Below are 127,681 nucleotides of genomic sequence, written 5' to 3'. Positions count from 1 at the left end.
TTGAGCTTTGTGCTCTTAGGGATTACTTATACATACACTGACCTCATTATTTGAATCTTTGGCCATGACTAAATATGAGGTTGCAGCACTATCACTGTATTATATGGCAAGAATAAAGTAAAAAAACAGATGTTACTGTTTGGTGGGAAATAATTCCCACCAAAAAAAAAGAAGTAATATAAAACAGAAGTACTTCAGAGTCATTTTGTGTAGTTGAGTAAATTTACTTAGTTGTATTCTAGCACGGAGTATTCTCTATATACAAATGCTGGATCTTAGTAACAATGTAACTACCATAAAGGGTAACTAGATGGATCTGTTATTGAGCATCTGTTTGCCCATTCAAGTAAGACTGAAATTAATTCATACATACCATCCAATGAGAAAATATATTACACTAATGCAGTTGTTGTGTAGACTGTAGGAGCTTCATGTGCCAGTTTGATAATCACTAAAACTACTTACCGTTAGCTCACAGAGATTAGTTATTACATAGAAAAATGTTGCAATACACTTCAATCCTGCACTTCACATAGCACAGAAATACAGCCCCCCTCAATTACTCCATTCTCCATTAACCCCAGAAACCTCACAATATTGTGATGTTCTGTGTGTTTTGGCTTGAACATATCTGTTCTGTAATTCAGAAACCACACTGTACCAACAAGCAGAAGACCAGAGGCCTGACAGACCCTTTCAGTCTAAAACAGTCCTAACAGCAGGCCAGAAACCACAGTTTACCAACAAACTGAGGCTGCTGGGACAGATTTCTAGATGTCTGTTATAGACTCAACCACAATGCTCAACAACCATGTGAACCAAACCTTTATTTCAAAGTAGACAATGTCCTGCAAGTGAGGATGAATTCTACCTTGATGACTGGTTTGATGATGGTTTTCCATTGTTGGTAAATGATGTCCAACATTTCATAATCTCAACGTCTTTGAACCTTTGTTTTATAATAATGAAATAAAACAAAATAATGGTACATATGTGTTTGGCCTGTTTAATTCACATCTTTCTGTTATATATAAATTAAGAAATCAAACTGATTATATTTCTTTTGATATGTTTTTCATTCACCGGCCTGTTTTTAAATGCTCATTGATGCAAATATCTTATTAGCCAATTACATGGCAGCAGTTGTGTGCATTTATGAATGTAGACATAGTCAAAACAACCCACTTAAGTTTAAACTGAGCATCAGAATTGAGAAGACGGGTTATTTAAGTGACGTCGAACGTCCTGTGGTTGAATGCACAACATGTCGAACCTTGAAGCAGATGTGGCTGCAGCAGCAAAGACAAAGAAACTGAGGCTCCAATAGAAGGAGGAAAAACATTGCCTTGTCTGCTGAGTGCCAATATCTGCTGTGACCTTCAGATGTTAGGGCCAGAATTTCATGTGAACCACATGAAAGCATGGATCCATCCTCCTTTGTATCAACAGTTTAGGCTGGCGGTGGTGTAATGGTGTGGGGAATCTTTTCTTGGCAAACTTTGGTTCCCTTAGTGTCGACTGAGCATCTACAGCTACAGCGCGTCTGTGTATTGTTGATGACCATGTCCGTCCGTTTATGACCACAGTGTACCAACTCCAGCAGCTCAAATCACCTAAAAATGGTTTCTTGTGCTTGACAATAAATTCAGTGTACCCAAATGGCTTCTAGTCACCAGATTACAATCCAAAAACGGTACCTCTGTGATGTGGTGGAACGGGGGAGTCCTATTATGGATGTGCAACCCACAAATCTGCAGCAACTGTGTGATACTGTCACGTCAATTTGGATCAAAATGAATGTTTGCAGTAGTTCCAGGGTAAAACCATATACTATCGGTGTGTGCCTAATAAAGTGGCCGGTGAGTCATTATTCCTCAAAGGGAACATTGGATCTTATTAGTTCTGTTTTCCAGTAAAAACAGCATTACTGTCCTATTAAAGTGCTGGTTTAACTATGTAATTGTAAAAATGCTCATTTAAAATGGACTGCAAGTCAAAACTTTACTTCTCAAAAAAGAAAACAATGTTGAATAGCATCACTATTATTTGAGGAGGCTGAGAAAATGGACTTCAGACTGGATCAGCGTAAAGCGAATACATGACATTTGAAATTAAAGCTCTTTAAAGTGATGCCAGATGACTTTTCTTTTGTTCTTTATCTGACAAACAGTTCAAGCAGCCAACACTGGATGTGGTTTCACAACAACCATAACTCTTGAATATGGTGCTTTGGAAACGCTGAAAGTAACAGACCTCACATTATCTCCATTATTTTCTTCTTTTTTTTTTTTATCTCCCCTCACCTTGATTTGTTGACTTTTGCCCTGCAGAGAGAGATTAGTATCATCTCTAATCACCGACTGTTTGTGTACATTCTTTTTCTGAACACCTCTTCAGCAAACGTCTCACCCTTTTAATCAGCAGCATGTCAGTGCTCTGTTGGTTTTGTTTACTGTGTTTATAGCCCGTGTTTATGCCACTTGCTTCCTGTTATGTTGTGGCTCTATGCCCAACTGCTCCATGATTGGTCCATATGACAAGCGTTGGTAGACGGCTACGAAGAAGACTGAGTCATGATGTACGCGTTTACATCAGAGTCAATGAGCTGGTGTGCTTGAATGTCTCGACTGCTGTTTTTACAGGATTTGCGCTTCAAAACGGGGATAAACATGTCCTTCAATAGGGATTTTTTTCCTCCCAGGTCACTTTTGTATTCGAAATGTTTTCATCAGTGGCTTGGAGTCATATTCCCAGTGTATTCCGGAGAGTTAAGCCATAGGAGAGGGTTACACTTGGGTGACAAGCCTGATCACTGCACTGAGAGGGTCTTTGTGCGTGCCTGCCCCACCCATGTGCTTCTTGGTACATTTCTGCTCCCCCTCCAACCCCGACCCCTCTGTCACTGCCTTGGCCTGTCAGGGCAGGACGATCAAATGTCATGACCCCTTTTTCCCTCTGTGCCCTCTGAGGACCCTCAAACCCATTAACTTTCACTCGGCTTTCACTAAGATCCCTTGGTTATCCCCAACACCTGCATTGAAGACACAAAGAGGCTCGCAGAGGAGTCTTCCCTGAAAGCAGGGACACCATTACGTTATTTTAGGATCAGTGAGAGTCTGTGGTGGTCTGTACAGATAATTCAATATTTTTGGTGTTAGCGTATCTTGAGCTAAGTTTAGGCATACTGGAATCATCCAAAAATCCCACGGTCTAAGCAAGAATCTCAAAACATTTACTACTAAATGTGAGAAAATGGAATTTTTTCATGTTAGATTGAAAGTTATCCTCATTTAATAAAATAGTCATGAAGTCGCACAGCGTTCAGTGCCTTGATGTCATGCAGATGACATGAAGTTGTAGTCATCTATGAAGCAAAATTACATAAATCAGCTAGATTAAGTACAGATAGTTCTTCAAGGCATAAACCTGCAATGCTCTACTAAATTCTGACCCCTCAGGTCACAGTTCCAATCAGAAAGTTGGAGAAGCCCCACCAACACCAACTTCACAATTCAAGATTGCAGCAGTTTGCATGAATAGTAGCAAAACTGTCTAACTTGTTATCTGTACTACTTTTTGGTATATTTGTGACTTGCTAAATAAGTCATCTAAAAAATACTGGCCAGGCTCTATCCATAAATGTGCTCCATCAGGGTTTTTAAGCACAAAAACGAAGGCCAGCATTGTATTGCTAGCCTACTACTACTATGAGAAGGCCAATATGACACATGCACTACACCGCTAAACCTTTCTAGACTTTACCTAGAAGTGCTGCATGGGTAAATACAAAAGTCTAATCCACTCTTGGACTCATTTGAGAAGAGTTCAGGTAAGTGTTCAGTGGATGCACAATGTGCTTGAGGCTGTTATCTTTCGAACCTTCTGCACTCTATTTAACAATCAACCCTTCCCTAAACCAAAAACAGTATTTCAGTGAGAACACATCCTGTTAGAGCCGATCTATAGAGAAATATTTTGTGTGATACCGGAAGTGTTAACGTTATTTGGCTCTTTTGTAAGTGTTCGCTAACTGTCAGTCTTGACGCCCTCCAATTAGGGGGCTGGAAATGTTAGAGCCAATCTACAGAGAAATATTTTTGATACTGTTTCAGTTATTATGTTACATGTATGATTTTGTATAATATGTGGTTAGAGAATATATGCTGCGTGTTTAATTTTGTGTTGGGTAAGAAAACATTGCAGCGCATGTGTGGTAGCAGGTCAGAATGAGCCAGGATGGCAATGGAAATGTGCGCTGTGGCAGCAAATAGTTTATTGACCGTGATATTGTTTGTTTGTACGAGTTAGAAATAAATCTGGACAGCTCACATTAAGAAGTGAATGAATTATTTTTTCAAAGCCTGGGACAGAAATTCGCCACTACACATCCAGTCCAGATCTATTGTTGTATGCTTAATATAAGAAATATTAACAATATCCTGACCTGATTGAAGACAAACACCACCTTTAGTTCATATGGGAAAATTGCTCAGGACTCCACAGACATGCCAGCAGCTCAGTAAGGCATCACAGCAGAGCTTCAAGTTAAACAGTAGCACGCACACAAGAAATCTCTCTGCTGAAGTAGGCTGCAGATGTGTAGAAACTGTGGGTTACCGAGATCAGCTGATCTGCTGGTATTATGGCTGAGCTTCACTCAGTTATCGCTGGGGTTTTTTTTGTTTTTCTAACAAAAAAAGATTTTTGTGAAAAGGCATAGTTTAATCCAAACAATGGTCAGGTCCTAATCTTAACCAGTTCATTTCAACTAAAAGCTGAAACAAAAGATGAAAAATAAATAAATAATCCAACTAAATTACAAAAAAGTCAAACAAAAAGTGTCTTTCAAGTGAAATAGATCAATTCATCCACCACAGCCTGTTCCTCAGGATGACTTTGTTCCGTCATTCTGCCAGACCTAACTTAACACCAAACTTCCTCTTCTACATTTCCTCTACCTGTTTCTTTAAAGTTGCAAAGTTGTGCCATTACAGCAGGACAGGTCAGTTATGAAAATGCTGGAGGAAAATCACCAACACACGATAAATGATGGACCAACCCGTTTAACCAACATGCCTTGCAAAATTAAAGCTATGAGAACACAATGCAAAACGGGGGGGACTATACTGCCAAAAAAGAGGGTTAGGGTCGCCATAGGACCTTCACTTTGAACGTGAACGTACCCAGCCCTGGAACTGAGCCACTCATTGCTGTGCTGCTGGTTGAGACTCTGAAGGCCAAAAACTACAGAAACCACATTTAGGGCACAGTGAAGGAAAGCACTGCATTGAAATAAATACTCTCAGCATTCCTTTTTTTCTAAGTAAATATTTTCACTGGGGAAAAAGCCTCAGTTTGGCAAACATACAAATGGTTCCACACAAGATTTTCCAAATGGATGGGTGCATTTTTCTGAAATCTCTCAAACCTGATACTGTAGATTTAGGGGCCAGACCACCTTTTGTTTCATGTTTCACAAACCCCCGCAGTTCCTTACCACAGCTCCCTATTTCAAGGCTGTCGTTGAATAGCCAGCAAACCATTTCCTGAAGCTCCGAGGTCACTGGATAAATGATGTTTTCATTTGACAACCCCAGGTCGCCGCTAAAGGAGGGTCTTCGGAGGGAGCCTTTTGAAATTACAGTACTGATGAAGCGTGAGAAATTACAGGCACTTAGAAGTGATTTCATGAGCACAAGAGAGCTTAGGGACCACCCCCATGCAGGCAAGAGGGACCGATGGCAGTGAGTACACAAACACACATGGCTTTGCATGTGCACAGTGTTAATATATAAACGCATCCCCGCACACATTTATCTCCCTCAAGTGCAGATGAATCAGCACCATAACAGTTTCCTCATCCTCAAATGTGTATCATGTGTTGAGGATTGTTTTTCTGTGTATGATAATAAAATTGACCTTACAGTTAAGTACATGGTGGAGTTAAATGAAAGTCATATTCAGGAGCCAGTCATTGTTTTTTTTCACTGCTTGAGTTATCCTAATGGAGATCGGCTGAGACGCGTAATGCCCGAGGGCCACTGGTCCCTCTCCACCCTTCCTGGGAATGGGCTCTCGGTCAGGATGGGTTTGGAAGGAAGCCTCCGATTTTTTTGCCTGGCCCTCTGCTAAATCAGAGCTATGTAGAGCTGGTTTGGACCTGAGCCTCGGTAATGATCTATCCCTGGAACTGCTGAAGTGGAATCATTTTCATCATGGTCTATGCCTCTTTAGTCCCTAGAAGGGTTTCCCTCTGTGTGCATGTGTCAAGTTTTCAAGCATTATAATTTCATTTCACACTGTTTACTTTGGTGATTTGCAGCACATTGCACCAGTGTGAAACTGAATCATTTAATTAAACCACCCACAAGTATAGTACCAACCCAATAGATGGCAGAAGCCCTTCATTCCCTTTGCTATTGAGTTTACACAAAACAGTGTTTCCCTACTTTTCTCTACAACAGAAGCTGGAGTCAAAGCCCTCCCAGCGTGCCCGTCTGGTTGCTGTCTGTCTCTGTTTGGATTCTGTTCGAGCCTCGACTCTCTTTTCACGATCTCTGTCCAAAAGTGTCACTCAGCTCTAAGTTGAGCAGCAAGTGCATTCATGCACACTTACACAAAACGCTCGCACAAATGCCAACTCCTGAAACCTCCCTGAAGAGAGGGTGATGGAAATTCTGCAACAAATTAACAGCTATAGGACTACAAAGCACATCTGTGACATTACATTGGCTTGCTCAGTTTAACAGTACAAACTTTTATTTTCTTAGGCTTCTGCATCTGCTGAAATGTTACACTACACTACTTCAACAGCAGTTGAAATTCTTTTAAAATAATCTTTTTGCGTTTCTTGTTGAGAATGAGGTTAAATTATTCATTAGAGTGGCAATAAATAATCGCTGACTCAGTTGTTAAATTAATCTTCAAAAAATGCACTATAATGAAAGTAGCAGCGTCTAGCTGTGTGTCAGAGGTAAAATAGTATTATTATACTAACTGTGCATTCCCTGCTGGTCAGGTTTTGACCTCCGAGTGCACTTTGTTGCCAAATGCAGTGGTCTGATTGGTCAGATTTGTTTATTTTTATGCAAAAAATCTGAAGAATAAATGCTGCAAATTCATCCAACAAAATTACACAGTCGGTGTGAATGGCTGCGTTAAGATTAGGTGAGTTCAAAAGATATTTCTAACATGCAAAATTTTCACATGAATTTTATGCGTCTGGTGTGTAAAGTCCTTAACAGTGGTCACTGGTGAGCTTTAAAACTCTAGGAGGCAGTTTTATTTATCATGCTGCTAGAAACTGCTGGCTAGTTAGACTGGCAGTTAAATAATAATTTTGGGTAAAGGTATTTTTACAATTTTTAGTTTTGATTAAGAAACAATTTTAGCTTAAAAATCATTTTGATGGTACACTGCCCTGTAAAAGTGAGAAGGGCTTCTTAGATCTAAGTTGGGTGAACACATAAAGCCCTTTTCCACTAGTACCTGGTTGATTTGACGTGACTCGACTTGGTTTATGTTGTTTTCCATTACAATCAAGTTCCACCTAATGTGCATGGCAATTGGCCGATATTTCTGTGACATCATTTGTATGCAACATGAACACCACAACAATGGAGGAAGTCAAGTCGATGGTGTACCTGCTGCTCTGCAAATGGCTTTTGACAGACTCAGAGACCAGTGTTGCCATTTCTCTCAATGCCAGGTTTCAAAAATGGCGTTTTTGATTACTGCGAAAGAGACGTTCATTGGACTCACTGAGTGATACCACTGCCACAAACTATGGGTCTTTAGCTAGCTATAAGAAGAACCTAGCTCTGTATTCTCTGTAACTACGATAAAACAGACGAAAGAAGACCTAAACTCCAGTCACAGATGCATAAAGACTGGTTGGCGACCCCACCTGGCAATGTACAAAACCCTCCGTGTGATTGCTTTGGTTGCTAGCATATTGCCAAGCTCGCTCACAGTATTTAGAGAAGATATTGGCATGCCTGCACACACTCGCTAACCACCAAGCATGAGTTAAACTTGAAAAAACTGAGAATGTTTGCTTTCAAAGTAAAAGTTGGACCTAAAGCTGAAAACAAGTCATTTTAAAAAGCCCAACTTTCAAACTGTGCAACCTCAGATCAAGTTGGGATATTTAAGGTGTGGTACCATACACCTCTTTGCAACAAGCAGGATGACTGCAGGAGGTTTGCTTGCGACTAGCAAACAACCTCCTACAGTTACCCACTTATCATCTGAGGAACACAAATTTTTGCATTTCCCAGTGAAAAGTGGTTCCCTTTGTGACTGTTGCTTTAATTTCCAGAGGCTCGGCCACTAGCTAGATGTCTTAATGAAAAGTAAGGGACAACTGTTGGGGTGAAGGAACCAAAAATTGCAGTTTCTTTAACTGTCACTTTAGGCTGGCTCCAAAAACAAGTTCTTCTCCATAGACTCCATAGACTCTTCTATATGGATAGCTTGGCCTGTCTGCTAGGCCTCACCTCCACAAATCAGTTCTTCAGCTGGACCTCTCCACTGAATTCATGCTGTTGGTGCAGATTATTGGCTGATGCCTTTGAATTCCACCCTCTCGTCCAAATATGGTGGCTAAAACGATATGGTGATGGATGGTGGACGATGGCTCTGGCGACATCCATCTTTTTTACGTCATCGCTGTTTTCAAAGGATAATATTTATGAAATATTTCAAATTAAAATAGGTCAGCTTTGACTTGAACACAGTAGGAGGGTTCATTTTTCCTCCATACAGGATTTCTTTTTTGTGCCACATAAAGCGCCTAAGCCACCAGAAAATTACCAGCAATATAATATTCCGGTGCTATGATGATGGACTGGTGGCCTGTCCAGGGTGTACCCCGCCTTTTATCCCATGACAGCTGGGATAGGCTTCAGCCCCCCCGTGATCCTGAATTGGGTAAGTGGAAGAAAATGGATGGAAAATGGACGGCTGGATTATTTTTTAAATTAAGCTCTTTGTTTAAAATGTTTGATAAGAGACATCAAAAGCCTTTGAGCTCGAACATCTGGCTCTATGGGCGCAACTAACATTTTATGACATTTCCAGCCACAGTTTAATTGTACAGATTATTTGTTTTATTCCATACACCGATCACTTCACATAAGCCCCAGAATCAGAGCCAGCTCTTCCGTGCACTGCTGTCATTACTACACCACTTATCCAGGCCCTGCATGTCTGTCTCCACTCCTCGTCCTACTCATGTACACACATATATACAAAACTCATACATCAAAGCGCTGCACTCGATTCCACGCAAAAGATAAACACGGGAAGCCCTGCAGATGGTTAGCTCTAGGATAGAGGTTTCTCTGTATGTTCATGTTTGCATGAGTGTTTGTGAGGAGATCTCCTGAAAGATGTTAGAAAAATAGAAGTGTCTGTATATTTCTTTCCATCTTAAACCTCTTGGGTGTACCAAAGACGAGGACTTTTTTTTTTTTTTTAGCACACAGCAGATATTATTCACACATGTAGGATAACATTTGAGCAGAGCTGGCCAGCTTTATTAGTGGCAGTTTACAGGGATATCTATGACAGTCCCATAGCTCTCTGGAAGCTCCTTTACATTATTTCAGGGTAATGGCAGGTTAATGGAAGCCAGGTGGAGCCTCACTCCACCAGGAGCACTTGATTGACAGTGAACTGTGTCGATGAATTGGAGTGCAGCTACCCACAATCAGGGTCGGGATGGAAACATGGCAATTCTCAAACAACAGCTGCTTTTCTTGGCCACAACAGAGGCGCCATTTCCACTCATCTAGGACTACTCAGTACATGTAGATATGTTCGCGCATGTGCGTCTGGCTTTTCTCTTTGCTTGTTTGTGATTAAATGTGTCTATTGACTAAATACTATTGCACCAAGTCCCTCGAATTTGAAGCCTGGATTTTGAGCGTAAGCACATAAGTGGAAATGAACAGCGACATTGCTTCATAGAGGGTGGCCTGTTCAGCCTCACTACGTTTATAGTGTAGTTAAAACCATTTGGAAAGTGCGAAGTCCAGAGTAGGATTCTGATTATTGTAATTATGTTTATTTTGCTTTAGAGCAAGGCATTTTTTCCCCACTTGAATATGATCAAGATTACGTTCACAGAGTTACTCGGTTTGACTATTAGCAGCTATTAGCAGTGTTGGGGAGTAACGGAATACATGTACCGCCGTTACGTATTTAAAATACAAAATATGAGTAACTGTATTCCGTTACAGTTACCGTTTAAAAAGGTGGTATTTAGAATACAGTTACTTTGTTGAAATAAATGGATTACACAGCAGTACTTTCCTGTTTCATATTGTCGCGGGTCAGGACTGTTTGGGTTTTGTTTGACAGCTACGTTCTGTTGTTCCAGGTGGCAGCGTTACGGTTGCCATAATTACAGGGTGACGCTCTCTCTCTGCGTGTTTCCTGGGTGAGAGAGGCCTTTTTGTTGTTGTTGTGCTAAGTTAATAGGCAGAATGCTACAGGTATAGCTCTAAAGAAATGTAGCATCATAGGCAGTGTAGTCCGTGCTGCAGGGAGAATGGACTGCCATACACGTTATGTGTCTGTGAGCGAGGGAGGGAGAAAAAGGAAAAGTAGGAGCTGTCATCGAGCAAAAACGGGAGCTGGAAGCATGTAAATATAATAATAACCACTGCATCCAAGAAGAGAGCCTGACGAGCCCAGTTGTAAGTAAGCTATTAAGACTCGACTGTACACTGTGTTCGTGTTTTCCTCCAAAAACAATAAGTTCCGTTGGAGCAGCCTTTCAACGCCTCTCTCTGTCTCTCGGTAGCAAAGTTGAGCCAGACAACAAAGTAAAGCTAGTTTTCGGCTACGAGCCCGACACAGAACCCACCGTATTAGCCAGAGGTCCCTTTACTACGGTTCGGAACCGCGGACCTTCAGTAACAGTAATAAATCACAGCAATAGTACATTCATGTAGTTGTAAACAGCATGATAATATATTAAGTAATCCAAAGTATTCAGAATATGTTACTCTCATTGAGTAACGTAACGGAATACATTACAGAATACATTTTGGGGCATGTATTCTGTATTCTGTAATGGAATACATTTTAAAAGTAACCTTCCCAACACTGGCTATTAGCGATTGTAATTAGTTTGTTAGTTTGTTGACGTCACCACTTTTGGGTTTATATTCTTTGATATTCTTAATCTTGACAGAATCAGTGCTGCAGTAGCAGAGCTACAGTCAATCTGAATCATTCATTTCAGTTCCATAAACTTGTTGTAGTAAGAAACTGTCCGATTAAACTGACACAAAAAGGCTATCCTGTTTGTTTCTTTCTGGCATATTTGGTTTAAATCAGGTTTATTTTCAGATTGATTTGACTATAAATGCAAAACAGAGTGACAGGAAGTCAGGTGGCAAAATCCGACTCAGAATTAGCAGAGGCTGTTTTTTATTTATGATTCACCGAAAAAATGTGTTCATGTTGATGTCTTAGGAAAAATGTTTAGCGCAAAAACGGGTGTCATTGGACATTAGAAGGTTAAATTTGTCATGATATGCATAAACCTTGCATTGACATTATTTGAAGTAGATCTTTGGGAGATTACTTGATGCTAAAGGGGAAACCTTTTGCTGTGAGGCCAAGTATCTCTATGGAAGGGTGGAATTTGGCCATTAGGGCAGCTTTCGGTTACACCATAGATATTCTGTTCTCATTAAAAAAGAACATAAGATGAAACATGTGAGCAGAACTGCTTCAGTACACATTTGGATTTTTAAATCACCGATCCGATGCTCAACCTATTATCACTTTTTTTTTGTTTTTTACATCATTTTATACATAAATTTATCACTTCCCTTTCATGGTTGGTTCATCTTCCATGACCGATGGCAAAGAAAGCTGCATGCTCTCCATATTTTTTAAATTTACAGTGGCACTAGTGTACAGAACAACAACACTGTGTGACGATTTTTAATTTATACTCTTTTTATAAAATTACAGATTACACGGGGACCACGTGATACAGATGGTTCATACTCCCACCGGTAAAAAAAAAAAATCAGATCAGGCTTCTTTCAGATCATCAAGACAATAAATTGTTCTCCAGAAAAAATCAAGAAATACACTTGAAACTAAATCTATTAGGATATACGCTCATTTCCTCATTTAGCCACTTGTGATGATATCAAGAGTTGTTTTTTTTTTATTCTTTTTAAGCTTATTTACAGCATATATCTTATCTGTTGTTGTTCTTTTGCTGTCGCAAATCTTTTAGAGGGTCGTGTTTTGATGTTAAAATCCCTCTTAGTATTAGGTTGTGCTTATGCAGCCCTGATTTAGATGTCTGAGTCTATAATCACAATATGCTGTTCAGCTCTTTCTCTGAGAGCCATGATTGGGATGTTAACTGCTTGGCAAAAGAACATGACACCCAGGGTGACACAGGGATTACATGTTCTATATTTAGTCTTTATGTACATGAATATTGGCAGGACAGCTCTGTACATGTGACACACACACACACACACACACACACACACACACACACATACACAGCGATACAGTGATAATAACACAGATCTCCAGCACAGAACACATTTACAAGATGGGCTCTAGAGCAAACACTGGCTGAGATACACACGGGAATGTCTGAGCTACGACAACTTCCTCATAAAACTGGAATTTTCTTGTAACAGTTACTATTGTCATCAATAAAACAGACAATTAAAAAGAGAGATGAAAAGTATAAAATAATTTAAATTCCTCCTAAAATGCGTCATGAATATGCGGTGACAGATCTATACAAAGCGGGCAGCTACTGTATCTCCTTGACACACTGAAACCGAAGGATGCAACAAATATGACAGACAAAAGCGAAAGTCATGCAGCAACAAAGGAACAGAGAAGATGAAAAAAGGGGATCTTCTTTGAAGTTCTGCCCTCCCAGTGGCAGCATGATGTCAAGATGACAAGCCTGGTAACAAAGCACCTCACGCTATGGGCCACCCAGACGTGCCACAATGAAATGTAAACATAAATATACAGGTTGAAATCTCTCTCTACAAACAGTTCAGTCCCTGCCACAGGCCCATCAGCTGTGTGAGTAGTCAGTCTGTATACACTCCTTAGTAGAATATCACTTAGAGTTAAATAAACTTATTTAATATATATATTTATAATAGATTTATTCTTTGCAGAGTCTTTTAGCAGTATTTCCTTGTTTTCACCAGTTTGTTCTGGTATTTTACTGAGTGGCCACTGTGTCCCACCACGTAAACGTCCAGCAGGTAGGTCTTTCCTGGCTCCAGACCTGTGATGGTTTCTGTGGTCACAGCTTTCTGCAGGTTCGGGCTGTGGAAGTACTTGCACAGGACCTTTTCTGACTTCCTGCGGGTCTCTGGTCCAGCACATTGATTTTGTTCCCGGCGCCGCTGCTCCTCGCCGTAATTGTCAGCCACTTCCTTGCGGTAAATGCAGTATTTGTTGCGGTCCTGCGTGCCCAGCCAGGCCACAGTGACGGAGGAGCAGGTGCGCAGCTTGTCAAAGGCCTTGATGCGTGTATCCTCCGGAAGTGAAGGGAAAGGCTGTTTGCTGCTGGGTCGGGTGCTGGCAAGCACCTTCAAAGTGGAGGCTCCTTTTCTGCTGCCACGGAAACGGATCAGGTATTTGGCTTTTGGCTTTCCCCGTAGCTGGAACTGCCGTATCCCCTCCACGTTCTGGGAGAGCAGCAGCTTGCCATCTCGCCTCACCTGCACCTGCACAGCATCCAGACATGTGTGTACAAAAAGAGTGACCCTCTGGTGGGAAGACACGGGAGCGAAGCGCAGGAACTTGCTGCCCTTCCTTTTGATGAAAACCTCTGATACTTTGCCGTCCTTCAGCTCAACTGTCTTCTGACGAGCCTCCTCTTTAGTGCGGGCAAAGGTTCCCACATATGCTGTGCTGGTGTTGGTAGCAGCATTTACTGCAAACACATCAAAGTAGTACTGTGTGTCTGGTTTTAGGTCTGACACCGTGAATATGTTTTTATTGCCAATGCACACCTTCTGGATGTCTGATACCCTGGGCTTGGCTGCGTATGCCCGTGAGATCTTGTTACTTGTGAGGCCCCGGTCTTTGCCGAAACCATTGTCAAAGCCAAAGTGCACAAAGTCGAACGGGCTAAAGTCTCTGCCGGGCTTCGGCGCCAGCATGAATGCATCGTCGGTGTTGATTTTAGCCTCGGCAGCACACATGCTTTTGAAATTGTGCTCCTTGTTGATCACTACGCAGTACTGCACAGGCTGGCCCATCAGCAAGCCGGTAGGTGTCGGTTTCCAGGCCAGTGTGACGGTGGTACGGCCAAGTGCAGTGACATCCACGCGGGGGTCGTAGGGCAGCTCTGGGTAGGGCTGGTCAGACTCTGGAGTCGTGGTTGCGTATACCTTGAAGTTGCTGTCTTTCTCAGTGGACAGCAGTTCAAGCTGGTAGAGACCAGAAGGCGTGCTTGTGGCCACATAGGACTCCACATCATTGCCCTTGTAGGTGAAGAGCTCCGTGCCTTCATCTACTGTCACCTGCTGTTTCTGTTGGTCCAGAGGTTCAGGCTCTCCTGGAAGATAAAAACCAAACACACACAACATGAGCTGTTTGCTTTAGTCACCAAATTAGACAACCCTTGCAATATTTTTCTTTTCTTCTTTGGCTTTGATGAAAGAAAATTTCCACCCAAACTGAAAACTGTTTAACGCTGCAAGATCATGACTAAGCCTCATGGATCATTATCCCACACCCATGGAAGCCATGTTTTCACTCCAAACATCCCCAAAGATCTCAGGCCAGCATTCACTCAGCCTTTCTAGGGAAGTTTTGCTACAAAGAGGCGCCTTGTAGCTTCTATGTGAGAGGGACAGTCTAAGCTCTTACTCCAGCTTGAGCAAGAAACCATAATATTATGTTTGTCAACCAGAGAGTGTGCTCAGCGGTGTACTAAAAATTAAGCTCAAAGATCAACTCCCAATAGAGATTTCTAGCAGGAAAAGGCTGCAAAGACAGGAAAGATTTCACTAGCTGCTCTGTTTCTGCACCAGTTTTCGTGAAGTCACTGCCACTGCATGTGTCGAGTCAAAATTTGTCATTATTCTTCCAGCTCAGGATGAATTCTCTTCTCAGGTGCTCATGTCTGGACATTCAAATATATGCTCACATCACACATCAGTGCTCTAAACCACTGCTTTAGTCATCTGGCAAGATCTCCTCTGCTGAAAGGACACCTTCCAGATGGGAAAAGGTTTTAATGTGAAGCAGAAAAACAGAAAAAATGAAGGGGAAAAAGGAAGACAAACAGACTGAGTGTAGCAGGATTTATCTTAAGAAGACCGAGGCGACCTAAGTAAAGGGATGTAATGTCTTTGATTCTTTAGGGTGACTAGAAAACCACTGAAATTATAGACATCAAACTGGGCCGAGTCAGACCTCATAAGTGGTCAGACTAGACACTACATCTGTGACTTAATTAAAACCCACGAAAACACAAAGCCTAACATCACTGCGTAGGTTAATTGTGTGTGGGGATAGTCATATTTCCAGATAACGTGTAATTAACCTCTTCCACTGCTGCCTTATGTCAGTTATACCTGATCCTCCTCCGCTGGCGTCTTCTGGCAGCTCCTGCAGAGTGAGTTTCCACTCCAGAGGAGCATCACAAGGTGTCACGGTCACAGACAGGGGTGTGTTGTCTTCTTCCACCACAAAGTAGTACCTGTGAAAATAATAGGCCAGATATAAGCACCAGTGTTCATCATAGTTTGACATTATCCTAAATAATGTGTGGAGTAAATGCATGAGCAGACTATAATAGGTGAAGCACGTGGTGGCATATAGTGTTTTGCCTTGAGTGGAGAAAGACTTTCTCATCTATTATTTAGTTTTTGCATCAACATAATAGATCCTATTACAGGGTAACATCTGATGTTTCCTATCTATTTACAGTAAGTAGACATCACCAGGTTTAATGTTTCCTTCAATGATTGAAGCAGTCACCAGCACGAGGTTTAACTGGCTCATTTTTTTAACCACCGCCCTGATATTGTTTGTCTCACAGAGCTCTTACCTTTTGGGTGTGTCTCTGAAAAGATAGCCACTGATCTCAGCTCCGTCCGGTATGACAGAGGAGTCGTGGAATAGCGACTTGTCTCTGATCTGCATCTGAAAAAGACCTTCATCTCTCGTAGGCAGTTTCTGGGCCACAGATCCCAGCCCCAACAGCACTAGCAGCACCACCACGCTCCAACCTTTACACTGCCTCATCCTGAAAGACACAGAAAATTGACTTCAGTTTCATTAAGTGTTTTGTGATTTTTCGCAGATGCTCCTGATCGTCTGAGCAAAGAATTCACTCTTCTTCTTCTATGGTTTTTAACTGAGGATGTGAAAACCACATGACACAAAGATGTCTTTAAGTAGCACTTTATTAGCCTTTTCTTGAGTATAATAAGTTAATCATTGCTTTGCCTGACACCTCACAAATAAAAAATCTTTTAAACTCAAGGTGAGTCTGTGAATGACCTTATACCACAAGACAAATTCAATGTTAGCAAAAAGCTGATATGCTACAGGTGAATTTGCCCATTAGTTTAAATTTCCTTCATCTTCACATAACGTTTACTTTCATCATCCATGTTTCAGTCTATATGCCCATATATAGACACACCTATACATATATAACCACAACACGGACAACCTTTTCAGTTGCATTGACTTACAGGTGTCCCGAAACAGACAGCTGGAGCCAATCATTGTCTGTTAGCCCTGTCTCTGCCATTTGATCTCTTCACTGTGTATGCGGTGGTGGCGCCTTTTGGAGCATTTTAATATCTAATATTATGGCTTGATGTGTGAGTCAGATGATTAAAAGTTCATGCTTCAGCTTTGGTGAGTAAAAAAAGGCGAGTAAAATTAGGGTGGCTGTAGCTCAGGTGGCAGAGCAAGTCAGCCACAAATCAGAAGGTCGGTGGTTGGATCCCAGGCTACCTCCTGGCTGCATGCCAAATTTCCTTGGGCAACCCTGTGTTAGTACCCTACTGGTGGTGGTCAGAGGGCCCGGTGGCGCCAGTGTCCGGCAGCCTCGCCTCTGTCAGTGCGCCCCAGGGCAGCTGTGGCTACAATGTAGCTTGCCATTGCCAATGGGTGAATGACTGAATGTAGTGTAAAGCACTTTGGGGTCCTTAGGGACTGAGTAAAGCGCTATGCAAATGCAGGCCATTTACCATTTATTTTTTAAAATTGCTTGCTCGGTAACCAAGCTTGCTAATGTTAGCATTCCACCCTTTTCTCCATATAAGGAAACTTCTGGCACAAAAAAACACACCAATACAGTGGCAGATCAAAATGCTACAGCTGACACTTCAAAATGAGTCCATAACCAATGTGTGATGTCATAGTGGCTATGAGCCTCGATCATTGAGTTAATATTAGCATACAGACTTGGATTGGCACAAGAAATTCCATATGTGTCACAGTAAAGACAAAAAACCTGCAAAAACGATTTTTTTAGCCGGCAAGGGTTCTTTTTATTCTTTTCTTTCTTTTTCTTTAGTCTTACTAAGCTAAACTAATCAACCATTCTTCCTAAAATTTCTAATTATTAGTTTACAGAAAAATTAAAAAACCTTTGATAAAAGAAAAAGTTTAAGCATTTTTATTTCACATTTATTTGATCTGAAAGTACCCTGGGCCACCACTAACACTGGCAGCATTAAAGTACCATGCACAAGCTACAGAGGAGAACATACAAACTCAAAACCACCTGCTGTGAGGCAACAGTGCTAACTACTGAGCCACTGTGTTCCTTATTGAGCTGAGCTGGCTGCTTTCATTGTTTCCAGTCTCATTATGCTAAGCTATGCTACTTGACTACAAAAAAGGCTGAAACTTGATGTTTAGCTTACGCGCATAAAATCTCTCTTCTTAGCAAGAAACTGTATGCCACAGTGAGTACCTTGTGCGTTAATGCATACTGTCAGTAAATATTAAAGGCTCATATTAGCTAAAGTATGTCTAAGATTTCTGTTTTTCTAATGGAATTTCTGAATAACTTTGTTTTATCTCTCCTTTTATTTTGACATTGGTTCAAAACTGCTGATGTTAATGAGTGTGAGCTGTGACATGCATACAGTGTTTTAGTGAGCTTCTGCTTTTGTCCGCAATGTAATATATTTTATGCTAAAATGTGCTTCTTGTCCATGTTTTCCTTCTAGTTTCAGCCTTAATTAACATTTAACTTAAAATCCTGATCACCATCTGGGAATGAATCAGAGACGAAGAGCCCCTGAATGAGTACCCAAGGCCACAGAGAGGAAGGGGGATTAGATTTAAACAGGAATGTGTGAAGGAAAAGATATTGCTTGGCACTCCAGGGACCCACGGCGTTTCATAAAACGCTTAATATAAAAATCCCCAAATCCATGTAGTTTAAGTTTTATTGACGTTAATATAGAAATGTTTGGAGATGCAATCCACAGTTGGAGCTGCAGCCGATGTGGCTGAGAGGCTCTCACGTATCCCCTGTCTATTGATTTTTGCCCATTGATTGCAGCTGATGGGAATGCCAAATCCCCGGTGATTTAATCAGTGTAATGATGGCAGATTAGCCAGATACTTTACTGCCATTTACTGCAAGTGAGATGGTGTCCTTTTAATGACCCCTCTCCCTTTCTCTGCTCACCCTCCTTTGTCTGTCTCCTTCCCTTGATCACAGTTTTTTTTTTTTCATCAAATAATCTCTTTCACACTTGTACACACACATCCCCTCCTCTCGGTTCGTCTTTATGCTTTCTCCTCCTTCACCGCCTCCCTCAGCAGAGGCAGATAAGTAAAACCAGAGGACTCGGGCATGGACGAATATCCACACTACACACAGGGCTTCATTTCTACATTATAGTCCTTTAAAAACACAAGCAGGGGAAAAAGCCCATGACAGCTCCTGTCAGTGTCTCTGCTGTCGTCTGAGCTCAGCCTCCCGTCACACCGCCAGACTTCAGAGAGCAAAAGGAAAGCCGCCTAAGTGGTACTTTGAGGTTTGACTCACACAGAGACTTGAGATCCTTATCGCCTCGGCTTGTCTCATTCCACTTCAGAAACATGTCAGTCGGAACAAAGACATGTCTAATAATACTTAAGACAGCGCTGAGGTAGTACGCGCAGTCTTTCAGTAGCATGCACAGCATTTCTCAGAGCTGCCTTTCTTTCAAACATCCCAAAACACTCCACAGACACAACGAGGGCCTCGTCCCCTCACCCGGCTTTGTCCGCCGCAGTCACACACTGAGGTTTTTAATCACCGCTGCCATAAACATTTGATGTGTGCCTTCCCCGTGCTCTTCACATGTGACACCACATACTATATATTGCAGGGAGATGACATCTAAATATCAGAGCAGTTGTGTTGGGTCACTGTGGTTGCACGGACCAGCGCAGAGTCAACATGGTCACACAGCCGGCGCTGGATGTGCTTTTACATGCAGGCCTGCACCATTCTCATGCCACAGAGTTCCCTTACGAAAATAACACATTAAAAAAAAAAAGCTGCATCTGGAACAAATAAAGTCTAATGTTTAATTAGAATGGGGAAGAATGTATGATCCCAATTTAGGGAATGGATAATTTTAAGGCAAAGTAACCCACAGTCGTGTCAACTTTGTTTTGCTTTTGCCTTTCATCTCTTTATTTATATATTTATAGGTTTTTGTTTCACTTTCATTGGTATTTGCCAAGTATTTTCTGTGGAAAACATTGTGTATTTTCTAATTGGCAAGCTGTGGACTTTAGAGAACTGTGTAACTGGATTAAAGGACAAATGCAGGAGTTTACAATGGGTGAAAATAGTCCCAATTTTCTTTCCCATGGCTGTCTTTGACACATCTAGAGTATCAGTCTTAAACAAATAAAACAAGAATACGACCCCCACCTCCTTTCCCTTCCTGTGTAATCTGTAGAATTGCGTCCTATGAATTGAGTTTCTACTTTAACAACTTTGACCCAGCTCTAATTTGGGGTCATTACAAGCAAATCATGTGCATAGCCAAAACAAAAATGTTCACACTTTGTATTTAAATCTCCCAGATGGATGCAATCTTTTCAGCGACATCAATCCATAGCAGAATTAAAATCGTTTACGATCCACTGAAGATTAAAGTAAGAAAAATATCAATTACATGCAACCATTTGGCCACAACTTTCATCCACCTGATCGACTCTGTGTGCACGTGTGAGAGGAGCTTATTTTCAGCAAGAACATGGTGATTATAAGCACGTGATTTTCACGTATTGATTTTTTTCTGATCACAAGGCAGGCTATATCCATGCAACCCCCAGCCTTGTCCTGCGTGCGTGCACGTATATGCTCACGTGTGTGCGCGCAAAACACCCCCCCACCGCCACCTACACTCTCTCACTTCACTTTGTTTCTCTCCTTCCCTCCAGCTCCTTGTCAAGATGGATAAGCCTCCTGCCTGCTGCCACATGGAGCTCATTAACAGAACGGGAGGGAATAAAAGACAGTTTAATTTCAACACAAATAAAGAGACATTTCGGATTCCACCCAACAAGACGCCTGGCATGAGCTCGCAGGACCTGAAGCCTCTGTGTGTTTTCTTAAAAGAAGTCTAGATTTATGGCGGGTCCTCGGTAGCGAGCTCCATCATGGCTGTCACTTCAGGGCCAATGTGGGGATTAGAGTAAGTAAAGTATATGCAGGAGCCAAAGAGGGAACCACACAGGACCTGGACCTGTTCTATAGGCAGGCCAAACCAAATCAGGTCTGGTGCTCTTGGACAGCTAAACAGCTTATTAATAAATTGGTAGAGACTGTGGTAAACGCTCTGATCCAACAGTGGAGATTTTAATCTGGTGTGTGTGTGTGTGTGTGTGTGTGTGTGTGTGTGTGTGTGTGTGTGTGTGTGTGTGTGTGTGTGTGTGTCCATACGTGCACACATATGCGGGTCCAAACCATTGCATTCCTCTGCTCCACTCTGTGTGTAAGTCTAAATCATCACTCAGGACCTGACTCCTCGCCATCCACAACATCGCTCGCAGTTTGAGTTTCTGAGCTATCCACATCATCAGAACCACTAAGGCTGGCACAATAGCATCATGGAAACCAGAGCCCAGTTTCCTTTCCTTCTTACCCTCCCCTTTCCTCTTCGCTCCTTTATATTTCATCTCTGATCCCTGCCTTTAGCTCTGCATCCTGGAAATTCTCTATGAGGGGGTCGCGGGGGCGCTTTCTGTGTAAAAACAACTCAAATAGAATTGAGGGTGGGGGAGTGGCGGTGTCTCTGACTGATGTGCTGGCATTGTGGCTGCAAGGGTGATTAAAGATTACAAGAGAAAATGCCCCCCCATGGGAAAGTCATCCACCCACTGCCCATCATCCGGTGCACGCATGCACGGGCCTGGCCCCGTCGTGGGAAATGAGTCAATCATGATCCGGTATGTTGTGCTTGGTTGAGGAGGCAGAGAAGGGGAGCACAGAAAGCCTGTTCAGCAGCTAGTGCGAGCAGGCTCTGCCTCTTCTTGTGTCCATCTGAGGGAGCATAATGAGGAGCTTTGCAATGAGCGTGCCCGGGCGGGGGGAGACGAGGAGAAGCGCATGGTGTGTGGATATGATGAATAATTTAACAAGGAAATAAAAACTTTGCGCCCTTAATCTTCCACCACTGACTCTGGATATGTGACAAAAGGCAGCGGAGAGGCGACTGTATATACACCACTGAAGCCTGTCACTTCTCTGGACGCAAAACGGCTATAGCAACACTGGCGGAATTCTTTCAGCCAGAGAGTTTTCATATGCAAATCATGGTTTAGTTACGGTATGCGACGCAGACCTTCCCATTTTAAGACTTTTTTGTTCATGATTCATTCTCCTGAGAAAGTAGAAGGGAGGCAGTGTGGCTTCACCCTGCTGCTAAATACAGTTATTCAAATCCCCACTCCGGGTATGTCTCTCATTAAACACCGACTGAGAGCCTCTCACATGGACCGGATGAGGAAAACAACTCCCAACACGAGCTAAATTATCATTAATCTGTCTGGAATAATTCTAATTGAAACAATGCAGGCGGTGCCAAGTCAAATAAATCCAATTTTTCACTTATATTAAAAAGCAGCTCTTCAATACGCGCTTCACTAAAGCCTGTCTGGGCTCTTACAGGTGCGTAAAAGGAACCCAGTAGTGCCACGGTGAAACTAACATTTATCAAAACTGTAGTCCTTATATAAAACTTTTTACATTTTACAACTAAAAGCGAACAGAGTGAAAACACCACAAATGGTGCACAGGTAGCTAGAAATACAGCATGTGTAGAAAAATCGCCTGTGTTGGGTGCTGTGTCACCCCTGGGAGCATGGGAACTGTCGCGAGGGACAAAACAAGAGGATTTTCGTAAAGTTCATCAGCTCATCTGCCCCGTGTGATATGAAGCCCAAAACAAAATAAGCTAGAATTAAAAAAGCATGCGAGTTGCGGCTTGAATGAAATGCGTTTGAAACTTTTAACTTCCTGGAGTTGTAAACCGCAAACCGTTTCAAAGGCACCAGCTACTTTACTCAGAGAGTCCGACTCTGGATTCATACGGAGCTTGCATGCATATTACAAAATAAATAAATAAATAAATAAAGCTACAGAAAAGTTTAAGAAAATAAAGAAGTTTTTTCTGATATAATTGCTCGAAGAATCGGACAAACCGCTACACTGCAGAGAAATCAAGCGAAAAATAAATATATAATCTTTACAAGAGACAGTCTTACCTCTCGCAATAGGAATCGACGACGTTATCTGCAGAATGGTGTCTGTTTTTCTTTAAAAGAAAAAAAAACTCTTACAAAAGTGCTTTAAAACTAAATCGATTGATGTAAAAATAAAAAAAAAAATAAAAACACGCGCTGTCCTCTGCAGTGTCCAGTATCCCCTCCTTTAGTTTTCACTTCTATTGTTGGTGTCTATCAATCGGATTAGACGACTCTGGTGCGTGCTTGCAGTTTTCTTGTGGATTGAACTGGTCTCTTGTGGGCAGGAGTGTGTGTGAGAGTGTGCGCGAGTGTGTATGAGTGGGTATCCCGAGTGCTGGCAGTGCGTCCCTCCCCTGCCGCGCCGCTGCTATTGAAACCTCCACTGGATTGGAGGCAAAACTAGTGCGAACTTCTTCTTCTTCCCTGCGCTCCAAGACAGAGAACCAGCCCACTCTTTCAGCAGCAAGCCACAAAAAATATCCCAGCAAGGACCAGACTGAGTATTACTCCCAGGTGTGACCGGCCCTCATACTGAAAGCATATAAGGAGAGGGAAACAAATCCAAAATCCAAAAATCTTAGATGAACAGAAGCAGTGTGTTGCTGAAAACAGCAAGATGCCACCTGAGCGTATCTCTAACTGCTCGTGGTTTTTAGAGACCGGGGTTCCCCCCACATACTTTTATTTGCAAGCTGTTTACTGTGATGCTCTCTTTAAATTATTAGTTTAGGCAGTAGCGCCCTGTTGAAGTCACGCAGCCCTCGGGGCTACAGTGTGCAGGCAAGTTTCATCATGGGCCCTGATACCTGGGAGGGCGTGAAAAACATGATCAGAGCACACAGCTTTAACGGCGTCACAAAAAACAAAACAAAATAAAGACATAACAGTTTCTATGTGGAATGTGACAGAGAACCTGCACCAACACAGGGTTTAACTGTGGAAATTCCCAGTGAGCTATTACTGGAGTTGTTGTCTCTTCCTGGGTTGAAGCCCTGGGAAGCAAATATTTATCCAAGATAAGAGCTCTTGACTGTCTCGGAAATGAATTGTCCGAAATTTATGACTTGATGGGTGTCCGTGTCTGATGACAAGACAATAGATCTAAAGGAAGCTGTCGTTTCCTGAGCTTCCTCCACAGGACCGTCTTTAAAGTGGTGTATCTGCACATCTTCACACATGAGCGGCTGCAGGTTTCGCGCTGCTTCCTGCTGGTTCAACAGTAGCACCTTCATCTACAGGTTTGACCAGACCTCCCATCAATGCTTCCTACTAGTTGTCGAAAACAAAGGTTTATGTTTTCATGGAAAACAAGTTTTGTGAAGATTTAACCAGTGCATGTAGCTGCACTAAGAGTCATAATCTTTACAGAGAGCAAGTAAATTGTGAATGAAAAAAGAGACACCGACAAACATAAAGATATCATTTTCATAATGTTTTTGACAAAATTAGAAAAACAATCCTGGATTTAACGAGCATCCATACTGGTACAAATTTGCTGTGTCGCAAACTCCTGGCAGTAAAAAGAAGGACAGTTTTGGTACAACAGCGTCATCTAGCGTTTACCAGAATAAGGTCACACAGGACACAAACGTTTGTAAGGACATGAACACAAGTGACTGCACAGCACAGAAAAGTTTCAGTTTAGTTGTCATGACGATTATTTTACATAGCAGATTTAAAAACACAGATGCTGACAACAGTGGCACATAATAAGCGACTGAAACAAAAAAAAGCATTTAAACTATTACATTTAAACAATACACACAAGTAGAAATCATTTCTTTAAAAAACACTATATACAGAGTGAGAGAAGATAAGATCGTAAAAGGGAATTTTTCTGCGATGCAGAAACTGACACCACAGATGTAACCCACACAGGTGTGTGATGCCTGGGTTTATGACCAGTGTTGCTGTGACTTCCACATCCTTGAGATGAAAATAGATGCCAAATTCAAACTGTTATTAACCCCACCACAAAGCAGTGAAAACGAATCCACTCTGGGGACATGTATATTCACAATAACCCAGAATCACACACACACACACACACATGCAGTGACCCAGCTACATGCCAGAATCTTGAAAACATATCCACACCAGGGACAGTTTAGTACAGATGGAGGGAGGGGGTGGAAAACGCTCCTGTAATCTTAATCCCTCTGCACTATTCAACTACAGAGACTGAATCAGTCAAATTTTATTAGATTTACTAAACATTTGCACACAAGACACATTTTTGACCTTTCACCCTTTTCAGGAAGTCAGCGGAGCCACTCGTGCTCTTTTGTAGCGATGCCCTGTTTCACACGTGCACGTCTCATACAGTAGATGCACATATGCTCCCTGGGCGGGTTCACTCAAACATTGGTGGAGTTAACCACCTTCCTCAGAAGACATCTCAACAGACAACCTATTTTTGTGAACTAGGATTATTTAGTAAAATTGAAACTGTTAACGTGCAAAATCTCAACTCAGTGCATTTTAACTTGATCTGATTTCTTCTAAGATGAGATTGTACAGCCAAGCAGGCTAACATGGTGAAGTTAAGGAAGTAGAGCATTTGCTATGTTCACCAACTTTTACTTATGGCAATATTACATGTCATCATCTTTGTTTCTTTCATTGATTTATGTATTTTTCTCTTTATTACCTCCCTGCGGGTATCTATGGTACTTAGTGTTTACTGTTTGCTTTCTTTTTATCTCTGTGTATCACCCCACTTGTCCCAGCCCGGTGAGGCAGACTATTGTTTTCAGTGAGTCTATAAAAGCATCTTTTACAGCAATAAATTCAAGTCGTTTTTTTCTGTATGACTATGTGCTTTATTCTGTAAAGATCTTCGATTATTAGAGAGAAAACTCCAACAATTTGGCGACAGTGGGAAGAAAGAACTCCCCTTAAACAGGAACAGACCTCCAACAGAACCAGATTATTAGGTGCAGACGTTTGTACATTCTACATTTTGTTGAGACACAAATCAACAGATGTGGATGTATCCTTCCACCAGAACTTTTTAAAAAGTGTAACAGAAAAATAGGATTGACATTCATGCAGTCAGCAGCTGTCTCCGTGCATGCACTTGAAATCTGCTTAAATAACACATCACAGTTGGTGCACTTATAATGTAATGTAAAAAAATTAGTGAGATGGTGATCTTTGCGTATATCCTTTGATGAGGAATTTTACATTTCAGACTCTAGCAAACGCAAATTCATGCGTAGAGAAGCAGTATCACTAGTGGGTCAGCAAAGACTTACCCTCTGGGAGTTCATGAATGCCTGTGCAAAATTTCAAAGTAATAAATCCTGAAGTTGTTGAGAATTTTCAAAACCATAGTGGTGAAAGTGTGAGCCAAAGAAAAACATTTAAAGCTTATTGTTGGAATTGTCCATAGAACCTGGAATAACATTTATGTTAGACACATTCTTGGTTTAAATGTATTTTTTAATGGTGGTAAGTGAGAATAATGGCCTTTATAATTTGTGTGAACCAGGCTTTTATCTATGTAAGCTTAACCGGGTGAACTTCAGCAAGGATTAGTGGTTTATTATCCGCGTGAAACTTTGTGGGGCTGACATGTTTGCTTTTGGATATCAAGTCACACACTGAAGCAAACTTGTTTTCCATCCTGATTGTTTTCTCGTAGCATCAAAATGTCAGCAACTGGTGTTCTTTTACATTTCCAGCCACTGCCTTAGACTGAGGTTTTCTAATGGAAACTGATGTCTTGGGTTTATGATGTAAGAGAAAATGTGAAGTATTTTGTGACTTAGGTCAGTCTAAACAACAGATGCGTTTTGAGGGTCTTTATATACTGGAACCATCCTCAGTGTTTGCTTTGGGGATTACTCTGTCACTGATTGCTGCCTCATCTGACTGATCTCCTTACACTTCCCCAATGACTTAGGTAATCCATTAATGCAGGGAGGTTAGAAAGTAAAATCTTACTGGACTGAAATGCATTTATATGATGCTGAGCAGAGTCTTGATGGTGCAATCTGCACCACTCACCTCAAATCCATTTAAAGTTGTCTGGGAGGCTTTCTGTCACAGCTACAAAAAGGTGACAAGGTCTGCCTTTTAGCAGTCTGCTTACTTAAAACGGAGTTCATCATTAACTCAGCGGAGCTGAGAGCCTTCTCCAGATAAACCACTCTGTAAACATCTCCCCCCCATCATTTTTTCCCTCTTGTGTCTTGTTAAGGGGTGCAGGGAGGACAAACAATGTGGGAACACTGACCTAGCTAAAGATGGTACACATCTTCTCATTTTTTTCTAATAGATACAGTGGTCAAAGTATGCAGTTTTGCACACTGAGTGATACCGAAGGCATCATCAGAGCAAGATAGAGTGGGAGGAGAGGCAGAAGGTTACAGTTCAAGGGAAAGAATGAGGGAGGGAAGGATGCAATGGGAAGTTGGGCCGTGCAAGTTTTACCACATCGTGTATCCACCTGGCCTTTAACAGATACCTTTATCATCTTGTACCAAATGAACCTATGAGTGGAGATAAGACAGACCTAAACAGGGATTTTATTACATTTTTATGTTAAAGAGCTCCATTAAATTTGCAAAGACCAATACAGATAAACCTACAAACATTTAGGTTTTATGAGCAGTTCCAAAATCAGTCTATAGGCCATCTTTTAACTCCTTCATTCACTCATCTTCTCTTTTTCAAAAGCTCTTTTGGCTTTTGTGGGAACAAAAAAAAAAAGAAGACTAAAAACCACAATTGGAAGCAGATGAAAGGCAACAAGAGTAAAGAGCGAATGTCGTGTCAGCATCTAACGTCTTCTCATTATCCAATAAGAGAGAAGCAGTTGTCAGTGTCCAACTTCATCCTGTTATCCAGAGAGAAAGATGAATGGTAGTGGTGCCTGAAATACTCAAGGGACCTGGAGAAATAAACAAAGTGCAAACTTTTAGTCTCACGATCACTCACGCACCGAGGGAGATTCTAACAGGAGTCTGTCCTGGGCCTTTTTAGTGAAACTCTAGAGCATAGCTGCTCCAGGCATGGTATTCCCATTGTAAACACAGTCATGAGGAGGCAGAGACAAGTGGAGGAGGATCTGCTCTCCCCAATCTGTTTTCTGTCTACAAGCGAAAGGAGGACAAACTAGAAACATTACATCATGTGTAACACATTACACAACCGGTGTTCACACTTTTGTCCTCTAAACAGAAACTTCAAGTGATTATCTTTAAGATTTCAGAGACCATTTAAGGTTATTCTATCCTCTGCCATAGTCTTTACATGTATTTACATTAGCCTCCTATGTAAAGTAGTTGTTATTGTTAATCGTTGTCGCCATTACAGCCCCGCATTCAAATTGCCTACATATACAGTAGCTTATTTAGGCTGCACTGTAAACTGATACACAAAGTAGCTGCTCAAACAACACTGGCTGCAGCATTGGACCAGAACTTGTGGTTATCCTTAGAGTGCATATGAAAGATATCTGCAGCTTTCATTTGTAAGAAGTGACATCATTGCATGTGCCATGAATCTGACTTATAACAAAAATAGTTTTAAAAAGAAGATTGAATTGAAGTGTACAGGAAAAGGGCCCTTGGCTTTCCTGCTCTATGACACCAGTGGGCAACATTTTTTGGGGGGGAGGTCCATACTGACTTTGGTAAAGAAGTGATGGTCCGCATTCAAAACATGGTCACAGTTTACATTGACACAACTCAAATAACATTTAAATTAGCCTACATCTCACCAGTTGATATTTACAACTGCACAATTCATGAGATTATTACAGTACCATTCATTATTCTTTACACAGTCAAACTTTAATGCTCAGGATGGATTTCATGCTAAAGAAGCCCTGTGATTTTGTACTGTTAGTGTCTTAGAAATGTGTCCAAGGAGGAGTAAACGCAGAGCGGTTCAGAATATAACAGCTGCACCCATAAGCATGCACATTTCATACTATGCATGACAGTGTAACATATGACCCTGACACATGTTTATCCATGTCAGACATTCAGGAATATGTTTACACTTTGGCAGATGTTGCATAGGAATGTCATGGTTTAAAAAAAAGAGTAAAATAGGACAGTCTGAATTTGTTGAATCGTCACAATAACAAGACCATTTGGTAAGTAATAAAGTCAAATATTAAAATTATTCACAGACATCTGGCATATTTAATTCCTTGCATCCTTCTTCAAGAATGATTTGAGTGGGTTTTTCAAATGAAATCATCAAAAGTATCATAAAAATGCTACTAGTTATGAATATTTTCATTTTTGATCATTTGCTTTAGTAGTAAAAAGGGTTTAAGAAAATCTTTTTACATTTTAAATTTGCAGATTTAAAATTTAAATATTAGCAACAATACAATGAAAATTGTCCATGGGTTTCTTGAAAGGTGCTCCAATGTCAGCGAAGCCTCAGTGATAGCGTTATAGCTGCTTGTTTTGTTTAGTTGTTGGTTCAGTTAGCAAGCTACAGCCAAAGGCTCTATGTGTGCTGAGCACATATCTACTCGTTAGTGCTAATTAACAGACTAATGAAATGATAGAGTTTCACTTACTGAAACTGAAGCATAGGCAGGAAGCCAGAATATTTCCCAGATAATTCCAGAAATTGTCCAAAATGGTTCAAAAGGCACCAACAGTAGAGGTGAGGCCCCCACTACATTGCAGCTCCCTGTATCAACAGGGATATCAGCCAAAGCCTAATTTGAAACATTGCTGGTATTAAAAAAAATCAATCACTTTAAAGTTATTATAAAGCAAAAATTATCAATAGAGACCAAAACTATTTAATGTACAGGCCAGAAACACACTTATTTAAACTGTAAAATTGGGTATTTTAACATGCAAGTCTTACTTTTTGAGCCAGCCTCAAGTGGCCACTAGAGGAACTGCAGTTTTTGGCAGTTCACGTTGGCATTATTGTCAGCCTTGGCTGCTTGGCACAGAAAAGACCCACATATTTGCATCCAGATTTGCATCCAAACAAATTTCTGAACAGGCTTTTTTAAGGCAAATTAAGAAGTAGCAGTTTCTTGCTATTCTTTTCTAAACTGTAACCTCCATTTTCATAGAGTACAAAATAACATTGTCTAATATGCATCATATTCATTCAGCTGGTGTTTCTGTTTTTCTTAGATCTTTTTATAGTAACATCTCATATCATACCACTAATTTCTAAATCTAAATTATGTCACATTTACATGCATCCATTCACTAACTAATCAAGCTATCAATCATAAAAGTCATAATATGTAATATAATGTCTAGTAAATTGTATTTGAATAATAATGCGTTTATCACATAATGTGACACAAAAGGTTATACACTGAAGTAAAAGTACTTTTACTTTTGCTTATATGTAGAGTAACCAGAACTAGTGTCATAAAATACTTACCAGTAATAGCTCAATGATCTCTTTAAACCTATGCACATATTAATCAGGTAATGCACTGGATTTACATACAAACGCATCTGCAAAAATGAGAAACTGAGAAATTCCTCGCAAGTTTTGCATTTCAACTTAATCTGGTAAACAAACAGATTATCCTTTTATGGCATTGCTGTGCTAATCCGGTGTTTCTCTTTGTGCCAGAGTTTCAAAGGCACTGGATTTACATATCATCATTTATGGTGCAGCTAAAACTAGAAACCTGCATCGCATTTTCAAGTGGATAAATTAGCAGAAAAACAAAGGTATTATAATTCAGTGCTGAGTCATTAACTTGCACTTTACAAGGCATCATAATGCTAAAAAAAAATGATGATAACGATGATTCAAAAGTCGATTAAGCACGAGTGCCACACAGATTTAAAGTTTCTATCATGCGGGGAATGAATGTTGCAATCACCACAGAGACCTGACAAAGCCCAGCGAGGTGCTCAGGCTTTATTAGATTTGTTCTGTGGTTGTCAAGGGGGACTTTCTACAAAAATACTGAACATTCTGACTATTGAGGAAGATTTTCAGTCGGTCCCTTAGGAGAAGTTGCAGGAAAAGAGCATAAAATCCTCTCAGAGAACATTCCTCCAACAATATCACAGTCTGCTGGAGCAAGCCAACTTTATAGCTCTGATATGAATTACTAGAGATGAACGGCTTTACCCAGCAGACACACACACACACGCTTACAGCCGTGGAGAAAAATTCAGATCACTGGTCTGAAAAACATATAGACGAAATGCATTACAAAAAGATGTCTCATTGACTTTAATGTGGGCACATTAAGAGCTGAAGTGGGATTTGAGGAATTTAGTCCCTGCTCTGTACTGTCACGTCTGTTAAGGCAATTTGTTGAACAAGCGCTGAGATATCTGAAGGGAAACACTGCGCCCTGCTGGCCAGAGACACACACTGTATCTATTTTTGAAGTGTCACAATCATAATAAGCAGTCATTAGTGTTTCCCGTAGTTTCTCAACAAATTGCTTTGTCACAAAGTAATTCAGAGACTTTATTCCACAAACAACGACAGCAAAATCTACACCAATTAAGGGCCCATTGGATACAAGTTTGAGCAGAACTGACATAATGTCTCAAAAGATATCCAGTACATATGTGTAATATATCATATAGTCTCTTAATGTCCACATAATGTCATCTAAAACATATATGACCTTTATATATACAGTTAAATATGAGGGTAGATAATATTTTTCTTCTTCTATTTGATCCTTTAGAAATACAATGCCAAACAATACTCAGTTCTACATAAATTTACCTGGAACTATGTTGTAAAGCAACGTATAAAGTAAATCGACTTCATCAAACTTCACCTCATTCTATATATATGCATCCACACTGCTGTAGCTTCCAATTTCAGTATGGAATCCAATTTCAGTATTTATGTTCAATTATTAAATATTCTTCTTTTCTCATAGTTTAAACAGTCCTTTGAAAAAAACAGTACACCCCCTACTACTTTCACAGGAATGAAGAGTGTAAGTAGCAGGCAGGTGCTGCTAATCAGACGCACTTTATTAATTAATCATCAGCAAGTTTGAGTGTCTGCATGAAGGTACAACTGTTTGCAGTTTTCAGGTCTAGTGGATTCAGGTTTATATTAACACAGTGCCACAATTTTCCCAGTACTGGACATCCCAGAAAAGTCAGGCCTCAGCTGGCATAATAAACATTAAAGTTAATGACAGGAGAATTAGACTGAGACTCAATAGGAGCTGCCAAGAGAAATCCTCTTCAGTCTAAACAGAATCTATCAGCATGGCTTAGTGTGCGATATACTTTTATATTCTCTTTTTCACATGATGCTAATAGTAGAATATCAAGTTAATCTGTTACAGATTAAAAGTCAGTTTTCAAACTGATCTAGACTCTCAGTTAGAGAGACTTTTTATACACTTGGCTGTGTGCATAGTTGCTGAGGGGGGATATTCCTTATATGGTCATCTCAGTCACACAGCTCCTGCTGTGAACACAGAAGCCCCGCCCACATGCTGTTCCATCCTTTTTTTGTTTGCTAGAGGCAGCCAATTAAAGAGTCTTTGTTGTGTGTAAAAAGAAATTGTAAAAGTTCCCCCAAAGCTCAGACAAATCTACGGGTTTCATCTAAAAACAGACTTTTTATGGCAAACTTGCCTGTCTTGTTTCCCTTGTTGCCCTGTGATGGAAACACTAAGAGAGATAAAAAAAAACAAACAAAACAACACTTATATAGGAATTACTTCCTTAGGCTTTTTTATGGACAGGATTAATGAATACAGTCATCAAATATTCTATCAAGGTACTGGTGCTGGTGTTCACCTTGTCTTTAAACACACTCAGTCTTTATCACAATTAATGACCCCAGCAATAGGTGTGACATTCTTTAAATCAAATCTTAACCTTTGTTTCATTATGTGCATTTTCATACATCCACATTATAAGTTTAAAAAAAGAATGATTTTTTGTGGCAGGTGACAGGTGATGAATAATATTAGCTCTGTTTGTGTCTCTGACAGTGACAGGCACACCTAAAAGAAACCCTTACCTGACAAGCATTTAATGACTGTGACTCTAATCTAGTTTTGACTGACTTTATCAAGGCATCTTATACAAACCCCTCCATAAACCTGCTCGGGAAGCCATCTGGCCCAGCTGCTTTTCCGCATTCACCTTCTCCAACCTTCTCTGCGCCTTCAATGGAGAAACTGTCAAGCTGAGAAGCTGACAAGTCAACAAAGCCAAAGAGAGAGGTGGGCCATTCAGGGAAAGGGGGTATTTACTATGTCAGATAAAGCCTGTTTCTTTTGTCTGACCTTTCATGGCTGTCACCTGCACTGTGCATATTCAAGAGAGAGGTTGCTTTGGAGTTCTTCAAAATATTAAATTTGAGGGTATTTGTGAAGAGAATTTTGTGTTTGAACATGTCCTGTCTCAAGAATATAAAACAAACCATAAGTGCTTGTATAGATTGTATCGATGAGCTTTGGCTCAAATATTCTGTGAAAATTTAAAAAACTTAAACCTTTTTCCTTTCCTTTTTTTTTAAAAGGAGGCTTATCAAACTCAGTTCTAGTATAACAGTTTTTTTCTTAGACTCTGTAGTAACTTCATGTTATAAAATAATACTTATTTATCGCATGATGGTGCAGTCCCTCAATTCATCCTCTGTCTGAATAATAATAATAATAATAATACATTTATTTGTATAGCATGTTTTTAACCACACGGTTACAAAGTGCTACATTTGAATTGAATAAAACAACACATTAAAAATAAACACACATTTTCCAGCACACGTACACAATCCAACAAACAGTCTTACATTAATTACAACATCCATTTATTAGATGCTAACAATGGCCAAAAATAATGGGAGTGAGAATACAAGACAGCTGGCCAATAAAAAAGAGTTTATACCCCAGTGGTTCACAAGCCAAAAAAGTTCAGACTCAACCGTTTTTATTAATCATTAAAAATAAAAATCCAGGAGTTGCGCTAAATAAAAGCTAAAAATATTTGCATTGTGTTTCGTTGTAGCCAGTTTTGATGTGCCTGTTATGTGATATGAGGTTAGTGATGATATGTGGTATGGTAAATGATCATTTGTGCACAGGCAAAGACTATTTAAGGAAGGCAAGAACAAGTGTTTGTTTTTTTTTACCACAAGAAGTTATACCAGTTTTCCTCTGAAGATAGACGGTAGTCACGATCAGTTTCTAGCGCAACACCTGGAGCTAAGGGGGCAAAACAATCGCACGAGTGCTGCTGTTTGACTGAGGAAGAATAAAGTAGTCATGGTAAGCCAATCACACGACCACTTAAAGACAAAGCAACAAGGTGATATATACCAGTTTTAAACTGTGCTGATAGGCCACGTAAAACTAGAGTCATGATAAACAATATATACCCTGCGTTTTTTCCTCAATAGATTCGTCACGTTTGCTGTCCAAGGACAGCGCTAGCAAGCACTCTCTGCTTATGAGCAAAAAATAAAAACAAAAAACAGAGGAAGTTTTAGGAGTGACTGAGAGAGAGAGAGAGAGCAGAAAGAGAGAGAGAGAGCTAGTTTTGAGATGTGAGAGATTTGTGACGTTTAGCAATGTGTTGTCCTGTGTAGTTAGTGTGTAGTGTTGTGGATAGTTTTGTGTTGTGTGTCAGAACAATGAGGCGACTGCTGCCTCCAGGTAGAACCAGGAGTGATACACCTGCTGTCAGATCTGCAGGTATCAGGCTGTGATGTTCTCCTTTATAGTGGAAATAAGAAATAATTTTTTTGGAGTGGCACAAATAATTTGTGTGGTATCTTATTGAATGCAGAACACCTGATTGTTCTGTAAATAGTTTGAAATGGTTATTTAACAAATCAAGGTAAAAGGTAAATGGATGCAAATAACTTTGTTGTTTGCAAAACTTGTGCATATGATTTTAAAATTGACAATTTATATTTGCATTTAATGTTATGAAATATGATTCATTAAACATGTTTGTGGTTAAAATAGTAAAAAAAATATAACTTTTTTTACTCAGATTTTATGTTTTTTGTCTGATTTTAGATCAATTGTGTTAATACAGTATGTCAAAATGAAAACATAACTGTAAATTCAGACACGTGAGGTTGTGCTGAAAAGGATGATACTCAGTTACTTTTTAGAAGAGGTAACTAGTAACTATAATTAATTACTTTTTCAAAGTAACTTGACCAACACTGATAGATAGAGAGATAGAGAGAGAGAGCAGATGCTACTTATACCACTAAGTGGCAGTAATGTGCAAAGTTTCTCCTTCCTCACAACTACTGAGCAAAGTTATTCAATGACTTATCAGTGATAAGAATTATCCAGATTTCTGTGATAATGAATTTAACATCTCATTTCACTGTTTAGCCCAAACAAAACTATTTAAATATATTTATATGTTTAACCATTTTGATATATTTTTTACACTTAATAAAATCTGTGAAAATGTTAAATGTGTTGTTAATGAAAATAGTTTGTTGATGAAGCACAGCAGTTCCCCTATGATGGAATAACACCAACCCACATGAGAATTCTTCTGTGTGCACTTTAATTAATATTTATATAAATATATTAAGGTGGGTATAAGGTATGAGTGGGTTTATTGTGAGTTCGACAAATAAAATGTAGTCATGGAAATTTCTGATAAATCTGAAATTTATCATAATGATATAACAAAAACAACATTATTGCAGGGTTAGTCTATATACAATACAGGGTAAGCTTCCAGTAGAAAAGGTTCTGTACAGTAGTAAAACAAATCTGAAGAAGTGACGATTATTGTCATTTTAGCTGTGCAGTAAAGAGAACGTGGCGGGCCACAGTCATTGTGTTCATTTTCCAAGGTCGAATTAAAATTTTCCACATTCATCCAGCAGGAGAACCAGTTTAACGATACATAACTAACTACTAACCTCATATTCCGTTTTTAATCTGGAATTTTTGTCCCAGAATTTTTAATGTGAGAGTGGAATTAATTTTTTCCCATTTTTATTATTTTGCTTACTTATTTATTAATAATTAATTTGTTTCATATTTGTTGTTTTTTATTGTGTTATTTTGCATTTCTAAACAAAATGATTGTTTATTTTACATAAGGTTTGATTTATTTTCTTCTTTTTCCTTGTTTCCTATTACTGTTATTGGTAACAAACCTTTCATTTCCTTCACACTTGTCTCCAAAGTGTGACACACAGATAAATTAATTTAGATTACTTTTCTTAGTAAAAGCTTAGAACAAATTTATTTTTAAATGATAATGAATGTTATTTATCTGGACATGAGAACATCAGATGTTAAAAACAGGAGCACTAAACCTAACATGCGCAGTATTGTCTTTTATTTTCTTTCAGATGAGGTTTCACAAAATAAAAATGATGATCTTGTTATTTCAGTGACAAATACTACACCTGGTTTCTCTCCCCAAGACATCTGTAGCCCTGAGGCACCTGGCACTGATGAACTTTGACCCCCAGCTGTAGCTCTGTTCTGGTGACATCTGAGATGCTGGTTTACAATCTATGAACACACATGCAGATGTACACGCAGACTGACACACACCTAACTGCATTACCTGCAATAATGCATTACAATGACAAACAGGTGCTTTCAGAAAACACACACTGTGCGCGTGTGTGTGTGTGTGTGGTTAGGCGGGTGCCCTCTTTGTTTCTCTTTTAAACATCATTAAAGGCATCCCCATATGTCTGAGACCCCTGTTGAGGCTTGACATTAGCGTCTGTGTCCATCCTATTCATGTATTTGTGTGCAAATAAACGGTGGATGGAAAACAGAAGGCTGAAGGATGTTATCTAGTCATGCTAATGTTTGCTGTTACAACAAAGCTCTGGCTTCTGTGCAACAAGCCAAGGAAATCTACCCTGACATTAAGATAACTGCATCTCTTTCTCTCTCACACACACACACACATATAAGCTGAAGCAAAGAGAACAGACAGATGTGATGTGGACATGATCACTGGAGAGCACTCATGAGAATATTGGGAATAAGATTAGTGACAAGAGCCAGGAGAGTCTTAGACATAGAAAACAGAATGGGGTTGATCAAATATGATAAAAGCTTTCATAATTTGAGGTTTTGAAGTTTGCTATATTGCTGCAAGGTCATATACAGCCTAATCTAGTGATAACACCCTGTCACACTTCTAATACGTTTAAAGCATGACAGATGTCCATGGTCTTTCTTGGAGAAACGAGCCACCTAATCAGTGTGCCAAGCCTTCTGCAGTGGGTCATAAAATGCAAATATATGCCGTTCATAATACTGCCCTCATTCATCTCAGAGAATAGTACCAATCATAGATGGAGGACCGTTTTTGATGGATTCTGAAGAAACAGTGGCTACAAGGAGGTGTGACCAGTCTTGAGAAACCCCTGCTTGGATACAAGATAAGCTTATCAAGGCATCTGTTATCACGCTGTATGTCAGTTTGTTTGTGAGTTTGTGATCTAACGTGGATCTAACATCGTTACCAACACTTCTAACTGGGTGTTTGTGTTTGTCTGTGTCCACGCATGTGTGTGTGACTAAGATAACTGTTTGCAGAAGCTTTATCAGTCAGCAAACACAAAGAGCTATTCGGTGCCCAGAGAGTCACAACAAAGGGACAATTTAGCGCAACAAAGAAACCTCCATCCTGGAGGCCATGCCGGGTGCAAATTGGAACGAAAGCCCTCCCATGTGCTGGTATTATAAATTTAGGATAGGATGCTAAATTGGAAGCATAGGTACAACAAGACAGTGTGCTCAGTTTCTCTGGTAAACAAGACAAATGTCAAAATAAAGCATCAGTTTGCCATAATTTAATTTTTTCCCTGTTTACACACAGTGATATCCAGCTGTACATGTGCTTATAATACTTACTCATATTTAGAGATATCAGCTGACACATTGCTTGCAAAGGTCCTGAAGTGTGTAACACAACAACAGGCGAAAAGGTCCAGTTTGGTGACTAGAACTGGCTGAAGTGGTAGTTCGGATTGACGCAGCATCTGTTGCAAAGTGAATGCTTTACTGCTCTGTTGTGGCAATTTACTGGTCGATCCACGTTCCTGACCTCACCTATGACCATGAGCTGTGAGTTGGGACCTAATGAATGATGTTGCAAATAGAAGCAGCTGAAAGAAGTCTCTTCCAAGGTGTATTAAGACTTTCCCCCAGAGAGAGGGTTTATTTTAGTTGGGAACACAGTGCTATTCCCTAAGAAGTGACGGATGGATGGATATTTATGACAACCGCCTGTGCTAGTACGCCAATCAATACAAGTGATCTTACCCCTTTAAGCCTTAGATTAGCTCCAGAAACCAAAGATGCATTTTGTAACAGGCTGTAAACATATCATTTTCTGAATTAAAGTTGGGAATTTTAAAATGGTAGTCTGTGGAGAAGTGAAGCAGCTATATGAGGAACTGGAATTTGCTTCCAAGTTAGCTTCATTTTTCAGCCATTTATTTTTTTCCAAAAAAGGTTTTAAAGGATGAAAGAAGAGACTGATTCAGTTATATAGGAACATGTTATGGGACTATCATATGGGATTTTCTATAATCTGAGGCAGATTATTTAATGGATATTCTTGGCACAAACTCAGGGGCTCACACACAGTTGAGGGTCCTCCTCCTTTCATAATGAATAATTCTTTATTGTTATTAAAACAGTTTTTATTTTTTATTTATTTTTTATCATAAAGTAATTAAGTAATTGGTCTCTGTTCGTCTCTCCCAAACTCAGCTGGGTATCAAAATAAATGAACAGAATAGAGGCTGGGTTAGCAAATAAAAGAGGAAACAAAAAAGAGGACAGGGTGGGGACTCTGATCTGTCATTTTTATGGAAATTACCAACTGACAGTTGTTTTGTTCAACAAAATCAGAAAGAAAAGATTGCAGTTCAAATTAAAGTTGTTATGGAAATGTTCAACAAGACAACAAGCATGTTAATTCAGAGGCTCACAATTATGGTGGTTTACTCTATTATGAAAAAGCTTGGGAAGTTGATTTACTATTTAATACAACTCTAAGTTCGTGATATGGATATGCATGTAATGCAGTTATTCTCGACATATTACATTAAACTATCATTTTGACCTCTGAAAACACACTTGAAGGAAGGGGAAGGTTGACCAGTGTTTTTTTGAAATGCTTTTTTTGTTTGTGGATTTTTGTTGGTGGTGTTTATGGTGCGTCCTGCGCCTCAGGGCCACTATGCCTTACACTTTAAAACCTCATCCCTTTCTACAGTCAGTGCACATATTGCCCTAAACCAAGCTACTGAGTATAATGCTAAGTTTTAGAAAGTTGTTCCAATGAAAACTGCCCATGGCAAGGTCTTTCATTTAGCAAGATTAAAGAGGGACTGACTCTAGAAAGGGAAACGGTTGTTTACTTTTTTTGCAGTAAGTTAAATGTTGTAAGTAAGAGAAACTATATTATGCTAATCTTTCTATATGTTGGTAATTAAACAAATATTAGATATCTTAAAAACTGCAACTCCCCCCCCCCCCCCCCAAAAAAAAAAAAAAATCATATTTTTTGTCATTCAGACTGATCTGAATTTAATATTAGCATTTATGTATTTACAGATCAGACATAAACACATTTTGAATCTCCAGGTACCCACTGAAAAAACAAAGGGTTGTTGGTGCTTCTGTCTAAGGAAACAGTTGCAGCCCTGAAAGAATAGTTGCGTGGCATGCAAAAAGCATACATCCTGTATGCTGGGATGGGATTATAAAAACCTGAATCACACACACTCGTGACTCTCAGAATACAATGTCATCACCGCTGATGAATGCATCCGTGAGATAGAATGAGCTGATCAGTGGCATCGGCCCAACCCTTCAAAACATACAGACTGAGAGAGGGTGAGAGCCCTGAGTCAAACAGGCTAATCAAGCACACAAAAGGAAATGCAGATTACCTGTTGCTATGACGACTGCAGCTGCAGTGTGACTGTCATCCTCTCTGACAGAGACCTAAATAGATCAAGCTTTATAAACATGGTGAAATTTGAGATTGCTTAGTGGGCCAGGTGCTTTCTCAAAACCTGCTTTGAATGAGCGTAGCTACTTTATTTCAGCCACATGATGCACCCTCATGATCCGATGACATATGCTCGCTTGTATTGATATCATTATACTTATACTTGTTGGCTCGATGTTTCAACATACTCAGACAGTTCGAGCTGAAAGTGAATGCAAATATGGAGAACTGTGTACAGTATTTGGACAGATGTGTCAAATTTTGTGTGTGTTGGGCCAGGTGAGAGTCACAGAAAAGACCCCCACCCCCTTCCCTCCTCTCTCTAACACCAACCCTGCCTCCACCCCATCTACCAGGGTAACCCCCACCGTGTCCCCCCCCCCCCCCAACTCATCATCATCATCATCAGGCGCAAGCAGCTGGCAGCCTGCCCCATTTAACTCCCTGCTGCACTACTGGGCTTGGCTAATCACTGGTGCTCAGCTCCAACTGTGGCCACCACACCTGCCCCCTCACTGGTGGGATTGTCCCATCTGGGACCTTATCATAGGGAATTTTGGGGGGGGGGGCTTCTTCTCTCTGCTGCTTTATGCCCAAAAGACATAGGTGCAGTGAGTAGGGGGAGGAAAAATAAGACATCAGTGATAGGGGTCAAGTGCTTTCAGTGATCACTTTCAGTCTTACTTTAAGTTCAGCTTGACTGTAAAACAGACAGAGATTCACTCTCCAGTATACACACATACCGGTGACTGTAATAGTTAAATGTATATAACGCTTTATCCAAAAATATTTATCAAGTTCTTGATAAAATTATGGAATTGGCAGCACCGTTTTCAAGCAATACGCTATGTGTCATGTGAGCTATCATCATTAGCAGGGACCAGATGGTAGGTCCATCATGCACATTGCTTTGCTACTCTGGTATTTGTCTACCTCGTTAAAAATCGCCTTCAAACAGAGATGCCGCGATGATTTATTCAGTTTCACTCTTTAAGAAAAGTGAAAATTCTTCATCCATATTTGTGCTAACACAGAAAATGCAGTGGAGTAACGCACTGAAAGTGGGCTTTCTGTCAAAATAAGAACGGATTTTTTTTTCATTTGTATATCTCCAATTCCCCATGGATGCTTGTTTTCTTTTTTTAAATGAATTAAGGGCATATACCTCTCAGCTGCTGAGGGAAGAGACCATCTAAAACATTCTGTTGTTTCTGCCTTGTGTCCTAAAACACAGTCAGTTGGTGGCATTCCCGGGATGCGCTCTCTCACTCGCTCCAAAAAAAGAAAAAGATTACCTAGTAGCCACATAGAGCTGCTGCTGGTGGCAGATCATATGTTGGGTTACTTGTCAGCTTTGAGTTCAGTGCAGGCGAAGAAGATTCATCTCCCCTGACACGCGCTGACATAGAAAACTATATTTAGCTTGTCGGCGTACATGCGTAAAGTGACGCTGGCGCAGACGCACGCACGATGGTTGTGGACTGAATACTGATAGGCACGGGCGGATGAAAACTGTACAATGTGTACCCTGGAAATGCTTGAGCTTTTTTCAAAGCACTATTGGGGAGACATGCAGAATAGAAAGGCCAAAGTGGCGTTAACATCCAGTTCAATAAGAGTGCGTAATGTATCCTGGCTGGGCGTTTGAATTAGGCTTCTGAATGTCACTTTAGCTGAATTAAAGTATTTCAAATTAACACCATGTATTGGGAAATATAAATACGAAAGGGTTACTGGCTCTTGAATATTTGACGATGAATATGAATATGCTAACAGACTAGTAGTTTGCAATAGTTGCTATAGGGTCACTTCGCTACATGGCCATACAAATTAGTCACGCGGCAGTATTAGTCATAAAATTATTGGTCATAATTAGGGCCACAGTCAGCCTACAGTGGCCTTTTTGCTGAGGGTTTTAGGCCTACTGCACTTTATGAATAATGAAAAAGTGACGTAAACAATGCGGTCCTCTTTGCAGCTCGGGCTCGAGGCGGGCGCACAGGCGTGATGCGGTCGTGACGTCGATTGAGTCGGGGATCTTTAATCCTCTGCCGCAGCAGCACAGCCGGTAACCAGAGGAGGGGGCAGAACGGTCGGACAGGAATGGACCGTACAGGCTAGGCTAGTGTACAAGGCCTAAAAAGCTCGGTCTTTAGTCAGATGATAATATCGCCGAGTGAAACAGAGATTAGGCATCGAGCGAGCCGACTATTTGCACAGGCCAGACCCCCTCCTCTCAGCGCTGTAGTCTGCAGCCTTCTCACACACACTCTTTGAATAGACCTCATTTAGGAACGCTGGTTAAATATATTCTCGTCGGCATTTCTTGCCTTATTTAAACGTCGAATTTAGTATTTTACATCGGCGGACGGATACTACGCCTCGTCCTACCGGTTTTCCTCCCTCGTTTCGCCTTTCAGCAGCGTCGCCTCGTCCCTGCTGTTTCTGTCAGCTGCTGCGCATCAGTAAAACATGCAGGATGAGCCTGTGGGGGTGACAACCACACAGTTACCCCCGTCAACCACGGAAACGGACCGCAGCAGCAGCCCGGTCAGCAAACCCGGAAAGCAGCCGAACCAAACCGACAGGCACAACGACGGCCAGCTGAGCTCGTTCACGCCGGATTATAACCACGTAGAGCAGAAGATAGCTTTCCCTGATCATTTCTGCCCGACGCAGTCTATCTGTGACCTTCAGCACAGCAGAAAAATACATCAGCAGTTAGGTCAGCACACTGAGTTCAGCCCCACAGAGCCGACCCCACCCCAGGGACGTTTCAGTCACCTGCCGCAGAGGCAGCCCTTCTCCAAGACCAAACTCAGCGCCGCTGACCCCCGCGGCTCTCCAGTGGAAGAGGCTGAAGCTGATGCCGCGTCGCCATTGCCCACTTCCGTAAACCTAAACAAGATCCAAATGGACTCCCCTATCGCCCACCATATAAATAACGGCAATGGCAGCAGCAGCAGCACCGGCAACATGTTGTCCGGAGGTCTCGGCGCCGCGTTCCCGAACCTCCCCACCCAGGAGTTGCAGAGCGCCAGTGCGGGTTCGTCTTCACCTTCCCTCCCTGGGTTCGGCACCCCTTGGTCCGTTCAGACCAGCTCCTCTCCCCCGCCCGCACCCAACTCCATCAACCCCATCCACGCGAACGCCATTAACCATATGCCCAACGCGGACTCTGACAACAGCTTCTACCCAGGTATCCCCTCCTCCATCAACCCGGCCTTCTTCCAGAGTTTTTCTCCGGTGTCAGCTAATCCGTGCGCCGGGATTAACGTGCAGGGCTTCAGCGGTCCTTTCTCACCCCAGATAAACGTCCCTCAGCAGCCGCAAAGTCGCAGATCCCCCGTTAGTCCCCAGATGCATCCCCAGCAGGGCGCCTTCCTGCAGCAGAGGAACAACTACAACCAACATCAGGTGAGCTGCTGGGGAACAAGAATCACAAGAATTTGGCATGGCCGGGTCTCCTATTCCCATTAATGTCACTATCACAAGTAAATGTAGATATTAAGACTCTCCAAATCTGTAGCCAATCCATAAGGTCTATAGTTTTGTGAAAGCTGATTCTGGCACATCCTTAGATTGGGGATATCTTGTCACAATGTAGGTATAAAGCCTTTATAGACTAATGTGTGTATGTGAATTCATGTATAATCTTTACCTTGAAGAATAAACTATTTTTATCTTGATGCATAATGACAAATGCATAATGCATTATGCAAGGGCTCAAGTCTACTCTTTAGGCAAAGAGAGGGAGGGGTGAACAGGGTTACAAGAGAGCATCACTGAATCTAGCTGTTGTTCTCTCCTGGAAGCTGGCTGTGGGATGTGGTCACATGGCACAGGGCCATCCCTGCCTTGTGGTGCACTCAGTGGGAATACAAAGGTTTGCAGGGTTTGGTGTCGTAAATGGGTGCTTATACATGAGTGAAATGAAAAACGTCCAGTATCTTGGTGGTGTGATGGTTGTCGGTTGCAATGCCCTGAGGAAATGCAGCAACAGCAGAAGCTCTCATGAGCAGACCAGTCGTGCAGCAGTTGGGGGTTTGTAGCCTTCAGCTTCAGGTTTCTCCGTAATGCAATTTGCACATTGGGTGTGTGCATGGAAGTATGTATGTGACTGGGTGTGCCTGTAGTGCATGTGTGGTGTTCCTGTTTCACTAACCTTTAGCCCTTTGCTCTGAGTCCTATGTAAATATATTTTCATGAAACCAACACAGACAACCGCATAATGGTGATTACGTGCAAGTTCAATTTTAAAGTGAAAAACATAAGAAAATGCTGCATCTTTTCTATTTTGTTAGTTACTAAATGCATATTTTGTGAATGTTTTTTTTTTTTGTATGTGAGGTTTGGTACATTCATTTCTACTAGGACTCTAAAACAGCCTCTTTTCATGTAAATGTCCTTCTAGAAGCAAGTCTTGGTACTCGGCAGCCATCTTGAAATATCTCTGGGCGCTTATTGGATCTTTTTTTGTTTGCTCGTTTGTTTTTTGGAAGCTTCATCTAAACTAACTTTAATTTCAGTGGCAACCAGGACATGGATTTCCCAACAGTAGCTTTAAAAAGAGCGTTCTTTCAACTTTGCTCATAGATTTTTCCATTTCCCTTTCTTAGAGTGCTGAGTCTCTCTCTTATGATTCTGCTTAAAAGCACTTCTATTATCCTTTTTTTTTTTTTTTTAGATTATTAACTCTGTTCCTCAAATACAGCACTATTAGAACATGGACGTTGGCAATGAGTCCAAAGGTTTTCAGTTTACATTAAGCATTGAGTGCAGAAGAAACAGAAAGTTGTTTCTCCTCTGTGTATGATTCACATGTGAGATTAAGCACAATGCAATCCAATGCATGATGCTTAAGAGGGGACCCAAGGTCCAGGTGGAGAGAGACTGTGTGTAAGTTACAGAGGTGGTGTTGCAGCGCACGGGATACTTAGTATTAGTCTTAAAGCCCTAAATCTTCTTATCCAGCCACCCGTTACAGGAGCAGATCAAGCTGTGGCTGTGAAAGGAAAGAAAGGCAAGATAGGATGAAATGGATGTTGTAAATACAAAAAATATTTGTGTATTACAGACATGATAAAGCTGTAAGTTCTCTTTAACTCCATGTTATCTTAATGTCTGCACAGCCCATGGTGAAACCGTCTCCCTGGGGTAGTCACCAAGGCAATGGCTGGGGCTCCGGGGGGATGTCCTGGGGCCGGGACCACCGCAGAGGGAGCGGCATGGGTGTACCTGGCTCAGTCAGTCACGTCTCACCCCTGAAGAAGCCCTTCTCAAGCAATGTCATCGCTCCTCCCAAGTTCCCACGCTCTGGCGGATCACTGGGGCCTAAGTCCTGGATAGAGGAGAACATGTTTCGCACAGACAGCAACAGCAACACCTTGTTGCCCCTGCAGGTATGTGTTTAGGGTTGGGACTGCATTGGCTGCTGTTGGTGGGTTTTGTAGGATCATTGGTTTGGTGTGTGTGTGGGGGGTAACAGAAGGGGTTTTGTTTGACAGTGTGAGAATCAGTGGGTTTAAAGGTGGGAAAGAGCTGGCGACAGAGGTTAAATCAATCACACAAATTAGATGTTAGACAAATTAAATGATGAAGGTCTCTGAAGGGATAGTTTCGCTTAACTTTACTTGATGAGGTATAAACTAAAAGGGGATAATAATTCTTTCTATCAACAGGAGAAACATAAGCAAGAGTTTTTAGATCTGAGGATCTGAGCTGGGCTGCTTTATTTTCAGGAAGTTAACACCTTTTGCCACTAAAACTGCTCCTTTGCCAAACTTTAAAAGGTCATATTCCAAGTTGTGGTCTACCTAATGAAAGTATCAGAAATACAGTTGTTTACTTGCATAAAATATTCAGGTTTTTGCTATTATTCTGAAAGACAAGTGTCTATACTATGGTCTTTATATGGCTAATGAAAAGTTACAATTTCACTGATACTTGCAATGAAACTAATTAAAGTTAAGTTTTCTAGGTAACAAACTCACTCCTTGTTTTCTTTAAATACCTTCTTAAATAGACTTGTTGCGTAATACAAAAGGCCTCTCAATGAGCAAATGATATTTAAAAGTAGATGTGTTTCTCCCAATGACCAAAAATGTGGGATTTTCTTTTGGTGACTGAAAACATTCAAAGAAAACGTGGCAGAGGATATGAAATATTTCTGCCCCGCTTGGCAGAGCTGACAGTAAACAAGAACGAGGTCGTGTGGAGCAAATGACATCAAAAGAGTAAATGCACATTCCAAATGTTCTCTATACATGTCTACACAACATATTACCACATCCATTCCCATATCTTCATCAGAAAATAGGCAGCATATTGTAGTGTCAATGTGTCTAATTTCTGAATATTGTCACGTTTCTAACATTAATGATATATTTTTTTGTGCACTTAAATGAACTGAGCGACTCTACGATCACTAGTGCATGTACTTTCCCCTTTTAATGCTTCAGGGTCCAGATGGTCATCGTTTAGTCATATTTTAATCACATCGTTCTAATTTTCCTGCCAAAAACAAAATTCCCATTTGTTCACAAAATTGGATTAATCTTCGTCTCTTTCGTGTCGCTGATACAGTGTTTTTCCAGGCTCAGAATGGGCCTCTGTGGGATGACTAAGTACAGTGACTTACCTAATTTGACAACATTTTCCTCTTTCTCACTATTTCTTAAACAAGTAGGTCTGTTGTGTGTGTTAGTAAATGAAATCCCAATTCACAAAACTTGTTTAAGAAGATTATTTTATTACAGTTACCTAATGTGTAGGAAAAATGTTTTTACCAGAACTAAAAACATGAACTGATTTATAACCCCTGAAAACATTTATGTAGTGCCTTGTGCTCGGTTTATTTGTGTATAATTATCTTTAATTAATGCATTGAACCACACACAGAGTCATCCATATAACTTTTACACGTTACACTCAGAATGTATCACTTTTGTTTAACGCATAGCTTATAGCACATGCTTCAGAACCAAGGCTTGCAGCACAACTCAAGTGATGCCCCACATGTCACTTTATATTCTTCTTAAAATTGGACCCAGACACTTGTGATCGTCATAGTAACACACCTCCCGTGCACACACTGAATTAAACCCTGCCTGGAGTTTCAAGTTAGCAATCAAACTTACACAGAATGCAGAAAAAAGCAAAGTAACCTGATGTGGAAGATTGTGAAGCCTAGATCTTTGCCAAGTGTAAAGAGACGTCTGCGTGTGCCGTGAGACTGGTTGCTATTTTCAAAGAACATAATTTGCATTGTGATTTGATGTGTCGATTCTCGTGCCTGCAAAGAAATGGAGTCATAGTCAGGAAACACAGCCTTCAGAAAATCTCCCCCTGGGATGCAGGCACTTTGAACAGTGTTTTACTTGTTTTGAATTGATATTACTGGGTTCTTAGGAACATTTATGAGGCAGTATTGTTCCCTGAAACTCCATGTTTAATATCATTCTTTGTCATAGTTTATCATTTCCAGTGCGACTTGCATTGAAAGAGCTCAGTGTTGCTGTTGAATTCTTCTATAAAATCATTCAGTTATAGGCTTCATGCAAGAGACATTTTAATGTTAAAAACTGCACAGCTTGGACACTCAAAGTGCATCAATTGATTAAAAGTTTAAATGTGCCTTTAAGGACCTCAACACACAATTAATATAAAATCAAATCCACAAAACCTTTCAGATTATGAGTGACTTTGCCTGCTACTCCAGTCTCCTCTCAGGGTTTCTGCATAAATCAATTCTAAGATTAATGCAGGTATGGCCATGACTCATTCAGACCGATCTAATGATATCACCTCATTAATGGTGTCACCAAATGGTACGACTGTTGCTATGAGCTCAAATTATTAGTATTATCAGTGCCAAGAAGTGCAGCGCTTCCTATTCCAGGAAACAGACGCGACTGCATGGATTGTTAATTTCCATAAACAGTGTCACTACTGGAATTTTTCAGATTCCAAGTCTTTTCCTTCCTTCCTCTCTGTTTAATGTTTGGCAGTCAGTGACAGACTATATCTCTGCTGTGTCATGTTTTTAACATAACACAGAGGTAAACTGGGGACAAAAGGAACAGCACCTCTGCCTTCAGTTAGCCTTTAGTGGGGCTAGTCACTTGTTGTTTCTCTAAGAAAGGCCACAAGTTTCCTGCAATTAACTGATGTGATCACCCTAAAATACTATGACGCTAAAGAAAAAAGATCATCCAGCAACGTCAGGTTTCCCATTGCTCATTGTCACCCATTACATCAGTCTTCTTGTTAACACAGAACCCTCCAGAATCCTTGGCCTGTCATGAAAATTACTCAAACTAAATGATCAACAGTAAACAGGTTGCTGTTTAGCACTTCAAAGAAAAAACCCTTGCACTATTCACTGTATTGATGTGATGACAGAAATATCACCAAGATTTCTCCAAGCCTGGAATATTTACATGGAAAAATCTGTGAAGGAAAGGGATATTAAAAAAATTAAGCCAATTTAAATTAACTAGTGGTCCGCTGGCAAGCAAAAGGTCCTGGTTCAATTCCAGCTGGAGACACAAATCCCATTTGGGGTTGCGTCCGCTAAGGCATCCAGCCTGAAATTTGGCCACCCATCCCTTTTGGCAAGGAAGCAGGCAAAAGTTGCTGTCCTTCATCTCTAAAGTTGGCAGGTTTATAACACATAAAGACCAGTGTGGACCTGTTAATCATTCTCATAATGCAGCAGTGAAACAAAGGGTTTGGTCAAAAAGTTCCAAAACGATTAAAAAGCAAAAAACACTCACTTTAGTGACACATATATATATATATATATATATATATATATATTGTACTATTCTTAGTTAGCGTATTGTCTGTCTTGTTAATGTTGGTTTATAATGGAGCACTGTAACAAAAAAATAATTTCCCCCAGGGATCAATAAAGGATTCTGATTCTGATTCTGATTAAAGTTGGCCCCTTCAGGATCGTCTCACTGTGAAGCTCTGCAGCGCTCAAGCACTCCTGCTTCATTTGGACCACTCCCCAGACTTGAAACAGAGCGCTAAAGTGAACCTCGATCTCAAACTAATCTACGTTTTTACATCTACCTGAACGTTTTCACATGACGGTGCACTCTAGTACAATGCAGAGAAACTGTTTCTGGTTACACCAGCACAGTTGTCACTTATCATCAGCCGTCCTTGTGAAATTTGACTTCCTGTGATTTTGTCCCCTTACCTGAAATGAAGTTCAAGTTGAAGCTTGACCAACACAAATGCAAGAAGTTGCATGCAATTGCATTTTAATTTAAAATTTTTTGATAGTATTTTGAGCAGTTACCGTGTGATCATTTTCTGAATTACTGTAATGTTAAATGGCCTGTATTTGTATAGCACTTTTACTAGTCCCGCCTAGGGAACCCAAAGCGCTTTACACACCCAGTCATACACTGGTGGAGACAAGCTACAGTTGTGGACACAGAAGACTGACAAAGTGAAGCGTCTTGCCCAAGGACACAACGACCGAGACTGTCCGAGCCGGGGCTCAAACCGGCAACCTTCCGATTACAAGGCGAACTCCCAACTCTTGAGCCACGGTCGCCTACTGTTGCTTACACAGAAGCGACATGCTGCTATTAACTATCATAGAGTTAGGACATTAGCCTGTCATTGTGCTGTGTGTTATATGGTGGACTTGGCACTCTGGCTAGAATAATAAGATGATCAACTTCACTGTTCTGCTGACAAACTCCCAACCTCCATCTCAGCTCTATTGTGAAATGCCGCTCCTGGTTTTAGTTTCCATTTTCTCTCTGTCTGCATCTTGGAAGCAGTCCAGAGAGCTTGGGGAATCCGTTGTGTAGGCTGCCTTTAAACTTACCTTCAGACTCCTGAAGTGAATAAATACGGAAAAAATGTTAATCCGAGCGTGAGGTGCATGTTAAGCCAAATACCCTGTGCTTCAAAGGTTTTATTATTCATAAGCCAAATCCCGAAGGTGTGTGAGAAACGTGAGGATTTATTCGTGCACCGTGACGTTTGTTTGTTTTGTCAAACTCTGGATGATTAAAAGAAGAAATGTCACCTGTATTTTTTTCAGGATCGCACCAGGATGTACGACAGTCTGAACATGCACTCCCTGGAGAGCTCTCTGATTGACATCATGCGAGCTGAGCAGGATCCGATGAAAGGTAAGCTGGCCGTTCCCTTTCAGTCTCAGTTCGTGGGGTCAGAGGGAGGCGATCGTGTTCGCGGAGGCAACTCAACATCGTGCAGGGAAGTGACAGGCCCATTGCTCCCAGAGCTGTGCTGTTTTTCCACACACCAGCTTATTTTCTCCCTGCTGAGAGCTTAATACTTGTGCCACCAGCTGCACATTTACATGACCTTCCAGCTCTGATCCTGTTCCTACTTAACCTGAACAGCACACTGATCTGACTCAGAGCTGGAGGTCAGGAAAAAGAGAAACCATGGCGTTTTTCTTTACTAATATCAGAAAACATCTGTAACTGTCAAGCATGTGTATTTTACACCTTAAAAATATATTAACGGATCTGTGTAACTGCTGAATTATTCCTCACTTCTTGGCAGGACCAAGCAGCGAATTTACCGTAGAGCGACACTGTCCTGGCCTCCTGTGCTCAGCTGCTGGACATCAGAGGAGCAGTGTCAAATAACAGCTCCTACTGACGGCTGCTCGTAGCTCTTTTACAGCCTGACAAGCCAAAGACACTCTCACTTTAAAATATTACAAAGAAGAAAAAACTCATCGCTGGTTAAAAGACAAACAGTTGAGGTTTGCAAACACGTATAAAATTTCCTGTGTGGATTTTCTCATTTGCAGTTGGCTAAGATTATTACTCAACCTGCGCCCTCCTTTCTTGGGCGAGTTTCTTGTTTTTCCTGCCGGAGCAGATGGAGAGGACACGGGCCAGTGTGCACAGCAAAGCGTGGGGGGCTGGGGGGGGTCTACTCTAATTTTAGATGTGATCACACTTTCACACGCTGCATATGACAGCTAAGAGAGGAGGTGAGATGGAAGGGGGGGGTTGCAGGGGTCCGCTCTGCCATTTATAGCACTGACATGGTTAACACAACACAGCATTCTGGATAACGGCTCCAAATGTAGCTTCTCATAAGGCAACACATTTTTAATATATTTGTATCTTATTAGTGACTTAATTTATCTGACATTTCACAACGAATGCTGTGATCTAGAATTTGGTATTTGTGATTTTGGTGTCATTCATTAGTACGATTGAGAAACCACTGTAAAACTAAATATGATGGGAAATTGCGTTACTATAACAAGTGTTTTTTTCCTCAATCATTTCCAAAGCAGAATGTTAAAAAGGGGGAGATTTGTCTTGTTCAGCTCAGAACTTGCTAGATCTTTGCATTAAAATGTATTTGTTTATTTTTTAAATGGACATTGTTATTGCCTTAAATAAAACAAGTAATTCCACTGTAGTTTGGTCGGAAAGCTGAAACAGTACGTGGTCATTTATGGGAGAAAAAAGCATTTGCTCCTGTTTGTGCTCAACTTAGACATGTGAAAAGACAGTTGTTTTTTCTGTTTATGTGTGTGCGTGCATTTTTGTGTGGTTATTCCCATGTACATGCATTGGCTTTGCCCTGTCTTCTCCATCTGCTCTGTCTCATTCCTATTTGTGTGTGTGTGTGTGTGTGTGTGTTTTCTGCGTGTGTGTGTCTGTTTCTCACATCAGGCCGTGTGGGATGCCCTAACCCCGGGGCTGACGGCCTACTCATGCTCAATGGTAATTATCTCCTAGCACCATCCTCCTGTGTCTGCAGCTCTCATGATGCTCCCACCATTACTCTTTAGCCTCATTAGACACACTCACTGTGGTGCAATAAGGCCACGCAGTGTCACCTCTGCTGCATCTGCTGCAGAATATCTGACGGTACCCGTTAAATGGGTTCAGTTTTTTTTAACCAGCTGTTCAACTGTTTTGTTGGCATTAAAGTGGCTATGTGGTATAACTGAAAATTTACTGTGCTCGTTTTGTGTCGTACTTGAATGACAAAGGTTGTTCCAGGTTGCCTCCAATTAAATTTTCTTGTGTTAATTAGAATAATTGTTGCCCTGAATAGTCCCTGTGTTTTTTGGGTTTTTTAGCTTCACATCCAGTTGTCAAAAAAATAAAACCGTGTTTTGTAACAGTATTAGCGAGACATAAATCGGGGTCAGACAACATTTGGGAGTAATTATGAGTGTTTTTAATAAGTTCTGGTTGTTGCCATTTCCTCCTGAGACTCAATAATCAGAAAATAGTTTTTGTCCTCTTTTCAACGCCATCTATGCTGCTGTGTGTAATTAGATTTCAAACAAAAACCTTTTTGTGCAAAATAACAACATTTGTGTAAATGTCATTTTTAGGCTTCTGGACTTTCTGTGTATTGCTTTCATCAAGTATATGACAGATACAGCCCCTCAGGCTTCCTTGCCACAGCATTTAGGAAGTTTGGAAAAAAAAAAATTTTTGTTTTGGGTTTCAGGAGGATTTAAGTCCTTTTTTTAAAAGTATCTCAGTTTAGCTCATTAGTCGGTGACTTGAATAAAAGCTGGTTGGGTTGGATCAGCAGATTAAAGTCTACAGTTACAAATGCCCTCTGAGAAATGTTTCATAGCTGAAACTTGCACTCTTGTACTTTTCTACATGCAGCCAGGAGCTATGGGAGGCGTCGAGGTAAATTCAGCTTTCTCTAGCGTGTCTCTTTACTTGTGGCTTTTTCCTTGTGGCATGTTACTGCTTAAATAGATACCAAACTGAGGCCTTAAGTCTGGACTGAGACTTCACTGTTTTCTGCTTTTAAATTTGGGAACACAGAATTTTGCTCATCAAATTTCTGATTGACTATTAAAAAAAACATACAAAGAAAAATGTGTTGTTTCAGTATCCAGACATACATTAAGTTGAGGGTTTCATGTTTGGTGGTGTTTATAGCCTCTGCTCTATGGAAGCCCAAAGTATAAATAAAATAGGTTAGCATGTAGCACTTTGTATAGATTTTTGACTGTGTGCTTAAAATAAGGTCTGTGTTTTACACAAACTGTAGACATTTTCACGTTTTGTTCCCCACTTTTGAGTTTTGAAACTGTAGCAAACAAAGGAGGTTAGTGATAGTGAGGCTGAAGTCATGCTGCTTGGGTGCAGCTTATTTATACCTCAAAATATGTGTTTTTACTTCTGCCAAATGTATCCACGCTTAAAAAAACTGTGAAAATGGATTGAATATGTGAAGATTATCTTGAAATCACTCGGCACCTATAACGAGGAGCCGCGCAAACCTTTAAAGAGATCCTTTATTTCCCACAAAGCTTATTTTCTGCAGAAGCTGCTAGTTGAATCAGATTAATTTGATTGCTTTCCTTTGCTGGCTAAAGACTTTGGTCCAATAATTCACATTTTATCTAATATAATGCAAAGAATGTGATAAAGAAATCCCCTCATTTCATTTATATTTGCTATATAATGAATAACTTAATTCATTATTTATTCTTTTAAAATAACTTGTGTCGTCTGGTATATATTTGAACACTTTGGGACTCCATAGTGCTTAGCCATTATGTTAACAGCTTCACTCCACTCGGCCTGCCTTTCCACACACGCTTTATCTGCCACGCTGCTCTGAGTGGAGCACACATGATTGCGTGTCCCAGTCTCGGATCTGTAAAAAAACAAATTGTACGTAATCCTCACTTTAAGCTGGTGCTTGGCCTCACATCCACTCAGCAATAAAGTGCAATAAAAGCAGAAACATTATTTTATAGAAAGCCTCTCCTCTCAGTACGTCCCTGTCATAGCAGAGATGTAACATTGCCTCAAGGAGAGGAAATGTGACTGGGATTGGAAACATGTTCGTGAGGGTTTCTGCTTGTGAATGTTTAATAGCATGCTTGACATTTGCTGTAGCCTTGCCTGCCTTTTTTTGTCCACCAGGCCGCTCCTCTCTCTTCCCTATTGATGACAATCTCCTTGATGATGGCCATGGCAACCAGGGTGTCCCAGGAGTCCTTGGCTCTCCCAACTGTTACCCTCACCAAAACGGGGAACGCATCGAGCGCTTCTCTCGTAAGGTGTTTGTGGGAGGTTTGCCTCCTGACATAGACGAAGGTGAGTAAAGAAATTATTTCATGATTGTGTTGTACTGCCAGTCCTTTTAAAAAAATTCTATGATTTATCTCCCTACTCACGTGTCACATGTCAAATTCCCTTAGATGAAATAACCTCAAGCTTCCGCCGCTTTGGTCACCTTGTGGTGGACTGGCCACACAAAGCAGAGAGTAAATCCTACTTTCCGCCTAAAGGTATTAGCAAAAGCATCAAGCTCACTTATTTATGGCTGGTTACCAGTATTTACATTGAGCCTGCACGGTATTATGATATGATGCAAATAAGTGAATGTCATTTGAATAGTGACAAACCAAGGTGAGCACCTTTGTTATACCCTCTCTTGTTCTTATATGCATGTACAATGAAGCTTTTTATATACGTTCCCTAGGCTATGCATTCCTGCTTTTCCAGGAAGAGAGCTCGGTGCAGGCTCTGATTGAAGCCTGTATGGAGGAGGATGGGAAGCTTTACCTGTGTGTCTCCAGCCCCACCATCAAGGACAAACCTGTGAGTTTTTCAAAAATTGCTTTTAAATCTTTAAACACTTAAATAATAATTTAAAAGATGGGTGTAGCTTTTGTGTCTGAATAGTGATGCCAACATGGAAGTACCTTAGAATGACGTCATTGTGTCTAACAGCCAGAGCGAGGGACTGATTTGATTGCAGGCACATGTGGTTAAAGCAGCAGAAAAAATAGCAATATTCATCTTTTAAATATACTCTGTGGCACAGCAGTACCAGCTCGCTGTGAAAAGAAGCTACATGTCCACAATTTTCTTATAGGGGGGAAAGGTGATCTAATCTTGTTTGACTTTGACACCAGGTGCAAATTCGTCCTTGGAACCTGAGCGACAGCGATTTTGTGATGGATGGATCTCAGCCTCTTGATCCCCGCAAGACCATCTTTGTGGGCGGCGTCCCTCGTCCTCTGAGAGCAAGTAAATATAGCCAACTTGTTTCTCCACGACTAGTATTGCATCTCAATAGAGATGAATTCAAGTTATGCGTGTATCGATAACTTGGACTAAAAATAAGCTTCTGATAGCTTATCTTCTGTTCTCAAATCCAAGTCTTGTATCTGTTTTTTCACATATTCAAATTCATCTTTTTGTCCTCTGTTCATTTCTTTACTAGTCGAGTTGGCCATGATTATGGATCGCCTCTATGGTGGAGTGTGCTACGCAGGAATTGATACAGATCCAGAGCTCAAATACCCAAAGGGGGCAGGACGAGTGGCTTTCTCAAACCAACAGAGTTACATCGCTGCCATCAGCGCGAGATTCGTCCAGCTGCAGCATGCTGACATTGATAAGAGGGTATGACCACCCTCCTTTCATTAATATTTCCCCCATCTTCGACTTTTTAGTGTATATCAGGGTTTCAGAATTTTCTGTAATTAAATGTAACACTTTTCGAAACCTCAAGAAAAGCAGCAAACTATCAAATGAATGTGGTCATTTGATTTATAGAAACCTTTGTGCTCAGTGTAGTGGTCCGTGAAGCACTTTGTTTCACTGTTTAGTGTTGCTGGTATTTTGCATCTGTCAATGGCAAACAGTTTTTTCTGCTACTGACTCTTGTTTCTTCTCATTTATTGGATTGGATGATTGAAAACTAAAGAAATAAAACATGTTGGCAATTTTAAAAATGTGTTAGTTTAACAAACAGAGGCCTCTGTAGCATGTGGAAACACCAACCCATTCTACAATTAGCAATCATTCACTCGAATAAACGAAACCAATCGAACTTCAGTAGATTAAGGTGTTTGGCATTGGCAGAGAAGATTTTCATGGGCACAACCCACATTCTCAGTGCTGCTGCCCCACCCTCAAATGTATGTTACTTAGAAATGTAGCACCGTTTAGGAGAAATAAACAGGTTGTTACAATGTAGACATAATCAACCAAACTTTTTTTAACTAAGTTTGGGAGTTCTTGCTCCCTACAGTCTCCAAGTGCTTGGTCACAGGGGATCGTCTGATTCTTGGACTTCTCTAGCTTTAATGTTGCACATTTGTGGGTTGTGACATTGTATGCAAGAACATAAGATAACATACTAATTCCATAAAGGAACAAAAGATGGTAGGAATCTACAGTATGATACATATTTCACTAAATATTTTATTTATAAGCAGAATCTCAAAATTTTACTAACGATCACAAATAAAATGCTTAGAGATATTTTATTACCGTAAATTAAACTTTTCAGACTTTAGGAATCAGTAGGATTCGTGGTATATGACACAGTTGTCATGGTGATGTGTAATTCATGCCATTCGCGCGTGCAAGTGTGTGTGCATTTGCATCTTTTTGTGTGTTATCAGCATCCCTACAGAGAAGAAGGGGCTTGTTGTTATGATGAGCAAACGCTTGTTAGGGCTGGTTAAATTAGGTTTTCTCTCTGCCTGTGCTTCGTTAAGCTTGTGCCCTTCGTTACAGCTGACATTTATGTCTCGTTAATGTGCAGGTGGAGGTGAAGCCCTACGTCCTGGATGATCAGCTCTGTGATGAGTGCCAGGGTGCTCGTTGTGGAGGGAAATTTGCTCCTTTTTTCTGTGCTAACGTCACCTGTCTTCAATACTACTGCGAGTTCTGCTGGGCTAACATCCACTCCCGTGCCGGACGGGAGTTTCACAAGCCTCTGGTTAAAGAAGGCGCCGACCGCCCTCGCCAGATTCACTTCCGCTGGAATTAGAGATTGCGACCCCCAATTTCATGGTAACACAGTTAGGGGAAAGGGAAATTAAACACTGGCTAACAGGAAAAAGAGCATCGCTCAGCCTCTCCTGCTTCCTAAGCTATCAGTATAATCAAGTACATAACACTATACAGTATATACTATATATCTATATATCTTTTGTAGCAGCCAAACACCACAAGCCTCAGTTTTTCACCAAAACCCCCCGCACATCTCAGGCTCTGACAACTCTACAACTCTTTTGTGGTACTTTCATCTTTTCTAAGAGGAGATTTAAAAAACAAAAAAAGAGATTGATTTTTGTAGCTTTTTTTATTATCATTATTTTTGTATGTGAGATTTAACGTAGATACGGGAATGTTTTTGCATGGGGGCAGCTTGTCTGTCTGTCTGCTGCTAGCCACCCCACGGTGCGTTCAGTGCACACTTGTTTCTGGGAAAACCTCGATTCTATAATGTTGACGCCTGCCCCGGGTCATTAACCAAAGGTAGAAAAAATATAGGAAGCTTAAAATTGACACCTTTTCTGCCACAAAGCAAACCATTGGTTGTTTTTTTTTACTTTGCCATGGGCTCTTTCTTCTTGTTAGAGAGTTTATTGAAATGTAAAAAAAAAAAAAAGAAGACAGTAGGGTTATTTTTGCGCTCATACTGACCCGTAGAGTGATACCTCAAAATACAAAATCTGCTTTTCTGCAACTGTATTCAACATTTATACTGACCGAGCTATTTCAGAAGCTTTGCTGCTATATATACATATATATGAATAGATGTGTAGGTATTATATTTAATGCCATTTATAAACCTGAATCATGTAAAACGAAATGCAGTATGCACTCGAACACTTCTGGCCCCCATTGCCATAGAAAGATTTAAGAGTGCATATAATGACAATAGGCTTAGCTACACAAATAGCATGCTGCATATATGTCAGGAAAAAACAAACCACTGAAATAATAAATGCAGACAAGACGTAACAATTCTATAATGAGTAGCATGATCATCAAGTACAAATGCCTAAGAGGGGAAAAAAAAATCAGACTAAGATAAATGAGTTAAAAAAAACATATTTAAACTTGCATGCTTTGATGTTTCTCTGTTGTTTGATCTGTTTACATACTAACAATACAAAAAGTGATATTGGTTCTACTGTAGACTTAGTGGATGCCATCACGTTGTCACGTGGTGGCTTATATAGCAAAAAAAAAACCAACAAAAAAAATGCCATTGAGAAGCAGAGTGGTGTTCAGTGGTTTGTGTTTGTGTGTCGTCCATGTGCTGTGTGACTGTTGTTAGTGTAGACTGAGGCTCTAGTTTAGCTATCAACAGATTTCGTAGAGAAGAATGACTTCACTCTTCCTATCCATATCTTTGTGTGGTTCCAAAGGCTAATCTGGTGTAGCTTCACCGGCAGACCAGACGCAAATGAAAGACTTTGTCAGTTTGGCGTGCTCCGTGTGACTGCGTCGCATTATTGAGCATTGTTCGAACACACTAAACTGCTTATTTTGTAATGTAACAGTCAGGCTTTCATGCTGTGTGGCTGCAGCTCCATAAATCCAAGGAAACACTGGCGCAGTTACCGGAAGATGAAGCATCTCCACATCTCCTCACCACACTTGTCCACGATGAAGACAGCGACGCGTGGTCTTCACTAAAGATGATCTTTTTCTTTTTATTGTTTGTTTGATTTCCTCCTCGACCCTTGAAAAACTCTTTAGGGACAATCTTTTTTGTGAGGCGGTCACCCAGCCGTCTGTTTGGTACTGTACAAGTGTGTCGCTCTCGTGTTGTCGTGGTTTTAGTGTCTCATGCCCCTGTGTGTGTGCTCCTCGGTATCAGTGTTCAGGCGTCAACTGTGTACTGTTACAAAACCTTAATGGAACTGAGACTAGTTGAGTTGTGTAATTGAAATTGTTTGTGTGAACAATTTACTCATCACTGGCCCTTCAATATGTTTTTATTTTTTCTTAATATATAATATACATTATGCACTACTTTTCTGTATCCCTGCTCGTTTTCCGTCTCCTTCACCCCTTGTGTTTAGAAGCGAATTATGAAAGTTTTCACCTATTTATAGGTAGAATTTATCATATTTTTTCCCCATAATGACTTATTTAAGGTGTAGCGTGGAGCAGTGGTCTTAAGTTAGCTATCTTTTGTGTGAGTAGAGCAAAAAGCAAATGTTTTCTAATATATTCTAAAATGGTCCGGGTGTTACGAGGAGCGGGAGTCGGAAAGGCGTCGCGGCCTGCAACCTGATGGGAGGTGAAAGCTAAAGACCGGGCTCCCGCTCTGGCCCCTCTTCCTCCTCGTGGCTTTGGTTCTCATGGCGTCTGATAATGTTTGAATATCGTCACCTGTAACACTTGACTCGTGCTGTTTTTGTGAGCTTCTATTTTCTATGTTAAACACTGTTACTTGGTTCTGTATGTGTCCTTGCTTTTGTAAAAATCATATTTATTTCACTATTTTTGTAGACGAAAAAATGAGTTGATTTTGATTGTATTTTTCTATTTAAATAGGACTGATATTTCGATTTATTTACCCCTGATTATGTCCAAAAGTTTTGGTTGACAAAGAATCACATCATTAGTAACATCAAAGTTTTTGATATACAGCTGATTCTTATTTTGATACACATGACACGTTTGATTTAATGGAAGGAAACATGAAGGTTTTATTATATTCTGGGAAGACACTTGAGATTCTCCCCTGTTGCATCGAGGCCCCAGCTGCCTGTCCTCGTAGATGCTCTGAAACTTGAATATAACACATTTTGAAAGGCTGACTAACCTCGAATCTGTGTTGTGATGTGCAATACTGTTTCTAATGTTTGTATAAAAGTAAGAACTACAGTGTAAACCTTTTTAATGCAGATTTATTTTTTTCATTGCATATTTTGCAAATTTCTGATCCACAGTGTCATTTTTTACTGTCAGAAAAAGATACCCCGTTTTTTCATTGCAAGTATTTTTAAATCCAGATATCTTTGTACTGATGTAAATGATTGTAGTTATTTTGGATAGTGTTTTGCTAACAAAAGGAGAGACTTTTTCATGCATATTTCTATTTCTTTTCATCTTGTTTTTTCCCACATTTTATTTTATTTGATAGTAGCAGGTTCTTGGAATAATTTTTCATATTTAAATGTCATTGGTATTATTTTGTATTTTTATGTGAAAAACACTATATATAATTTAAAGATGCTAATTGCTAAAATATTATTTTGAGTTTAATTATTTTTAAAGCTAAATATTTGTAATTTTATTGTTAAAGTGACTAATTTCTAAATCAGAGTTTGTGTGTATAGCTTCACAAAAGTCGTTTATGAGATGTTTGGATTGTAATTATTACTGAATGGTTCTTTGATATGCAAAATGAATATCATGTTTATTTTTATTTTTGTTTTTGTATTTAAATGGGGTGTTGATTACAATCTCTTTTTCTTTCTTTCACTTCCTGAATAAAGACCCATTCTGTTTGGACATGAGTTTGCTGGATATCTGGCTCTTGCAGACACTTTTTATACTTTAACTGGTTCAAACACATAATGACATGTAGTATCCAGTGTGTTATTGCAAGTGAAAAGACAATAGTTCGAGATTAAAGGTTAAAAAGCAATCATATCCAATAACTATTAGCTATTTTAGCTTGTTGTGCTAGCAGATTAGCATTTACTAATTAGCAAAAACACTGACTATACTGAAGTTGGAATTTATCACCAAAGTGTCACCTCTTTGTTAACTTCAGGTTGAAAGTCGTATTTTTATTTTTAGCGTTTTAGTGTTTTGGGGGGGGGTTTGTGGGGGGGGCGGGGCGTTGGCTGAGAGGGTGGAATGCTAAGTCATTATTGAATGTTTAGCTTTGTCAATAGATATACCATGCTAGCCTGCTAATTTATATTAATAAATAGTTTCACTCACTAAATCTGGAGCAAAGACATCTTAGAAAGGGATGGTAGGTAGGAAAGGTGGATGAAGAAGGTACAACACATAGTATGGAATATCACACCCCTGCATGTTCTGGCTGAAGACCTCTATATTCATGCCTTTAAGGCAGATGACCTGCAATAACATATGTGTGGCCCTGCCTACACATATACCCCCGTCATCAGTCATTCCTCAGTTTGATAGCTGCTCATCACCATGCCAAACTCCTTCAGGGAAGGAGTTATAGGCACAACTGTTGGTCTCCTTTCAGCCGATTAACTTGGTGCAACACATATAGCATGGGACATATATACATGGAATCAGACCAGCACCACATGGTAGAACCAGCAGAAAGGACAGAATAAACCACTGAATGGGCTGTAACATCCCAACAATGAAACCAAACAAGTGTGTGGTGATGATAAGCTAGCTGCAGTACAAATAGCACACTCACAAGGAACCTTTTAAAAAGCTCCCATGAAGTTGCCATTCCACTGGTGGAATGTGTTCCTACTCCCTGAGGCAAAGAGAGACATTTGGTGCCCTACACTAGGGAGATAGCTTCCATTAACAAGTGGGAGAGCCTTTGTTTAGGCAGAGCTCTACTTCTAGCTGGATAGCAAAACAGAAAGCGACTGGTCACATAAGCACACATCCTGAGCGCAGTCAATATAGGTATGTAGCCAGTGTTGGGAAGGTTACTTTTAAAATGTATTCCATTAGAGAATACAGAATACATGCCCCAAAATGTATTCTGTAACGTATTCCGTTACGTTACTCAATGAGAGTAACGTATTCTGAATACTTTGGATTACTTAATATATTATCATGCTGTTTACAACTACGTGAATGTACTATTGCTGTGATTTATTGCTGTTACTGAAGGTCCGCGGCTCCGAACCATAGTAAAGGGACCTCTGGCTAATACGGTGGGTTCTGTGTGGGGCTCGTAGCCGAAAAATAGCTTTACATTTTATTGTCTGGGTCAACTTTGCTTGCAAGAGACAAAGAGAGGCGTTGAACGGCTGCTCCAAATTGTTTTTGGAGGAAAACACGAACACAGTGTACAGTCGAGTCTTAATAGCTTACTTACAACTGGGCTCGTCAGGCACTCTTCTTGGCTGCAGTGGTTGTTATTATATTTACATGCTTCCAGCTCCCGTTTTTGCTCGATGACAGCTCGTACTTTTCCTTTTTCTCCCTCCCTCGCTCACAGACACATAACGTGTATGGCAGTCCATTCTTCCTGCAGCACGGACTACACTGCCTATGATGCTACATTCTTTAGAGCTATACCTGTAGCATTCTGCCTATTAGCTTAGCACAACAACAACAAAAAGGGCTCTCTCACCCAGGAAACACGCAGAGAGAGAGCGGCACCCTGTAACCATGGCAACCGTAACGCTGCCGCCTGAACAACAGAACGTAGCTGTCAAACAAAACCCAAACAGTCCTGACCCGCGACAATATGAAACAGGAAAGTACCGCCGTGTAATCCATTTATTTCAACAAAGTAACTGTATTCTAAATACAACCTTTTTAAACGGTAACTGTAACGGAATACAGTTACTCATATTTTGTATTTGAAATACGTAACGGCGGTACATGTATTCCGTTACTCCCCAACACTGTATGTAGCACAAACACACCAGACCCAGAGAATGCCACCTCAGAAGCTCAAATTACATAAAGGTACAAGCTGCAGAAATAACCTTTGGTAAATATGTGCCATTTGGGTGCAATACAACCCTGAGACCCTCAGAAGAGAACTGTATGCATAAGGGATGTACAAATAAGTCATGAAGTTGATTTGGTACCATATAGATAAAAAATTAATATAAGGTCACCCACTTCCTTTACATAAGCAAAAGCAAGAAGCAATGCAGTCTTGTATGAAATAAACTTCATATCCACAGATCCAGTGGGTTCAAAATGGCCCACAAAGGGCCTCCAGCACCAATATAAGGCAGTAAGTGTTGAAAAGAAAAGAAGATCCCATACCTGGAATCATCCCACAGGGTGCACCCTCCATTCCTTCACCAGGGAACAAGGGTGGCTCTTAGTGACAGAAAATGAGTGAGACAGCTTTAACAAGGGAAGGGAGCATGTGCACATGTCATCACAGGTCATATGCCTCAAAGGTGTAAATACAGGTGCCAGGACACATGGGGACGTGATATCCCATATTATACGTGTTGTACCGAGTGAATCGACTGAAAGGGAACATAGTTAGATAAGTGCTTCTAAATATTTCACAAAACACCATCACAGAACTATTGAAACCCTGCAATCCTACCAGAGCACTGAGGTCTACAAACCAGCTGCTCTCAGACATTCTTAGATCCAGGCTTAAAAGCAGAAGCAACAGAGGCTTTTCAGTAGCAGCTCCTAATATTTGGAACAACTTACCTTTATACATAAGAGCTGCCCAGACTCTCAACCATTTCAAAACACTTTTTAAAACCTACATAATAACAGTAATGAGGGCAAAAGATTTTCTTAGAAACATTTGAAAGATTTCTTATTGAGTCAGTTCTTGATTTTCTGGCTTGATAGTCTTATTTTTGCATTTTATTTTTGATCTTATATTGTTATTTGTATGATGTATGTATTTAGCAGGATTACCATCTGTAAAGCAAATTGCCCTCAACACAGCAACGTGACAAAGAAATAATCCCAGAGGTCCGTCAACACACTCACATGTCGTGCTTGGCGCCATCTAGGGGTAAATGTCAGAAATATAATTAAAACTGAGGTCAACTAGACACAAACGAGTTCTGTCATTTATTAATCTAGAAGATTCAAGTTTCTGACTTTTACACTGGGAGTCTCACTCTAAAAGAGTCTTCATCAATGACATAATGGAGTTTATTCTGTATGCACATACTGGGCTTGCCTGGCTAATGGCTGTTTGCCTTAGGACATTTATGAGGCAGAAAGAAGGGAGTGGATAAAGGGGAAAGAGGGAGGGATGGAGGGAGAGTTGCATTGAAAGGAGTCCTGGCTGCTGCTTGTGCTGCTGTACTGCACAAGCAGCTGATCTCTGCACATAGATGTCTGACAGTAACATGTTCAACAGGGACTCGAATCTTGTGAAAAATGAGAATCTGAGTAGACAGGAGGACGGAGACACTCAAGAGTGAGAAGTTTGACCTGGTTTGGGGATGAACAGCTGCCAAGTGTTGGGTAAGAACATGGATTAAACGTCTCTGTCTACTGGTTTATTATCACAAGATGTTATTTGTTCAGAATATTTATAAAAGTGATGAAAACTTTCTGCTCAAAACTGAGTACTTCTACCCACACATGTATTTTCTAAGCTTGTATAGTCAGATTGCATTGCAATGGAGAAAGAGTTACATGTCTAAAATGTCTTGTGTTTGTTTCACATGCATCTATTTCTGACATCAGAAACACTTTAGTAGCCGTCGGTCAAAGTAGATGAAAACCTATATTTTCAGTAAAGGATTTTTTTTTTTTTTTTTTTTTGGTGCAAAGTCTGCCTCGCTCTACATGTTTACAAGAAGATCAAATGAATGAAAAGAGCTTTTTTAGATCTTCATAGTAAGTAAACATCTCTTAGGGAGCACTATGCAGCAGGAGCTTTTAAATAACGCATATTACTAATGCGGCTTAGAAGGACTGCGGGTTTGGATGTGTTTGCACGCACAACACAGCTGTGTGTGTAAACAGTTGACCACTTCTTTAAAGACAGCATTTTTACTAATGCTGACATCATTGCTGCAGACTGGAGATGGCGGGCGGGGTTTCTCTCTCCCAGGACCTCACATTGGCTCTGTGGCCAGTTCATTACCCTCAAAATCAAAAACATACTACTCTTACAAGAAGGAGGAGAGCAGCCTGCGTGTATGTGTGGTGTCTCCTTCCTGTTTAGCTCATCATGTAGTATGCACCTAATTTGTCTAATGTGCTTGCATGGTGCACTGACAGACAAACCAAATGTGTAAAGGCAAAGAAAAACATGCCGTAATAATTTTTTTTAAAAGGCAGACAAAGGGATTATCATTCTTTGTAGACCTGACACATATGTTCCAACGCCCCCGCTGACCAGAGACAAGCAGCAGATGCAAAACTCACATTCTCACACCCACATGGGCAAATCTGTGTGTGTGTGTGTGTGTGTGTGTGTGTGTAATAATCAAATCTGCGAATCCAAAAGATTTTCACACAGCGGAAGACATTTTCGGTATTTTTCCATATGATTTCTTTGCTGTGGAATGTTTGATGTTGAACATCAGGATGCAGAGAACAGTCGCTCTGGATCACCATTAAGTGTTTTTGCTTTTAATGCCTGCTTTAGGTTCTGTTACAGAAATAGAGGTGTGATCATGTTTCCTACTTTTCTCTCTTACATGAATGTATAACGCCATTGCTTCATGATCGCATTCCCCTGACAGAAATTGTTCTGGGTGTTATGTCATGGCTCGGGAATGTTTTGGCACAAAAAGAGACAAGACTTGGAGCAAACACAAAGATTTCACTTGAGGTCTATCGCATGCAAATCTGTGGCAGGATGAGAACATCGGCGTGTGAAAAGGAATCAGAAGCAATTGCTTCTCATTACAAAAATCACATCTGGCCTCATGCTGCATTTGATCACAAGTTTGATTCACTGACATGCAGTTTCTCTGTCTGACACCCTGACAAGAACTTTTTGAGTGTTTAATGGCACTGAGAAATATAATAGGACCGCTAAGTGTCTGGACTCACGGATTCATTCTTATTGTTCGTTATCTGCCTCTTTTGCCCAAACATCTGCAAACACAAAACTAACTTGAGAGTTGCTCGGAACTTTGTCAGTTAACGTGGAGACACAAACATCTATATTAATGTTCTCTTTTGGCTGTATATACAGGTTTGAAGATGTGGACCTTGATGGGATTTGTCTGTCTGTGGCACTGTGTCTCGGGAGAGTTGTTTGACACCAAGCTTAAAGCCCCACGACTGATCTGCAGTGTTCCTGGGTCACCCGGACTGCCTGGCAAACCAGGTCCCAGCGGGCCCCCGGGAGCAGATGGGAATGTGGGTATCCCAGGAAGAGATGGCAGAGATGGCAGGAAGGGTGAAAAAGGAGAAAAGGGTGACACAGGTATAATATGAAACAGATACAGTATTACTTTATGTCTGCTGATAAAGAAATACTGCCAGTGTGTGCGTGAAGTGAAAAGATGGCACATAGAGAAGATAAAATGATGTGTGTGAAAGTTATTAAATGATCTGTCCTACAGGACTGGAGGCTTAACAATAAAGGGGAAGTCAATGTAAACACACATCAGGTCTCCAACTCCCTCATGAGAATCTGATCATTACAGACAGCACTGTGTGTGAAATGCTAACATATCTAGCTAAGCAACATTTATTGTAATAAAAAACAAGAAAAAAGTGCACCTTTGCCGTCAAGTGTATCAAGTACAGTTAATGCCACAGGTTCTGAGGACCATTTTAGGGAGCCAGCTTATGATTGAGAAAGAAAAATGCACACATGCAATACATTTAATTAGTGCTTGTAATGTGTCTGTCCTTAGGATGGTGGTTTATGTTGCTCAGACTCATTTTCGAATTAGCTTTATAGTTTTTAAACTAGCTTGAGATGGCAAATCCTGGGTGTAAACAGTTTGATTATTTTAAAGCAAATGCTGCATGTGTTGGAAAAATCTTCCATAATGTTATTACAAAATATATGGAAGGGCTGTACCTGTTAGCCTCATCCAACAGAAATATTATCCTAATATCAGCCTGTGAAGTCTCAAATGCCATAAATCTGTCAGGGATAAATAAACGTCATTCACCTGTGTTTTCCATTATGCCTGGAAACAGGAATTCACTTTCAACTGAACATGGAGCCACAAAGTTGACAATGACTATCCATCCTTAAAAGCCAAAGGTAAATCTGTGCTAGATGAAGAGGATAGAAGTAGCTTTGAGTGGATGAGAAAGACAGATTTGTAAAAGGATTTTCTTTAGTGAAAAGTTCTGGTGTTTGTTCTCCTTACTGTGCTGTTTCAGACATCGTTCTTTTAGTTTCGCCTCCATTACAGTGAATTTTAAATCAAACAGTCACTACACAATCAAAGACATGGAACTATTGAAACCCTGCAATCCTGCAATCTTTAGCTGTAATTCAAGAGGTAAAGTGATTATTTTGCGTTGACTATTCATTTTTAAACACACTTCTCATTGTCAGAGGCTCAAAAGTAATTGCACAAACTAACATAATTTTAAAAAATTCAAATGTAAGGATTGTTTTTAATACGTATAAAGTCATACCTTAAGTCTAGAACTCACGTCCTCGCACACATCAGATGCGCTGTAGGCTGTTACTGCACAAGGATCTGAATCAGAATTCATCCTGCTACTTCTATCAGCAGCAACGTCATCAGTGACCTGGGCTTCCTGTTGTTCAGTGTGACAAGTCCTTTGTACCTTGTTGTAAACCCTCTCCTGATTTATGAAAGCATCACCTGATGGTAGCAACTGACAATGACACCTCCTCAAAATTTGTGAAGCTGTCTTTCTTAACCTGGGAAATGATTTTGTCATCATGGACTTTACTTGTCTTCTGTGGTCCTCCAAGCATTCTAGAGACTTGAACAGTGCATTCGTTATTTTTTAACAATGCACCACATTGATTTGCCACCTCTCAAGTTTTTCCTTGACTTTACTCTGTGATAGATTTTAGATGGGTTAGATAGATTTATTTTTGGGCCTCTATTTAAAATAATAATAAAAAAAAGCTGTAGGTACAAATGCAACACTTTGAATCATCTTCAGATATCATCTCTCCTTCATTTATCATGAACAAGTCTTCACTTCAACCACATATTGATTGTTTGACTGTGATGAAATTCAGAGGCATAACTGCTGCACTAACCATATTACCCTGGGCATTCTTTGTTGTTATTCCTGCCAAGAAGGTTATGTGATTGGATCAGGTTTTTTTCGTTTCCTTTTTTTTATTTGGATTACAAAATTATGGATGGATTTGCACAAAACTTTTACCAGTGATGTGGTTTGGCTACACCACTCGTAACTGATTAATACGTAGATCTGCATCCAGGAATTTGGAGCAAAGGACTTGCTGGTACTAGATCTAAATTTATTCACAAACACACAACAATTTGAAGTACGAAAAACTGTGTAACACGGTCTTGGTGTTCTCAACAAAATATCACAAACTAATCCTGATGAATCCTGGTTCATGCACGGTGTTAAGTAAATTCCTTGGTAGCAGTATGCAGCCTTGGTAGTCATGCAATCTCCAGCTGCTTCTGTTAGAAAGCATCCTTGTGGGTTTAGGTGTGTGAATGTGTAGATATATTGCAGTAAACTTTAGGTTTTACATCACAGTAATGCTACCAAATTGGCTTATACTCTATAAGCTGGGTATATCTGAACTTTCCCATGGTTGTCTACAGGCAGATTAGCTTAAATTTCTATTTTTTTTACTTCTTCAGATTGTTCAGAAAGTACAGTTTTAGCATAGGAAAATCTTCCATGATGTTATTACAAAATATTTGTAAGGGCTGTACCTGTTAGCCTCATCCAACAGAAATATTATCCTAATATCAGCCTGTGAAGTCTCAAATGCCATAAATCTGTCGGGGATAAATAAACGTCATTCACCTGTGTTTTCCATTATGCCTGGAAACAGGAATTCACTTTCAACTGAACATGGAGCCACTTATTAAGAAAAGCCCTGCAGAAAAAAAACAAGTGTGTGAATCACAATGTTGCCTGTCTCCAGGGTATTTACTGCGACGGTGGTGCTGACTGAATGCACCGAAGGGTTAATCAAGCCAGTTTGAATGTCAAGTGGCTTTGTTAGAAGGTTGACTTAATCCCTGACAATGACTGGGGAGCTGTGTTTCTGGTTTAACAGTAGTAAAACTGAATCCTTCAATTAGAAACTGATGTTGCAAGCATTGTGTTTTGCTTTCAGGAGTGAAGGGCAGGGTAGGCCCGACAGGTAAACTTGGAGAACGAGGTGACCGCGGCCCTCCAGGCAAACGAGGCCCTACGGGAGAGAACGGAGATGGTGGCTTGCCTGGTCCTCCAGGAGCCGACGGGGAGAAAGGGGAAAAGGGCAAACGAGGCCCGCGGGGCACTGCGGGAACCTGCAAATGTGGCAGCCTCCTGCCTAAATCTGCTTTCTCTGCGGGAATCACCAGCAGCTACCCTGCAGAGAAAACCCCCATTAAGTTCAACAAGATCCTCTTCGATGAAGGCGGACATTACAACCCACAGACGGGCAAGTTCATCTGTGCATACCCAGGCATTTATTATTTCTCCTATGACATTACACTGGCCAACAAACACCTGGCTATCGGTCTGGTGCAGAATGGTCAGTATCGCATCAAAACTTTTGATGCCAATACAGGAAACCATGACGTGGCATCTGGGTCCACCGTCATGTACCTGAATCCAGAAGACGAGGTGTGGATGGAAATCTTCTACCATGACCAGAACGGTTTATTTGCAGATGCTGGCTGGGCTGACAGCCTCTTCTCTGGCTTCCTTATCTATGCGGACAGCAACTACTTTGACACACTAGCAGACGACTACGCATAGAGCCTGAAAAACTCAAGAGAGAAAACCACAAGCTCCTATTCACTGTCACACACACACATATAAAGACTATATTTTTATATTTGTATTGCTAGTTATATTATTAGAATGGAGACTTATCTATTGTTTTAAAAGTATATTATTTGATAAAGTCTTTATATGTTCATGATTTAATTGGAATCAAATAAACATTGTTGAAATGTAATAATGGTTTACATGTTTCCATTTGCAAAAAGAAGTAAAACTGAAACATGTGTGAGACAAAGTTATTGGACAATAGAAAGCTGAAAAGTGAAAACAGGCCAGCCATATGTTTGTTATTGGTGATATTTCCAAAAACAACAGCTGCAGAGGAGAACTTCCTCCTTTCCTTTATAGTGCAAGAAATATTAACACAAAAAGTCTGTGAAGGTTCTCAGTCATCCAGGTCATCGTAGTCAAAGGAAAAGTCCTTTGATTAACACAAAAAACCCCACAAAAAAACAATATGAAACGTAGAGACCATTCTGACGTGGTGGAAATGATGGTACAATCCTGGCTACCTCAGATAGTAACAAAAACCAACTAAAACTATATCCTGGCCCCTAAAGCCAAACAAAAAAAACAGGACAAAAAAAGAAGAAACAATCATGTGAACAAATAAATAAGATACTGAAATAAAAAAAAAAATCAAAGATAAAGTTGTGTACCAGAGCTTGTATTGGTTTTTGTTTTTTTGTTTTACTTAAGCTGGCTGAAAATATGAACAAAGCGTAAGATCAGCGAGATGGTCGTCAACTTCAGAAGAAAAAGGGCAGCAACTGGCCGATGTCTATCCTGGAATGGGATGTTGGAGGAGTGACAAATACCTGGGCGTCCACAACAACAGCAGACCAATCTGAAAGACCAAAGCAGAGGCTGCATACAAGACAGGGATGAGCAGGCTTTATGTCCTCAGCAAGCCAAGATCCTTTAGCGTGTATAGCAAAATCTTAGAGCTTTAAGCCAATCGGTTGTGTCTGTGTGTGAAGTTTAGACAGCATATGTGGAGGAGGAACTGATATGCAAATTTCCTGCTGAATAATACTTTTGCTTGAATTATACTCCCTCTCCCTCTGTTTAAGAAAACTTTGTTCTGAATGGCTGTTCCTTGTAAACTGAGGAAGTCTAAACTTTTGGCTCACAGGAACTGCTTGTACACTGACCTTATTATTTGAAACTTTGACCATGTTTAATGGTCAAAGTTCTCGGAGGAGGCGGACACACTTTTTCTCCTCTCCCTTATCTTCCCTGCTTATGTCCTTGTCTAGTCTCGTGTTGTTGTTTTTTGTATTACTTCCCTGGAACACTCTCTCACAGTCTGTTTCTAAAACCTAAAGAGAATTATGGATTGGATCAACTGGTCCCTAAATGCAATTGACACCCCTTTCTCAACGAGAAGTTTGGGCTTGGGTGAGCCTGAGTGCTGAAGATATCTACCTATTCGGAACCATGGTAACAGGGTTCTGGCTGATTGGAGCTGGCTTGGCCTTGACTTATCGAAGAATTAAGGTAGCGGAGCCGGCTGTTCAAACCCCCACAAGGCTGCCTGCTGGGATTGGAATGATGGGAGAGGCGTGAGTTTCTCAAAATGGGCTCATTGAGTCAGCACAGATAAGATCTTGGAGAGGCTACGGCTGCTGTGAATACTCAGAATAAGATCTCTGACTGCAGACTGGATACATCTCGGAAGGGCTAGCTCGGAATAACATCTCTGGGCGCAAATTGGATGACATCTCGGGGAGGCACACTGCCATGAGTTCTCAGAAGTCGGCTCCTTGAGCACAAGAAATGACAACATCACAGAACGCAAGTATGGCGAAGCTCGCGGCTCTCCAACAGGAGATTGAGAGACCAGTGTTGGACTGTAGAACTGCTTTGAAATTCATATGAGCTGTTCACACTAAAGTAAAAGAAAAATTACCATCATAATCCGGCTACCCCTTCGGCGCCAGCAGTAGGCTCGAGGCTGGAGCTGAACAAAAACTCCCTGATGAATGTGTTTAGACTGTTCCTTCCCATTCCATGCAAGGCCACCTGGGTTGGCTGGAAGACTGTTTACTTAGCCTGGCAGGGCGAAGGACACTGTCTCAGCTGAACTATGGACACTCACACACATACATATACTGATAAGCACTCACTGACGCATCACCCTCCCTACCCCAGGTCCAACGCCACCTCCAACGCTAACTTCCCCTCTGATGTGGACATCGGGTCAGTTGGAGGCGCAGCCGAAAGATTGCAGCAGTCCCAGATCAGATGTACACACTGGAACTCTTTCCCATGTTGCTGTCTGTGTTTATTGTGCTATGGTGTGTTGATATCTGTGCATTCCTGTATTATCCTTCTGTGTTACACATTTCAATGGGTTTTTTTCCTCGCTACCTGGCCTGACCTGTCTCTCCAATGTGATGTTTGTGTATTGTATGTACGGTCGGCAAGGTCTGTCATCTCGGTTGTGGGCAAAAGACCTGCAACTGACAAATAAAGGCTATCTCATCTCTCATCATCTCATCAACATCTGGCTTTGTAACAGTATATATTTTGTCATTTCAGTGGGGTTGATGCCTGGATTTTGACTGGGCCACTGGGCTAGCTTTAGCTGTTGATCAGATGGTATAACATTTGACTCTATAATACAGAAGAATTCATGGTCCACTTGGTGACTACAGTGATCAGACAAGCCAAAGAGGTATGAGGTGTATGTTGTGTTGATTTTTTTGCCAAACATAGTGCTGTGTATTTTGACCAAACATCTCCACTTTGGGCTCATCTGTCCAACTGAAATTGTACCAAAAGTCTTGCCATTTGTTCAGATGTAACATGCAAACGTAAACCATGCTGCCAACCTTTTTTAGAGAGTAGAGGTTTTTCCTGGCTTTCCCCTTCCACATAAAATCCATACTTGTTCTGTCATGGTCCTGAGTCTTCAACACAGTTTTTGTGTTTGTTATGGTCTATGTTTATGTCTTTTGAGATCAGTGTTCCCTAATCTCTCAAACCGGCTGGAGTGGGGTTTTTTTTTCCATTTCTCTGAGAATTTCAAGGTCTGACCTTATGGTGAATTTGCTGGGATGTCCAGTCCCGAGTAGACCTGAGAAGCGTTGTGGTAACACATACCTGAATGCTCCAGACCAGCAAACTGCTAAAACATCTGCTTTAATAGAGGTGCTCAAACTTGCTGATGATCAATTAATCAATAAATCAACAACTGTACTTAGTGTTTCATAGTAGAAATGCATAGACTCCTGTTCAGATGGCTGTAAGCTTTCTTTCTTTATTAGTAAGGGTAAGAAAATAAGCATCACAGGTCCACTTTAGCAGAAATTAAATTTACTGATATACAAATTCCCTAGTATTGTAATGACAATCATTATTGACCAGAAACCAAATAAATGTTAAAAACCCAACAACACAATAAATAATAGTAAGAAAATCCCAACACAAAAATAAAGCAATTGAAAAAATAGACAATAACAAACTTAGTACAGTTTTGTTTTTCACACTACATAAGATAGTGTTATATTTTGATATTATTTGTTCATACTTTTGACATTTTTATGGCAAAATGTTTTTAAAAAACACTTAATTTCACTTTCTTTTTCCTCTTTTTTAATTGGTTTGGCTGTACCCGGCATCCTAAATGTGCACGGTACAAAACAAAAAAACGCATCTGTACCTTCTCGGACTCCGTACTACGCGAGTTCACGCGTCACTAAGCTGTTTGATTGACAGTCAACTAGACGAATGAAATCCAAAACTGCTTATAATCTTAGGTTGCATCGGTCGTCTTCCAAGGTAGGTCGAGACGTAGTTTATACCGTTACTAGGCAGCGATAACGGAATTTGTTTGCTTAATGTTAAATGTTAAATATCTAATAATTGCGGGAAAGGTGCTTATGGATATCTAACTGCAGTAGAGTAGTGGTTTTTTATTTCAAACTGCTTACTATATTACTAAAAAGCATCGTAAATCTGGCGTCCAAAAGGTAACTCTTCTCTCTTTGCTCTGAACCATAAATAATACGCCTGTGAGATGCTAAGCTAAGCTAATTTGTTTCTGTTTTAAAACAATTTCATTTCTGTTTCTGTTGCAGTGATATACGAGAAAAACTGCATAAGAAACGACGAGCTTTCCAAGAAACTCTGGTTAAGAAGAAAAATGAGGACGACGTCCAGGTAAAGTCATAGGCTTGGAAAACTTGGTTATACTTTTATTTATTTATTTTTACTGTGAAGTGACAGCTACCTTGTCAAGTTCCGCCAGCATTAAATGAGCGAGCGTCATTCTTTCCTGACAAGACACAACATGACCCGGAGGAGCCAGGCTCATTTTGAACACACTCAACATCATAAATGCACACAGGAGCACAGATAAGGGAGCTTGTAACGCTTTAGTAAATCTAACTGTACTCGATAGGCTCTGGTTCCTTCTATCAAACTGAGTGAAGAGGACCCACAAACTACAATGGAGGTTGGTGCCCTTAACTAGGTTTTAGCTGCTCATTCCTGCTGGCTGCTGAACACCAACTTCTTCTTACCTTCTTCAGCCTTTCTTCCGGCTTTAGTGCGCTAAATACCAGCTTGGATGCAAGTTTTCATTTTTCTGCTATCCATATAAAGTGTATCTTTGTGTATGCCAGGCGCCTGAAGACGGTGAAGAAGATGAAAGAGAGGCTTTGAAACGCCATTTAAGAGCTGAGAGACAGAAGAGAAAGAAAAGGGTAAAGCTTTTGTTATCCACCTCATTTCTGTGATTCCACTAATGGCACGGTTAAAAATTCTAACAGTTTTGATTGCTTCTGACTTTTATTAGCTGCTTGAACAGTCTTCCCTCCAGAAGTCCCGTGATGCTGATGGTGTCAAGGATGTCACTTCCATCCAGCAGTACAGTGCAGATGAGGGACCGTCTGAGAAAGCGGACGATTCAGTGGTTTTATCGAAATTTCGCACTGGTTCTCAGAAAGGTCTGTGTTTATCTCTTAATCAAATGTACCTCTACTCCTTCATCATACAAGTAATGAGTGATCTGGTAACAACACAAAACATTTGTATTTCATACAAATATAGAAAACTTGTATTTTTTTTTATTTAATACAAAAATAAAACATACAAGTCATAAAATCATAAAATTAAAGTGTCATATAGAGAACAGAAGAATTTAGGGGAAGTTACAAAAATTCTTAAAGGGATTAGAAGGCAAAATCACTGTAAAACATACTTTGAGTCATTGTAAAAAGCCTAAATTGGTGTGATGTGATACCCTGATTTAGGTTTGGTTAAAAACTTTGCAGCTTAGCTTTGCATAGTCTAGAGGCAATTACAACGTGCTATTAGAGATCAGTTCAGTTCACTTTTATTTATATAGTATTGATTCACAGCAACAACCACTTCAAGGTACTTTATTTTGCAAGGTAAAGACACTACAATGTTTGAGAGAGCCCAAACATTTTTAACTGTGAGTGAGAACTCGGTGACGTTGGTAGAGAAGAACACCTTTTTAATAGGAAGAAACCTTTGGATGAAGCCACCATCTGTCACTTGGGAGGTGCAGCGAAAGAGGAGCGGGAAAAAAAGGGAGAGTAGAGACTTCAAACAACTAACAGTACAAACTCTGAGTGAGAGAAAAGCTGATAATATGCAATCGTATCATACAAATGCTTAGTTATTAATAGAAGGAAGTGAGGGCACGTATAAAGAGAGTGAAAGGTAGTTGGCCCAGGTCACATACCTGTGGAGGTATGGCGATGTCTTGGAGAAAGAGCGGTTGTCTTTTTAGCCAGACTTTTTAACACAATTTTAGGGATAAATGAAGAAGAGGTGTACTGTTACCAGTTTTCAAGAACAAGGGTGATGTACAGAACTGTAGTAGGTACAAAGGGTTTAGTTGATAAGCCTTACCATGGAACTATGGGAAAGAAATGTTGAAGCTAGGTTAAGAAGGAAGGTGATGATCAGTGAGCATCAGTATAGCTTCATACTTGGAAAAAGCACTACAGATTCTATGTTTGCTTTGATAATGTTGATGGATATGTATAGAGAAGCTCAAAAGTTGCTGCTTGTGGATCTAGACAAAGCATATGATAGGATGGTAGTGAATCTTTCTACGGTATACGGGTTGGAGACTGTGCCACATGGCCTAGGATTCTTAAAAAGCAAAACTCTTTTACTTGGGTAAAGAACTGAAAATTATGTATGATTTAAATCTGGAAACTCTTAATCAGACACCAGGTAACCAAATCTAAGCAGCATTTAATATCAAAATTTCACAGAAGGTAGTTGATGTTGTTTAAGCGAGCCTTAAACAAAATGTTTCACAGTGCTTTGTGCTCTAGGTCTCACCTCAAGAACTCAGCACACTCAGCATTTAGATGACTTTGTGAAACGACGCTTGGAAGAGAAACTAAAAGCAGCCAGAGTAAATGGAGTTTCTTTTTCTCACACACAACACATGATCTGAGTGAAATTGTTGCTCTATAATCTGTGGCTTGTATTTCAGTCTAAAGGTGAGAGCCTTCAGGATAAGGAGGCCTCTCTCGAGTTTCCCAGTCGTCTCCATAGCCTCAGAGACAGAGACACCGTAACAAGGTTTGACAGAGAGGTGAGCCTCTATCTCACTTTAACTGGGCTCATGTATTGCTTTCCATTGGTGGAAGTTAATTCCTGGTGTTTCACAGGCTGATGCAGACAGAGCTGGAAGACGGGACTCCCCTCCACCCCTCAGCACCAGGGTCAGGTTCAGAGAAGCAGCAAGACAAGTAAGGCATGGATTGAGATTGAAAGCCTGTATACAAAAAGCAGTTGTATAATGAAATTTAATGTATTTATTTTTATTCTTTGCAAATACAGGTAGGGAAAGGCCTGCCGACAGCTGAAGAAGCATTCAATTTCTTCACGTTAAACTTTGACCCCGATCCACCAGATGTGATTGAGACGAGCAGCAGGAGAAGACAAAAACAGAGGAAAACAACAGATGAAGACGAAGAGCATGAAGATGTTGATGAAGATATTCAAGAAGAAAATGAAACCCAGGTAACAGGCCTACCAATATATATATTTTTTTTGTCAAAATTATTTCTTACCTTTTTTCATTTGCATAAGATGGACTAACTGCCTCATCTTCATCCTTCTCTCAGAGTGAAGAAGCTCCTCTTGTACAAACCCAAGAAGATTTATTTGTCATTGACCAGTCACCCCAGGACTTCTTGGAAATAAAGAAAGCCGAGTATGTCGGGTACCAAAAACTTCTTCAGCGACAAAGCGAACTCCTGTTTACACCCAGCTTTCGAACAGGTATATAATATCATGTCTTAAATATTTTAATTCACATCTGCACCTCACTCATATGGGAAAAAAATCTTATAATGCTTAATTTTCATAGTTCCAACCTCCATCAAACTGCCTGAAAACATGAAACCTCGATACCTGGAGGATGAGGGTCTCTATGTAGGGGAAAGGCCTCCCGTATCCCTGACCAATGAGAATATTCTGGAGAATCGGATTTTGAAAATGGAGGAGGTAACATCAGCTAACAAGCCAAAATTTCCAGAGTAATTTTTATGGTATTTTCAATTTAAATTATTTATTTTTTTTATGTCATTGTGTGAAAGAAGTTTTTGATCCCCACACAAAACATGACTTAATAGAAACCCTGGTTAGCAAGCACAACAGTAAGATGTTTCTTATAGTTGGTCACCAGGTTTTCACACATCTCAGGGAAAATATTGACCCACTGGTCTGACCTAAATGTACTGCTCTTGTATTAAAGTTTGTGTATAGCAGTGTAACAGTCTGTGTTGTTCAGGTTTTTGGAATATAGGTTAAGGAGACACATCGCTTTCTCTTGCATTTTGATTAGAATGAAGACCTTCTGGGTTTTTGGTTGACATTCTACCTCTCTCCATTAAAATAAAACTACCATAAGAGACTTTTCATTACTTTGTTTTATTATATTATTATCTGTGTATTTATATCCCTACTGTGTTGTTTTTATTTGCTAAGGGGAAGAAGTGGTTTGGAGATGATGGCAGGATCATCGCTCTGCCTAACCCCATCAAGGAATCATCCACAAGACCCCCCCTTTTCCACATGGAGGAGGCCCTAGACCCTGCGCTACAGACTGTGTATAGGAAGGTCTGACACACACACCCCAATCATTTTGTTCATTTTCATCATCTAAAGCACTGTTTGCATTCCTACACTGAGGGCGTTGCGATGCCCTCTCTTCTTTTCTAACCTCTTTGCCTTTTAGAAAAAAGCAAAAGAGCAGGTTGGCATTCGGTACAAAGAAACAGAGAGGAGGTATGCATTTGTTATTGGAGGACATATCAGTGATGGAGGCCAACACATCTGTGATATGCTATCTTCTCAAAATTTACGGCAACATCAAAACTCCAAACTCCATTTGTAGACATTAAAAGTATTGCAAGCTGTGAAATTACATCTGAAGAAGAGCCAGCATTAAAATTAAACCCTAGCTTTTCAAGGCTTTACTTTTACCCCTTACTTATGATTTTTAAACAAGAAAGAAGAGCATGGCTGTACCTTAACTGTTATTTTATTATTTATTAATCTATCAAATACTTTGATAATTTTTTGAATAATAAAACAACAGTTTTGAAGATCCCTTTAAATTCTCAAGTTAGCTGCTTTGTTTGACAAGCAGTGAAAACAGTTAAATAAGTAATAGTTTCAATAAAAACACTAAAAAACCTTTATTGGACTATTTTTCAGGGTTGTCCTTGTTCCAAGCAAGAAACGGTCATCTTCAGACATGTTTGTCTTTTGTACTGCATTTCCTATCTAGTGATAGGGAATGGATAGGGTAGTGACAGTTGCCAGGGAATGCCAAACATGATTCAATGCACACATACTTCCTACTAGATAGCTGACCGGTTAAAGAGGTGCATCTGAAATTTGTGTTGTCACATACACTTCTGTCAAGTGAAGTCTAGTTAATGGCTGCATGTGTTACACAGAGAAGAGGAGACACTGGTGATAGCTTAACTTGAGTTGAAGCAGCCTCATTACAATAATATCATTTTAACTTATTAATTATTATTGCTTTTATTAAATAATATTAAAAATTAACATTAAAAATAAGTTACAGATACAAAGGGCTTTGAGTTTAAGCACAGTCTTTATCTCTAGGGAAAACAAGTAGTTATCTTCTCATGTTCATATTTATTTATTAAATTCTGGAGACGGGCACAGCTGTCATACGTGTTCATCCAGAAAACACAGTGTTCAGGGTAGTTAAGTTGGGTGTTTATAGCACATTATTTTCATGCATGACTTTGCATTACAGTACTCCCCTGATGGTGCTTTCAATCTTGCCAGCTATTTCATGCTTCCTTTAAACTGGCACATACTTGGAAACACACAGGCAAGGCACAAGTGCCAAGTATAATTCATAGTGGTTTTCATTTCCCAGGATAGTGCATGATGGATTGTGTTATTCTGTCTCCCAGGCGGTGAAGTCCAAGTATGCAAATCTTTACATTGCTGGTGCAGCAGATCCTGAGGGAGACTACCAGCTTGATGTTGATGTCTCTGGGCTGATCTTCTCCCATCACCCACTTTTCAGCCGCGAACACGTCCTGGGCGCCCGCCTAGCTCAGCTGTACGATCAGTACCTAACCAGGCAACGCAATAATCTCACAGGTCACCTCACTGACAAGGTAAAGTGAGCTATGAAAGGGACTCCAGAGTTTATATGCAGCATTCAATGTGTTTAGTGTCTTATTTTCTGCTTTAGTTGAATGGACTAAGGAATGCACTGCGGAATATGCTGGAGAGCCATAGTGGGCTTAACCCCACTCAGGCCTTGCAGCAGAGGATTTCTGAGTATAATCTGGAGGTTAGGTGAGTTCATCCCTTAGCCTCCTACCAAGTCCTTTGTAGCCTAAAAACATGCACTGTAACATTGACTCTTTGAGCAGTAGTGTTTTTCCAAATATTACAGGAATACTCGACATCTCCGAGACAGTGAGCAGGAGAAAGACAGGACTCTCCTGAAAAATATAGTTAAAGTGTGGAAGGAGATTAAAGCCCTGAGAGAGTTCCAGAAGTTTACCAATACACCCTACAAGCTCTACCTCAGAAGGTAACAGCTAAAAGTGACAGAAATTTCAGTGAGGCGGTAACAGTAAAATAATGTGTATATTCTTTATGGGGATGTTTTATGAAACTCCATAAAAATACTAAATGGGGTCTGTTTTGTTTGTCCTATTTTTTTAAAAATTATATTTGTTTATTTATTGTTCCTATGGTCAATTGCTAATGTTAATAATGGCCAGAGTTTTCAAAGTCCCAATCCCTGTGAGCCAAAATCTGAGACTTCCAACACCCTAAATTCTCCCTGATTTAAAATCTGGTATTGTTTTATCACTCATCCCTAATCGATATCAGCTGGATAGAGTAAGATTTGCTCTGTAGAGAGTTCTCCAGATTCTTGTCCCAGTGTCATTAATCTGTTGTGCTGTCTATTGCCTCTTCAGGGAGAATGTGGATCGGGTGTCAGATGAGCAGGACTATGAAGATGAAATCTTGGCAGAGGTTGTAGAATTAGAGGCAGAGACTGAGGAAGAATACCAGAATAAATTAGCTGAGTACAAGAAACGGCTGGAAGAATGGAAACTCTGCAGAAAGAAACAGGTGCCTACATTTTTACCTGTATTCTTCATCTACGTTTCTTTCCCCTGCATACTACACATTTCAATAATTTTTTTTTAATAAGGATCATGCATGCATTAAAAAAAAAAAGAAAATGTGGTTTAAAGGCAGTCCACCTGACTTTGTATGTCGAATCATATTGTAAAGATATACCCACACACACACCTCCTCATGTTCACTGTTTTCAGAAAGCCAAAAAGAAAAAGCAAAAAAAGAAGAAGAAGAAAGGTCAGGCGCAGGATGACACTGAAGGAGAAGATGAAGAACAGGATGTGAGTGAATCAGAAGGACCTACTGACGAACCCCCCCCAAAGCCGGAGCCCCCAGAGAGACCAGACCTTGGCTCCATAGAACAGTGGGTGAGGGAGAAAGCCCTCAGGATGCGTAGAAAGCCAGGAGAGGCCATCCTGATTCCTGAGCTGTCTGCATCTGCAAACATCACTGCCAGTGAACTGTGCCCCAGGTAGACACAGCAGAAACACAAAGAGGGTCTAGGTTTCTTCAAAACAAGTATGAACCAATCAGCAAAGAGTAAATATTTGGGTGAGGGTTGTTTGTTTTTTTTATTAAAATGAAAAAGCTTAATACCAGAATATTTGTCACAGGTGGGAATATCACACCTATTTGCAGGTGTTTCACTGCAAATTGCAGTTATGATGATGAATTGCACTTTCACTGTGGTTTTGTGAATGTTTTCATCACGTTTGTTTTCTTCGTGTTTAGGGCCGAAACAGCTCGAAGAGAAGATGTTGCCAGGCGGTCTCTTTTCACCAAGATCCTTTATAATGACAAAGAAGTTTCACGAACAGACAGTCGCTCCCTGAACACTGACTTCAGGGTGCACTTTGGACAGATATTCAATCTCAAGATAGTCAACTGTCCCCAAAGCATTAGTTTGCAGGTACAGTAAAGAGTGCTGAACATGCTGCCATTTTATGTATCCACGCATTTACTTGATAAATGACTGCTGTGATCTATTCTAACAATTAATTTTTGTGTTTACTGTGTGTGGGCAGGTGTTTGAGGAGATTGGATCATCATGCTCTCTCCTGGCTCAGGTGTTTCTTCCAGTGCCAGAACCCTCTGTCATGACGGGCAGCGTCCCTCTTGAGGAATTTGAGTTTAGTAGCAACCAGAGAGTGATGTTTGACCACGAGGGAGTTGGAAGTGGTACATTTTTTTTTTTTTCAGATATGAAATATTTGAATATTTCAAGAATACTTTTAATTATACTAACTTATCAACTTCTCTCACTTACACTCTATACACCTTCTCAGATGTGCCCCTCTCCTTTGAAGCTGATGGCAGCAACAAGCAAAGTCTTTTGACTTCTGGGAAGGTCTCGTGCTGTGTTTCTTGGGGTATCGGGGACGATGATGTACCCCTTGCACCTCCTATTTCTCAACAACCTGGTGGCGTTCACAGGTAGTATCTTTCTTGATTTTCCTAATAGAATTACGCACACCCCACTTTTCAGTTATTTATTTGTAAAAAATGTTTGGAATCATGTATGATTTTTGTTCCACTTCTCACGTGTACACCACTTTGTATTGGTCTTTCACGTGGAATTCCAATAAAATTGATTCATGTTTGTGGCTGTAATGTGACAAAATGTAGAAAAGTTCAAAGGGGCTGAATACTTTTGCAAGCCACTGTGTGTATATATATTACATACATATATAGTGCTGTCAGCGTTAATCTCGTTAAAATAACGTTAACGCTCTAACTGCATTAACGTGGCAAATCTCCGTTGGCAAGTTAGCGCGGATCGCCCCGTGTGTGGGTTGCATGGCTTCAACGCGTTAGCACAGTTAGCTCGTTAACGTGTTAATGAGCTAACATTTGTCAAACATTCTACAGTGTACAGCAGGAGAAGTTTTTAAAGGACTATTTTGTGTTTTCTTACTGAAAAAGCAAATTTACACCCCCCACCGAGACAGCATAACTTTTCAGCATGTTATAACTGAAGTGATCTGAGAGGGCACCTATTCTTTGCTTTCAGGCTTTTAAAATAAAGGCTATTACAGGAGGCTGAGGAGATTATTGTCCCTTCAGATGGTAAAAACTGTGATTTTAAAGGAGGGAAAGCCAGATGCAACAACCACGTACACTGAAAAGCAAATCAGAAAACTGAAGTATATGACAGACTGTGCAATGGCCATCTCTATAAGACTATGGCGTGTCCTTGGGTTAGGATGAAGTGCTATTGTGATACTGATTTTCTGCCTGTTGGTTGGAATTGGTTTATTACTGCAGCAAAATATGCAGACATATGAAAAAGAGAGTTTTCACATGACTGGAGGTTGAGATTTGTGTCTAGGCATCAAGCTCATCACTCCTTGTAAATATGTTGCATATAACATTGAGCCACAATGTGGAAATATGCCCTTGCAGGTAGATGCTGGCATGAAGGAGTTGAAATGGCAGGCAGCAATGCCAGATCGGGAGGATGTGTTTGGTATATGAAGTTGTCAGTGTCAGTCCAACAATGTGTTGGTTTTTAAATTGATCTCTAAATGTTTTACTTTATCTTCTGTGCAATATGAAATATTACAAAATTGCTCAAAGACATGTTGTTGTTTTTATGTTATTGTCAATACTGATCTGTCTGTGTTTCTTAGTGGCATGGGCCGTCTTGATGCTGTTAGCTACATTGGGGCATCTGGACTATATGACATGAAAAAAATTGGTGAGTGGGCCAGGCAGTCGCGTCTGGATCCAAACGATCCGAAAAATGCCTCCATCATGCAGCTGCTAAAAGTGAGTATCAGAAGACGGCTATTTTTAAGGACATGAACACATCAAATGAAACATTTTCCCCTGTAAATCTATGTGTTTTTTACAGGTGGCCAGTAGTGGAGAAGTAACGGCTCCAGAGTACTTCCGCCTCGAACATCTCCAGGAGGAGTTTAATTTTGTGACTGATGAAGAGTTAGAAAAGTCTGGAAGGTTTCGTCTGCTCAAGCTAAGGAACCAGGAAGTTGCAGAGTTTCGGAATTACAAATTCATTCCTGCTTTAGAGAGGGAGGTCACTGATACGGTTTTCCAGGTCAGCTTTTCAAAAGTGTATTGCAGAATATTATCAATGTGGTATAAAGAAGATGCACAAGCTCTATAAAAGGATAATAGTCTTTCTTTTTAACTTTGGTTAAAATTATTTCAGGAATATGAAAAAAGATTGAAAGAAGGAGAGGTAATTGATACCAAAGAGCATTTGGATTCACACAGAGCTTTAGTGGCCAAATACCTTCAGAAGGTGAGCTTTTTAAAAAAAGAAAAAAAATTCATACGCAAGTATTTAGCACACAAGAGACTTAAGTGTTGTGTAATCCTGGCATTTGTCCACAGATCCGAGAATCAGTCATCAACAGATTTCTTCTTGCCAAGCATCACTACCTCCTGTCTGATTTGGTGATAGAAGAAGAAATACCAACCATTGGGTAAATATGCACTGCTAGCAAAAGCTGAATAGCCTGACTCAAAATATACGAGTTTTTTGTTTGTGCTGTGTATGTTATGTTTTCAAGTATGGCTATTTTTTTTCTTTATTCACCTGTGGTGCAGTGTACATTCACTCAGGTACTCTCCTTAAGTACAGATTTAAGTTATTTGTACTGTACTTGCATCTTGTCATTCAACTGTACTTTTAGTCTACTGCTAATAATCTAATGATGTTGTGCGCAACTGACACAGAAGTCACTTTCCTGTATTAAGTACTTTTATGTTTAGTATTTAACACTTTCAGTGCAATACTTTCTTGTACCAGAGTCATAAACAGTACAGTATTAGTACTTTCAAAAAAGGAACTGATAAAAAATACTTCCCTCACCACTAAAACTAAGGCTAGGAAATTTCACGTTTGCTCAACAGTCACCAGAAAGAGTTGCAGGGTCAGCATAAAATTACACGCTGATGTAACTGTGCATTTTGGCAGCTGCTGGGTTGGCGTATTATTTTAATCAATTTCAGTCCTTGACTATTTTTAAGCAGATTTATATATTTAATAATGTACATCAGTGTCAGTCATGCTGTTGATGTACACTTTTTTTCATTTCTTGTTTTGTTTTTTTTCTATTTTTCTGCTTTTCTTCTTTTCTTTTCTTTTCTTTTTTTTCTTTTTTTTTGTTTGTTTGTTTTACAGTGGTGCAGGTCCAGGGTATGTTCTTAGAGTTTTGCTTTGTTTTTTTGTCTTTTGTGTGTCTCTGTTTCTCCTCTTAGTTTAAACCCTGAATACCAGTGCATGAATGAATATAACAGACTGTTTCCAGTGTTCAATCCTCCCAGGGTTTTGTAAATGATGAAAAAGAATTTAGTCAGAATATGAAGCTAAAGATTTTAAAAGCTGTAAAATTTCATAGAGATTAACACCAATAAAATGGTAAAATATTAGAAGTTGCTAATATAAGAAGTCTTTTAGCATTCTCTTGCAGCAGTACATTATACTGATAGACATCTTTATATGCTCTACTCTATTGTTTTTCTTCCCCATCAGGCTGCAGTAAATGGCTGCCCCTCCCTTAGCATGGTTCGGCCAGAGTTCTGTTCTTAGTAAAAGGGAGGTTTTCCTTCCTACCGTTGCCCATGCTTGCTACTACGGGATCATCTGATTGTTGGAATTTTAAGTCAGTCCAGTTAATTTTTTCAGATTTATTTAAAGTCATTTCAAGGCATCTTACATTAGGGTAAAGACCCTACAATATAAAAATAAACCCCAACAATCAGATGACCTCCTATGAGCAAGCACTTAGTAACAGTGGGAAGGAAAAACTTCCTTTTACTAGAAACAGACCTCTGGGAGAACCATTGTAAGAGAGGGGCAACCTGTTGGGGGTGTGGGAAAAGAAAAGACAGCAGAGGGCGACTTGAGGTACTATAATTTACGACAATAGTAGTGTATAACCACACAAAGAATGAAAAAAGGTGCATTAAAAATAAATGCTTAGTGCGTCATGGGAAGTCCCTAGGAACTTAAGCCTATTGCAGCATAACTAAGAGAGGGTTCAGGCCTACCCAATCTAGCCATAACTATAAGCTTTATCAAAATAGAAAGAATCTTAAAAGTAGAGTGAGTGTCTGTTTCCCAAATCCAAACTGGGAGGCAGATCCAGAGAGGGGCCTGATAGCTGATGGCTGTGCCTCCCATTCCACATTTAAATACCCTAGGAACCACTAGCAAGCCTGCAGTCTGAGAGTGAAATGCAGTAAAGTTATATAAATGTAAATCTACAACAGGGCATTACCCAACTGATTTGGTAAATGAAATGGTACTTTTAGAGCACTTTTCTACCTTTACAGAGCACTCAAAAGCTTCTGTGCTACACGCCTAAAAAATGCAAGCGCTTTTGTTATCTAAATTTATGATGCACATGCTCACACTCAAATGGATGCAAAAATAAAGGATACAAACAAATAAATGCAATGGAATTCAGTATAAAGGACATGTATACGGTCGCTGGTTTAGCTTAGTGCGTTGAGCAGCCGGTGGCTGCATTCCTTCCCCTCTCGCTCTCTCTCCCTCCACTTTCCTGACATTTCTTCACTGTATCTATCAATAAAGCTGAAAAAGGCCCCCCAAAAAGGGAAAAGGATATGTTGACAAACAAAGTGGAGGAGTCAGAGATTAAATCACAGTCCTTCCAACTGGTACTCTTCCTGTGCTACATCCTGAATCATAGCCATTCTGTAAGATACCAGATTATATTCCGCCACATTTATACCAGGGCTGTCACAATATCCAAATCCAAATTTGACTTCACATTTATCAAAGAATAAATTGTGATATTAATACAATATCCGTATAATTTTGGGTGGAAAAAAAGTATTTAAAAAAAATTATTAAAAAATTATTATTATTATTGTTGATGTTGTTGTATCTTGTCTTTTGGTCAGATCAGTTAAACAACTGTTAAACTCTATAATTATACAAAAGCTTGCAAAGGGAAGAATTTCTGATATTAACAATATTATTCTGTGCGTTATAATTACAACAACTGTTTAATTTTAAATATCACAATTATTGTTCAATACACACTTATTGTGATATGCCTATTTTAGATACAGGATAAGCAGCACAGTATGTTTCCAGTGGTTCTTGTTAATGCCATTAAAGGTTACTTTAAATTCAATTCATTTATATAGCACCAAATCAGACCAACAGCTGCATCAAGGTGCTTTATATTGCAAGGTAAAGGCCCTGCAATAATACAGAGAAAAGCCTAGCAATCATATATACCCCTATGAGACAATGCTTTGGTGACAGTGGGAAAGAAAAACTTCATTTTAACAGGAAGAATCCTTAATGATATTGACATATAAAACTACAAATACCTGGAGGGACTGAGTACTGTTGGTGGTGACCCCCGACCCACAATTAGAGCAAAAAGCTTTCTCATATTGCCACAAATTCTTATCTACATTACAGTAAGATTTAATTTTAAATGAATAGCCCTGCAGGCTGTTGACTAAGTGATTACATGTTTGTTGCATTTATCAGGATTTTAGGAATAAACCTTTTCAAACTGGCTGAACCAAAACGACCACTGAAACCTCAGAGGAAAGAAAGAAAGAAGGTGACGGCCCAGAATCTGTCTGACGGAGACATCAAATTGCTTGTTAACATCATCCGGGCTTATGATATCCCAGTCCGCAGGCTTCAGAGCAAGTGAGTTCAGCCATTCAAATTTAGAAACAAGCATATATGTTTAGAAATCTTACTGGACACTGAACTGTGTTTCAATGGGTTTCTATTGTAGTAAACCAGGACAGTCATCTCATAGTGCCCTTCAGGGCAGCATTGGGCTTCTCGACCAGGTACAGCACAAAGTCTAATCTTATTTTGCTTTATACAAGCAGCCGAGCATAATCTGATAACAATACAGAGTCACTATAATCAGTGTCAAGTATGTGGAGCATTTGTGTGTCCAATTTAGATACAGGTGAGGCCATTTGTGGAGGTTTCCTTCCAACGCACAGTACTTCAAACAGCCACAGCCGATGGACCAAACCCATGCTGGAATGAGGAGCTGCAGCTGCCTTTTAGGTAAGTTGGTTGGTTTGTTTGTTTGTTTGTTTGTTTGTTTGTTTGTTTGTTTGTTTTGGGGGGGAGGCTTTGTGTTGAATGATCTCTCTGGTTGGACTGTCAGATTTGTAGATTTCCACTATTTAGTGTCCCAATATAAAGAGGAATTCAGAATATAAATACCTTAGCATTTTTGATGCATATTAAACTGTAAATATGAATTTCAAAATGTTCGACAATCTTGTTGATAAACTATAACAAAGTAATAATCTTCTTGTACAGGAATAGGAAAATAAATAACGTTCTTACGTGTTTTGAAAGAAAAACTTTATATAAGACACTTTTCTCTCCATCCTACATCTTTATATCCTCAGGTTTATTACTACCAGCTTTGTGGTCTCACAGAAGTGCTGTGTAGCTGTTTACTTCTGTGGCTCTCACTGGGAAACTGCCATTTTACTTCACTTCTCTGCTAGTGCTCTGGGACTCAAACTGAGTCCATTAAGTCCCAGTTGTTGCAAATCTCTCAAGTCTATACTGAGTTTGGAAGACATTTAGTTTCTATGCTCTGGCCAACTATAACTCTTTACAATGCACCCTAAAGTGTCAGTTTACATTTATAGTTACAAGGCGTTTAGCCTCAGCACCTGTTTTACTTGATGCTGTATGTCGTATAATTGATCGTAAGTGTATGTTGTTATGTTTTATTGGATTCCTTTATACTCTGCTTCTTTTATTATTAATTATCTTTTTTATTGTTTTTTATTTTATTTTATTTTATTTGAAATGCCCATTATAATTGTAAATGGGAGGCTAGCCGTGTGTGACTTTTAATTAAGTTTAAAGATTTTCTTTTTGTTTTCTGTTATTCATCCACAAAAACTCAGGCATGCACAAAAATAGTTGTTGTTTAGGATCTCCTCATGCCTTTGTTCCCGTCCTTCTCAGGCTCCGTTAATCAGGATGAAACTGAGCTGGCTAATGCAGTGTATCACAAAGTGAAAGCTTGGTGTTTTTGACCAGATACCATTACAGGAGAGACCTTTTGAGCACTTTTCATCAGATTTGACTGGTGATTCTAAACATGCATTTTCCCATCATTGTTTTTCAAAATAATTGCCCAAAATAACTGCCCAGCACAATGGCTGCTGAGTGGTGTTACTTACCTAATGTTCCTCCCTACAGCGCTCCAAATGGTGACTACAGCACTGCTAGCCTGCAGTCAGTCAAAGATGAGGTTTTCATCAACATATTTGATGAAGTGGTACATGAGACTGTGATGGTGAGTAAACACTGTTCACTTTGTCTCACTTCTCACATCACTCCATTGTCTTCCTGTCAGGTTTAGATTTCAGTTTAAGATCTTGATTCAATATCCGTGAATCAAATGGTAAAAATCGAGTTTATTTATACAGCACATTTCAAACTATGCTTTACAAACTAAAATGCAACTAAAATAAATAAAATGCACAACAGTGATGCATTAAAATATAAAAGAGAAGGGATAAGGCTAAAACAACAAAAAATCTAGGGGTCATAAAAATGTGTCTTCAGTAAAGATTTAAAATGTCCCAGCGTTTGTGCAGATCTAATATTTAGAGGCAGACTATTCTAGAGTCTGTGTCCTGCCACAGAAAAGGCTCTCTCGCCATGAGATTTCAATTTAGACTGTAAGTTTGAACCCTACGGTTCTTTCTGGAGCATTAAAAAAAGAAGCACAGATAGACAAGAGGGGACTCAGCCATTTAGAGATTTAAAAACAAGGAGTAAAAATGTAAATTGGATTCTGTAAGGAACAGGAAGCCAATGTAAAGAGACCAACACTGGGGTTCTATGCTCCTTCCGTTTCGTACCAGTCAGCAGACGAGCAGATCCATTTTGGACCAATTGGAGACTATAAATAGAAGACAGGTACAGACAAGTACAGAGAAATGCAGTACTCCATGTAATGAACAGATGAATAACACGTTCAAAGAGATTAGCTGGAACATATGGCTTTACTTTGGCTAGCTGTCTCAGATGGAAAAAGCTAGATTGGACTACTGCACTCACCTGCCTACACGGTTTAAAAGAACCATCAAGTTACACATCAAGGTCTGTCTTACAATAAGATAAGGGGCCCCGAGCACTGTCAATGACAAAAATGACAATCTCTGTTTCGTTTTCATTTAATAAAAAAAAAGAAACTAAGGACATCCACTGTTTAACGTCTTGAAGACAACGTAATAACAGCTAACAGTGAGCCAGTCCCTGATTTTAAAGTCAGATAAGTGAAATAAAAGGTTATACTGTGAAAAATGGCTTATGTTTAATTTCTGTTAAATGTGAATTTCTATCTATGTAGACAGCAACACATATGTCATTTTAGTGATATAATACAATTAATTTCTGTATTATCAGATATTAATGTAATTGCCAACTTGACTTTGGCCTTTATTGATATCTTCTTTGTGACTATTTTTGTGGGTTTTTATGCTCTTCAAGAGTGAATATAAAAAGAAATTTGACAAAATTCTGCATCCTCACCCTCATTGTGTCATACCAGTACTTGCTGCTTGAATTATTTGTATTTTTGCTCCTCAGAATGACAAAAACAGAGGGAAATCAATTCAAACCCACATAGAGAAGCGCTGGTTGGGCTCAGTCAAGATTCCTTTCAGCACAATTTACTCTCAGTCCAAGGTGCGTCTACGATTTAAGCAGACATGATGTACACACACTAAATGGCTGTGACTGACTGGACTTCTCACTGACATTTCTCTTAGATTGATGGGACATTTAAAGTGAACACGCCAGCTGTGCTGCTGGGTTACAGCAAGGAGAAGAGCCACTTCACTAATAGTGGTTTTGATATCTTGAGAAGTCTGAGTGAGGGAACATTTATCACGCTGTTCATCACTGTCGATCCACAGCTGGTACCTGGAGAGTCTGTTAGGGAGAAGGTAAGTTTAAACGGCAACCTCAAGAAACCTCTTGTCATTCAGCATCATGTTTTGGTAATCTGACTTTGCAATGAGTCTTTAGAGAAGCTTTTCTCTATATATAAAGGAGACCTATTATGCTCATTTCTAGCTCCATGTTTTGATTTGATTACTGAAGTAGCTTTGCATGATTCTCTGGTCACAATAATTTTTACTTTACTTGGTCTTAGTTAGGGATGGGTACCGGTATCCGGTGCCATGATGGCACCGGTTCTGACATAAACGGTAGTAACCAGACCGAAAAGCAGCGCACATTTCGGTGCTTTATTTCGGTGCTTTTTTTTCCTGAGATGTGATACACTTTGAATTCTAGCCAATCATTTTACGTTTCCGGGGATAGTAGGCGGGTCCAGGTACGTACGTTCTTTTAGAGCAGAGCTACAGATTAAAAATGCCCAAGGCGAAGCGGTCAAAAGTCTTGCTGTACTTCACAGCAAAAGATGCAAACTCAGCAGCCTGCAACAAGTGCTTTAAGGTGATACTGTGGAAAGGAGGTAACACCTGAAATCCGATGAAACACCTGGCGACGCATAGCGTTTTTTTTAAAAGCCGAAAAATGCGCCGTATTTGATAGCTTGCTGCGAGACCTCACACCGAGCGCATCTACTGCAGGTGTGGTGCCTGTTATCGGACGAAGAGTTAGCAACATCCCCCAAAAAGCTGAAGAGTAGAGTCCTGGCCCCTAGCCCTGCCAGTGTAGCAGAAATGATGAGGATGATGATGGCAGCAGCAGCCGTTCTTCTCTGCGTGAGTAGCTTAATGTTGTTCGTGTATAATTTACGTTGAGTAGGCTAACCACGTTATTACATTAATGTATGTAAGGTGAACTAGCAAACACCATCATAGCTACATGCGGCTGTCTTCTTGTTTGATGGCAGATACTCCCTTCACCGTGGCCAAAAAGGCAAAAATGACCAAATAAAAAGTGGGAAACAGTTAAACATGAGAGGTTTTTGGATAAAGTTTTTGTTTTTTCCATTGTTAAAGCACTGCTTCCAGCCAAGAGTGATACCATATATGCCCTATAGCTGCAGAAAAGGCTAACATTGTTATCTTTTTACTAAAAAAACAGCTGAACATGAGAGGTTTTTGGACCAATTTTGTGTTCTCCATTCTTTAAGCACCGGTTCGAGCACCGTTTAAGCACCGGCACCGTTTCAAAAGTACCGGTTTGGCACCGGTATCAGATAAAACCTGAACGATACCCATCCCTAGTCTTAGTGCAGTTCATCTACAGTCTGGAACAAGTAATTTTACCTACTCACTTTTTCAGCCATTTGCCATCTGATTGGTGGGGCTTCTGTGCTCAAATACTGAGCTATGTCCATGAGATAACCATGTTCATAATATCTCTTCCCTTTGACATACAGAGCTCAAAGAAGGAAAAAGAAAAAACTAAAACCAAAGGAAGAGTTTTGGGTTTAAGGAATGCCTTTAATAAAGGCTGACCTCTTAAGATGTATTCTTTGCTCAGAATAGGTCATAGCGTTGTCAGGTGATACATAAGTGATACATAAAGTAATAATGAATGATTTATAGCCATTTGACAAACAAAAACTTTTAAGTAAGGAAGCCCCATTTTTAAAAAATTACTTAGTCTCACAATCCCGGTGATGTTCAGGGCGCTGGCAAGATGGACTTTTGGCCATTTACAATAGAAATGTGCTTAGAAAGGCTCATTCTATTATTAATTGTGTGAACCATCCACTTCACAGTGAGTTTGAGTTGTTGCCTTCCGGCCGCCGTTTTAGAGTACCTCCGAGGAGGACTAAAAGACTCCAGGTCTCTTTTATCCCTACTGCGTCTTGTCTCCTTAATGGCAAATAATTGTCTTTGAACTTTCTATCATTATTATTGTTATTATTATTTTATAGTATTGTTCTGTTTATTTTTATCCTCCTGCTGCTAAACTAATTTCCCCTTGTGGGATAATAAAGAAATTGAATTGAATTGAATTCATTGGCGCCAAGTGAAATTTTCTCTGTGTAGGAAAAGCCCTGCTCATTGTTTGAAACTTTTTTTAATGTAATGTAAGAAAATGAGCAAAGCAAAGTATGTCTGCTTAAGTGTTTAAATAGATCCTATACATGTTAGACACTTGCATGCATGTTTCTTATTTTTGAAACAATTTGTTATGAATTAATTTCCTCTTATTTCTGTCATCCTCTTGTATCACTTATTTGCTTTTGCTGCATGTACTAGATAAAGGAAATGAAGGTAACTGCTCCATTAGAGTATTTCTCCTCCTTTAATCACCCATTCATGACACAACATTTGAAGTTACTTCTTTTTAGCTATCGCTCTGTGCCCTTGTTCATTATTCATTTGACCTTCTCTTGCAGTTTGACACCCAAGAAGATGAGCGCTTATTGCAAGCTTCAGAGAGATTTGAGAGGGACGCAGCTCAGAGATACCCAGACCGACCCTGCATTACCACAGTCATAGACCTCAGTGGGAAGACGGTCTTCATCACACGTTACATTCGACCACTCAGTCCCCCAAAGGAGCTACTGGATGAATTCCCCAATAACCCATTGGAAGCCACGGTCAGTGTGATATTACTTAATGTAGAAAACATTTTCGGTAATTAGATATAATTTGCTGATGCACTGATATTTATCCCCGCACAGCCCCTCGTTGCTCGATTTGTGTCACTCATCCCTTCTCTGCCTGACCAAGTTTCATTTTCTGCAACCTGCGATCTTTGGAGCACCTGTGACGTAAGTGAACTTTCTTCAAGATGCCAGCATTGTATACAGAAGGGCAGTGCTCATATTGTAGTACCTTTTGGTAGCTCCTTTTTTGTTGTTGTTTGTTTTTAGCAATTCCTAACCCTTCTGGCGGGTGATGAAGAGGAACACGCTGTACTGTTGTGCAACTACTTCCTGTCTATGGGCAAGAGAGCCTGGCTTATAATTGGCACAGCCATACCGGAGGTGGGTGACATTTATTTCTTAAACCTGAAAACATTTCATGTGTGTCACAGTAACATTTTTAAGTAGAGCACAGCTTTAAAAACTTGTACATAGACTGTAAATAAATGTTGAAGTAATTACCATTAGCAAGCTGTATTCCTAGACTGCTATTCTTTAAAAAACATACCAAACAGGGGTAAGAGGTCCTTGCTTCAGTGTTAGTTTTGGTCAGTTCCATGTTAGTTTTTATTGGCTAAAGACAAGCAGACAGCTAGCGGCTACACCCACTTTGACCCACAATCTCTAAGCAATATAGTTTAAATATGTTTTATTTAAAAAAAATTTATAGAGACCAAAACAGTTTTTGTTGGTTGTGAATATGCTTGTCTTTGCTGTAAAGTTCCATAGTTTAATAATGGAGTCTATGGGGACTGACTTTTGCAACCAGTCTTCAGCCACCACTGCAAGAACAGCTATTTTTGCTGCTTCGTTTTTCAGACTTGTTCTTGCAGCAGCACTAAGAGTTCTAAAATCTTCCCTCCTCAGGGACCCACGGCTTATGTCCTGACCCTTGAGCAGAACCTCTACCTTATCTGGAATCCCAGCAGCGGTCAGTTTTACGGGCAGTACGACACCTTCTGCCCACTTCAGGCAGTTGGCTGCTTGGTCAATGCTGACAATGTGAGTAAAGATTTATACATTTATTTACTTTTCATCATTTTTACAATTTTGCATAGTTTTATATTCATGTCTGCTTTTTGTTGTGTGTTTTTTTTTTTTTTTTTTTTTTTTTTTTTTTTTAAGGTTTGGTTCAACATTCAACAATATACATCACCAATGAGGGTCAGTTTTGACATCACAAAAGCTCATTTGTGGAAACCGTTTTTCTCCCGAACTTTCTCCCACCCTGGACTGTCTAGCGTACAAGTAAGTGTTCAGTATTTCTGTATAAACCTATTTTTACTTCTTTGTTTGTTTCTCTAATATTTGTCATTGTCTATAGCCAGAGGAGCTGGTGTATCGTCGTACAGACAGGGCAGCTGCAGCAGAGCTTCAGGACAGGCAAGTAAAACAGCAGAAACTGCCGTTTCTCAAAACAACCACGGGCTAAACGCAGCACATGCACCATGTCGGTCTGAATAGAATCGAGAGGATCCTGAAGGAGAAGATAATGGAGTGGCGACCTCGTCAGCCAACCCGCTGGAACCGCTACTGCACCACCACCCTGAAACAGTTCCTGCCCAAGCTGGAGCTGATCCGAGGACAAGATGTGGCTGAGGGACACCGCCATGAGCTGCAGAGCCTGTTGGGAGACTACAGAGTAAGTCTGAAAAAGGGCGTGCCTCCGCAAGAAGCTACTCTGAGTCACTGTGTTGTGTCATGGATCTTAAGTCTGTGCTAAAGAAGTTGGCCGAAAGCGCGTGAGGTCACTTTGAAAAATTCATATCACTAACAGTTTTTTTGGTTTTCTCTTTTATTCTCTCTGTTTTCCTTTGAAGATTTCAGGATTCCCCCTCAATCTGGCGTTCTCTGAGATCCGGCCCATTATAGAGGCAGTGTACAGCACTGGCATTCACAGTGTTCAGGCATCAAATGTGGAGTTTGCCCTGGCTGTGTATGTGCACCCCTACCCAAATAACGTCATGTCAGTGTGGATTTACTTGGCCTCACTCGTCCTCACATGATGTAAGACTCATCTGACTGTTTATCAAGCTTCAGCTTTATTAAAGCTGATGTTTAATGCAAATTACTGTAGATCAAGTTATCTTCATGAACTTTGCAATATTTTTTTGTACTTTTTTTTTTTGTATTCAGCTTTCCATATGTACTGGCCCATCTCACGATGTCTCCTTCATACTTTGAGTCAGCGTGAATCGGCTGCCAATACCAGCTCATTCTACCAGCTGTGACAAGAGCACTATGAAAAAAAGCACAACTATAGAAAAATTAGTCAGGAGGGATAAGGAGAGAGGAATGGTCCGTGGAAAGCACTTGCAAAACGGTTCCCTGTTGCCTCTCCGGTGCTTTCGATGTTACTTTTGTTACACCAAAGCAGCAGAAATGGCCTCACAGTGGTTTCTGCTTCCGAACTAGACAGACTGATACCCATCATTTTTAATCACATTTTTAAGTTAGGTTTTATTTATGAAAGCAAAAAAGACATTTGTGTTCATGAAATGGTCAGAAATAAACTGTAAAATGTATAAACATTTTCAAATCAGCTAAATTGTATTTGAATTAAATGCATAAACTTCTGTCACCACAGCTTGTTTGCTTTAAATATATCCAGACACTCTTGAGTCGCGCCTCAAAGGTCTATATGTATATGTATCTATATATGGTAGAGCGAATTTAATGGTGGAGCTCACTTATTCACTTCACAATTTCAAGTCTAAACCTTCCAAACAATAAGTAATAAATGTTAACAATTTCCATCTGGCTAGTGATTAAAACCCTGTAAACCAAAACCAAACAAAAAATGCTTGCTTATTAAGAGATTTATGGTTTACCTTTTTCGTGTGCTGTTTTCAGTCATAAGTTGGCTCCTTAAATTGGCACTAAGACTTTGAGAACCCCCCTTTAGATGGGTGTTACTTTCCACAGCAGGGCCCAGATGTTGCTCTGTGCAGACATCTGCAGATAGGCTCCAAGTGAAACTAAGTAAACATATAGTTGGAACAACTATTCGTTCAAGGAGTCCAATCTCAGTGTTTGAGGGAGAGGTCGCTGCATGTGAGCAAAATTTCTCAGAACTGTTTTTTTTATTGATTTTAATCTATGAAACATTCCTGACCTGAAGGGAAGTGGGACTCTTCCAGAATGATCTCCCATCAATACGATGAGGGGTTACTGAATGGGTTGAGTGTGAGAATGTTGTGAATCAGTCTTCAAAGTACTCAGATCTCAACTCAAGTGAACACATATGAAAGACTGTACCAAAAACTTAGAGAGCACTCTTTAAAACAATCACCAAAACACCAGCTGAAGGAATTGTGTTCATCCATCAGACTTCCAGAGACTTGAAGAATCAATGCAGAGATACAGGGTGCAACATAACCAATGGTCCTGTGGCTTGGTGAGAAATGTGTGTTAGTCAAGGTGACTGGCCAGCAGCTCACTAATAAGTGAGGGTTTTTTTTTTTTTCCTTACAGTCAGCATTTTTATATTAAATTACCAACAAAAGTCCTTCATCAAACTGCCAGTTTATAGTTTAAATGTGAAGAAAAGTGACAGCATAATTAAATTAAGAAACTTTTAAAAAAAAGATGCTCGTATGCAGACTTTGTTGGGTTTGCCTTGACATTTTTTAAATGTGGCAGATTTCTTATAAACATCCCTTGAAGCTGTCGGCAGCCTTTCTAGCAGCAAGACCTGCTGCATAAAAGAACATTTTTAAGATACTATATTTCTACTATGGAGTCATAATTTCTTGAAAGTTGCCAAGATGCATGGAGGAGTTTCTTGCACTTTACTGACATTGGGTTGGCTGCTGCTCAGGTGGTGGATCAGGTCACCTACTACTTAGAAGGTTGGTGGTTCGATACTTTTTTGTTAACACAATAACAATAACCAACTGCACAGTTTCTAACTCCAAGATGTTTTTATTAATTTGTTGTGAATTTTCAACAGAAATCATGCAAGGCTTTTGAACAGGAAAATAAATTCTGCTGCAGTATCATAAATGATGCAGTACTCTAGCTGGCCAAATACACTGAAGACTTTTCCCAATTGACTATTTTTAATCCCGCTTTTCTATTTCTCTACTAACTCTTCAGTCTTTCTCACAAGAACACTGGTCCATTTCTTTGCCCACTGGAGTGCATAAAGAAAAGTGAAAGCAAGAAACTCTTTCTGGACATTTAGTATCACAAATGTAAAAAAAACAAAAAGGGGGCGGGGGGGGGGGGGGGGGGGGGGGTTAAGGACTACACTGCAACATCAAGAACCAGTTCCTATGTCTGTGCATACTGTCGCTGTGCCAGCATCAACAGTGAACTGAACATCAATGTACGGCAGCACAAGGCAGCGAAAAAGAGTCACATGTAGGGACCTAACCATCAACAATCTGAGTGCCATTTGGAGCAGTCAGCTTCACCCAAAACTCAGACCACTTCTTCGTTTCACCACACATCGTTATCAAATAAACGACGAAGCTAGATTCAATTTAACAACAAAATTAACCCTATGCTGATAATGAGTTACAAAGTAAGTGGAGAAGCAGACTGGTGTAAATCTGTATCATTTTAGTGACAGAACAAACTTGGTTTAAACTACAGAAAAACACTGAGTTCTAGGTGTTCATTTTTTTCTAGGTTTTTACTTTTTTAAAACCAAAAAGAAAGAACCAGGATAGTTGCAGACAGTTCAAATCCATTGTTACCCTTGTATGTTTTCCTTTTAGACAGCATTATTTCCATGAAATATAGACCGAAAGATTTGGAGCAAAATTACAGTTTCATCAAGAAATATTTTTAAGTGACACAAAATACAGCAAATGGTATTCCCAGAATAAAGTGCAATTAAAAGGAGACATTTCAGAATAGCATTGTTTTGCTGAATCACTCTCCAGAGCGGCAGCAAGCTCTGAAACCACACTGCAGGTTCTGGCAGCCGCTGGCCGTGTCTGCATGGGGACCTGCAGAGAAACACCACACTGCGGTTATCTACTGACCTGCAACCCACGTGACAAGTGAGAAACATCTGACACACACCCCCATATCCACAACATTTAAATATTTTCATTATTTTACTAAATAATTCAACTTTGTGTTACATAAAGTTCTGACAGTAAGGGCATCAATGTATTGTAATGCCTACTTACCTCCCCTCTCAGCGGCATCGGTTACTTACACTAGGACACATGCTATGCGAGTGGGGTTATTAATGTTTGTAATAGTTGCCACACACTGTAACAGCACCGTGACATCTTATACAGTATAACATTAACACAGGCCTATGTCAAAACACATTACTAGGTGAAGAGCACGCAGCATTTTAGGTTTAACTTGTGTTACCGTTGATGTTGTCGCAATAATAGAAGTGCTCGTCATTGAGGGAAGGACAGGCCGACACCAGCTCCTGCAGCCCCACCTCAGTGATGAAGAGGCAGCCAGACAGGTTGAGATGCTCCAGCACGGGAAGCCCTCCACGCTGAGACAGAGCCCTGACACACAGTGCAATGCAACCTCATTACAGCTACAACAACATGCAGACCAACAGTGGGAACATCTAGATGAATGCAGATAATCCAGTTTTACCCTAATAAGAGCTGCACTGTATAATCTGAATTAGCTGACAGAAATGTTACTTGATATGCATTTTGAAAAGCACCTATGTCTCTGTCTTAATTCAGTATAGTGATGAGATGGCAGTACACTGAAATCTATGGCAGAATTGAAGAGCAAAAATAGCAGTAGAAGTATAACTTCCAGGGGGAAAAAACCTAAAAACTCAGTCTGGAGCAAAGTCATAAATGTTTTTTATGACTAGTGATTTTATGTCCTCTTGACCACTGATATTAAAGTTAATCTGTCTAATGCTTTAAAATGACTACATTTGAACTACTAGCAAGTAGCAGTTTACTTTTCATATGGCGCTGAATGTTTTTACCTTGTGAGTCTGTGAGAGTGTTTATCCCTGGACAAAGACAAATAAGGAAATGACCACAAGGCATTTCTTTGGGGTACGCTGGCGGGCGTTTATATTTCAACAACCAAGGTTTGAAGGGGCACTGTGGCTGGTCTCCAGTTTAAAATTTCATCAGCGCAATTTGACGAAATGTGGCATTTACAGTTGTTCACAGTAACTCATTCATTCCACTGTGTCATCTTAGTTTGCTACCAATCTTCAAAAAACCTACCTAAAAACAAGTCATTTTTATAGAGGGTCATAACTGCCAAACTAAATCTATATATATTATTAAATTAATAAAAATAAAACAAATTAGGGCATTAATTAATTCCTAAAATGTGACATAAGTCACTTCTGTATTTGACTTTGTATTGAAAATTATTTAAACTAACTTATCTTTCATTAAAGTTGACCTTTTTTAATTTAATGTATCAGCTTTTCTTTGTATACAACAGCCTGTTTATTTACTGGAAACAAACAGGAATTTGTTTTTACGCCTGTATTTAATCTTTACATTCCCTCATTTCTACCTAATTAAGGTGATAAGGGGCCCATTATTTAAAGTCACATGATGAGGTCAGAGTTCTGCCTATTGATTGATCTAATTTGCCTATGTGTGTACAGTCAGGGGATTACTGGATACCTGAGTCCTGGGGTATGAAGTCAGTGGTTGTGTATACATTTTCTAAGTTTTGCCATTTCAATCCTCTGTACAGATACTAACACATAAAATATATATATAATGTGTTTTTAGTTTGTTTGAAAGAGATTGAATAATTAACTTTACCTCAGGCCCAAGTCAGTGACTTGATAACATCCAGAGAGGCTGAGAAACCTCAGTGAGCGTTTCATTTCTGATTGATCAGTCCTGTTTTCAGGCTGGAGACACTGCAGGCTCCCCATTGAGGAGCATTTAGTCCGAAATTCTGCTGTGCCATTTCTGGTCATGCCTGATTCAGACCCAGTAAAAGTCCTGAGGGCCATGTCGCTTGTGCAGCAGGTGGAGTGACCGCAGAGCACTTCTGCAGACAAGGCGTACTGCAAATATGAGGCATCTGAGCCAGTCCTGTGCCCCCGCCTCCTGCTCCTCCTGCAACAGCACGAACTTCCCATAAGTTGTGTCTCAACGAAGCTTTCCGCGTCAGTAAGCGGCATCCCACCACGTCGACTCCACTCTGCTGCGTCCTCAATATCAGCAAGGTCCAAAGGATCCAGGACCCATACTTGCGTGGGTGTGCAGGCGGCACCCCAGCGGCCAGTCCCCTGCTTGAAAATTATGGCCTGCTTTCGTCCCACTGGGTGTAGGTTTCTCTCATCAACGAGCGTGATGGGACCTGGGGAACTCTTAAGAAGCTTGGCTCGCTTGTCTGAGCGTTTGTCAATGCAGGTGGAAGACATGAGGTCACCCAGCCCAAAAGACAGTTTCTTCAAGGTGTGATCAGTGATTTTCTCACACCCCGACAAATCCAGGTGCTCCAGAGAGTGACAAGCTCCGAGAGATGACCAGCTAAAAGGGAAAGGACAGACTCAACATAAGTTTTCTGAGTTTTATGTACATCCGCTTTGTCATAGACAGTTAGCATTTCAGTATTCCTTTTTAATACTAACCTGTCAAATGCAAAGTCTGTAACGTCAGTCTGCGTCAGGTCTAGATGAGTAATATTGGGGCAGAAACTGAGGATTTGACGTACCTGGAAAGCAAAAACATTTATCTTACAACACAGCTCAACCAACGAGCTTTCTGAGCTTTGACATTGTGCTAGTATAACAGCAAAATAAAGGTTTGTGCTCTGCCTACCATTTTACTTGAGACTGTAGAGCTATATGCCAGAACAATGGACTTGACAGAAGGACCGACAGCTGGAAGAAGATTCTGGATAATCCCATTCAGGAGCCTCTTCTCCCGCTTAGCAGTGCTGATTGCAAGGGAGCCCTCAATTTGACCTGACACATCTGATGAACCATTGAACAACATGGGTGACACATTACAGAGCTGAAACTGGAGGTGGTATGACACATCTTTAGGCAACACTAGAGGTGTATCATACCATGATAACACATAAAGCAGAGTCTGGGATCAAAAGCAGCAAAATACTTGAAAAGTGAATAGAGATGACTGGCTTCACCACATGTGAACGAATGTGTGACGCCCTGTTTAAAACTCTTCAACAGACACCTTTACATTTTTAATCTAGTTTTATTACCCAATATCAACAGGGCAACCAGTGAGGAACTATAAAAGTAGAGGTCAAAATTAGACACTAAATGTCTTTAGGTATCATATTTAATGAAGACTTGCCTTTTACACAGGCTGCATATAACCATAAACCTGTTTTACAGCCCTGTTCACACTGAACGTGTCACGTAGAACCAGTGCACCAAAACTGCTCGACCTGAGTGAGTAACTTCTGTAAAACGACACACTGTTGATTTCCTCGCAAACAAACACAGTTTGCAGTAGTGGAAACAATCAAATTTTTAGCACTGGCTGCTGAATAGCAGACCAGCTATAGCTTTGGAGCATTCAGAGTAGATTTGAGCCGTTTTCCTCATTTTCAATTTGTTCTTTTCCATTCACTTTTTTTCCAACATCAGTAGTCAGTTTTGGCTGGCTAATTTTATGCTGTCATTGAAAGCCAGTGAATTGTCAACGCTTTGAAAGAGAATGACAAGACACCCACAAATTGCAGTAGTTTATTTACCAGCCATTTTACTTAAACAGTGTGCTCAATGGGAACAGGGCTTAGCATTACCGAGCATTTACAAAAGTGGGGGTTTTCTTTGTTTGTTTTTCTCATACATATCTTGCTAAATGTGGGCTGAATGGATAGGAATGACTGGGTAGGAAGCTATAATACAACAGTACATCCCAAATGATGCCTTTCTGGCAGCTTGTGTCTGAAACATTACATTAGTAATAGTTGCTTGTGCTTTAAATACCACTTAAATCGCTATGAGACACAAGCCCTTTACGAAGACAAAACCTCACCAGACTCATCGACATCAGCGTCCTCGTCCCATTCCTGATAGGCACGACCCTCGTTCTGCCGACTCTTCACCCACTCCTCATCTGGCTCCTGGTCGAGCTCCCCAGGGGGGCCATTATAATAATCACCTACATAACGGAGACAAAAATATTAATTAGTTGTGCACCGCTACACACTTGAGTGGATTAATTCTTCACCAGTACATAAAACTCGATTGTACCTCTGGCCCAGCGCACAGGATAAAGGTGCCTCCACAAAGAGCCGGTCTTAGCTAGCTCTGACCAGGAGCTGCACACTTGACTGCAGCGACACAGATCTTCAGGGCCTAAATAATGGAACAGCCTCAGCATAATTTCCGTGGGGAGCTGGGAGATGTGGGTGGAGGAATTCCTGTTTTTTTCCAGTTCTGAGGAAGAGTATGGAATAGCTTTGCTCGTAAGTGTTCTCAAATACCAAAATGATGAAGTGTACCTTTTACAAATGTCAACCACTTTCTAAGACAGAGTGTTCTTTCATGAAGCTGGTGACTTTAACAGTTAAAACATTGTCCTGGTAGTACAGAGGTCCGTTATCAAGTATACATTTTTAACATTTTGCAGCAAGATAGACGCAGGTATAAACAAGTTAGTCATGCCTAAACTGATCAAATCATAAGAAATGCCTTAATGGACAGTCAAAATGTCTGCTGGACATGAGTTACCACATTGCATTAGATCTAAAAGACAACTGATTGATATGCTTATCTAAACATGTCGTATATTGAACAGTGGGGTTACTTGACCAGTTATAATGTGCTTAAGTACAAAGCACCATCTTAAATATATACTCACTCACCATAATCTGTCTTCTCATGATCAGCATATTTGAAGGCTTTCTGGAGCTCCTCTGCTTGGCTCCACAAAGTGAAGCCTTTTAGCACCTCCGCGGCACTGTCCAATTGCTGTTGGTTGCAGTGCTGCGCTATCACTTGTTTCTTGATGTCCTTGAGCTCCTCATAGCTGAAGTACTGCATAAGCATAGGCTGAAACACCTGCAACGAATCTCCTCAGTTTACAAACAGTTTGCAACAGTTTAATTTACCTGGACACGAACAGACACGTTTTTATGATAACTTTCAGTGTATCTTTTTACCTTTTGTTGTTCAACATAAATTAGTCTTAATTGATGTCCTACACAATGGGTAATTAAAATATTATAAAAAAAAAATTAAAAAAAAAAAGAAAGGAAAAGAAATTTGAGCATCTTATACCTCCTCTTCCTCCTTCATGTGGGGCAGAAAGTCCTGTGTAAAAGCTTCTAGTCTCTCCTTCAGCTGCTGGGCATAGTTAAGCTGCTCATATTCACTCTAAAAACACACAACAATGATTAATTCATGGTCTGTGTCCAAATCACCCTTACTCAATCACTACTCCCTACATTGAGAAGTACATTTTGATTTTGCATCATCATTAATGGCTGTGTTGTGCAATAATTGTTGTACATTAAAGTATTATTTTCTATTCAAAAATATTTTAATGTCATTACTACAGGAGTTGATTTACTCAGGGTTACTCAGGGTCATTTCTCAGGGTAAATATCATGAACTGTTTTTTAACACAAATGACAGGAATTCAATATAATTTAAATATTTAGGACAGTATTGTTTTTCCCAGGAGACAGTTTTCCTTGGGACAGAAAGCAGGATTACTCCTGAAAGCAAAAATAGAAAATGTTTTCTGATTTGCAAACTGGCAGCGGAAGTTCGGGTTTACACAATTGCATAATTCTTATTTCTTGGGGTGGAGGTTTGCCCATGGCTTGACAGAACAATAACTCTTGTCTCTCGATAAGCAGATCACAAAAATAACCCTCCCTCTGCTCCGAGTAGTTCAACTCACTAACTTCATGCTTAATAACTTCATTCATCCTTTTTCTTCTTTTAAATGTGAAACTGTAACACTTGAGAACTGTGACAAAAGTGGATATAACAAATGAGTATTATTCCACACTTAAAGGAAGCGTAGTATGATTAACGTGCAGATTTCTCATGGCACAATGGGCCTTTAGGGACTGACTGCCAAAGTGTGTAAGTTAGCTAAAACTAATTCTCATTTATTATAACGCTGGTAATTTTGCTTTGCATGTGAGTAAAACCGCTTTGAAGAGGTGCCGGAAATTACATGTGTACATGAAAAATGACAACCCTTGATGTCTTTGTATGTACTATAATCTTTGCGTTGCTGACATGATACTTATTCTAATGACTGAGTGGTACCCAACAATTGAGCACTGTACTACATGTTTTTCCCCTTACCAAAAGCCAGTGTTTTTCTGGTTAGCTATTTTTAAAGTTGCATCAAGTGAAATATAGGGTCATAGCACGTCAATAAAATGTGTATTTTAAAATGCCAGTCGATCGTTACCTTAATACTATGAAGCCCTTTCTCAAAGAGGGACAACATCTCTGAAAGTTTGTTGTCAGAGTGTACATTGTAGACTGTGCAGCAGCGCTGCTGCAGCAGCCCGATAATGTACTCGTTCTCAATTTGCTCATGCATCTTGAACTCCTTAAATGTGGCGCACAGGGACTGGAGAAATGAGCGGAAATCATTGTTGTTGGAGAAGTTGGTGTTGGACAGCTGTGGAAGAAGAATTATCAAATAAGATCTTTGCGTTATTTCTTACAAAATAAATCATCACATAAGATTTATGTGATCTATTTTAGCGTTTCAGTTAGTAGGATTAAACACAGTAACTGATACGTATATGTAAACATAGTGGCTGTATGCCAGAGTGTCAAATCATCAGTGTTGTAACCGAGCTGGGGTTAGTGAAGCACACCCTTCGTGCATTAGCTGTTGCAGCTAAATGAGCTTACCTGGCTTGTCTTGTTAAGACACTTCTTATTAATATATGCACCACCCTTTGTGAGAACATTAGAAACTCCAATGTGGCCCTTAAAGAACGTTATATAAGCTCTCTTGCAAGTTAGTTAGGCTAGTAAACAGAAAAAGCTTTTAGCTGCGGAGAGGAGTGGCTATAAAAACTTTATTAGGTTCAGTCGGATAGCGTTCCACACTGCTGGAAACGTGAATACTATCACGTAACGCTGACCACAGATCAACCAAAGGGTCTCAGTGTAGTCGTCAGACAGTCATTCGACAGTTCATCTCCTTCGACTGACTCAATTCTTGCTGCTATTAAGCTAGCTAGCTAGCTAGCATGCTAGCAGGCGTTCGCTTCACCTTCAGACACCAACCTCCAAAAAATTGTTCATAAATCTGCAAAATTAAGGAACGACAGTTAGTTGTACACACCTTTTCGCAGTACAGGCCCACCAGCTGCTTCATTCGCCAGTGTGGGCCAGTAAAAACATCCACCTCGTCCGGAAAAGGAGCCATCTTCACTGGACCTCACTGCGTCATCTGCTCGCAGCCTTCGATACAATCAAACAAGGAGGCGTGAGCGAGCCGCCCGCGTCACCGCGGCTTGTAAATCCAGTGAATGTGTTTAGGAATTTAGTCTAAATTTTAAAAAAAATTAAATTAAATTAAATAAAACAGAATTTTACACTGAGATATGTATTTTTGTTGCTTAATCGTTTGCGATATTACATTTGAAAGACGAATACCTTTGTGAATTTCATTTTGCTGCGTATAAACAGCCAAATTCCGAAATATATAGTATGCCACTATGCCATACCTATTTAAATATACAGTATACTTTATATATGACTTTCAGGTTTTTGTCAGGTTTTTCTGTCGCAGAGTCCGCATAAAGTACGGAAGACCTAAACCTAAAATAAGACTGAAATAAATGAATCACTAAATAAAGAATGTTACTAAATGCTGTGAAAATAAGATTAAATTGGGGAAATTATTTCATTAAATGTCTGACCCACCATCCAAAGAGAAAGACTACTGCAATTGCTGCAGGAGCACTAAACTAGTGTTTACCAAACAATTAAATTAAGTTCACACTGCAATAACTTATCCACCATGGTGGGTGTTTATGTTTTTCATTACCAAACTGTAATAATTGATTTAAGATATATTTGAAGTCAATACCAATGGAATCAATAAACCTTGAAGCCTATCCATACTGAACACTTCGAAAAGTAAAAAAAATGGAGAATTTTATAAATATTTTATAAATAAATAAATAGACAATTAGATAATAAATACAGAAGCAGCTTTTATATAATAAATATGATTTATAATTTATAATTTGAATCAATGCTGTGGTCTTTCAGTTTGACAGTTACGGTACTCCACACAGGTATTACGAGGATAGTGTGTTACTAAATTTAGCGAATCTCTGTGGTTTAGATACATAATACTAGATGAAGTAACTAGAAAATAAATACATTTTAACTAAATTAATCGCCAAACGTTTCACGTTCTCCATGCTTCTCAGTTGGTTTGCGGTTGCTATGGAAAATGTCCACAGCAACGGTGTCATTGGGGGAGGAGACTGGTAAGCGTCATCCACAATAAGAGATAATGGACAGTCGTGTCCACCAATTAATGTTCGGTCTTGGTACATCTGACCAATGAAAACGTACAAAAATGTAGCCGTAGTTAGATAGAGAGTGCGAGGACAGTATCAAGTACCCGAACCTCTATGAGCAAGGCAGCGAGAAAAGACTAATGGTAAGGCACACAGAAACGTATACGGCTACGCAGTGAGCCGGTGATATTATATCAGCCAGAGTTTTGTATATTCACAAGGTAAATATTTTATGAAACTCCCATCTTCTTCTAGCTTCTAAGTAACGGGAACGCTAGCTGTTTTGCTACCAGCTGTGTTGTGTCTTGCATCTCAGCATCACAGTCCGTCTCATTTTCTGTCTGACAGCGGTCCACAATGGAGCTAACATTACATTTCCAGGACTACGCACAATTGTCATTATTAAGACTACCAAATGTTTGCCTTTTATAAAGCTTCTGTCACAGAACGCCCGATTAAAGCCTAGTTACACCGAGCAATAGCATTAGCATGTTCTTGATGTCTTTGTAGATCCAGCATGTGGAGCCAGTCATTCCAATAACATGGACAAGTACGAAAAGGTGAAGAAAATTGGGGAAGGTTCATTTGGAAAGGCTATCCTGGTCAAATCCAAAGATGATGGACACCAATATGTCATCAAGGAGATTGGCATATCTGGAGTAAGCGTCTGTGCATATTTTTTACACAAGCTTGGCATGTTCTTTTCAGCGTGCGCTTCATCTCGTTACCCTCCTATTCATTACTTTGACAGATGTCCAGCAAAGAGAGGCAGGAATCTCGGAAGGAAGTTGCTGTTCTTGCCAACATGAGTCATCCAAACATCGTCCAGTATAAGGAATCTTTTGAAGGTATTAATGCCATTCAAATAGCTCATCTGTTTATGTGAAGAAAATATTATCAAATTTGCACTGTGTGATAACTACATACTATAAGTTTTTTATTTTATTTGTATTTTTTTCCCCCAGAGGGTGGCTGCCTGTATATTGTGATGGACTACTGCGAGGGTGGAGACCTATTCAAAAAGATCAACTCTCAGAAAGGGGTACTGTTCTCAGAAGCGCAAGTAAGCCAGCAACTACTCGAGGCAGTCACTGTGCAAACAGTATACAGATATTTGGTTAAACTGATCACAATACATATGGTTTACTGTAGTCTCCCTTTTTGAGATCCTAGATTGGCTTGTGCAGATCTGCCTAGCGCTCAAGCATGTACACGATCGAAAAATTCTCCACAGAGACATAAAATCGCAGGTATTCTTTCATAAATCACAAGATTCCCTTTAAGTGATAAGTTGTTTGTTTGCATGTATTGGATTATTTACATGTGTTCTCATAATGCTTGTGTAGAACATCTTTTTGACAAAAGATGGAACAGTTCAGCTTGGAGACTTTGGAATTGCAAGGGTGCTGAACAGGTATGCACACTGTTGTCTAAATAGCCCTGCAGTTTTTCATTAAGCATAGATTCCAGACTAAAAGTTGAAGAACACTTTGCATTTCTGGTAATAAGACATTCTGTTTTACTACATTTAAAAAATATTATAGTTTATTTTGTTGAAGTTTGTTATTTGTACACTTTTTAACTGTTCTTACACAGAAATATCTTTTGGTTAAAGCAAATATGTCTGATCTTATAATGTATTACGTGTTTTATGTACTTATACATTATATTCTGAGGTTCTTAGGTGCATTTATTATTGATGTTGATTTTTCCCTTTTTTACAGCTGTTTTTGCTTTGATTTATGTCATTGTTTGTATTTTTGCACATTAGACAGTGCTTATTTGAAATATTGAAGCTTTAATATTAAAATGTGCTATTTTTCTGTTTTTCAGCACTGTAGAACTGGCAAGAACATGCATAGGAACACCATATTACCTGTCACCAGAGATCTGTGAAAATAAACCATACAATAACAAAAGGTACTTGGACTTCTGGAATATCGTACATTGGTGTCTAGTTGTCAAGCAAATTCAATAGTAATCAATGGGACAAGGTGTCTCCCCACTGAATCTTGAGTCTGCAGGATTAGGCGGTGGCTACAGTGTAATGTAAGGATATCACCTCGCCTTTTTATTGAGTAAACTTGCTCGCTTACATCTACAGCAGGAAGCTGGTATTGATTTTTCTCCTTAACTATTTTAAGTGTACATGCAATTTAACCCACTTTAGTTACAATGAGTGAAGTAAATTTAGCCCAGTCTAAATGATCTGGAGTTTTCTTGTCAATAAAGTCTTGTTTTCATCTCAGCTTATAAAAGGAAAGGAAAGGGCATGCACTTGACTGTTGATACCTTATTGAATGAATAATAAATTTAACCCAGAACTTATCCCTGCCTACCCATTTGTATGTTCTTGCCTCTCATTTTCCTTGCTTTTCCTTTCTGCTGCAGTGATATTTGGGCCCTAGGGTGTGTTCTGTATGAAATGTGCACTCTTAAGCATGCAGTAAGTATTCTGTGTGAGCTGTTTAATTATTATTATCATTTACTATTCTCTCACATACTAATTTTGATCTCTTCCCTGTATATTCTATATGTATAACTGTAGTTAGATAATGTACTGTTAGATAATATACTGAAATTGATTTCCAGTATATTAATTCCTAATTAAATCTGTAATCCAGTACAGTCCCCACATTAAGAATCCCTATATAGTTCAATTGTCTTCAGTAATTTCTATGCAGTGGTTACAGCTGTGTGAGCCTTTGCATTTGTTTATTCTCAGTTTGAGGCTGGCAACATGAAGAACTTGGTTCTTAAGATAATTCGCGGGTCGTACCCTCCTGTGTCTTGTCACTACTCCCAAGAACTGCGATCTCTCCTTGCACAGCTGTTTAAACGTGACCCTCGAGAGCGACCCTCAGTCAACAGCATACTGGACAAACCTTTCCTCTCCTGCAGGATTGAGAAATTTCTCACACCACAGGTAGACTCTGCAGCTGATTGTTAATTCTTTGGGTTTTTTTTTTGTTTGTTTGTTTTTTGCAAAAAGTAGATTGCTCATTAAATTTCTTACTCATTTCAGATCATTGCTCAGGAATTTCGCCATACTTTTCTTCACAAGCAGCCTAAATCGGGTGTGGCACAGGTGCCATCAGGTGAGCAAACTCGTCATGAAGAAGACTACATGGGGTCTGTCTTCTACAGCTTGTTTGTAGATTCTAGAACTAATCAGCCACCAAGTCAGGCACACATTCATGGCATTATAGAGGACCTTGACACCTTAAATCAAAACTGATAAATGAAGAATGCTGGACTTTTGCATCTTTTGTACAATAATCTGCTCATTTCTTTTTGATTTTTATTATGATGTGAAAATACACGTGTGTGTGTGTGTGTGTGTGTGTGTGTGTGTGTGTGTGTGTGGCTGACTAAAATACAAATTTTGTTAGTTTTTGAGTGTTTCTTCTAAATTACTTCTGGATATCTCATAATATCAGCCTCAGCCCAGAAGATTACAAAACCAGCCGCCAAATACGGAGTGCCTTTAACTGTGAGGAAGGTCCCAGATGGAGCCAGAAAGCCTGCAGACAAGAAACCAGCTGGAAAACACAAACCGGTTAGTAGGCTGTTATTGTTGATGACAAGCTGGTATGACCGATCTTTAGTCATGACGTTTGTTTTATTTTTGGGGGGGGACGGGTTTGCCTTCTTATGCCAGAAGCTGTATTTGTTGTCAATGCTTCTTCCATTTGTGTGTGTGTGTGTGTGTGTGAGTAAGTGTGTATTGGTACATCATGTTATGTTGGCTACCTCTGAAGCCCAGTGTCGTATGTTGCTCAGGCCCTTCTCCCAGCAACCCTCCAGAGAAGAGTGAGTCAAGTGGAAGAAGAGAGGAAAAAACACGAGGTACACTGAGAGCGCCATATTATATTCTCTAATAGGCTCCCTTTTTTTTTTTTTTTTTTCTCTCGCCATTCACTTACACGTGAAGGTCCCTTCTTATTAGCATTTTCAATTTTGCTCCCTCTCATTGCACTTGCTCCCCATCTTCACCTGTTGTCCGCTCCCGGCCCATTCGGAGTGCTCTGCCTGATATAGCTTTCTCTTTTAACCAAACTTTTCCTCCTCGCCCACCTGACCTCTGACAGAGCAGTCCTGCTGGCTCTTTCCCTTGAGCCGGGTTTCTTTAAGATGTCTATTTTGGGGTTTGAATGGTTTTGTGTCATTCTGTAGGATGGCATCAGAAAGAAGAGGATGGACATGATCGAGAAAGAAAGGAAACAGAGAGAGCAGGTGAGCATACTGTTTAGTTTCTATATCTCCATGCAAAAAGTTTTTATACTTTTCAAACTAAAGTCTTTCTTTCTTTCAGATGTTCATGTTGAAAGCGGAGCAGATGAAGAGATATGAAAAGGAAAAGGTGGGTGATTAACTGAGCTTGGGTGTGTGGTTTTTATTTAGTTTTTATTTCATTAGTGAAGGAAAGGGGATCCTTTTTAGGACAAAGTTAAAAAAACTATTAAATATAAATTTTAATCAAGTAAAATTCTTAAAAAAAGTCTATTTATTCAGTTCAGTTTCACTCTATATTCGCCCCATGGCCTAGAACACAGTTTGAGAACACTGATTGTATAGAAATTTATGGCTATGGCCACCATGACCCTAACTTTTTGTGTACTATAGTTTTAAGCTTCCTAAATGTTGGCAACATTTTTATATGAAGGTAAATGATAAACTAACACATGAGTTGTCAAAGCACAGTCTGCAGGTCAGTGGCAGCAGTGGAGGGGGGGGGGGTTTAGTCTGGATATTTTCTTTATCTTCTGCTAGATGATTGATCTGAGCTCCACAGTGCATTTGTAGTTCACACACTCTGTACAGCTAAACCTAAATCTAAACCTTTGATCTCTTACAGATCAATCGAATAAACCAAGCAAGAGAACAAGGCTGGAAGCATGTCTTGAGTTCTAGTGGAGGTAGCAGCCCAGAGAGAAAGGTAATGTATATTTTTTTCCGTTTTTGTCATATAAAGAGTTATGTCAGGATGCCCTCAGCGAGGGTTGCGACATTGTTTTGTTCTCCGTACTCAGTGTTTTGTAGGAGGTGGAAAGAGAGGTGCACATGTTGCTGCTGTTCAGGGTTCTACTCTAGCTCCTCTCCCTGGTAAAAGCCCTTATGAACACTACCATGCAATCCTCGACCAAATGGCTAAACCGACGCCTAAAGATGTCAGCAGGGAGAGCTCCTCAGCTGGACCTTGCAGTCCCATTCGGTAAGGTTATTTTATTTATTTATTTTTGGCTGTTTATGTGTGTTAAGTAGTACTTGTAATGACATTGCCTATTTATGTACTGACTAGTGTACCAGCTGCTGCAGGCACAGTGCTTCCTAACAGCCCTGCTCGACGACTAGACCCTGACGTAATCAAGAGAGAACTCCACAGGCTGCAGCATGTTTCCAAACAAGCCCATATTAGCAGGTCAGCTAGTCACATAGCTGTGTTGTTGTTCTCAACAGTGTAAAAGTTGAGTACGAATATTTATTACTGTGTTTTTTTCACAGGCAGCGCGGTCAAATGGCAGTTGGGCGAGCCTTTCAAGTTGAGGAGTTTTTGCAGCGGAGGAGGGAAGCTATGCTCAACAAAGCCCGTGCTGAAGGACAGCTGGTACATATTGTAACTACTAATAAGTATATAGTCCCCATCATGAAAACACTACATGATAACCTGTTACTATACTGGTGAAATTTATATGAACAGAAATAAAAACCGATATTGATATTTAGTAAGAAGCGTTGTCAATCTAACAGCTTAATTAAGCTCTATTTCCGGTCTCAATATTGAATCAATTATAGACCTGTGACTGCAAATCACACTGAGAATCAAACGACTGCCTGCGAATGTTTTTATCCTTTTCTATTATTTTTGTCTTACACATAATCTTGTGGCAGCTAGCTGTTAGGGCCCGTGTCCTAAAGTGTGGTTAAATTAAATGGTAAACAGGGTACTCGGCAAAACCTGGCAGCAATCTATGGAGGCCGGGCTGGTGGTGTTCGGTGCAGGAGGTCTAAAGCCAACAAAGAGGAGGAGGTAGGAGGCCAAGGCCTGAACGCCCAGCCTCACACTTCACCTTACTCACAGCACGTCTGGCTTGGCACGTTTCACACGTCTGCACGAAGCTCCCTTTGACCCGCCCACAGTTCAACCCAGCAGCTCAAACTCATTGCCACTCCTTGTGCAATGTGTGGTGTTCCATTATCCCAGTTATGGCTGCTGTCTCATTTCAAATAACCACCCGAGTTTTGAGTTTGGTCATAAATGTTTTGCTCTGAATGGAATACATCTTCATTGCTGATTGTAAATTTGTGTTGTCTTTTGTTTTGTTTTTTGTTATTTTATCTAAATGGCTGATGTCTTTGTGTATAACCTTTTTTTTTTTTTTATGTACAAGTCCCAACAAAGCATTTTTTGTTTTGTTTTTTGTATGTCTGCTAATATCAGTACTGTACTCTCTGCTTTGTGTGTGTTCATTCAGTATGTAACATTTCTGTATTTGTTCTCAGGAGTACTTGGCAAGGCTCAGACAGATCCGCTTGCAGAACTTCAATGAGCGCCAGCAGATCAAAGCTCGACTCAGAGGAGAGAAGGTACATTATTCCACCTCTTCACAGGGTGCCAATAATGAAGGTGGTTTTCAGTTTTTGCTGACAATTTTGTCTCCTGGGTGTTGATGTTGCTTCCTGTGTATTTCAGTATGATAGCGATGGTTCTGACAGCCAGGAGTCCAGTGAGGAGGCCGAGCTCAGGAGAAAGAAGATAGAGGCTTTAAAAGTGAGTCTAGAAGAAGCAAAAAACAATTGCATTTTCCAATATCCGATGTTTATTTGATAACCTTATTTGCAGAGACGTTAACAATGATTAAAACGACAGCAAGAGGAAGATGATGTAATTCTCTTCCTTTTCTGCTTTGCCTGTAACTTGTTGCTGTAAAGAGGCTTAAAAAGTCATGGCTGTCGTTTTGTCCTGAAACAGCACCGGAAAATATAAAAAAAACACTGTCATCAGAGAAGACATTGGATTTTGTACAGCCCTATTTTTAGTAATCATATTTTGATCATTGCTACAGCCCCTAAAATCCACGGCTCAGAGTAACCAAACACGTGAGATTTCACAAAACTTCCACAGATCAAAACATGCTTTATTAAGCAAAAATAGTGACTAACCCTAAACCTCGAAACAACCACCCAGTGGGTCACCGGTATCAATGTTTTCTCCTGAACTAATGTTTAGAAACAAAACTACTTCAAGCAAAATATGAAAACGGGACCATCGGTAATTCCCAAGTCAACTTATAATAAACAAAACTGCAAAAGACAAAGGTCTGTACTGGTGGAGGAGAGATGACCCTCTCGATTAGTGTGCATGCAGTTTAGCCTTCCCAGCCAATTGTAACTGGAGGAAAAAGGGAGGAGAGAGTTTAATATAATAAAAAATAATAATAGACAGAAATAATGTGTAACATTTATCAAAGCGTGTCATTGTTTTGTTCTGTTTTGCAGGCACAAGCTAATGCCCGTGCAGCTCTTCTGAAAGAGCAGCTAGAGAAGAAGAGGAGAGAAGCATATGAGAGAGAAAAAAGGGCATGGGAGGACCATGTAAGCATTTGTTTTTGGTTCATCCCTGTCTTGTCTTAGTGTGACCTTACTGGTGCATTAGTTAAAGTATAAGCTAACTTTGCATATTGACTGTTATGGAAGCTTGCAGCACGAGGGGTCAAAGGTGGCATGGCGGGAGCAAATATAGTGGCCTCAGAAGCAGTATCGTCTACCTCTGATAGTCCTCTTCCACAGCCAGGCCCCTCTCAGCCAGAACCAGCTGCCAAAACTCCAGCCCTGCCTACACCCAAACCCTCCACCCCAGCTATATCCATGACTGCTGCCCTAAAGAACGTTGGAGCAGTCAGTATATAATTGATGTGTAACACTATCTCTCACAGTACTATGGGATATTTATTTATTAGCTACATGAATTTGGCTTTTTTTTTTTTTTTTTACAGATGACTCCACTAAAGGAGAGCTTGCCTGAACCAGAGTCTGCAACCGTGATCCAGGTGAGGTGATTAGTTGTTTAAAATTTATGAAATCAAATAACAACGCCATTCGTTCTAATGAAGAAAAATACTGTTATGCAATCACTTCTGTGTAACAGAGTGAGAAGAAGCAGATTCTGCGCAGACTTAACCAGAACCTTAAAGCTCAAAGCCCAGTAGAGGAGGTGGAGGAGTCTCCTTCGGCCCCAGCAGAATCAATTCCTGCTCCAACCCAAAACCAGTCGGATACAGACAAGCGCCCCTCTTCCAATGAAGACCGGAAGAAGTGGGAAGCAGCAGAGCTACCTGTACTTCCCATGGCTCAGCAAACTTTAGAGGAAACGTGTGCCACAGCAAGCAGTGAGTTGAGTCTAACTAGAGATGGATTAAGAGGATTCCAGTATGTTTTGCTTTGTTTTGTCTTTTTTTGTGGTGTGCCATGCCCTGACAAACAGAAGTCTCACAACTTGCAGCGAACTTCATAAAACGACTGGGCAGTTTTTTTGAAAGCCCCGATTTGGACATAGGGTAACTGAGCCAAAGCTTAAAAACTGCATGTATAGAATCACCAGTCAAATGTGATTAACAGCCAAAAAAAGGTTTGTTTTCCTCCCAAAAATAAAGTTTATAAAATGCTTTACCCACAAACGTTTATTACACATATACAAACTCTAAAGCGTCATTAAAGGCTCAGTCTTCTAAAAAAAAAAAGCAGTAAATGCACATAGTTGAAAATGTGGTGGACATCTGACCACCATCTGTCGTCTTTGCTATTTAGTGAGTGTGTTTATCATTTCATCTTTTAAATTTTAACCAAATAAAACAAAGGAAATTGGCCTTTTTAGCCTGTATGAATAAACGTTAACACCTATGTCAAGCTAGAAATTGTGGCATAAACAGACTCTGACCTAAATTTTGACAGAAGCATTACGCAAGTTACAGTTGGCCTACAACCACATTTAAAATCAAAATAAAGGATTTCTGTCTAAAGCAGGTTAGATTACTATAACAATGACTTCATAAGTCAAAAATTCAATGAGACAGCTGCAGCTCATGCAACATGCTAACACTAAAAAAAAATTGGATTACTTTAAAATCCTTGTACTGCTTTACAAAGCACCAAATGGACCTACTTAGATTTCACATTTATTCATACTTCATGAAACATCCAGACTTTTAAGGCAATTAGGACCAGGTGTTCTCTCTATTACTGGAATCACAACAAAATAATAACAAATGCAGCTTTCAGTGTTTCAGCTCATCAGTTCTAGAGCAAATGTCTTGAACACTTGATGTCAGCTAAAACTGCTGCTCCATTTAAGTCATTGCTAAACTTTACTGTTTGAGGGGCCTACCAATAAAATCACACCTGTGACCTCCTAACCTTTGATTTGCTTTAATCTCATCTTTTGTTTGTTTGAGATTATGCTCCTTGCTACATTTCCCATTATCATCATGTTGTGTTTTTCATATAGTTTATTTCTGCAAAGAAGTGCCTTGTATCTAAACAGATCAATTGAAATATATTTGTTTTGACATTATAATTCTTCAGTTGATTTCTATTCAGGATCTGTTGGTTTCTCTACTAAAGGGCAGGTTTGCCAAATTTCCCCTTCTGTTATCTCATTAGCCACTTCAGCATCTCCAGATGGTAGGCCGTCCTCTGGTGGTGACAGGAAGAAGTGGGAGGCAGGAGTTCCACTTGTCCTCTCTGCAGCTCAGCAAACTCTAGAGGATACATCCCTCATGACCATTGGTAAGTCCTTTCCCGCTGAGTCAGAACAAGCACACAGCTTTCCATATAACTGCTCTCTGAGTATTACACTCTCTCTCTGTCTCTCTCTATTTCTGTTTTTGGTTTGTTTGTTTGTTTGTTTGTTTGTTTGTTTGTTGTTTTGTTTTTGTTTTTTTGTCTCAGAGCAAACAGCGGGTGAGGTTATACAGATGGCTGTGCTACAGGAAGATGCTCCCAGGAAGATGTGGGGAGCAAGTCCAGACTCTCAGGTGCTGAAGGTACTTAAGGAGGCAGAACTTCAGCCACTCACCCAGCCACTGGAGACTCTCACCATATGTGAGGACGAGTCTTGTAGTCCTGGTTAGTCTTACTTAGTTTCTCACCTCATGATGATTTTTTTTTTTTTTTTTTTTTTTTTTTTTTTTTTTATGTGAGTGTCAACATGAAACAAATTCAGTTAGCTTCTGGGCTCATGTCTTGTCTTTGGGATTTATTTTCTCTCCTGACTCAAAGTTAATGTGATCACAGGAACAGCAACAGGTCATGTTACACTATTAAAAGGCATGGGTTTTTTTGTTTAAAATTTCTGACAATTTGACTAAATTAGGCCAAAAACTTTGCTTGGTACTGCAGGAATAGTTTTGATGTGAAATTTAGAGAATATTTCCCTGTATTTGTCCCAAAGTTGCAGATTTATTTATTTATTTATTTATGAGAAACTACATAAATAGTGAGTTAAGGTAGAAAAGTACTGCAAGAGCATGTCTGAATTTACTTCAACACATGGAGAGATGAAGAATCCTTTAATCTTTACATTTTTCTTATTTGGTGCTGCTTTAAATAATATGCGCTTGTCATGTACTATTATTATTGTCTCTTGGTTTCTTTCAGTTAAATTAAACCAGATGACAGCAGAAGCTGGCATTGTGAAGATACCTAAAGAAGTGTTACCCCCTGTAGTGGCTGAGAGTCCTGCAGCTACAGATGTGGCCTCACATCAAGAAATCTCCATGGCTGCTGCAATAGAGAGCCCAACACTGCCAACCAGCGTTACTGAGACTCAGGGTTAGTACCTGATATTGATCCAATCTTTTGCTGTTTATTTAAATTTTTATTTATTTTTATTTTTTTCCCAGCTAAGTCCAGTGATGCTCAAATTCCTTTAGATCCAGCAGACTTGGAGTCGGTGTTTTTAGAGGAAACCCCTAAACAGGCCTCACGTCCTCCAAACAGTGTGCAGCAGGCTTGGGAGCAGGAAGGCCAACAGCAAATGTGAGTGTTAAATGAAATCAAAAATTTGCATTTTTCATACCAAAATGAAAATTGAGCTTTTTTTTTATTATGATTTAAAACTCCTTTAAATAAATAAATGTACAAAGGCAACATGCATGTCTGTAAAGCTAAGCTGGATTTCTTCTACAGGCCAACAGAGGGCGATATAAGACCAACAGGCAACAAAGAGGCTGAGCAGAGTGCAGACAAAGCTCCTGAGCCATCAGGTGAGATCAATGTGTAGTGAGCCAAGATGACTTTTTTCAGGGTAATTATTATCTTAATTAAACCTGCCCCCATTTTTCCTCTCTACTGGTTTAGCTCAGCACGAGGAGCCCCTATTTATGAAACTGTGTTCCCCGGCCCACCGACGCACTGCCGCCCTCGCTATCCTCTCAGCCCAGTCCTCCATGGATGAATCATCCTCCTCTCTGGCCTCTCGCTCACGCTCTGTCTCACCTCTACGCTCCAAACACCAGAATGCACTCCTCATTGGTCTTTCTACAGGCATGTTTGATGCCAACAACCCCAAGGTGATTACTAGCAGAATATAACACTTTTTTTTGTGTGTGTGCGGACATTGTGTTACATAATAAAGGGAAGTTCTAAAGTTAATTCTCTTAAGTATTAAACCCAGGACATTGTTAGCTGTAAGAGTGATCAGGTGTTTCAGGACATTTATCTCTTCTCCCTGGTGTGATGTAGAGGCTTGTGCAGTATTTTGGGTAGGATTTCAGTCTTCTTTATTAATGAGAAGGCTGAAATGAATCCATTAATCTCCCAGTCTGAACCTGCGCTGAGTCTTATATTACAGGACGAGCATCCATCAACCATTATCTTTCACGACCTTCATCAGGGACAATGGGATCTGCAGAGCTCAACATTTTTAATATGCATATAAAAAATGGCTACATAGGATAGGATCTTGTCACAGAGTCATGTCCTATTCTGGCCCCTTCTTTGCATATTAAGCCCTTGTTTATTGTGTCATATGAATTCCACTTGCAGTTGTGTTAGTCAAACACTCAAAATATTCTGTCACTGTGTTTGGTTTGTGCCCGCAGATGCTGCGGACATGCTCTCTACCAGACCTGAGTCGACTCTTCAGCTCTCAGCAGGACGTTACAGTGACTGGCGAAGCTAGCGTTGCTCCAGACAACAACCTGGAAATTGAGGACCTGGATGAGGCAGGAAAAGATGATGACCAGTCTGAGACAGAGGAGTAAGAAAAGCATGAAATCTAAAAACATCCTAAGACATTTTCTGGCCCAGCTGTTCATGATCATAAGTAGTATTTTTAAGACAAAGGTTCTAATTTTTCGAATAGGCATAATCAGAAATAACAACGACCTGTATCTGTAAACTATATAAAGACAGGTAGTTGTTACAATGACAACTATTGCAAGCAGCTTTATATTTAAGGTAATGACCCTACAATATTAGAGGGAAAACTATTGTTTTCTAAGAAACCTTGTTCTGTTTCTTAGTGCTTATGAAGATGAAGATCTGCGTGACATCAGGGCATCCATGGAGAGACTGCTGCAAGAGGAGGTTGGAGCTGGCGACTTTAATGGAAACCCTTCTGAGAGCGGAGACCAGGAGCTTTTCAACAGGATCGCAGCTGAAATCGATCAGGACAACAATCAGATGGCGGTAGACGATGATGACGATGAAGATGAGGATGAAGAAGAGGAAGATGATGAAGGCGATGAGGAGGAAGAAGAGGAGGAGGAGGAATGCTCAAATGGAAGTCCTGCTGATGAGGAGGCAGGGGAATTGCTTACCAATGGTGTGGGAGAGGAGAACCACAGTAATAACAGGCAGCTCAATGAAGAATGGCATTCGGGTAAGGACAGAACATCACAGAGACTCAGATGTTTTGGTCTATTTTACTCAGGTTGCTTTAAAACATTACCTAACTCTAGTTTTTACATTTAGCTTGTTTTATGTTTGAAACTGCTTAAGACCTTAAATATAATCTTTAATTAATATTCTATATTCCTTCAGCACCTTCATAGTTTTCAAGACCAAAATTTTGAGATTTTTATGTGAAGTGATTGGTTCTGCTCCACAACAGATGGCAGCGGAGAGGAGCAGGGCGGAGAGATGGAGCATCATGACAGCATCTTCAGCCGTCTGGAAGAGCTTCGGTTCAAACTGGAGCAGCAGATGGGTTTTGAGAAGTTCATTGAGGCCTACAATAAGATTAAGGTATGAAATATTCATTATTTCTCTTTGAAATCTGGAGTTTGTTCGTATAACTTCACAGTTAAAATGACAATACAAGCCAAAATCAAATTTACATTTTTTTTTTTCCTCTGGACCGCTGTGCTATATCTGGAGTGTTTTTAGCATGAGGTGCCCAGTTTTGGAGATTTCAGCTGTAGAGATGTCTGCTTTAATACTGCAGCTCAGCTTATAGGGGATGTCATTAAGGTTTGTATATTTTGCATAGTGATGCTGTTGGCATGTGTAGTTCTTTAGAAGGAAAATGGCTTGTGAGTGAAACCGCTTAGAGCAAGATTTGAAGATTATGTTCATGACAAAGTGCATCTTCTCCAGTGTGGACAGCCGACTAAGCAGCTACTTTTGTGGGGAGTTGGGGGAGGTGCGTATATTACATATTCTCTAGCATGTCGTGGTCTGCCCAAGGTCTCCCAGTGTGAAAAACACCTCACCTAAGAGGAGCGAGATGCTCAAACCTTTGCAGCAGACTCATTTTGGCTCTACTTTTCCTGCATCCAAGTGAAAGACCAGACATAGTCTCCCTCCATGAATTGTCATGTTCTCATTTTGCTTGCCTGAGTGATCCAAGGAGCTTTGTTGTTGGGAGAAATTTGCCCCAATAATATAACTATGGAACATAGCTGGTAGTGTCTCCCAAGGAAAAATTGGAAAAATGTATGACCACAATAAGTAATATTCAAAAACGACACGATTCAAGAAACCTCATCTAAATCAGGGGCTTTGAGGCCCCACCCTGGAGCCAGCCAAGGGGAATCTCAGACTCTATGGGATAAGATTCAGCCCAAGTGATCCGCATGGGCCCAGCATCCACTGGAGGAACCATTGGTGTCTTATTGGTGAATTGGACTGCAGTCAAGGGTGGTGGTTTAGTCTCTCTCTGCATTAACTGATTCTCCAAAATAATGCAGTCATATGTAAAACGTATACATCTGTGCTGTCCTTTTTAAGCGTTACATCACAAGACTGATTGAAGAGACTTGTTGTTGTTTTGATGCTCAAGGCCATACATGAAGATGAGGATGAGAATATTGACCTGGGCTCCAGTTTGGTCCTAAGCATTCTGGGAACTGAGCACCAGCATCTGTATCCCAACATCCTTCATCTAGTGATGGCAGATGGCGCTTATCAAGAAGGTGAGTGACAGTTTTTTTCAAATTATCTTTTTCAGTGTCTCTGATTTAAATAAATAACATTTAAAATGATATTATTTAATGTTTTTACATGACACACAATAAAAGAGTTCAAATGAGTTTTTCACTTGGACCTGGTTCATTTTATTTATGTATTTTTTCTTTTATATAATTTTTAATTTTCACACCGTTTTCCTTCTGAGCCACAAACATCCGAGCAGGTTTCTTTTCATTGTTCTAGTCAGCGACAGCATCAGCGTCGTGTCAAAATTCTGTCCTCTTTTCTCACGTTGTTGCTCAGTCTCTTCACCAAGTCGTGAAGAGACTGAGCAGATGTGAAAGACACCCTTAACTCTGTTTTCTTTGTCGTGCTCTGTGCTGAGCGTGTCGTCGGACTTGGGGGGCCACAGCAGAAATAGAAAGCAGTTAATCCCTCAGGATGGGAGCAGGCTTCAGATATATTTTCTAATTGAACATCTTTGTTTGATAGTTCGTTCGTTTTCTATTTTTACTGTCTTCTGAAGTAGAGATGGATGATGCAAATGTCAGATATCTCCCCTGAGGGCTCGTCTCTAGATCTGTTATCTTATGGCTTACATCCACGCAGTGGTGGATATAATTATATATTTTTGAAGCAGCAATCAGAGAGCAAACTGTTGTAAGGCAGCCTAGTCTATTAATTGTGCCAAAATCTCAAGTTCTTCTTTTTTTTCCCTCCCTTTGGCTCTTCTTCTTGTTAAAAAGGGCAAAAATTCTTACTATTGTCATCTCATACTGCATTTCAAACTTTGGAAGGGGCAGCATATAAAAACAATAAAAAAAGAGAAGCTCGATAAGCTTGTTTTAGACAGTAGATAAACTGATGAGCTGCAACAGATCCAAATATGAGACCAGTACAGATTGGCAGATGGCTGCCAGTGACCTGGTGAGGTTAAATGTTTGGTTCTGTTGTTCATTATAACAATGCTGTCATTGTCTCTCGCCTCCTCTGTCGTTTACTTTTAGGAGTAATGGTCCAACTGCTTTGTTGAATTGTCGTGATTTTCTTTGTTGTCTTTCTTTTAGATAACGATGAGTAATGTTTTGTGCAATGGAGCTGCTGGCGGCTTTGACAATCTGCTAGCAATCTGATGTCTTCCTGTGACACACGCGATCGGCAGAAGGATCTATGCATGAAGTGTCCCAGCCTCACATCTAACAGTGTTTCAGGCACACTTGCATGATGTATAACTAATACACTCAAGACTGTACTTCATACTTTGACTATCAGCACCTGACACTCTTTTCTAACCAGTGTTCTTTCAAAAGTGCATTATGGAAAAAGACATGTGTTGTTGTTAACCAAAGTTTACTGCAAAATCAAGTAAATGTTTCGTCCACATCTGTGAGTGAAAGACGCACATGGGTTGTCACGATTAAAAGCATAGACTTTGCTGTGTTTAACATTGTTGTTGGTTCAGTTGGACTCTTTGGTGGGTGAAGATCTGGTCCTCTCAGGTGCTCTCTTTCTGTCCCATCCTCAACCACAGCTTCAGAACTTTAACCAGGTCAGGATTTTATTCAAAACCAGTTCAGCCTCTTTTTCTTGTGATTGTTGTCACCAAATAAGAAGTTAAATAATATCTAAGGCATTTTCCATGTTTCGTACTGCTTCGATTAAATTAAGCAAAGTGAAACATTTTTGTGAGTGAGACTGTTGTATATGTTGCCAAGGAACTGTAGCAAGACTGTGGTTGGTGTGACAGGTGGAGCAGGTCAGAGTTGTACTGATGATATAACTTGTCATATCGACGCTAACAGTAAATCATGTTTGTTTCTAAATTTAAATACTGCAGAACTTTATATGAAATAAAAACCTTTTTTAAAGAAGTTGAAGAGTTATTCTATTTTTTCACACAAAGAAGGGTTTAGACAGCAGACATCAAGGCTTGTGATTTAACTGCCTTACAATTTATTTTTTTTATTTTAAAGGTTGTTTTAAAGCATTAACAAATTAATTTTTGAAATCTGGTAAAAATGACTTCTTCAAAATTTGGTGACGTATTTGACCACAAGGTGGCAGCATTTTAGCAAAAGGTTCCACCCAACCAACAAAGATTAGATTCTTTGTTAGAAATTATCTATTGCTACCCCCAAAAGACAACTTTTAATTCATGCTTTCCACAAACTAAGTTGGCTAATTATGGCTATAAAATGCTACATGACCTCATTTTAACTTCAGATGTTATCTCTGCTACAAAATACACATCTTGGATGTAACATCATAGCTTTTGTTTCTTTATATTTTGTTAGTAGTTTTAATTAATTGAAACTGCTGTAAAAAGCTTTCAAAATATTCCTAAAGGCAGTTTTTGTAATTATGTTGTGCAGGTAGGCCTTTGCCTGTTGCCAGGTTACAGTTGTATATAAGAATGACTGACTCACTGCACCATCTCCTGGTACAGATTGGTATTACATGAAAGTACAACCTGGCCCTGGCTTCATTTAAGTTCGTTTTTCTTCAGTGCAGTACATGGATGTTTTTTGAGACTTAGTACATTTAGGTTTTAAACAAATCAGTGTACAACAAGTAACTCACAGCCCCCAACATTTTACATTATTTTTTAAATTTAATGTGTGTTTATTTATTTCTTCCTAAAACAATCTTTAGATTAGAAATGTGGTTGTGGAAAGAGAATCATTCTACTTTTCACAGGTTATTGGATGACTGTGCCACTGGTGAGGACACGAGGCTATTTTCAGCTACAGCTGGTTTCAACGGACCACTAACCCTTCCTGTCAGCTAGCAAGATTTATTTGAAGTCGTGATCCCTGTGGAATAATATAACACGAGGCAGTGTTCTAAGACCACATCTCATTTACCATGACAGGAGACTTCGGTATGTGTCCTACAGTATGGGTTGGAGTATACTTGAGTAGCTGACCTACAGTGCCATCCTTTCATTAACAAAAAAATGGTCTCATACGATTTCCCCAGTAGTTCTAGGTCCCTCTGATTTTATTTGTCTGTAGTTAACATATCTCAGGTTTGAACTCATCAGGACAAAGCAATGAATTATATTTTGATTAGTGCCACTAGTATTGAAGTAAAAGTCAGCCTGGTGATTAGGCCAGAAACTGAGCTGAGAATCTTTACATCTCTACAAGATGTTGCTTTTATAAATTAAATCTTTCCTAGCTGGTGATGAAGGCCTGAACACTGATTTCTGACACCAGCCCTAACATAAATATGACACTACTTAAACTGCAATATGTCATTGCCCTGCATATGTTTCAAAGCTGAGGCGTGCAAAGAGGGTTACACATTGGATTTCATGTCAAATAATACACAGATATCCAGTGGATTAAATTCTCTTTACATGCATTTATTTCTTTTTTATTTTGCTTTTTTTTTTTTTAGCTGAAATTAATCTGAAGTTTGAGTCTTTGCACATAAATACATGCACTTATATGTGGGTTTAAGCCTCTAAATATATTTAGACCTTTAGTCAAGGGCCCGACAGGAGCAGCTCTTAACGCCCTTAAATGCCTTCATTCACTATTTATACTGCTCGGTGTCATTGTGCTTGTTTGTTGTTCCATATCTGATTTAGTTATTCTGTTTTAACTCCCACCATGTGGCTTGTATTATGCATGGGTGGTTGTTTTATCTCTGTAGTGATTAGCATTTTTACTTGTTAAGAGGGACATATATAGTACATGAAGGCAAGCAACTGTCAGTATAATCAGAGCATGAGGGACTTTGAAGCAGCACTTATGGCTTTCTTTTAGATATAAGCGCATTATAGGCTCAGTGTGGAGTCTTGGTACAGCAAATCTAATTTTAGGTCTTGCAAACATAGAATTGTCAGAAAGTCACTTAAAAGTTTTGCCTTTATCTCTTCAGGTTTGTGGTTATGAGGTCTGTTAAGTATCACAGCTGCAGTAAAATGTATGGTGGCCCAGTGATGCCAAAATGCAACATCCAATTTCTTTATTGCAAAATTGAATTTGGGGTTGCAGGGACGGCGGGTGTGGGAGCCATCCAAGCTGTTATAGTGCAAAAGGCTGGTACACCCTGGACAGGTCATAGCTCGCCATAGGGCGAATCCAAAGACAGACAATCATTCACGCTCAGATTCACACCTGCAGACGATTTAGACCAGTTAACCTAAAATGAACCATCCATCCATTCTCTTCCACTTATCCTTCACAGTGTCGCAGAGGTGCTGGACCTTATCCCAGCCACCGTGGAGCGAAAGGCGGGGTACAAGCTAGACAAGTCACCAAGCTGACGCAGGGCTAACACAGAGAGACAGACAACCTTTCGCACTTATGGACAATTTAGAGTTACCAGTTAACCTAACCCTACTAAGTGCATGTCTTTGGACTGTGGGAGAGAGCCAGAGAACCTAGAGAGAATCCAAGGAAAACTCCACTCAGAATTCCCCAGCCAGCTGGTGGGTTCAAACCCACAACTTTCTTGCTATGAGGCGACAGTACTGACCACACCACTGGGCCACCCACAGAAGAAAAAAAAAACACATTTCAGGAAATACAACATAACAGAAAACACCACAAAACTACCCAAAACACAGAAAACAACTGAAACATAACAGAAAAACGCAATGTTACAAAAACCTCATCAAAACAGAGAACATAAAATTTCAGAAAGCGGAACAAAAGCAAGGAAACATAATAAAATTGTGTTTTCTGAAACATTGCATTTTTATTGTGTTTTCAGAGGGTTTTGTTTGTCTAAATGAGGTTCTGTTTGAGGCGTTTTGTATTTGTAATTTCACAATGATATCAACTCCAAGGCACTCTCTTACAAATATCAATACCTTCAGTGTCACCGTAAGGTCACATTTAGTCATGTTTAACCTGAATTGGTGGGTGGCACAGTGGTAACAGCTAACACTGTCATCACAGCATGAAGCCACCGGCTTGCTGGGGTTTTCTCTGTGGAATTTGCATGTTCTCCCTGTGTCTACATTCTCTTCAGCTTCCTCTCATACTCCAAAATATGTCCATGTTAAGGTAACTGGTGATTCTTAATTGTCTGTAGGTGATGGTCTGTCTTTCTGAGTTAGCCCTGTGATAGACTCGTGACCTATCCAAGGTGTGCCCTGCCTCTCCCGTCTCCCCACCACCCCACACTGGATAAAAACATGAACAGAGTTAAATAAATGAGCTATACAGTTTCAGTCCCTCCCACGCAAAGCCCCTGACATTATAGTGAGGATGTAATGAACTTAATTCTTCTCGGAATTTTCCATAGGGCCTCCTTGATCCAAGCATGAAAAGAGGAAAAATCACCCCACAGAGAAACGTATGCGCTCAAGCATTATCATGCAGCGTTCGTTGACATTGAGTTTACAATGCCTAATCTAATTTGAAAGCAGGTTGCCTCAGGCTGAGTTAGTAAGTTTGAAAGCCTCATCAAAGTAATACAAATGAAGATCACTGGATGTGAGAGTCCTGATCTTAGGAGCACATTAGGCTTAAAGCGTTTGGGCTGCTTTCAATTAAGACAGTGAAATGTCAACTGGTGAGCAACACTACATATAATAGCTCTATAATCTGTGCTTGCCAATAAAAAAATGGCTTTCCTCTCTGGTATTGGCTGTATTTCAATACTTTGTGTCTCGCACATCTATTTACAGTAATGGACTGTACAAGAGAGCAATATTTCTGTCAAGGCCCATCCTTTCATGGAAATTGGGACATATGTCTTGTCATGTCCTCTGCTGCTTTCCTCGTTTCCATTTATAAGCAGTAAGCAGCAAGTATAAGCACAGCTGTCCCCTTCATCGTGTGCAGCTCTGCATGTGTGTGTGCAGTGATGGGGTTTTTTTTCTGCCCTCAGGTGCAGTCATTATGGAGGATTATTGCCTTTCTGCGTGTACAAATCATTCCCGTTGTCTTTCCGAATAACATTATTTAATGTCTCTGAATGCGAGTGTGTGGTAATGCACAGGGGTCAAGCTGAAAAGGAGGGGCAGGGGCTATTGTCTGGGAGCAGGTGGAGGGGCGGAGTGCAGCCTCCTTACGGTGAGGAAATATGACCTGCGGGCTTCTACCAGCTCCCGTGGGATTGCATGTGACAGAGGAGCGCCACCTCTGAATAAATCTCTTTTCTTTATTGCCTTTTTTCTCCCTCGCCTTCATCTCTCCCTCTTGCTCAATATACAGTGTCCTCCAAAAGATAAAAATAAATCACATGTTTATTGTCTGGCTGTGTCTCGCTTGCTCTCCTCTCCCTCAAGTAGTTCTATGTTTGCAGAGAAGGTTATCACGAGTCAAAGGTCCATTTCAAATGTACATCTTATAATAAATGGTTAAAGCAGCACCTCTGGAGATAAGTCCTCCCTTTCGCCTTTTTTCTTTTATATGACTCAGTGATGGCTACATCAGTTTGCCTTTGCCTCAAGAAAAGATAGGATAATATCATCCCAGTGTCATAAAACTACAGAAGCATCAGAACTTCAGCTCAAGACTAAAAAGTATTTTACATAAAAGTTAAAACAGAGCCGTCAAAGCCGGGGGATAGAACCAGCCCACCGGGGACTCCAGTTCGGCCCATTAGATGGCTTTGTAAAGTGTGAAAAATGCAATAAAGAAATTAATTATTCAATGTTTTTGAGTTAAATTGCTCTACCCCATGTCGGGATGAAGTGCCAACATTACAATAAAAACTGTTTTTACATTTAGACAATTTGTTTGAATTATAAAGATATAAATTACTGTTGTTGTTTACGAAAACTCTGCATGTGAAGGGTTTGTGCCTTTATTCACACTGACAAGCCTGGCAGAGATAGGAGACAAAAGATTTCTAAGACTGTAGAAAGGAAAGTAGTGAGACATGTGTCTAAAGATCCCACAACGACTGCCAAGACACTCACGAGTTAATTAGTTAAGTCAGGAATTGTAGCCTCAAATAAAACAATGATGCTGCACAAGAATGACTGTGAGGACTGGAGAAATCCACTTCAAGCCACTCTGAAGTTTGCTAAGGACAATCTAGAGAAAGATTATGAATACTGCAAGCACATCCTTTGGTCATACAAGACAAAACTCAAGCTCTTTGGCCACAGAAACGCTGCTTATGTTAGGGGAAGGAAGGGAGACAGAACACCCATGGTGAAACAAGGTGGTGGGAGCGTTTCATTGTGTGGATGCTTCAATGTGTTTGGAACTGTGACTCTCTTCAAGGTGGAAGGAATCATGAAGAAAGAAGGATATGTTAAGATTCTGAAAGAAAACCTCAAATAGTCAGCAACAAAACTGGGTCTTGGTCATCAGTTTATCTTCCAACAAGACAACAATCCAAAACACACATCGCACATCTTGGTGAAGAACCACCTTCAGAAGACCAAAGTGAATATTAGATACTGAATTCCACTTACAACTGAGGTCCATACCAGACGACCATCAAATCTGGAGGAGATTCTCCAACGAGATGTTTGTGAGACTTGCTGAGAACTAAAACAAACGAGTGAAAGCTGTTATCCGTCTGTTGTTGGCGCATTGAATGTGAAATTTTC

The 127,681-nt window shown here is 40.1% G+C and overlaps 6 protein-coding genes across 19 annotated transcripts; 4 read left to right on the top strand and 2 right to left on the bottom strand.

Annotated features, from left to right (window-relative positions):
• Window positions 1–11,957: 11,957 nt before the first annotated feature.
• ndnf (neuron-derived neurotrophic factor) lies at window positions 11,958–23,521 on the bottom strand. Its single transcript, XM_085150967.1, has 4 exons — window positions 22,780–23,521; window positions 16,085–16,282; window positions 15,609–15,733; window positions 11,958–14,584 (listed from the first exon to the last, which is right to left on the bottom strand). The coding sequence occupies exons 2-4, from the start codon at window positions 16,279–16,281 to the stop codon at window positions 13,197–13,199; spliced, it is 1,710 nt and encodes a 569-aa protein (XP_085007093.1). The 5' UTR covers window position 16,282; window positions 22,780–23,521; the 3' UTR covers window positions 11,958–13,196.
• An 18,177-nt stretch (window positions 23,522–41,698) lies between these two features.
• Window positions 41,699–59,998, top strand: cpeb2 (cytoplasmic polyadenylation element binding protein 2). Of its 5 annotated transcripts, none has more exons than XM_085150966.1 (11): window positions 41,699–43,118; window positions 44,834–45,103; window positions 49,774–49,864; window positions 51,401–51,451; window positions 52,361–52,384; window positions 53,591–53,812; window positions 53,917–54,006; window positions 54,201–54,319; window positions 54,637–54,751; window positions 54,948–55,129; window positions 56,280–59,998. In XM_085150966.1, exons 1-11 carry the CDS (start codon window positions 42,174–42,176, stop codon window positions 56,505–56,507), a joined length of 2,337 nt encoding a protein of 778 aa, XP_085007092.1. In that variant the 5' UTR covers window positions 41,699–42,173; the 3' UTR covers window positions 56,508–59,998. The 5 variants fall into 5 exon arrangements, with proteins under 5 accessions (XP_085007092.1, XP_085007087.1, XP_085007089.1 ...); XM_085150961.1 differs by having other exon boundaries at window positions 41,701–43,118; window positions 53,639–53,812; XM_085150963.1 differs by lacking the exon at window positions 51,401–51,451 and having other exon boundaries at window positions 41,701–43,118; window positions 53,639–53,812.
• Window positions 59,999–63,131: 3,133 nt separating this feature from the next.
• Window positions 63,132–69,236, top strand: c1qtnf7 (C1q and TNF related 7). The gene is made up of 3 exons (XM_085150968.1): window positions 63,132–63,628; window positions 65,319–65,552; window positions 68,403–69,236. Exons 1-3 carry the CDS (start codon window positions 63,607–63,609, stop codon window positions 69,029–69,031), a joined length of 885 nt encoding a protein of 294 aa, XP_085007094.1. The 5' UTR covers window positions 63,132–63,606; the 3' UTR covers window positions 69,032–69,236.
• A 3,614-nt stretch (window positions 69,237–72,850) lies between these two features.
• On the top strand, window positions 72,851–96,525 carry cc2d2a (coiled-coil and C2 domain containing 2A). Of its 6 annotated transcripts, XM_085151191.1 has the most exons (41): window positions 72,851–73,035; window positions 73,144–73,225; window positions 73,467–73,520; window positions 73,690–73,770; window positions 73,863–74,013; window positions 75,367–75,464; window positions 75,546–75,647; window positions 75,724–75,804; window positions 75,896–76,078; window positions 76,183–76,339; window positions 76,428–76,564; window positions 77,048–77,179; window positions 78,517–78,726; window positions 78,804–78,910; window positions 79,011–79,151; window positions 79,546–79,702; window positions 79,909–80,183; window positions 80,444–80,621; window positions 80,737–80,890; window positions 80,998–81,145; window positions 82,342–82,480; window positions 82,566–82,769; window positions 82,884–82,976; window positions 83,069–83,160; window positions 83,862–83,876; window positions 86,214–86,381; window positions 86,473–86,530; window positions 86,650–86,759; window positions 87,924–88,020; window positions 89,322–89,420; window positions 89,504–89,680; window positions 91,922–91,936; window positions 92,062–92,265; window positions 92,350–92,439; window positions 92,542–92,655; window positions 93,181–93,315; window positions 93,439–93,561; window positions 93,638–93,696; window positions 93,778–93,955; window positions 94,134–94,320; window positions 94,450–96,525. In XM_085151191.1, exons 3-40 carry the CDS (start codon window positions 73,515–73,517, stop codon window positions 94,317–94,319), a joined length of 4,854 nt encoding a protein of 1,617 aa, XP_085007317.1. In that variant the 5' UTR covers window positions 72,851–73,035; window positions 73,144–73,225; window positions 73,467–73,514; the 3' UTR covers window position 94,320; window positions 94,450–96,525. The 6 variants fall into 6 exon arrangements, with proteins under 6 accessions (XP_085007317.1, XP_085007319.1, XP_085007322.1 ...); XM_085151193.1 differs by having other exon boundaries at window positions 75,382–75,464; window positions 94,134–96,525; XM_085151196.1 differs by lacking the exon at window positions 91,922–91,936 and having other exon boundaries at window positions 75,382–75,464; window positions 94,134–96,525.
• Window positions 96,218–104,674, bottom strand: fbxl5 (F-box and leucine-rich repeat protein 5). The gene is made up of 11 exons (XM_085151204.1): window positions 104,550–104,674; window positions 103,656–103,871; window positions 102,503–102,598; window positions 102,088–102,283; window positions 101,474–101,659; window positions 101,256–101,381; window positions 100,065–100,219; window positions 99,875–99,957; window positions 99,054–99,773; window positions 97,651–97,799; window positions 96,218–97,271 (listed from the first exon to the last, which is right to left on the bottom strand). Exons 1-11 carry the CDS (start codon window positions 104,631–104,633, stop codon window positions 97,195–97,197), a joined length of 2,088 nt encoding a protein of 695 aa, XP_085007330.1. The 5' UTR covers window positions 104,634–104,674; the 3' UTR covers window positions 96,218–97,194.
• A 1,031-nt stretch (window positions 104,675–105,705) lies between these two features.
• On the top strand, window positions 105,706–122,024 carry nek1 (NIMA-related kinase 1). Of its 5 annotated transcripts, none has more exons than XM_085151199.1 (36): window positions 105,706–105,962; window positions 106,252–106,400; window positions 106,493–106,589; window positions 106,707–106,804; window positions 106,908–106,991; window positions 107,088–107,155; window positions 107,575–107,661; window positions 108,133–108,187; window positions 108,467–108,667; window positions 108,767–108,839; window positions 109,182–109,300; window positions 109,525–109,590; window positions 109,918–109,977; window positions 110,057–110,104; window positions 110,600–110,680; window positions 110,775–110,956; window positions 111,044–111,163; window positions 111,247–111,349; window positions 111,686–111,772; window positions 112,246–112,329; window positions 112,436–112,513; window positions 113,242–113,337; window positions 113,440–113,640; window positions 113,739–113,792; window positions 113,891–114,131; window positions 115,402–115,527; window positions 115,690–115,866; window positions 116,398–116,571; window positions 116,643–116,778; window positions 116,929–117,005; window positions 117,100–117,311; window positions 117,843–118,000; window positions 118,266–118,624; window positions 118,856–118,989; window positions 120,026–120,158; window positions 121,221–122,024. In XM_085151199.1, the coding sequence occupies exons 2-36, from the start codon at window positions 106,284–106,286 to the stop codon at window positions 121,232–121,234; spliced, it is 4,200 nt and encodes a 1,399-aa protein (XP_085007325.1). In that variant the 5' UTR covers window positions 105,706–105,962; window positions 106,252–106,283; the 3' UTR covers window positions 121,235–122,024. The 5 variants fall into 5 exon arrangements, with proteins under 5 accessions (XP_085007325.1, XP_085007328.1, XP_085007324.1 ...); XM_085151198.1 differs by having other exon boundaries at window positions 105,707–105,884; XM_085151200.1 differs by having other exon boundaries at window positions 105,708–105,884; window positions 116,673–116,778.
• The last annotated feature ends 5,657 nt before the right edge of the window (window positions 122,025–127,681 follow it).

Source organism: Neolamprologus multifasciatus, chromosome 23 (assembly GCF_963576455.1).
Source record: "Neolamprologus multifasciatus chromosome 23, fNeoMul1.2, whole genome shotgun sequence".
Lineage (NCBI taxonomy): Eukaryota > Metazoa > Chordata > Actinopteri > Cichliformes > Cichlidae > Neolamprologus > Neolamprologus multifasciatus.
This window is presented reverse-complemented; position numbering and strand designations above follow the sequence as displayed.

Excerpts from the sequence above, each read along its gene's own strand:
- ndnf (XM_085150967.1), bottom strand. The coding sequence starts at position 16,281 with ATGAGGCAGTGTAAAGGTTGGAGCGTGGTGGTGCTGCTAGTGCTGTTG. Across the intron at positions 15,734-16,084 it reads TTCAGAGACACACCCAAAAG|GTACTACTTTGTGGTGGAAG; the intron begins GTAAGAGCTCTG and ends TTATTTTCACAG. Across the intron at positions 14,585-15,608 it reads CGCCAGCGGAGGAGGATCAG|GAGAGCCTGAACCTCTGGAC; the intron begins GTATAACTGACA and ends TTTATCTTCCAG.
- cpeb2 (XM_085150966.1), top strand. The coding sequence starts at position 42,174 with ATGCAGGATGAGCCTGTGGGGGTGACAACCACACAGTTACCCCCGTCA. Across the intron at positions 51,452-52,360 it reads CGGCCTACTCATGCTCAATG|CCAGGAGCTATGGGAGGCGT; the intron begins GTAATTATCTCC and ends TTCTACATGCAG. Across the intron at positions 54,752-54,947 it reads CCCTCGTCCTCTGAGAGCAA|TCGAGTTGGCCATGATTATG; the intron begins GTAAATATAGCC and ends TTTCTTTACTAG.
- c1qtnf7 (XM_085150968.1), top strand. The coding sequence starts at position 63,607 with ATGAACAGCTGCCAAGTGTTGG. Across the intron at positions 63,629-65,318 it reads GAACAGCTGCCAAGTGTTGG|GTTTGAAGATGTGGACCTTG; the intron begins GTAAGAACATGG and ends CTGTATATACAG. Across the intron at positions 65,553-68,402 it reads AGGAGAAAAGGGTGACACAG|GAGTGAAGGGCAGGGTAGGC; the intron begins GTATAATATGAA and ends TTTTGCTTTCAG.
- cc2d2a (XM_085151191.1), top strand. Across the intron at positions 82,481-82,565 it reads CCATCATGCAGCTGCTAAAA|GTGGCCAGTAGTGGAGAAGT; the intron begins GTGAGTATCAGA and ends TGTTTTTTACAG. Across the intron at positions 88,021-89,321 it reads TGGTACATGAGACTGTGATG|AATGACAAAAACAGAGGGAA; the intron begins GTGAGTAAACAC and ends TTTGCTCCTCAG.
- fbxl5 (XM_085151204.1), bottom strand. The coding sequence starts at position 104,633 with ATGGCTCCTTTTCCGGACGAGGTGGATGTTTTTACTGGCCCACACTGG. Across the intron at positions 101,660-102,087 it reads TCATGAGAAGACAGATTATG|AACTGGAAAAAAACAGGAAT; the intron begins GTGAGTGAGTAT and ends ACTCTTCCTCAG. Across the intron at positions 101,382-101,473 it reads TCCTGTGCGCTGGGCCAGAG|GTGATTATTATAATGGCCCC; the intron begins GTACAATCGAGT and ends TCCGTTATGTAG.
- nek1 (XM_085151199.1), top strand. The coding sequence starts at position 106,284 with ATGGACAAGTACGAAAAGGTGAAGAAAATTGGGGAAGGTTCATTTGGA. Across the intron at positions 110,105-110,599 it reads AGAGATATGAAAAGGAAAAG|ATCAATCGAATAAACCAAGC; the intron begins GTGGGTGATTAA and ends GATCTCTTACAG. Across the intron at positions 117,312-117,842 it reads TTGATGCCAACAACCCCAAG|ATGCTGCGGACATGCTCTCT; the intron begins GTGATTACTAGC and ends TTGTGCCCGCAG.